The sequence below is a fragment of the Meriones unguiculatus genome, chromosome X, assembly GCF_030254825.1.
Source record: "Meriones unguiculatus strain TT.TT164.6M chromosome X, Bangor_MerUng_6.1, whole genome shotgun sequence".
In the NCBI taxonomy this organism is placed as follows: Eukaryota; Metazoa; Chordata; class Mammalia; order Rodentia; family Muridae; genus Meriones; species Meriones unguiculatus.
This window is the reverse complement of record NC_083369.1, coordinates 117,507,560-117,635,767: the sequence shown is the minus strand read 5'-3', so window position 1 is coordinate 117,635,767 and position 128,208 is coordinate 117,507,560. Positions and strand designations below refer to the sequence as shown.

Genomic DNA, 128,208 nt, shown 5'->3' with positions numbered 1-128,208 from the left:
TAATCACCCACTTCTGCTGTGATGACCTTTCTTGATCAGGCCAGCTCTCAACACAACAGTGTTTTTCCTTTTCAAAGCAGTGTCAACCAGTTTAGACTTGCCCATAGGGCAAAATTGTGCTTTTCTCAAAAAGCAAACTGAAACTCTGTGTAGAGGAATTTTAATTCAGAACATGGCTGCTATGGCAAGAAACCACATCCAAGCACTTTGTAGGTCTGTGTGGTCTAACCAGAATACAGACACCTCTTTAATCCCAGAAAACAGAGGCAAACAGATTTCTGAGTTCAAGGCCAGCCTGGAATAGAGCAAGTTTCAGGTAAAGAAAACCTTAGATCCAGGCGTGGTAGTATATGCCTTTAATTCTAGCACTCAGGAGGCAAGGGTATGCAGACCTTACAGTTCTAGTCAGTTCTGTTCAAGCAGTTCAGATGAGTCAGTGAGTTGAGAGGCAGTGCAGTGGAGCTGAGTTTGTGAAATACAGAGGCAGTTTCACTGGGAGAGTTTTACAGAGACAGGTTGAAAAGAGAACAAACTAGACACACGTAAAGACAGAACAAGCCAGAGAAAGAGAAAGAGCCAGAAGCTTAGAACATATTGCCAGAATTAGTATGAGGCTAAGCAGACCAATTTAGTCAGAAACTGAGAAAACAAAAACAAAAACGTATTTAATCAGTCAGCTTGGAGAACAGTTTGAGCCAGAACAGCAGACGTGAACTAGCCAGGAAGAGTTGAGATAGGAGCAGAAAGGGTGAGCTTATTCATCAGTAAGTCTCAGAAGCTGAAAACATTCTAGGCCTGGGTTAGATTGGATGGAGTCTAGAAGTTTCCAGGACTTGGCCTAGGTTCTCAGATGGAAGCAGAAAGCCTGTGAAAGGAAAATTACATCAGGAGAATAAAAGTTACTTCAACACCTGTATGGCACACCAGGCCTTAGTGTCAGTTGTGAAGGTGTAATGGACCATTGGGCACCTTGTTAGAGGCCTGTACTTTGATATGAGGATGTGCCTCCTGGATATTTTTAAATCAGTGTCCCCCCTTTTTTGGTTTGGAGCCAAATGTCTGGACAATCCTGGTGACCAAATGTGTATCTAAGCATTCTAATCTCTAACAGTCCTGGTTAGCATACTACTTATCTGGGGGATGTTTTAGAGGCAGTCTTCCCTCAGCAAAATTCTACTTGGTGTCACTATTTCCTAAGCATTGCTAAATCCTTTTTGTCATCTAGTCTAGTCTTGTACATCACAGATTACTAATGGAGTGCTACCTAACACATGAGATTCCTTTCACAGCCTCCAGAGAATTAACTCCAAATGTGTCTTACACATAAATGTTAAATGAATGCTAAGGGTAGAATCTGTAGAAGATAGTAGAAATACTAGGGTTCTCTGAGTTTGGCTTTCTGCCAAGGATGTTTCTACACACTAACTCCTGCTGCAAATGCTTTGCTTAGATCCAGCCCCCAAAGTTTACTTATGCAGAGCGTTCCAGGTCCAGGGACTGACTAGGATTAAAAGGGACCTTACTACCCAGCCCCAGGGATGACCCACCATACCATCTCCTGTTGTTCAACCACATGCTCCTCCCTGTTGTGGGCAGTGACCCTGGGCTCACCATGTTGCAGCTTCAGAGCTTGCCTGAGTTCCCCTCACAGTACCCAGCAGCAGCATGCAGAGAACACCACAAGGAATCATTCAGACCTGCTCAGCGACAGCACTGAAACTGCAGCAAGGCACCCAGAACACTCCCCCTCCACAGGACTTTGGCTGAGTAGAAAGGTCACCTGGGTGCTTTCTCTGCCTCTCTGAGGTAGTAGGCTTTCAATCAGCGTCTGGCTCCTGAGTCTTTATTGGTAAAATTGAATTTATGGGATTTTTCTTAAATACAACCAATCCAGTAATGTTTTAATCCATGTGTCTGGATGTTTCAAGTGGCTTTATATGCCAGAATTAAAAAAAAAAACAGAACAACAACAACAACAACAACAAACTGTGGCACCTAGATTAAAGGTGAATCTTATCACCTCAAAAGATCTAGATTAAAGAAGGGGTTTTCCCTTCAAATTTATAATCAAGATAAATTCCCCACAATTCCCAACTGTTACTGTTTTAGTTAATTCTAGAGGTAGCTAATTTGACTACCAAGAATAACCATCATGACAGCCAATACAGAAGACCTGAGAAAGATATTTTCCCCCTGTGGTGGGCAAGAAGAAAATGGGAGTTATTTCCAAAGAAATGATGTTCTTCAACCAAGGAAACATTGGGATTTTACTTAAGGAGTCTGGATATCTTTACATATAGGTTTGCCTACTCTTAAGCATGCTAAGTAAAATCCTCTTCTGAAATTGGTCACTTTGTAAAAGCAGAGATATTTAAGGGTATTCTTAGGACAATGTCACACAGAAACATATGTAAATTATAAAAATGACGGACAGAAATGCCTCTGGAATGTTCATCTTGTACTATGAGGCAGAATACTGTATACAAAATAGATAGATAGATAGATAGATAGATAGATAGATAGATAGATAGATCTTTTAAAAATCTTGTGAAGTTCTTTTTTGTTGGTTGTGTGAATATGTTTTCAGGACTGACCACAGTGGGCTCAATAATCAGTTAGGAAGCTAATCCTTGCCTGAGGATAATTCTCCCACTTTCAGGAGAGTTCCACTCTTTAACAGGCAACCCGATGCTGAGGGCACAAAGGTCCTTACACCCCCAGATCACTAGGCAAAACATGAATATTAAGCACACAGGGGACTCTACTCAATCAAAGAGATAAAATAACTGCATTCAAACCAAAAGGCTGGACATGGATTTTGCTAATGTCCTGGTAACCTCTTAGCTATCTGTGGAGGCAGACCTCAGCAACCTCTTGCTTGAAAGGCAGATTTTACACCAAATTTCCAGAATGATTATCCCAGACTCTTTCTTCCCTAGACTGTTACCGCTCCTTAGAAGAAGTGCCCTATGTACTTTATAACCAGCTGACCTCTAAGCTATTGTTCAGAGACCACACTGAATTCTAAGCCTATTAGCTACATAACCCAACCTCATGGTCACATGTACTTTTCAAATGAGTTTCTTTGTAGATACACTTTAGGCTTTATTGTGCACCTGCAATTGGACTGATTGTTGCCTGGAATTTTTATTCATAATTGTACTGTTTTAAATATGTTAAAACTGCTTATCTTGTTAACAAAAATAGCTTGAGTCATAGATAACTACTAACTTACTTACCTCACTTGAAGACAGTTTAAAGGCTAGCTGATAATACTTAGCCTAGTTATTCAAAATGTATTATAATGTATTAGTGCTCCCCCTTGTCTTCTGAACTTGATTTTCCTATAATAAGACTGCCCCAAGAAGAGATTGATATCACAGTTTGTCTACTGAGTTCATTCTGTGTCTCACATCATGATTAGTCTTGGGGTGTGTGTTTAATAAACCAAAAATATCTAACTGAGATTGGTGTCTGAGTGGTTTGTGCAGTTATTCTTTAGAACAAGTATTTGTAATTGATGAAAGGTTCTAGTAACTGAGGATGATTTCAAAAGCACCCAACCAAACAAACAAAAATTCTAGGGGCTAAAGCGATGGCTCATTAGAATTAACTTCTTCTGCTAAGACATAAATTTCATTCCCAGAATCCACATCACTCACAATTACCTGCAACAACAACTCCAAAAGTATAAAAGCCTCTGTCCTTCTTGAGCACCTGTTTTCATACACAAACACACACATATTCATATAGAGAAAGATAGATAGGGAGAGAGAGAGAGAGAGAGAGAGAGAGAGAGAGAGAGAGAGAGAGAGAGAGAGCTCTAAAGCTAGGTGTAGTGGTGAACACATATAAGTGGTTGATCAGAACAGAGTTATTGCCAAGATCCGAATGCTTGATATGGAGCATCACCACACTGCCATTTAATTAGCCCCATGGCTGTGTTTACCACTGCATCCCCCACAGTACCTGACTTTTTCTGGTTTGTGCCCTGCACAGTAAACGATTTCAAGATAGGCCTTGTTTCCCAACTTCATATGTTCTTCCCCTCCATGAACTGTTTTTGAGATCTGTGTCACCTTGAGTGAGAGTGAGATAGACTTAGAGGAAGTCTGTGTATGGAAAAAAGTTTGTGTGTGGAAGTCTTTACCATGGCGTGCCTATGGATACCAGAGGACAACTTGTGAAGTTGGTTCTCTTCTTCCACAATGTGAGTGGTAGAAATCAAACTAACTTATTGGGCTTGGCAGTAAGCCCTTTACCTACTAAGCCATCTTGTAAATTTCTGTAATCAAAGACTCAAAGGCTCTCAAAGCCTGCACAGGTTAGCCCTGTGGTAGATGCAGAACTCTCAAAGTACCAAAAGTGTCAATTCACGAGGCACCCAGGGCTTCTATTGCCTCTGTGATGTGCAATATTCAGGATCCTCACCTGGTCTCCTCTCAGATATTCTGTATTTGCCCTGTGTCATGAAGAAACTACAGCTTTGGATCTGTAGGACCAGCTCCTTCATGTGCTTCATCATATTGTACATGCTGTAGATCTTGGAGTGGCCCAAGTCACAGCCTTGGATCTCAGCATGGGTGGAAGCTGAGTTGGACAGCCTACCATCACTCCTGCTGTCCTGACATCAGGGCCAGCTCTCCTGCTTTGCCCAGCTGAGGGACAAGGCTGGATCTCTCACTGTCATACCCTGGGGTCAACTCATTCTTGCCCACACCACCAGGGCCAGTTCTACCTTGCTGCTAAGGGGAGGTACAGGACCCACTCTGTTGACTGCTGCAGTTGGCCCGGGGTGGGACCAGCTCTCCCACCTGTTACAGCAGTGAGGGGGCCATCTCTCCTGTGGCCATGCCATGGCAAGCAGACAAATGGCAGAGCTAGATATCCTTAGTTGCCACAGCCAGCAAAGGGCAGGGACAGCCTTTCTAATGAATATGAGAACTGGGGCCAGCTCTTGAGCTGCACCATACCAACTTTGATTCTGTATGGTTCTTTTCTTTGGTTTATAACATTGAATAGTCCCTTTAATTTATGTTGTTGTTTGGAGATAGGGTCTTCTATACAGGCCTATGGATCCTGAGTTCCAGGCCAGCCTTGCCTACAAAGCAAGACTGTCCCAAAATTCAAATCAACCAGAGAGTCAGGCATTCTAGACACAAAGTATGTATATAGGTGTTTAACTGCCACTGAACTGAGAGCATTGGTTGTTTCTGTCTAGCCAAATAATCACACCAGGCAACTTTCGCCTGTGAGGCTGTGGCCTTCCTCGGCATAACCTGCACTGCTGGCTACACTGAGCCGCCTTGACCCTCTCTGGTCCTTTTCTGTTTAGATGGAATTCTTGTCACTGCCTGAAGAGTTCTGTTCAAAGTCCTCCCAATTAATTCCAAGCCGGCTTAATTACATGGATAACACACACACACACACACACACACACACACACACACACACACACACACCTAGAGAGAGAGAGAGAGAGATAGAGAGAGAGATGGAAGAGACACTTGACTAACATAAACTGATTTTCACAATCTGTGGGGAAGAAAAGAAGCATGAAAAGACCTAATTAGGAAATGTTTGAAATTAAGCATTTGAATGCCCCCCCCATGAGCAGTAAACCCTTTTGTATATACCACTCAACTTCAGAAGCAGTTTTCTTTGTTTAATTATTATTTTTTATATTAAATACAGGTTATTTACTTTGTATGCCAGCTTTAGCCCCCTTCTTCATTCCTTCCCAATCCCACCCTCCCTCCCTCATCTCCTCCCTGCCCCTCTCTAAGTCCACTGCTATGGGAGATCCTCCTACCCTTCCATCTGACCCTAATTTATGAGGTCTCATCAGGAATGGCTGCAATGTCCTCCTCTGTGTTCATGAGCCCTCCATTGAGTTCATGTCAAGGACAGTCCTTGTTCCCCTTACTAGGAAAATCCATGGAATACTACACAACAATTAAAAACAAGGAAATCATGAAATTTGCTGGCAAATGGTAGAATCTGGAAAAGATCATCGTGAAGAAGGTATTCCAGAAACAGAAAAGACACACATGGTATATACTCACTTAAGGATACTAAATATATAAGATAGGAAAAACATACTAAAATCTGTACACCTAAAGAACCTAAACAAGAAGGAGGTCCTGGTGATCAATCCTCAGTTAGAAAGACAAATGTGATGGACATTTGAAGTAGGAGAAAACAATTAACAGGAGAGCAGCCTACAATAGGGAGGCATATGAAAGACTTTACCTAGCAGGGTATCAAAGCAGGTGCTGAGACTCATAACCAAACCTTGGACAGAGTGCAGGGAATCATATGAAAGAAGGAGACGTTAGTAAGACCTGGAGAGGACAGGAGCTCCACAAGGATCAAATATATCTGGGCACAGGTGTCTATTCTGATACTGATTCTCAAAACAGGAATCAGGCATGGAAATAACCTAGAACCCCTGCTTAGACGTAGCCCATGGTAGCTCAGACTGCACTTGGGAGGCATACCTCCATGATCTGTTGGGATCTGTGACCACTCACCCAATGTTATACACAAAGAACTTCTCAGCTACTTATTTCTAAAGGAACATAAAGTGTAAAGATCATGGACTTGAAATGTCATTCAGGCCCAGAAGACCAACCATCATGCAGCCCAGGGCATTTCTTTGTCAGTGTTGGCAGAGATGAAGAAGATGTGGGGTGACATCACTGTGTGCTTCTTACACTTGTACATGTTGGGCACCCTACCCCATAAATGGGCAGCCACCTATAAGGGCTATATGAGGAACAGTCCTGCATAGGTGTGGTGAAAAGAAATGAAGATGTTGAGCTGAGGTTAAGTAGTTCCCTTAGCTGTGCCTATCAATTTCTGAGCTAACTTACTATGCCACTTGGTTGTCTATGAGAGAACAGAGAAGAAAATTTCCCAAATTAAAAGGAGGAGCTTATAAGAATAGAAGAGTCCTACAGAATACTTAAAAAATTAGGCCAGAAAAGAAAATCCTCCCAATACATAATAATCAAAACAGTAAGTAAACAGAACAAAGAAAAAAATACTAAAAGCTACAAGGGGAAACGCCAAGTATCATATGGAAAACCCATCAGAATCACACCTTACTTCTCAACAGAGACTAAGAAAGTGAGAAGGGCCTGGACAGATATCATGCAGAACCTAAGAGAACACAGATGTCAGCCCAGGCTACTCTACCAAGAAAAACTCTTACTCTTCATAGATATGAAAAAAAAAAGATATTCAATGACAAAAACAAATTTAAACTTTTCTTTACACCAATACAGCATTACAGAAGTTACTGGAAGAAAAATACAAGCCAAGAAAGCTAACTACATTCAGAAAAAAACAAAGGAAAAAAATAACCTCACTACAGCAAAATGGATAGTAGCCAAGCACACAAACTACCACAACCAACAGCAAAATGATAGCCTCAAAGAGCCACTGGTCATGAACCTCTCTCAACATCAATGGACTCAATAAAAAGGCACACACTAACAAAATGATTATGTAAACAAGACCCAACAATCTGTTGCATACAGGAAACATACCTAAGTCACAAAGATAGACATTACCTGAGAGTAAAGGGCTTGAAGACAGTTTTCCAATCAAAATGGACCAAATGAAGCAAGCAGGAATAGCCATTCTCACATTGAATAAAACAGATTTTCAACCAAAATTCATCAAAAGAGATGTGGAAGGACACTTCATACCCATCAAAGGAAAATTCCACCAAGAAGACATCACAATTCTGAACATTTATGCCCCAAGTACAAGGGCACAGACATTTGGAAAGGAAACATTAATAAATTTGAAGCCACACATAGAATCCCACATATTAATAGTGGGAGACTTCAATATCCCACTCTCAACAAAGAACAGGTTAACAAAACATAAGTTAAACAAAGAAACATTGACTCTGACACAGGTTCATGAATCAAATGGACCTAACAGACATCTACAGAACCTTTCACTTAAACACAAAAGAATTTACTTTCTTCTCAGCACCTCATGCAACCTTCTCCAAAATAGAACATATATTGGGACAAAGCAAGCCTCAACACATACAAGAAGACCGCAATAATCCCACGTATCCTATCTGACCACCATGGATTAAAGCTGGACCTTTACAGCAATAGAAATACCAAAAGCTTACTCACTATTCAATGACAGGTAGGTCAGGAAAGAAATAAAGGGCAAAATTAAAGGCTTCCTATAATTCAATGAAAATAAAGGCAGAATATACCCATTCTATGGGACACAGTGAAAGCAGTGCTAAGAAGACAATTCATAGCACTATGTTCTTTAAGCAGAAATTTGAAACATCTCATTCAAACAACTTAATGGCTCACCTGAAAGCCCTAGGGGGAAAAAGAAGCAGACACACCCAAAAAAAGTAGACAGCTGGAAATAATCAAATTCAGGGCTGAAATCAATAAAATAGAAACAAATAAAACAACTCAAGACTCAAGAAAACAGAGAGCTGGTTCTTTAAGAAAATCAACAAGATAGACAAACCCTTAGCGAAAATAACTGAAAGGCAGAGATACTCTATCCAAATCAACAAAATCAGAAATGAAAAGGGAGATATAACAGCAGAGACTGAGGAAATCCAAACAAACATAAGGCCTTACTTCAAAAGCCTATACACCATAAAATTTGAAAATCTAAATGAAATGGATAATTTTTTTATGATCAATTCCACTTAACAAAGTCGAATCAAGTCCAGGTAAACCAAATAAATAGTCCTATATCCCCTAAGGAAATAGAAGCTGTCATCAAAAGTCTCCCATTAAAAAAAAACAAAAAACAAAAAACCAGTGTTAAAACGTTTCAGGGCAGAATTCTACTGGAACTGCAAAGAAGAGCTAGCTACCAATACTCTTCAAATCTTTTATATAAAACCGAAACAGAAGAACAGTATCAAACTCAATCTATGAAGCCAGAGTCACCTTGATAACGAAGCCTCTCACAGACCAAACAAAGAAAGAGAATTTCAGGCCAATCTTCCTTATGAAAATTGATGCAAAAAATAGTCAACAAAATACTCAAAAACTGAATCCAAGAACACATTAAAGTTATCATCCACTATAACCAAGTAGGCTACCTCCAAGGTATGCAGGGGTGATTCCATATACAGAAATCCATCCATTTAATCACCATATAAACATACTGAAAGAAAAAAAAAAAAAAAAAAAACAAAAACATGATCATCTCCTTAGATGCTGAAAAAGCATTTGATAAAATCCAACATTCGTTTGTTTAAAGTCATGGAGAGATCAGGTACACGGGTACTTACCTAAACATATTAAAGGCAATATATAGCAAACGTATAGCCAACATCAACTAAAAGGAGAGAAATTTAAATCAATCCCACTGAAATCAGGGACAAGGCAACGATGTTCACTCTCTCCATATCTCTTCAATGAAGCTCCTTAAGTCCTTGCTAGAGCAATAAAACAATTAAAAGAGATCAAAGGGATTCAGTTTGGAAAGGATTTATGTCAGGGTCTTCTATTCGATTCCACTGATCCATGAGTCAGTTTCTATGCCAGTACCATGCAGTTTTTAGTATTGTTGCTCTATAGTATAGCATGAGATCAAGGATGGAGATACCTCCTGAAGATCTTTTACTGTAGAGAATTGTTTTAGCAAATCTGGGTTTCTTGTTGTTCCATATGAAGGTGAGAATTTTTCTTTCAAAGTCTGTAAAGAATTGTGTTGGTAATTTGATGGGAATTGCATTGAATTTGTAGATTGCTTTTGGTAAGATGGCCAATTTTACTATATTGATCCTGCCAAGCCATGAACATGGGAGATCTTTCCATTTTCTGATATCTTCTTCTAATTCTTTCTTCAGAGACTGGAAATTTTTTTTCATACAAGTCTTTGACTTGCTTGGTTAGGTTCACACCAAGGTACTTTATGTCCTTTGTGGCTATTGTGAAGTGTGTTGTTTCCCTAATTTCTTTCTCAGCCCTTATGTCCTTTGTATACAGGAAGGATACTGATTTTTTTTTTGAGTTAATTTTGTATCCAGCCACTTTGATGACGGTGTTAATCAGCTGTAGGAGTTCCCTGTTAGAGTTTTTGGGTTTACTCAGGTATACTATCATATCATCTGCAAACAGTGATACTTTGACTTCTTCCTTTCCAATTTGTATTCCCTTGATCTCCTTCCATATTCTTATCGCTCTGGCTAGGACTTCAAGAACAATGTTGAAGAGATATGGAGAGATTGGACAGCTTTGCTTTGTCCCTGATTTCAGTGAGAGTGATTTAAGTTTCTCTCCATTGAGTTTGATGTTGGCTATAAGCTTGCTGTATATCGCCTTTACTATGTTCAGGTATGTGCCTTCTATACCTGATCTGTCCAATAGTTTAAACATGAATGGATGTTGGATTTTGTCAAATGCCTTTTTAGCCTCTAAAGAGATGATCATGTGTTTTTTCTCCTTCATTTTGTTTATGTGGTGGATCACATTGATGGATTTCCGTATATTGAACCACCCCTGCATGCCTGGCATGAAGCATACTTGTAGGAAGAAGTCAAATTAGCTGTATTTGCAGATGATATTATAGTATACATAAGTGACTCCAAAATTTCTGCCAAGGAATTCCTATAGCTGATAAACGACTTCAGCAAATGGCTGGATACAAAATTAACACAAAAATAATCTATAGCTCTCCTGTATACAAAAGACAATTGGGCTGAGAAAGAAATTAGGGAAACATCACCTTTCACAATAGCCACAAAGAACATAAAGTACCTTGTTGTAACTTAACCAAGCAAGTCAAAGGCTTGTATGAAACAAAACAAAAGAAAACTTGAAGTCTCTGAAGATAGAAATAGTATACGATACTAGAAGATGAATAGAGCAGGATTAACATAGTGAAAATGCCCATCCTGCCAAAAGTAATCTACAGAGTCTATGCAATTCCCATCAAAATACCAACACAATTCTTTACAGACCTTGAAAGAAAAATTCTCCATTTTATATGGAACAACAAGAAATCCAGAATCACTAAACCTATCCTATAAAATGAAAGACCTTCTGGAGGTTTCTACATCCCTGATCTCAAGCTGTACTACACAGCATTAGTAATAAAAACTGCATGGTACTGGCAAAGAAACAGAATAAGTTAAAAAGCAACAAATCAAGTAATCCAAATAAAAGAATAGTACAGAGCTAAGCAAAGAATTCTCAAGAGGAGTATCGAATGGCAGAGAAACGCTAAAAGAAATGCTCAATATCTTTAGTTATCAGGAAAATGCATATCAAAATGACCCTGAGATTTCAAATTACAACCACCAGAATGGCGAAGATCAAAAACTCAAGTAACCACACATGCTGGAGATGATGTGGAGAAAGAGGAACCTACGTTCACTGCTGGCAGGAATGTAAACTTGTAAAACAAGTTTGGAAAACATTCTGGCAGTTTCTCAGACAATTAGGAATTGTGTTACCTCCAGATCCAGCTGTACCACTCCTAGTCCTATATCTATAAGTCGCTCAAGTATATAACTAGGACATTTGCTCAAGCATGTTTGTAGCACTTTTATTCCTAATAGCCAGATGTCTGTCCCTTAACTGAAGAATGGATACAAAAATGCTGGTACATTTACACAATAGATTACTACTTGGCAAATAAAAATAAGTAAATCATGAAATTTCCAGGCAAATGGTGATCTTCCTGAGTGAGGTATCCCAGAAGCAGTAAGATGCACATGGTATATACTCACTTATAAGTATGTATTAGACATATAATATAGGATAATCATACTAAAATCTGCACATCTAAAGAAGCTAATCAAGGAGGATCTGGTATAAGATGCTCAATCCTTATTCACAAAGGCAAATGGAATAGACATTGGAAGAGTGTGAAATCAAGGAAAAAGACACTAGCCTACTTAGAGAGGACCTCTGAAAGACCCTACCAAGCAGGGTATTAAAGCAAATGCTGAGACTCATAGTTAAACTTTGGGCAGAGCTCAGGGAATCTTATGAATGAAGAGGGAGATAGAAAGCCCTGGAGGTGACTTGAAATCCACAAGGATAGCAACTGAACCAAGAAATCTGGGCACAGAGGTCTTTTCTGAGATGGATACTCCAACCAAGGACCACGCATGGAGTTAACCTAGAACCCCCACTCAGATACAGCCCATGGCAGTTCAGTGTCCAAGTGGGTTCCCTTGGCAACAGGGAATATCTCTGACATGATCTCATTGGCTGGCTCTTTGACCATCTCCACTGCGGGGTAGCATCCCTACCAGGCCACAGAGGAAGACAATGTAGCCAGTCCTGATGAGACCTGAAAAGCTGGGATCAGATGGAAGTGGTAGATGTCCTCCCCTGTCTTTGGATTGGGGAAGGGGAATGAGAGGAGAAAAAGGAGGGACCACCGGATTAGGAAGGGATGAGGGAGGGAGCTATAGCTGGGATACAAAGTGAATAAATTATAATAAATAGTTTTTAATATAATATAAAATATAAAAAATAAAAGATTATTGAAACAGGGTTTCTCTCTCTAGCCTTGGCTGTACTGAAACTGATTCTATAGACCTGGTATAGTCCACTATAACTCTTGGCCTAAGTCAGTGCTGAAGCACTCTCTCTGTGTAATCTTTACCTTTCTACTTCTCATCTCTTTTAAGGAATTTGCAGCAGCATGTGCAAAACTGGCCCATTGAGTCTCAGTTCAATTTTAAGAATGCTAGTGTATGTGTGCAGGTGTATTCATACATGCATTTTCAGATACGTGTTATGTGTGAGCATATGTGTTTGTGTGCACAGGTGAAAATACATATGGCGGCCAGAGGACAACTGTTCATCAGGAGTTGTGCATCCTCTCTTTTGGCGCCAAATTTATGCTAAACTCCATGGACAGTGAGCCTTAGGGATCCAACTGTCTCTGCATCTACCATGCCCAGGTTTTTGGAAGGGATCTCAGAGTCAGTCAGTTTCTCATTCTTGTTCATTGCTTTACAGACTGAGTTATCTTGAACTGCTTTACAGACTGAGTCATCTTCCCAGAATGTTGTGGTCATTCGTTCTCTCTCTCTCTCTCTCTCTCTCTCTGTCTCTCTCAACCCATACTTTTTCTCCTTGCAAAATCATGGTCAGAGACTGAGAATGAGGCGGAACCTGATAATGCAGCACAAACTAAAGAGGGTTGCTGCATAGGAATGTCTTCTGATCTCAGGTTCTACAGACTCACAACTTAATGGCTTCTGGATCAAAGATAAGCCTGCAGTGGTGCAAGGAGGTAATCCTAACACTTGGGAGGTGGAGACAGGAGGAAAGGGAATTCAAGACCATAATTTGAGGTCAGCCTGGAGTCTCTGAGAGGACCCTGTCTCAAACAACAACTTTGGATGTGGAATACTTATGAGGACCAATTTTGATTTCCAGCCAGTTTTGTGTTGCTTGCTTGAAATCTGTCTCTAGGTCAGTAGAGACAGATTGATCCTCAGAATTTGCTAGCCAGATGTTCCATTCAAATCAATGAGCTCCTGGTTCAGTAAGAGATACCATCTCAAGAGAGAGAGAGATTAAAAAGACAGTCAACATTGACTTCTTGTTTCTGCCAGTACATGCATACACTAACACACATACACAAAAATGAAACAAAAAGAAAACCAGGCATGGTGATGCATGCTTAGAAGATGCAGCATTTAGAAGATAAGGCATGAGAAGAACACCTTGAATTCAAAACCAGCCTACTCTATTAAGTGAGTTCCAGGCCATTTAGGGGTACATAGCAAGGCCTTGTCTCATAAATATAAAATAAGAGCAGAGTAGATTGGGCTAAGTTGCATGCATGAACCCCAGGGTTCCATCACCAAGATCACACAAACCAAGCATGGTGCTATCTGTCTAAAGACTTATAACTGAGGAGGGAAGGGAGAGAGGATCTGAAATTCAAGGCCATTCTTTACAGTGAGTTTGAAGCCAACCTGGGCTATGGATCCTGCCACAATATCACTGATTGTCAGATTGGAACATATTTGTTACCTCTCAGGAAGAATGACAATGAAGATTAGGCCTGCCTGATGGTCTGATGAAATGCTGAATTGATAAAACTATCCTCAGTGTAGAGATGAGGTAAGGAATCCCTCTAGATGGTTGAGGTAAGCAACCTTAGGAGGAGCCTTAAAACTAGCTGGAGAATATGGAGCCTGCATCAGGGTCCACATGCATCTGCTGGAGAGTGTGTATGTGCAAGGCTAGGAAGAGAGAGATAGTTGATGCTGCTCTTTTACCATAGCAGATCTCAGAGTATATTGAGGAAATGTTTCTTCTTCTTGACTGCTTTATTCTTGTGAAGATATGTGGAACAGATCTGACTTCTGGCACTGACAGTGTGTAGGAAGTAACTCTGAGTCTCAAGATTAGTGTGGTCAAATCAAAGGTAAAAAGTTCTGTCTTCTACTCTTCATATGGGTTGAGTTTCAGGTCTTGGCCCACGGAAGCAAGGCATTTGGATTTTCATTCTTCATTTAAGTGGGAACCTCTCTATCTTGCACACACATATAATTATATTAATGTGTTCCATATTGAATAACAGAACCTAAAGAATCATCCTCTCTATACAGAAAGTTTCTTTTTTATTTTAATGACTTAGAGGTTGTGGTCCAGTCATTTGAACTATGGCCATCTATGATGACAAAGTTCTTGAACCAAGTAGTTGCTCAGTCCATAAGGCTGGATGTCTCAGGTCATCTTTAGTCTAGGTTGGAATCTCAAAGAAGTAGTGAAGGAAAGGGCTTGCTTAAAAAGTGATAGTAAGCAGCTAAAGAAAAAAAAGCTTCTTCTACGCCATTATATAGGCTTCTAGAAGAATGTGTGGCCCAGACTAGAGGTGGGGTTTTCTTGCTCAAAACACTGTATTAAGGTGTATCTTCCTCCATCATGGTCCAAGTTAAAGTCATGCCTTCCTACCTCAAATTCTAGATTATGTGTAGATATTCTAACTTCAAATCAAGAAAAAAAAATCCTCTTGGGGGTATCCATCCATTTTAGGGTTTTAGTTAATTCTAGTGTAATAAAGTTGACAACCAAGAAAACCCATCACAACTGCAAACTGTGTTGACTTGACACACAGTCATATTTATGCCATAATTAATTTCCAAATGTAAACATTAACCAGGTCATAATAATGCCTAAACATGATATAAGTAACTATTCTAAGTACAAGGCAAAATAATTATATATATATATATATATATATATATATATATATATATAATTACGACCAGGTCGTAATTATGCCTAAGGTGAATTAACTACTTTTTGTACAGCTTAGGGTTAGGGTGTGCTAAGGGACACAGCACAGTGATTACTGGTTCAGGTATTTAGTCCCTCTTGCAAATTCTGCCTCCTCTGGCCATTGTTTGCATAAACTTGTCAAATACCTAGAATGTCTCCAATTTGAATTTGTCTGATGCTTTTTTCATATGTAGGCCATAAATATGAGGTTTAGGTACAAATCCCACAGAAGGTATTGAATCCTCCTCTTTATGTCCTCTCTGGGGTGTGTGATGATGTCAGTGATGGTCATGCCTACTAAGCCTTTAGGTACACTCTACATACAGCTTCACGTGTGTGAGAAGCAGAGTTTATAGGTATTATCAGCTCTCAATTTTTGGTTTCCAAATCACCCCATAGAGACTGTTTTGATAAAGGTTGTACTTATATTAGAGTACTTACAGCTTCCATGGGATTTTAATGATTAACATTAAAATGTTAATCATAGTGTCCTGTTTAGATCTGCTGTCTCTCTTACAACAGAAGTGTGTGTTTCTGTGTGTACCAGGCAAGGGTTTATAATATAGATACCTTTCACTCAAATGTAACAACTTTCATTCAAACACCCAGGCTACCTAAATCATGTAATAAAATATAAGAAGCAATGCATTGAGGCCTGTAAGGAGATGTAGCTTTTTTTTTTTTTTTTTCATTTGGCGATATTCCTTACTGGGACCAACGATGCTTCATCTATCCTCAGACAGATAAAGAACTGAACTCAGTGAACATTGGTACAAATATACTCAATAAAATCCTTGCAAACCGAACCCAAGAACACATCAAAGATATCACCCACCATGACCAAGTAGGCTTCTTCCCAGGCATGCAAGGATGGTTCAACATACGGAATTCCATCAATGTAATCCACCACATTAACAAACTGAAGGAGAAAAACCACATGATCATCTCCTTAGATGTTAATAAAGCATTTGACAAAGTCCAACACCCATTCATGTTTAAAGTCTTGGAGAGATCGGGGATACAAGGCACATACCTAAACATAGTAAAGGCAATATACAGCAAGCCTATAGCCAACAACATACTCTGAAACTGTAAACCAAAGCAAACTAAACATTTATATTTCTCAGAGTGCTATGGGCATGGTGTCTCTTCACAGCTGTAAAACCCAAACTGAGAGAGAGATCATGATCTTTAGCATTAGCTGTGGATAATAGGTAGTGAAAATGTGACCATGAGAGTGGGTGTCAGAGATTGCAGATCTAAAAGTTAAGCAAAAGAAAAGGTGGAAAACTCAATTCACATCTATTCCCAAATGAATAGGGAACTTTGAGGACCGCAGAGTCTCAAGAAACCAAGACAGAATTACTGGTAGGAAAGATAAGAACCAGGAGACAAGGAGATAACAGGAATGTGGGCAGATTAGTGTAGCAGTAGGGCAATCATGTGTTCTCTTGTTCCATGTCAGTGCTCAAAGTAAGTAGTAGAAATGGCACAAAATTCACTTGAAAGTTGAGAAGGAAGAAAAGACTTTTAGCTCTGAAAGAGGATGCTACAGGCAGGGTAGGTGGTGCTGTTAGGGGACATGAATGGTAGAAGGTGAGGACAGAGGGTTTTGTTGTCAGAACATAATGCAAAAGGGGGCAGTGTCAGTTAAAGTCATAGTAGAGGCTGACTATGCAGGTGAGACTATGTCTGACATGAAGCCTCTGAGACCTGCACTGGCATGGTGCTTGGGTATGTAGAACACAAAGAATTTAGATTTGAGCTTCTCCTGGAAAATCCATTAACAGATTGGAGTTATTAATTCCTATCCTAGATGGAGTCAAAAGCAGGACTAAAGGAGATGACTATGATTTATAAACTTTTCAAAAGCAAGGAGGATTGAGTTATACAGTGTCGGTGTCTTTTACAGAGAGATGGCTCATAGCAGAGGGAAAAATATGATTACATTTAAAAAGTCTTCTTCATTCATATATTTTTGGTGTGTGTACATGATAATTTTTGTGTGCACCTGAACTTGAAGGCCAGAAGTTGATATCAGGTGTCTCCCTCATCTACACTCCAAATTAGTATATTTGTTTTTCTTTTGTTCTTTTTTTGACAGGGTCTCTCACAGAACAAGAGGCTTGCCAATGCACCTATACTGGCTGGTTGGCAAGCCTCAGTGTTTTTGTCTTTGTGCCCCCACTACTGAGAATACAAGCACCTGTGTCATTCTTGCCCTTTTTCACAGGTAAGAGCCCACTGGATACACAAAGGAAAGGCACTAATTAGTATCAAGGGCTAATGCTCACCATTCTCCAGTGCAACAGGAAGGGAAAAGGTATCATGTATCCAGGGACATAGGCTGGAGTACAAATGCATATTTACAGGGATTTGGCAGAAACCAAGGGGACAGCTGCTTATAAAGTTGTACTTCAGGGTCCACAGAGGCACCGATTCATGTGTATCTCCAAAACACATAAAGGACTGTGATTCAAGAGGGGAAAACAGGCCAGTCTGGGAGGTATGGCAAGCTTGCTTCTCATCAGTACACCCAAGGTGTCAGTGACTCCAAGGAATGAAAGGCCGCTCTCCCTCTTCCGGCCAACACCAGAAGTCTAGAAGTCTTTGATCTCAGAAATGTGAGAAAAGCATAGATACTATTGTCTGCTGCTGCAGACAGTCAGCCCATGAGATTGGCAGACCTTTCTCATTAAGAGAATGTAGTCTCTGGGGGACTGGAGAATGGCTGAGAATATAAAGTGTTTCCTGCATGGGGTGAAAACATGAGTTCACCATCCAGTACTCATTTAAAAGAAAAGTATATGGACAGGCATGTTTAATCTGTGCACTGGGGTGACAGAGACAGGAGGATGGAAAGAGCTGCCTGGATACCTCTTCTAGCACAATCAGTGAGCAACACGTTCCATCAGAGATCCTGTCTCAGAAAGCAGAAAAAATAAGTGAAGAGACACCAGATTTTGACCTATGACATCCTCACGTTTGTGCACACATACAGAGAGAAAGGGAGGGAGGCAGGGAGGGAAAGAGGGAGATGGAGGGAGGAAGGTGCAGAAAGATGAGAGAGAGTAGAGAGAGAAGAATAAAGGAAGGGAAGGAGAGAGAGAGTGAGAGGTTGTAAAACGCAATACATCATGATCTTTGAAATCAGACTAACTCCGGGAGTACATTCACTTCCTTTCTCTGGCTTTAACCAACTGCCTCAATACACATATCTGTTCCTCTTCTTCATTGTGAGTGAGTGAAGAAGGAGGTAATGGAGAAAGAAAATTGTGGAAGCTAAGCTGGCTCCATCCATAGCACCTTAGAGAAAAGAGGACAGGAAGTGTGGGGAAGTCAGAGACAGGTGTCATCATTAACCTGATGTGCTGGCTGGGTATGTTGGGAAACTGCAGAGAGGGCAAGGCTATGCCAAGATAGCCAATGCTCCACTCAGGGCTGGCAAGGTTCCAGGGAAGTGCACCCACAGGACTTGTGCACACCTAGGCACAGGCCAGAGAGGGCTGGTCTGGCCTGAAGCTAACAGAATCTGTCTGTCTGTAGAGCCCATGTAGACATCTGCACTGTCAATCAGGAAAGAAAATATTTATTTCGAGGTGGGGAAAGAAACACTCAGCGAGCAGTTGTCCCAGTGCCCAAAGTACACCCCACAGTCTCCCAGATGTTCCTTTTTGGAGTTCCTTCCTGTCTCCTCTCTTGGGAGTTGCAGGGGTGATGGCTGATAGCAGTGAGCACCCTTCTAAGGAATGGGTGCATGAGGGGCCCTGGCAGCCCCAATTCTGACTGCTGACCTCTTCCGGGCTGCCTTTAAGAGGTTCTTTTCAAAGAGCTCTTTCTCACGGTAGTGCACTGGTGGGCCATGCAGGTACTTCTCTTCTGCCTCCTTGTAGCTGAGCTCATAGAGGGCAGCGATGGAGCAGATGATTGCTTCTGGAAGAAGAACGTCCATGGTAAACTGCACTTTATCTCCTCTAGTCAGGGAGAGCAGAGCCTCATCTGCTTCCTTGCATATTTCTTGCAAATGCCTGGCCACAAGATGCAACTGGTCGTCATCCTCCAGGTAGGTCTCAATACAGAAGTCTTCCCCCCTTGATTTCCAAAGATTGTCCACCCACCTGGACGGTTTTCTGCCCTGCACAATCTCCCGCAGGTGCTGGTCGGCCCCCTTTCTCTTCACTATGAAGTCCACGAGCTTCTGGTTGGCTCTGTCCCAAGCAGCCCTCATACGGTCAGGCAGAACTTTCTTGCGGGGGCCTTTCCCACCTGGGGCATTCTCCTCCTCCCAATCTTCCAGGTCCACATAGCTCACCTTAGGGAAATCAATGTGCAGGTCTCCTTCCTGGATGGCCCTCCTTAGCGGGTAACTGACTTGGGCAGTGTAATAGCCCATAAAGGAGCCCAGGTAGGCGCCACAGGCCAGGCCCTCTCTGTAGTGGTCGATCACTGTGAGGCACCAGCTGATGCCCTGGCTGTACACTCTGCTGGCTCTTCTTATGAGTGATATTTTTTCTCCACAGTCCAGATGTTTCAACTTGTGTAGAGGGGCACGGACACCCTTGTGCTCAAACTGCATGTTAGCTTCCATCAACAACACCCTCGCCATCTTGTCATTTTGGCTGACACTTTTTACCACCGCTGGCCAGAATGGAAGGTCCTGAAATTTGAACCAGACCAGCATTCCTCGTTCAATGGTATTCTGTAGCTGGGCAGAAGCCACCTTGGCAGCTTGGCGTGCTTTTTGAATGGTGGAACGCCTCCTCTTGAACCTGGTCTTCGTCACCTTTGAGTGAGCACACGGTTCCAGTTCTGGCACCCTGCAATGTGGACACAGCACGTGGATCTTCCTTTTCCTGTTAGCAATGCGGAGGGATCTTCGCAGCCTCAGGATTGGAGGCATGCAAGCTGCTGAGGCCGAGTTTGCAGCTGGCTTCAGGGTGCCCGGGCCGTGGTCCTCCTTGCTCTCATGGAAGGCATTCTTCCTTTGGCCTCCAGTAGCCCTGGTGTGTAGGTCAGCAAAACGTGCTTGTTGCTTGAGGGCTTTGGGCGAAGACCAGATGCACCTCAGTGGCCCAGAAGCAGCCTGCTGCTCTTTCTTAGCCCGTACACTCTGCCTGGAGGCTGAGGCAGTCAAAGACTTGGGTTTGGATGTGTTTAGCTTTTTCATGCATGCATTACGACCAGAATTTCCTTCCAGTGTTGTGTGACATGGCCGTACTCTGATGCCTCTTAGGACATTCTGTTTCATCTCAAAGTGTGGAGGCCCAACAGTGGTGTGTGCCTGGGCTTTTCCACCTCGCACTGTGGGCACTTTCTGTGAGCCCACTGGCAACACAGGACCCTGACGGTGCTGCTTTCCAGGACTCCTCTGGGAGAGCTCTTGGCCTTTCTGGTTGTGCTTTTGGAAGCACAGACGCACGCGCAGGCGAAAGCGAGGACGTGGTTTGGAGTTGGCCTGCTCTTTTGGAACCTTTTGAGGACTTGTTCTTGTGCTGGTTCTTTGGCCACATGTCCTTCCACCTTGCAAACAGCCTCCCTCCCCCAGGATATCGAGAGCCACCTTGAGGGCTCTTCTGTATGCTCTGGTCTGCTTTGGTGAGCCATTGCCCTGTGACTCCTTCCCTGCCATGGAGGCAAGGCTCACAATTTCAGACTTGGATAGTGGCCTTGCTTTGGTGCTCCTCACTCTTGTCTTCTCCCCCATAGGCAAGATTTGCACCTCCAGGAAAGGTGCCCCTCTCCTCTTACTATGGGCTGATGTCCTGGGTCTGGACAACACCCTGGCAGGCCACAGCTGACCCTTCCAGCCACACAGCACATACTCTGCAGAGTTCATGGTGACAGTACTCTGGGGCTGTGCTGATCACTACAGCGTGAGCACTTTGGTTTTGGTGGGCAATGTGACTGCCTGGCAGTTGTCTCTGGCCAGGCTCTCCTGCCTGTGCTACTGGCCTCCTTCCAGATTCTGGTGGAGGAGCTGGAGCTGACTTCCCTCAGGGTTATGTGGGCTTCCCCTGCATGGTGGGAGAAGGAAGCAGAGTTGCATTAGGAAGGAAATAAATAGGCTTTAGCCAGCATGGACACATCAATGCGGTCAGGTGAGGCAAGGGTAATCAAGGGAGCTCACAAAGCCTGTTATACAGATGTGGGAGAAGATATGCAAAAGGTCCAGAGCAGATGGGAAACAGTTGTAATAATGTTGTTCCCCACCCCAAGTCTGGAGTGTTTAACTTCATCCCAGAGAGGTGGATGTCATTACAAAGGCTGTGCATTTTCTTGCCCACCAGTCAGTACCTTAGGGCTCCCTGGGATTCTTTTGCCAAGGAAACCTCATTGTTCTCTTTCCTAGGGAGCTAGTCCTGCTCTGCCAACCCCAGGATGCCTATGGACAACCTAGTGCATGAGCCTTCCATACTTGTGTGATTCTAAGTTGAGCAGCAAGGAGGTGGGGAACTCTTCATGGTGATTCGCATAACATGGTAAGAGAAGATGGCTGCTTTCATAGATTCTGGCTACCCCACCAGCCCACCACCCATCTTTCAGCTTAGTTCTGTTTCCATTGTGGACCTCACTATGGCATCAAGTGTCTACAGGGCACACTTGGCGAGATCCCCAAAGAGAAGCTACTTCTTTACTAAACAGACATGCTTATTAATTAATTGGAAGACTCAGGGATTTCAGATGGCAAGCAACAGGGTTATGTGACATGACAGGGAGACAAGTGTCTCTGTTGGAACTGTGCACCCTCCTGCTGCAATGTCAAGCCTATGGTAGACCCTGCACACCCATATCTGCCTGTGATGAGCACTATTCATCCAAGAGATTACAGATCACTGACCTCTCCTGTCTCCAACCTCTGTGCCCTAATGTTAATACATAAAGTCTTAGACAGGAAATTAAAGTAGCTACTTGATGGATGGTCATGTGCCCATCCCTAGGTCTCGTGATATTCAATCTCATCTGTATTGCAGCTCTCCTCTTCATGTTCCTCCATACTGTCCCTCTCAACATAGTCCTCCCCTTTACCATCTCAGTGTAATTTCAACCCTTTCTTCTCCTCTCTGTCCATCTGTCTGTTTGTCTCTCTCTGTCTCTCCCTCTGTGTGTGTGTGTTTATGGTGGTAGCTAATCTGCTCTTGACTGCTTCTTCCTTGAGCCAGCCAGTTTCCTATCAGCAGTGTGCATGTCACCTGAGGGAAAACTCATCTGTCTGATCCTCAAGAGGCTGTGCTTGCTGAGAAGAACTACAACACAGAGGAAGAACCAAGAAAGACCCACATGCCACCCATGTTCACTATTCATGCTAGGATGCAAATTTGATTCTTGACATTACCAGGGCACCATGAGCCATAGTGAAACAGAGCACTGTGAACTGGGGGCTCCTGTGACACAAATCATCTTGGGAACTCCCATTACAACAGGTCCCCTCTGTGAGTGTGGCCATACCGAGCATAGAGACCCCAGATCTTATCCTAGGAATTCCTAACCTTACAGAAGTAGGGGGTGGAGAGCAATGACATTCTCCTCAATTCCTCAGTCCTTTCCTTCTGAACCCCTGTATCCATAAACTACTGGTGGTCCACGCTAGCCCCCTATTCACAATGCAAATGTGCAGTGTCTCTCCTGTTGCATTCCCTTCCAAGCATTACTGACTTCAAATCTGATCTCACAATGCATAAAGTGGCTATCTACATAAAGGAGGCTAGGTGTGTCTCAGGCAACATCTGCTGGATGATGCAGCACTAAATGCGTATGTTGGAAGTATGGAGTTCATTTTAGTGATCACCAACAGGAACCCTTCCTCTGATGAGGCTGTATCATCTAACATGGTTAGCTGGCTCCCTCTGATGCAGCTCCCTTGGAGTCCTAGACTTTGGGACACAGGTGTCTCCTGAGAACACAGAGGAAACTATAACCCCCTCAGGTACCTTAGGCTGTCTTCTTCTGGATCTTCCTTGAACTGGCCCTCCAGCAAGGATGAATGAGCACCATCAGGCCCAACCACATCACCACCATCCAGATACCATGCCTCACAGTGTACCCTTAGAAACCTCAGATATGTGAGTTATACTTACAAAATGCACCCTTTTTACGCTGCACAGGTCTGCACAATGTTCAGCTTCCCTCGGGCAGTACGTTCTCAGACTCACATACTTCACTTAGAAATCATATCTGGGAATACAAAGTGTGTGTTCAAGCCCACAAACCATGCTATTCAGGCATCATCTGTAACCCAGACATAGAGAGATGTGCATGCACTCATATCAGTCCACACTCCGCCACCCACACCCCCTTTGTGTATTCTGTCTTTGTATGCCTGTTGCTCCAGGGCATATGAAAGTCCTTGCCCTTCCTACAGACTGCTTAAATGTTATCGGTATTGCGACCTGCCTCCACTGTTTCAGGCATCACCTGCCTCCAGACCACTACTTTCAACCAATGCTTTGCTGAAATTTCTGTGATAGTTACCTTTCTGGCAAAAACAGTGCTCTCTTTTCCAGAGGCACAAAGAGAAGAAGTAGAATACTGAAATCCCTGTCTCAGTACATGCTTCAGCCCTGGGACCAAAGGCCTTTTATCAAGAACTTGCGCACAATTGCTGTGTGTGAAGTCTATTCACATTTTCTGCAGATGGGAACAATAGCTTCCTTTCCTGTGTGCAAGACAGACACATGGGTTAAAGGAAGTCTGATGAGAAGGTACAAGAAGGGTATAGTGTATATTGGTCACACAGAGGAGCAGAGACACACAGAGGGATCCTGATGTGTTGGTGGGTTATGGGGAATCCATGGCTGCACACTCTCTAATTCCCAGCTGGTTCTTAACCCAACTCAGAGCACTGTAAAGTCTCAGACACAGACACATACTAATGCCTGTTGGGGGAACAAAGTCTGGCCTCTCCTCTCTCCTCAGGTATTCATGACACCAGGTGTTTTACTTCAGTATACACAACTGCCATTAGTGGCCAGTATTAGAGGCAGGTATCTTTTTGTAGGCCCGTGGCAGATATCCAGGCCCGGAGAGTATCACCACTTCCTATAAATAATCTTCCAAAAATAGCCTGCAGGTCAGCACCCACCTCCCACTCATAAGCCTCCACCCCAGCCACAAAGGGAGGCCCAGATACACCTCTGCCTTAAATGCCTTCCAGCTTCTCTCTAAGACAACAAACACCACAACTATCTAGGCATTAAGGTGCTGCCACACAGATGCAGTCATTCTGTCAAGCACACAAGTGACAATCATCGAGAAAAGAGAGAAAAGGTATCCATTCACATGTGTTGGGGAACTATGCTTTCATGGCCTGAAATGATAAAGCTGGCACCAAAGGGTTGTCACCTGAGGACAAAGAGACAAGGCAGGGTCCTTTGGGCTTCACTTCAAACAGTAGTAGTGACAACAACTCCTGTCCCATGAACAAGCACACAGGCTCCCAGGGCACACTCAGAGGGTCAGCTCACAGAGTCACTCAGGTTGGCTGAAGGCACCTACCTACATGCTTCCTGTGGTTGTCTACTGATCTCACCTCTTCAGTCTGTGAGTATCCTTCAGAAATACATCTGTAACCAGGAAAGAATGGCTTGTCCTCGTTGTCATGGCAACCACAGTGTCATAGAAAAAGTTTTCTGCAAGTAGCCAATTCTTTGTGGAAACCAGGAAGTACTGTTCACTTACACCTCTGTCACCTAGTTCCCCCCAGCCAGACCCCTGTAGCTTCAGGCATGAAAGAAAGTAACCATGCACACACTACAGAAGATGTCTCTATCACTCCAGGGTACAGGGTCTTTAAGCACAGAGGCTCTGGGAGAAGGCAAGACAAGAGATGGCAGGTACCAATAGTATTTCAATTGTCCACACAAAAGAGGAACCAGAAACAGTTGGTTGAGTATGTGTCTGTACAAAATGAATTCAAGAGCTGAAATACTTATCTGGTGCTCTTATGGAAAAACTATCTGTGATTTTAAAGGGATGAATTATAACTAGAATTGTTAAAGACGTTTTAGCATAGGTAGTGTTCACATTTGATGTTTTTCCAGAAACCTCGCCTTTGAGCAGGCAAGCTATTTATAAACATCATTTTTACAGAAAAGTCTTATGAATTTCAAATCATATACCTTGAGGAATTTGGCTTGTATCAACATGGGAAACAATGAATAAATCATTGATACTTATAATGTTTCAAGACACTAAATCTTTTTCAACTTAGAGTTACACTTCTTTATGTGACTGCTGTTAATTTGTACCTGAGGCTGATTGGAACACTGACTTTTAATTCTCAACCATTTCTTCTGTTAGCATGGTCAACAAAGCTCAGACACAAATCAGCAAAGTAATAAAAATGTTTTGACTTTTATATCTGGACGTAGAGTGTGAAAAGGCCACCACTCCTCTTTACTTCTTGTCTAAAAAGATGAAATTCTTTTCTTCTCTGTTCATCCCAAAGGAAAGCTCCTGTATGTTTGAACCAGAGAGTCTGTGTTATAATAGCAGGTTAAGCATCTTTTGTTAGCTTAAAGTTAACACCTCTTACTAAAATGTTCACCAAGAAAATAGATATAATATAATACAGACATTGTTCCTTGTTACCTAACTTCTAAGCAGCTGCTTAACTTGTTGTCTTTCACTTACTATGACAACAGGCATTATATTCTGTTCTGGTAACAATTTAAATTGATGAATTAAAAGGAAATCTCAACAAATGGAACATATACATTACAAACAGAGACAAACATTTCCTGTAGGTCTTTATAATTTTTAAGAATAAATTAACTCATGTGACATTCCAATTAATCTCAGGATCTTCACAACAATCTGAAATATGAAGACGATTTTCAATTGCATTCTACAGTACATTTTGTCTTTTTTCTGTTGGTAAGTAAGAGTTCTGATCAGACAGTGTAAACTATTTATCTGTACCTTGTTCCAAGCAGATTAGAAAAATGGTTAACACAAAGTGTTTTCTCTACATGTGTAATATGTAAATAGTTTCACAATGCTTTTTTGTTATTCCACTTCAGGATGCCACTAGAGAAAAAAAATCAGCAATTCACTGTGAAAACACATGTGGATGCTTTGTGGAGTAAAAATAGCCAGCATTTTAATTATACATGATTTCTTTATACTGGTTACAGAAAATGATTTTTTTTTGTTAAAAACAAATTTATACATGTATATCTTTTTTAAACCTAATTCCTTCCCTTACATCCCTCCCCCTTCTGACTCATACTGTAATCCTCTCTATAATTTATGAACTCTACTTATTAGTAAATCTATCTATCTATCTATCTATCTATCTATCTATCTATCAATCAATCTATATATCTATATATCTGCCTATGTATATTCCTATCATCTATCTGTTTACACATTAGTCTCTCTATTACTGCACAAAGACATACTCACAAACACAATTCAATTAGTGTTCATTGTATTAACATGTCTTGGGAAAAGCATGTTTTATCCAATTCCCACTGAAGATAAAATTGTTTACTACCCAACTTCTTCATGATAATGTATACTTATTTGAAGCATTTTTCTCTAATAATTACAGATTATATAAACACAGTTACTTCTTCATCCTCCTTAACATTATGCAAAAGCAAAGTTTTCTAACAGAGTTTATATTCCTCAGACTTTCACAGAACCCTAAAGTCCAGAAAATAGTTTTTATTGTATTTTCATTTGTCTACATTGCAAACTGTTGGGGGCAACATGATAATTGTGGTGACCACTATCTGTAGCCCAGAACATACATACTGTTCTGTATATTCCTTCTTGGCATTTTTGTCCCTATTGGATGCATTCTTCTCTTCGATAACCACACCAAAGCTTGTGTACTACCTATATGAGAAAAAAACTATCTCCTTTGAAGGATGCATGATGCAGCTCTTTGCTGAACACTTCCTTAAAGCAGTAAAAGTGCTTGTACTGACAACCAGGGCCTATGGCCACTAGGTAGCAATTTGTAAGCCCTTGCACTACCCTTCCATCATGAACTGGAAGGCCTGTGGCACACTGATGGGGGTATTATAAACAGGAGGATTCTTGTGTTCTATCATACAAATAATTTTTGCTTTGCAGTTACCCTTCTTTGCACTCAATGTTTTTGATCATTTTATTTTTGATTTGTTCCCATTACAAGTACTTGCCTGCACTGATACGCATAGCTTCAGCCTTTTGGTGGTTGGCGAGAGTGGGTCTAACTGCATAATAATCTTTTCTAATTTGCTTGTATCCTATGGTGTCATCCTGTGCTCTCTGAAAGCCTACAGTTGTAAAGGGCAATGGAAAACTCTCTCCACCTGTGGGTCCCACACTGCAGTTGTGATTTTGTTCTTTGTCCCATGCTTATTTGTATATGCACACCCACCATCTGCTTTCTCCTCTGATAAAATGGTGGCCATGATGCCTTGATTTTGTTGGATGTGTTCTTAAACCAACCTCTAACCATCTTCTTATCCATAACCTTAGCTATTTGTTCCTGGTGTCTGCACTTCATACTGGGCCCATCTGTCTCTGGTTTCTGTTGTACTCTTTAGGATGTTTAGAGAGGTCAACCAGTTTGAGCATTGATCTTTGTGTTTCAACTGTAACTAAACGTAGAAGGTTGCTGGCACATGTGCACAAGCATGGCAGTGTGCATGGAAGAGTGCCTTTAACGAGAGGGTGCTAGAGCCTGTAATGTGGAGCTTAAGTGTAGGAGTGGGTACAGGTCCTAGTGCTTTTTGCAGGCACAATGTAGATGTGTAGGTGCCATGAATACATCAATGGCCTACAGGCCTCTAGTACTGTCCACCTCGAATTCTGATTTTCCGGGCTCCAGGAATTGTTTGCCTGGACTCCACTGGTAGACTCACAGAACAGGGGCTTCAATGTTGGGAACACTGTCTCAAGGAACCCTATTTTGCCAACTGTGAGGATGTGGGTAGGAGGCATCTGATATCTGGCTGTTAGTGTTGAGGGACCTTGGATCTGCATGCACTCACTTGAAGGAACACTCACTTGCTCCTAGGACTAATCAGAAGTCACAGGGGTTCCCCCTGTTCTCTACTCTCATATTTGGGCCCGCAGGGGCAAATGAGAGTGTAGGAGATCTGTGAGCTCAGTGGTGTCCTCTGTTTGGCTTCCAGGCAGCATAGGGAGACCCATACTTGTGGTAGCCACCTCTGCAGTCTCAGTCAGTGAGTACGGAGGATCCAGACCTGGGATGCCTGCCTCTGCTGTCTCATTCACTGAGAGGTCTATGCTTGGGGCAAGGGGAGGTGAAGGTTGATTGAATATTTACCACTCTCAGTCCCTGGAGATGTCCAAGGGTGACTTGGAGCTTAACTGTCACAGCCCCCAGGTAGTAGCCTCTCACCCAGGAAGCCTCAATGTTATGTTCTTGCTTCACCTGCCCCTTCACTCACTAATTTTGGGGTTTGGAATCCTGTGCCACTCAGACTGTGTGGTGCATGCTGGTAGGTGCCATCATCCTTTCCCCACAAGTATTCTTGAGGTGAAAGTTCAGGTGGCTTAGCTTAAACTGTGAAGTTAATCTTCTGCTGTGACATAGGATTAACTCACAAGGTACACTAAGAGCTCCTTTTTGGTTTTGTTGAAAGAAGTCATTGTGTAGCTCATGCTAGCCTTCAATGGTAATTGATGATGTTCTTGAACCTGTTTTTCTCAAGGGTTTAAAGTACAGGTTTCTGCTGCCACATCCAACAATGTCTTTTTCCCACACATGCAGGTGGGGAGGATCTCATTATGTGTTTTCAGAGTCACCATCCTTACCTTGCCTACAAGTTAGGTAGATCCAAACTGCCAGCACCCATGTAGCCACCAGCAGTGCCAAGAGGAGAGGCAGCCAGCCTCCCAGCATGCTTCTCTCTTCAGGAAACAGCTCAGTCACCCTAACAAACAAAGCTATGTTTGCCCTCTTTTGTAAATTGATTTTTTTACTCCGCTTCTCAGAAATTTAAACCTTTTCAAACCAAGTGCTTAAAGGCCTTTCAGGGTCTCCTGTTAAGGGTTCCCAATATCCAAGTTACTTAAAATTTATTACTCTGGGCTGGAGTGATGGTTCATTCATTATAGGTAGGCTCACAACAACAATAACAAAAAATGTATATAAATTCAGACACACATGTGCCATAGTGTATGTGTGGAGGTCAGAGGACAACTTTAGGGCATTTGTTGTCTTCTGTCACCATGGGATCGAGGTTGCAAGATCCAGATAGCAAGCGATTTTAGGCACTGAATTAGGGGCCATTCCCTAAACTCAGGTTTCTATTCCTTAAGCATAAAAGCATTTTCACCGTGGCAACTAGAATATGAATGCTGCTTTTTTGTTGATTGAATAATTTTTGTTCCTCGGGATGAACATAGATACATAATGCACACAAAGCTGTGTGCCCACATAAAAGTCAAGGTATAGGGATAGTTATCTCAAGCTTGTAAGGGATCTAAAGTTATCTAAAGCTCATCGTTTGGTCCCACCTCTGGGGCTAGTTTCAGAACATAGTGTCAGTCCATTGTTAGTCAAAAGAACTGACATATCTCTAAATCCAGAGACATTTTTCAGAACATGCTGGTATCAGTGAGGTATCTTTTCTTGCCAATATTCCTGATTTGTTAATCAAATAGGATTCAGAGAGAATTGGAATGCCTTGAAATGTATACTCCCTCATGGACCGAGTCCCTGTTCTCATACCAGCCTTTGACTCCCATTCCATAGCATTGTGATACTTTCAACAACCATTTTGTTCTTTTTTCCCCTTCTGTATTTTCTGTTTGAAAAGCCTTTCTTTTTACTTAGTTATGAGATCTCTGGGGTAGCATAGACATTGGTTTGTTACATCAGATCAGAGTACACTGGCAGGGACCCCCTAATGCTCCTCACAGACATGGTATAACCTGTTATTATCAAAGGGGATTTGTGTGTCTTGACACTCTGACCATCCTGTGGTAATGACAGGTACTTACTGTTATCGGGAGGGAAGGGAGCACTTGTCTCTGAGCATAACACAAACGTTCCTTCACGTTGCATGCAGTCATTGCCACAGGTGCGTAAATACAGGGTCAACTAAGGAAAAGGCAAGGTCAGAAAGTGCCCAGGAGACATTCTGCATTGTCCACATTTCTAACACAAATTCCTCCCTCTTTTCTGTTTGTTTGTCTTGGCATGGTCAACAATTTTTCACTTGGTTAAAGTCTTTTATTCCACAAATCCAACCTGGTGACCCAAGACGAAAATATCTACAATGCCCTTGAACTTTTTGCATGGTAATGACATGGTATTTTCCTTATCTAAAAAGGAGGCTACATCCTAATAAATAGAGAAATATTCCCCCTAGACAATAGTAGGTGAGTTCCCTGGCACTAGAAAGGTCTATGACATCCTAAAACGTGCAGTTACAGTGTTGCCAGTGTCTGCTTTCTTGGCCACCCTGAGCTCTTCATGTTAGAGGGCATGGAGAATGACTTGTGTGTGGCTGTGTTGCTTTGTGACCCTCCGAATCCTACAAGGGCCTCACTTCCTGTTTCTACATGGGCCACCTGAGGCCCCCAGAAGGCAAACAATTGCTCTCCAGAGTTCAGGCATTGACCTGCACTCCAGCCTTCCAGCAGCAAACCTTTGAAAATTCTCTTTTAAATTAAAACTGAGGCTTTGGAGAAATAAAATGGCTGTCCTATCTCAGAATTACTCTGAGGATCTGTGGTAGAAAATAGAAGCAAAAGCACTTTGACAAGTTAGCAGTCACTAGTGCAAGAAAAGACACCAGAGCAGCAGAATCAGCCTCCTGATCTTACCACTGTAAAGACTAATAAGGTGTCCCTGATAGCACGCTTGACTAGGACTATTGGTAAAAGACTTTCCATCGTTTAAAAGATGAATCAGAGGGTTAGTATGTATCAGTTGTTGAATGCTTACTTAGAACTCAAGAAGTCCTAGGTTCAGTCCCTAGCATTCCACCACACATTCACATTCAGAAAGCATCCAGGCTGGAACAACTAATTTTCTACTGTCCTTCCCTTCCCAGATCACTGTAAATCACCTGAGTGACAGCACCTTCACTTTCCTCATCCACCAAAATGGCTACAGATATCCATGTCAGTTTATTCTGGTGTGAATAAGTGAAACAAAGTCAGGAGCTATAAGGTCCAAGTGAGTAGCCAGACTATCAGTGAGGAAACCTGTCAGTCTTCTTGACTGACTTCAGATGCATCAGACTGTGTGAAATAGGACTCCCTTCAGAAGCCTAGAGTTTCTGCCTTTAGTTGATCCTAGACTTATTATACCCAGGATGTGTACAGGTCCTTTTTTCTGCTACAGTGATAAACATAGCCTAGCATGTAGAGACAGCAGTTAGCTTTGGGATATCTTGAAAGAAAACGTATCCAAAGTGTATTTTCCTTCAAGATATCATAGCTAGAGATTGGGGATGTAGCAGTGGTGAAGGGAATGAAAGGGAGAGTACCTCCAACACTCTAGAAAAACCCAACAACAGGTTCCTTTGAATGAGAACCGTGTATGTATTTCCAACTTGATTGGTTGTAAAATTCACTTCAACCATCTTCTCATTCTTCTTACAAGCAGTGATATTTGGATCCCACAGACTTCCTCCAAGTTGAGAGAAAACCGCATGGGTGACCTGATAATTCCTCCCTCATCTGAGCTCCCAGGGAGCTTTACAGAAACAAATCTAAATCATTAGGCAGACACCCATGAGACAGGAACCAGACTGTAGTTTATCTTCTGACCCAGTTCCCAGAATCACAAAGTATCTAATGTCCAAGAATGTTTAGGAATTCCCCACCCAATGCCATTACTTTGCTAAAAATAGCTTCTTTAAGCTTGCAGTAGTAGGTATAGATCTCAGTCTTTGACTCAGTTCAATACTCACCTTACATTTTGAGGTAAGAGAGCTGCTAGGACCTCTGTTTTCTCCTTTCAAGGGTAGGAGGAAAAGCCTTAGTTTAGGAGTTATGCCCGAAAATATGGAATAACTGCACTGATACTCAGGGCTTGCAAGCACAAAGACATGCTGCCAGTTTTACTGGATACAATGAAGGAAGGAAATGCCAAACAGCTTACAGGAATCCCTGACAGAACAACTATCAGAAAGTCCATTGCGTCACTCATGTGACTTGCAAATAAGAGTGGACAAATTTTCAGGAATGTGTATATGTAATAGCACAAATTATCTTCCTTACTCTTGGAACAATTTTGGGCTCTGGAAGGGAACTGGTTCTAGAAGAGAATCAGAGGGCTGATTCCAGGCCCTGGACCTCATACCTCTTACAGCTCCACTCTTTTACAGTGCTTATGATGTGAGGAAAGATCTTTCCCAATATCATTAACTTCACTAACATCACTAGCATCATGAGATTGTACTGCTCTGTAATTCATGTTCACCCTTAGAAGAAGGGATGATATGAGAGACTGTCCTAAAGCAGTTCCTTCATAAATCAAAGGAAATTGTAAGGGTCTACCATAGAGAAGGCAGTTTTGAGAAGGAAACTAGGGCCTCCTTTGGAAAACTTTCACCCTTTGTGTTAATCCAAACAGAAGGTACCAGAGATTCCTCTGAGCACAGGCCACTTGTGATAAGCAGGTGCATAGGCTATGTGGACTCCCCTCCAATCACAAAACAGCTTACCATGGGTACTGCTGTTAAATGGGATTTGGGATAAAGTGTTAGATAAGCCAAGGAACAGGAAAGGTTTTCTGTAGCTGTTACTGTACTATATAAACCTAAGAGTCGGTTCCAGTCTGCATAGCTGCTTAGCCCAAAGCCACTCCTTTTCTGAGTTCAGTTCTTTTTTTATTTTTAATTTAATTTAGTTTTTTATTATTAGTTACATTTTATTAACTCTGTATCCCAGCTGTATCCCTATCCCTCATTCCCTCCCAAACCCTCCGTCCCTCATCTCCTCCCTGCCCCTTTCCAAGTCCACTGATGGGGAGGACCTCCTCCCCTTTCATCTGACCCTATTTTATCAGGTATCTTCCAGACTGGTGGGAAAGTCCTGCTATGTGTCCTAGCAGGACTGCTCCTCCCTTGGGAGGGGGGGGTGGGGAGGTCAAAGAGCCTGACATTGAGTTCCTGTCAAAAAAAATCCCTGTTACTGTTCTTATGTGAAACCAGTTGGCTACTGAGCTACCATGGGCTTCATCTGAGCCGAGGTTCTAGGTTATATCCATACATGGTCCTTGGTGGAGTGTCAGTATCAGGAAAGACCCCTGTGCCCAGATATATTTGGTCCTTGAGCTCTTATCCTTTCCACATCATACTAACTCCCCCTTCTTTTCCTATGATTCCCTGCACTTTGCCAAAGGTTTGGTTATGAGTCTTAGTATCTGCTTTGATACACTGCTAGGTAGAGTCTTTCAGAGACCCTCTGCAGTAGGCTCTTGTCCTGTTACTTGTTTTCTCTTAAGTCCAATGTACATTCTATTTGTCTTTCTAAGTGAGGATTGATCATCTTCCCCCGGGTCTTCTTTCTTGTTTATCTTCTTTAGGTATATAGATTTCATTATGTTTATCATATCTTATGATATATGAGTGAGTATATACCATGTGTGTCTTTCTCCTTCTGGGGTACCTCACTCAGAATGATCTTTTCTAGATCCCACCATTTGTCTGCAATTTCATGATTTCCTCATTTTTGATTGCTGATTAGTATTCCATTGTGTAAAAATGCCACAATTTCTGTACCCATTCCTCTGCTGAGGGACATCTGGGTTCTTTCCAGGTTCTGGCTATTACAAATAAAGCTGCTACAAACATGGTTGAGCAAATGTTCTTGTTGTGTACTTGAGCAAATTTTGGGTATATGCCTAGCAGTGCTATAGGAAAGCACCAGATTAACTTGCAAAGTGGTTGTACCAGTTTACATTCCCACCAGCAATGGAGGAGTGTTCCCCTTTCTCCACAACCTCTCCAGAATGTGTTGTCACTTGAGTTATTCATCTCAGCCATTCTGATGGGTATACGGTGAAATCTCAGGGTCATTTTGATTTGTGTCTCCCTGATGGCTAAGGATGTTGAGCATCTCTTTAAGTGTTTCTCTGCCATTCTATATTCCTCTACAGAGAATTCTCTATTCAGCTCCATTCCCCGGGTGTTAATTGGGTTACTTGATTTATTTCTTTCTAACTTCTTTAGTTCTTTATATATGCTGGATATCAGCTCTCTGTCAGATATAGGGTCGTTGAAGATCCTTTCCCCGTCTGTAGGCTGTCGTTTCGTTCTGACGACAGTGTCTTTTGCTTTACAGTTTTTCAGTTTCATGAGGTCCCATTTATTGATTGTTGCTTTTAGAGCCTGCGCTGTTTGTTTTCTGTTCAGGAAGTAGTCTCTGTGCCAATAAGTTCTAGGCTCTTCCCCACTTTTTCTTCTAACCTATCTAGTGTATCTGGTTTTATGTGGAGGTCTTTGATCCACTTGGACTTTAGTTTCGTGCAGGATGATGAATATGGATCTATTTTCATTTTTCTGCGTGTAGACGTCTAGTTAGAACAGCACCCTTTGTTGAAGATGCCTACCACAGAGGACCACTTCAAGACTCTACCTATCAGTGTATCAAAGCAGATGATGAGACTCATCACAAAGTTTGGGCATAGTGTAGGGAATCATATGAAATAAGGGGGAGTTTTTAAGACCTGGATAGGATAGGAGATGCAAAAGGAGAGTAACAGAACCAAAATATCTGGGCACAGGGGACTTTTCTGACACTCATACTCCAACGAAGGTCCATTTATGGATATAACCTGGAACCCCTGATCTCATGTAGCCCGTGGCAACTCAATATCCAAGTGGGTTCCCTAGTAAGGAGAACAGGGACTGTCTCTGACATGAACTCAGTGGCTTGCTCTTTGACACCCCCAGGAAGAAGCAGCACTGCTAGACCACAGAGGAGGATATCGCAGCCAGTCCAGATGAGGCCTGATAAGCTAGTGTCAGATGGAAGGGGTGGAAGACCTCCCCTATCAGTGGACTTAGAGAGGGGCATGGAAGGAGGTAAGGGAGGTAAGGTAGGATTGGGCTACAACTTGGATACAAAGCTAATAAAATGTTATTAATGTAAAAAAAAATAAAATTTAATTAAAAAAAGAGTGTTCTTATAAGAGGACCTTAGTTCCTTTCCTAGCACCCACATTGGCAGCTCACAAGCACCTGCAATTCTAGCTCCAGGAAACCAGATGACCTCTTCTGAACTCTGTGGGCATCTGCACACACAAATTCACATACCCATACAGGCATACATATTTACACCTAATTTAGATGTAATATTTTAAAAAGAAGGGGCAAATGTATATTCCAACTACTTCTACTTTGTCTTGGGGGAATAACTGTCCAAAAATGAGCTGGAATTCTGACCTAAACATTCACATTTTTCTCTGCAAATGCACATTCCTGATTTCATTTCTGCAAGTGTATCTTTGGCACCTTAGCCACTCTACCTAAAAGGTAGAGAGAATCTATCCAAATCAGCAAAATCAGAAATGAAAATGGTGACATAACTACAGACACTGATGAAATCCAAACAATCATTAGGTCATACTATAAAAGGATATATGGCACAAAATTTGAAAATCTAAATGAAATGGACAATTTTCTTGATAGAATCCATCTACCAACATTGAGTCAAGATCATGTAGAAAGATTGAGTAGCCCTATATCCCCAAAGGAAATTGAAATTGAAGCAGCCATTAACAGTCTCCCCTCAAAAAAAAAAAAAAAAAAAAAAAAGCCCTGTGCCGGATGGTCTCAGCTCAGAATTCTACCAGACTTACAAGGAAGTGCTAACACCAATACTGCTCAAACTATTCTACAATATAGAAACAAAAGGATACTCATAGAAACTCATTCTATGAAGCCATAGTCACCTTCATACCTAAACCACACAAAGACCCAACCAAAAAAGAGAACTTCACACTTATTTTTTTATTGTTGTTAATTTTTTCTTTTCTTCCTTTTTATTAATTACACTTTATTCACTTTATACCCCCCATAAGCCTCTCCCTCCTCCCATCTCGATCCTACTTTCCCTCCCCTTCTTCATGCATGCCCTTCCCCAAGTCCACTGATAGTGGAGCTCCTTCTCTCCTTCCTTCAGATCTTAGTGTATCAGATCTCATCAGAAGTGGCTGCACTGTTATCTTCTGTGGCCTGGTAAGGCTCCTTCCCCTTTAGGGGCAGGTGATCAAAGAGCAGGCCAATCAGTTTGTGTTAGAGGCAGTCCCTCTTCTCATTACTATGGAATCCACATGGACACTAAACTGCCATGGGCTACATCTGTGCAGGGGTTCTAGGTTATCTCCATGCATGGTACTTGGTTGGAGTATGAGTCACTGGGAAGACACCTATGTTCAAATTTTCTGGTTCTCTTGCTCTCCTTGTGGAGCTCCTGTCCTCCCCAGATCTTACTATTTCCCACTTACTACATAAGATTCAATGAGTACTGCCCAACAGTTGGCCATAAGTCTCAGAGTCTGCTTTGATAGCCTGCAGGGCAGAGCCATTCAGAGGCCCTCTGTGGCAGTTTCCTAGGTTGTTTTCTGCTTTCTTCTTCTTCTGATGTCCTTCTTCTTTGCCTTTCAGGATAGGGATTGAGCATTTTACTCAGGCTCCTCTCTTGATTAGTTTACTTAGATGGACAGATTTTGGTAGGTTTATCTTATAGTACATATCTATATGAGTGAGTTTATACAGTGTGTTTCTTTCTGCTTCTGGGACAGCTCACTCAGGATGATCCTTTCCAGGTCCCACAATTTACCTGCAAATTTCATGATTTCCTTATTTTTTATTGTTGAGTAATATTCCTTTGTGAAGATGTACCACAGTTTTTGCATCCATTCTTCAGTTGAGGGGCATATGCCAAAACCATATAATGGAAAAAACATAACATCTTCAACAAATGGTGCTGGTCCAACTGGATGTCTACATATAGAAAAATGCAAATAGATCCATACTTATGACCCTGCACAAAACTAAAGGCCAAGTGGATCAAAGACCTCAACATTAAACGAGACACATTAAATTGGTTAGAAGAAAAAGTGGGGGAGACCCTAGAACTCATTGGTACAGGAGACAACTTCCTGAACAGAACACCAACAGCATAAGCCCTAAGAGCAACAATCAATAAAAGGGACCTCAAGAAACTGAAAATCTGCTATAAAGGAAAGGACACCATCATAAAAACAAAACAACTTCCTACAGATTGGGAAAGAATCTTCACCAACCCTTTATCTGACAGAGGGCTAATATCCAGTACATATAAAGAACTAAAGAACCTGAAAAGTAGCAAACCAAGTAATCCAATTAAAAAATGGGAACAGTGCTAAACAGAGAATTCTCTGTAGAGGAATATTGAATGGCAGAGGAACACTTAAAGAAATGCTCAAGGTCATTAGCCATTAGCGAAATGCAAATGAAAAGGACCCTGAGATTTCACCTTACACCCACCAGAATGGCCAAAATGAAAAATTGAAGTGACAACACATGCTGAGGAGGATGTGGAGAAAGGGGATCCCTCTTCCACTGCTGGTGGTAATGTAAACTTTTACAACCACTTTGGAAATCATTCATGCACTTTCTCAGATAACTAGTAATAGCACTTCCTCAAGATCCAGCCATACCACTCCTAGGTATATATCCCAAAGAGGCTCAAGTACACAATAAGGAAATTTCCTCAACCATGTTTGTGGCAGCTTTATTTGTAATAGCTTTATTTGGAAACAGACCTATCTCTTTTATGAACATTGATTCAAAAGTACTCAATAAAATACTGGCTAACAGAATCCAAGAACACCTAAAAGATATCATTCACCATGACCAAGTCAGTTTCATCCCAGGCATGCAAGGGTGGTTCAACATACTGAAATCCATCAATTTAATCCACCATATAAACAAACTGAAGGAGATAAACCACATGATAATCTAATTTGATACTGAAAAAGCATTTGAAAAAACCCAACACCCATTCATGTTTAATGTCTTGGAGAGTTCAGGGATACAAAGCACATGCCTGAAGATAGTAAAGACAGCATACAGCAAGCCTATAGCCAACATCAAACTCAATGGAGAGAAACTCAAAGAAATCCCACTGAAATCAGGAACAAGGCAAGGCTGTCCACTCTTTCCATATCTCTTCAGTTTAGTGCTTGAAGTCCTAGCTAGAGCAATAAGACATCTAAAGGAGATCAAGGGATACAAATTGGAATGGAAGAGGTCAAAGTTTCACTATTCACAGATGATATGATACTATACATGAGGGACCCCAAAAATTCAAACAGAGAACTCCTTCACCTGATAAACACCTTCAGCAATGTAGCAGGATACAAAATTAGCTCAAAAATTCAGAAGCCCTCCTGTATACCAAAGACAAAAGGGCCAAGAAAGAAATTTGGGAAACAATACACTTCACAATGACTACTAATATCAAAAAGTACCTTGGAATGACTCTAACCAAACAAGTGAAAGTCCTGTATGAGAAAAACTTCAAGTCTCTGAAGAAAGAAATTGAAGAAGATATCAGAAGATGGAAAGATCTCCCATGCTCATGCAATGGCACGATTAACATAGTGATAATGGCTATTCTGCCAAAAGCAATCTATGTATTAAATGCAATTCCAATAAAAAAAAAAACAAAAAAATTCTTCATAGATCTTAAGAGAAAAATTTTCAACTTCATATGGTAAAATAAAAACCCAGGATTTCCAAAAAGATCTTGTACAACAACAGATAACCTGGAGGTATCTCCATCCCCGATCTCAAGCATTACTACAGAGCAATAGTAATAAAAATTGCATGGTATTGGCATAGAAATAGAAAACAAGATCAATGGAAGCAAATAGAAGACCCAGAAATAAACCCACACTCCTATGAATACTTGATTTTTTACAAAGAACCCAAAACCATTCAATGGAAAAAAGACATCTTCTACAACAAATGGTGCTGGTAAAACTGGATGTCTACATGCAGAAAAATGAAAATAGATCAATATTTATCATCCTTCACAAAACTAAAGTCCAAGTGGATCAAAAACCTCAACATAAAACCAGATACTCTAAATCGCTTAGAAGAAAAAGTGGGGAAGAAACTAGAACTCATTGGCACAGGAGATTACTTCCTGAACAGAACACCAACAGCACAGGCTCTAAGAGCAACAATCAATAAATGGGACCTCATGAAACTGAAAATCTTTTGTAAAGCAAAGGACATATTCATCAAAACAAAACAACAGCCTACAGACTGGGAAAGGACCTTCACCGACCCTATATCTGACAGAGGGCTGATATCCAGTATATATAAAGTACTCAAGAAGTTAAAAAGCAGCAAATCAAGCAATCTGATTAAAAAATGGGATACAGAACTAAACAGATAATTCTCAGTAGAGGAATACAGAATGGCAGAGAAACACTTAAAGAAATGCTCAATGTCCTAAGCCATCAGAGATATGCAAATCAAAATGACCCTCAGATTTCAACTTACACCCAGCAGAATGGCTAAGATCAAAAACTCAGGTGACAACACATGCTGGAGAACTTGTGGAGAAAGGGGAACCCTACTCTGTTGCTGGTGGGCATGTAAACTTGTACAACTACTTTGGAAATTAACCTGGTGCTTTCTCAGACAATTAGCAATAACGCTTCCTCAAGATCCAGCTATACCTCTGCTAGGCATATATCCAAAAGACTCTCAAGTACACAACAAGGACATTTACTCAACCATGTTTGTAGCAGCTTTATTCATAATAACCAGAACCTGGAAACAACCCCGATGTCCCTCAGTTGAGGAATGTATACAGTAATTGTGGTACTTTTACACAATGGAATACTACTCAACAATTAAAAATGAGGAAATCATGAAATTTGCACGGAAATGGTGGGATCTAGAAAAGATTATCCTGAGTGAGGTATCCCAAAAGCAGAAAGACACATGGTATATGCTCACGTATATAGACTTATAAGATAGTCTAAACATAATGAAATCTATACACCTAGAGAAGATAAAGAAGAAAGAGGTTCCAGGATATGATGATCAATCCTTACTTAGAAAGACAAATAAATGGACATTGGATGTAGGAGCAGACAAGTAACAGAACGGGAGCCAACCACAGAAGGCCTCTAAAAGACTCTACCTAGCAGTTTATCAAAGCAGATATTAAGACTCATAACCAAACCTTCGGCAGAGTGCAAGGAATCATAAAAAAGGGTGGGGGAGTTAATGTGAGCTGGAGCAGACAGGAGTTTCACGAGGACCAAATATATCAGGGCAAGGGGGTCTTTTATGAGACTATTTCTCCAAACAAGGACCATGTATGGAGGCAACATAGAGCCCCTGCTCAGATGTAGCCCTTGGTACTTCAGTATCCAAGTGGGTACCCTAATAAGGGGAACAGGGACTGTTTCTGAATGAACTCAATGGTGGGCTCTTTGACCTCCCACACCCCCTACCGAGGGAGAGAGTGTGGAATTGGGAGGAAAAGAGGAAGTGGGATAAAGCAGGGATATAAAGTTAACAAACTGTAATTAATATTAAAAATAAAAATTAAGAAAAAAAGAAAAGACAAAGTGGAACAAAAGAGAATATTATCTCAATAGCTCGGACATTTACAGTCCTTATGTTTTCCAAGATTTTAAGATTCATAATTGAGCCACTTGCATAAAGGTGAAAACTAAAACAATTCAATGAGTGAGTTCTAGGCTCTTTCCCACTTTTTCTTCTAACCGATTTAGAGTATCTGGTTTTATGTTGAGGACTTTGATCCACTTGCACTTTTGGAGTTTTGTGCAGGGTGATAAATATGGATCTATTTTCATTTTTCTGCATGTAGACATACAGTTGGACCAGCACCATTTGTTGAAGATGCTATCTTTTTTTCCTTTGAATGCTTTGGATTCTTTGTCAAAAATCAAGTCCACATAAGTGTGTGGGTTTATTTCGGGGCCTTCTATTCGGTTTGATTGATCCACCATTGTGTTTCTATTCCAATACCATGCAGTTTTTATTACTATTGCACTGTAGTACAGCTTGAGATCAGGGATGGAGCTGCCTCCAGAAGATCTGTTGTTGCACAGGATTGTTTTGCTAATCCTGCTTTTTTTTTCTTTCTCCATATGAAGTTGAGAATTTTTCTCTCAAGGTCTATAAATAATTGTATTGGTGTTTTCATGGGAATTGCATTGAATCTGTAGATTGTTTTTGCAGGATGACCATTTTCACGATGTTAACCCTGCCATTGCATGAGCATCGGAGATCTTTCCATCTTCTGATATCTTCTTCAATTTCTTTCATCAGAGACTTGAAGTTTTTCTCAAACAGGTCTTTCACTTGCTTGGTTAGAGTCACACCAAGGTTCTTTCTGTTGTTGCTGGCTATTGTGAAGGGTGTCATTTCTATGATTTCTTTCTTGGCCTTTTTATCTTGGGTATACAGGAGGGCTTTCTGAATTTTTTCAATTAATTTTGTATCCAGCCACTTTGCTGAAGGTGTTTATCAGGTGAAGGTGTTCTCTGGTTGAATTTTTGGGGTCACTCATATATACTATCATATCATCTGTGAATAGTGAAAATTTGACCTCTTCCTTTCCTATTTGTATCCCCTTGATCTCCATTTCTTGTATTATTGCTCTAGCTAGGACTTCCAGTTATATGTTGAATAGATATGGAGAGGGTGGGCAGCCTTGCCTTGTTCCTTATTTCAGTGGGATTGGTTTGAGTTTCTATTCATTGAGTTTGATGTTGGCTATAAGATTGCTGTATTTTGCCTTTACTATATCTATGTATGGGCTTTTTATCCCTAATCTCTCCAAGACTTTAAACATGAATGGGTGTTGGATTTTGTCAAATGCTTTTTTGGCATCTAAGGAGAGGTTCATGTGGTTTTTCTCCTTCAGTTTGTTTATATGGTGGATTACATTGATGGATTTCCATGCAGTAACCACCCTTGCATGCCTGGGATGAAAACTACTAGGTCATGGTGGATGATATCTTTGATGTGTTCTAGGGTTCGGTTTGCTAGTATTTTATTGATTATTTTTGCATCAGTGTTCTTTAGAGTGATAGGTCTGAAGTTCTCTTTTTTGTTGGGTCTTTGTGTGGTTTAAGTATCAAGGTGATTTTGGCTTCATAGAATGAGTTTGGTAATGTTCCTTCTGTTTCTATTTTGTGGAATACTTTGAAGGCTTTTTTTTTTGAAAGGAGACTTAAACAAATGCTCAATATCCTTAGCCATCAGAGATATGCAAATCAAAACTACCCTGAGATTTCACCTAATACCTGTCAGAATGGCTAAGATCAAAAACTCAAATGACAACACATGCTGGAGAGGTTGTGGAGAAAGAGGAACCCTACTCCATTGCTGTTGGGAATGTAAACATGTACAACCACTTTGGAAATCAATACGGCATTTTCTCAGAAAATTAGGAAAAATGCTTCCTCATGATCCAGGTATACCACTCCTAGGCTTATAGCCAAAGATGCTCAAGTACACAAAAAGACATTTGCTCATCCATGTTTGTAGCAGCTTTATTTGTAATAGCCAAAACCTGGAAACAACCCAGATGTCCCTCAGTTGGGGAATGGATAAAGAAATTGTCATACATTTACACAATGGAATATTACTCAGCAATGAAAAACAAAGGAATCATGAAATTTGCAGGGAAATGGTGGGGCCTGGAAAGGATCATCCTGAGTGAACTATCCCAGAATCAGAAAGACATGCTTGGTATATACTCACTCATATATATAGACATATAATATAAGATAAACCTACTAAAATCTGTACACTTAAATAAACTAATCAAGAGGAAGGATTCTGGCTAAAATGCTCCGTCTCCATCCCAAAAGGCAAAGAGAATGGAAATCAGAAGAAGAAAACAGCAAGCAAGTTAGGAACCTGCCACAGAGGGCCTCTGAAAGGATCTGCCCTGCAGATTATCAAAGCAGATGTTAAGACTTATGGCCAACTCTTGGTCAGAGTGCATGGAATTTTATGAAAGAAATGGGAAATAGTAAGACCTGGAGAGGACAGGAGCTCCACAAGGGGAGCAATAGAAGCAAAAGTTTTAACACAGGGGTCTTTCCAGAGACTCATACTCCAACCAAGTACCATGCATGAAGATAACCAAAACCCCTGCACACATGTAGCCCATGGCAGTTTAGTGTCCAAGTAGGTTCCATAGTAATGGGAAGAGGGACTGCCTCTGACATAATCTGATCAGCCTGCTCTTTGATCACCTCCCCCTTAGGGGGGAGAAGCTTTACCAGGCCACAGAGGAAGACAATTCAGCCACTCCTTATGAGAACTGATAGACTAAGATCAGAAGAGAGAACTAACTCCACTCTCAGTGGATTTGGGGAGGGGCATGTGTGGAGAAGAGGGAGCTAAGGTGGGATTAGGAGGGGAGGAAGGAGGGGCTTATGGGGGGATACAAAGTGAATAAAGTGTTATTAATAAAAGTTAAAATTAAAAAAGCACAGTTAATGACTCAGGAACCTAAAGCAGAAGTTCAAAAATTAATAATTAGCAAAAAAGGGATAATGATATAAAGCTCAGTTATAAAGCTTCTGGCTAGCATGTATGAGGCCCTGGGTTGGCAGATAGCAGAGGTTTAAATATTTCGAAGGGAAGAGGGGTAATAAGAGTGGTAAGGTGTGGACATACCTAAGTATTATTAATTATTCATAATATATTACTATTTTATAACTCACAATGTAATCTACCAAAATGCAATTGCAATTGTATTAGTAATGTTATGTTTGTGTGTGTATATATATACATATGTGTATGTTGGTAACTTCTCCTTACCATAATTAGGAAAAGAAGCAGTTTAAAAGATGTAGAGACAGTTTTTGCTGTTACCGAGAAACTATTTTCTCAGTAATACCTCTATGATCTAGATTTGTTCTGATTTCCTTGCAAACCTTCAACTTTTTCCATTAGATCCAGGCAAGAAGAAGCTGACCACTGCATTCAAGGATTCCTCTTCCTCTGGCTACCAGTTGAATTTGGCCAATAGGAAGGCTGGCAAAAGACTGGAGAGAGGAAGGGACATGTGAGTTTCAGGTATTCACTTCACCAACTCCCTCCCTATTATCACCAAAGTTGATAAATAACCCAGCCTAGGACAAGAGCTCCTTGCAGGCAGCCCTCTGCTGTAGTTGCAGCTTCTCTGTTATGATCAAATAATAAATCCTCCCTTGGTCTTTTATGTGCAGAAATAATGAAATTTATTGGTGTCAGCATCAAGATGCATCTCCTTCTCTTGTTAGCTTTCTTTTTATTCCAATGTTTTTTTATTAGTTACACTTTGTTCACGTTGTATCCCCCATAAACCCCTCCTTCCTCCCCTCCTTTAGTGGCTATTGTGAAGGATGTAGTTTGTCCATTTTTTTTCTCAGCCCTTTTTTCTTTCAATCAATAAATGGTACCTCATGAAACAGAAAAGCTTCTGTAAAATGAAGGACACTGTCATTAGAACAAAATGACAGCCTACAGACTGGGAAAAATGATCAAAACCTTAAAATGGACCAACCAGCACAATGCTATTCTAGTCTCAGTAGGACCTTTTATTAATTAGCTTGGGACAAGAATATAAAAGAGTATTCCATTGCTTCTCACCACGGTATTGTTTTAAACCTGAAGAGAGTAAGGTTGTACAATTTCTTTTTTATTATGACCCTATTCAGGTTTGACCCTGATTTGATTCACTGTCAGTTACAGTTATATTTGTTTTGATTATGAGTAAATGTTGGAAAACAATTATTATTACTATTCTTTTTATAAGAATATAATCTGGGGTTGCTCATGTAGACTGTCATATCATCTGCGAATACTGACACTTTGAACTCTTCCTTTCCAGTTTGTATCCTCTTGATCTCCTTTAGTTGTCTTATTGCTTTAACTAGGAGTTCAAGTACTATGTTCAGTAGATACGGAGAGAGTGGGTAGCCTTTTCTTGTCCTTGATTTCAGTGGGATTGAGTTAAGTTTCTCCTCATTGAGTTTGAGGTTGGCTATAGGCTTGCTGTATATTGCCTTTACTATGTTTAGGTATGTGCCTTGTATTCGAGATCACTCCAAGACTTTAAACATGAATGGGTGTTGAACTTTGTCAAATGCTCTTTTGGATTCTAAGGAGATGATCATGTGGTTTTTCTAATTTGCTCAACTATGTTTATAAGGCATACTTATTCGTAATAGCCAGCACCTGGAAACAACTCAGATGTCCCTCAGTTGAGGAATGGATACAGAAATTGTGGTATTTTTACACAATGGAATACTACTCAGCAAATGAAAATGAGGAAATCATGAAATTTGCAGGCAAATGGTGGGACCAAAAATCGATCATCCTGAGAGAGGTATCCCAAAAGCAGAAAGACACAAATGGTATATATTCACTTATATAGACCTATAAGATACGATAAATATAATGAAATCTATACACCTAAAGAAAATAAACAGGAAAGAGGACTCGGGGTAACATACCCAATCATCACTTAGAAAGACAAATGGTTTGGACATTGGATGTAGGAGAAAACAAGTAACAGGACAGGAGCCTACAGCACAGGGCCTCTGAAAGACTTTACCTAGAAGTGTATCAAAGCAGATATTAAGACTCATAACCAAAACTTTCACAGACTGCAGGAAATCATATGAAAGAAGGGGGAGTTAGTAAGACCTGGAGAGTACAGGAATGCCACAAAGACCAAATATATCAGGGCACAGGGGTCTTTCATGAGACTGTTTCTCCAAACAAGATCCATGTATGGATATAACCTAGAACCCCTGCTCGGATATAGCCCATGGTAGCTCAGTGTCCAAATGTGTTCTCGAATAAGGGGAACAGGGATTATTCCTGACGTGAACTCAATAGAGAGCTCTTCGACGCCCCCTCCCCAAGGGAGGAGCAGCCTTGCTAGGCCACAGAAGAAGACATTGCAGCCAGGCCTGAAGAGACTTGATAAGCTAGGGTCTAATGGATGGGGAGGAGGTCTTCCCCTATTAGTGGACTTGGAAAGGGGCAGGGAGAAGATGAGGGAGGGAGGGTAGGATTGGGAGGGAAGGTGGGAGGGGGCTACGGCTGGGATACAAATTAAATAACCTGTGATTAATATAAAAATAAATAAATAATTCTACTGTAAAAAAAGTATAAGAAAATAAACAAAAGTACAACTCATATTTAAAACCTTTAAAAAAGAGTATAATCTGGCTATTGCTTAATATAAAGCAACATTGACAAAATATAAAAATGAAACCTCCATTCAAATTACAATTGGAGAATACATATTCATAGATTGGCAACAAATCCAATCTGTATGAATAGTAGCAATACTGCCATTGTGAAGCCTGGAAATGATAATAACCTTGGCAGTTCTGTTGAAGCACAGAGGTGTAAAAATGACAGTCATGTAGGCATTACAATTTCACCTCTCAGATGCTGCAGTCCATACTGATAATTGGCTAAGGCTAAGTAAAATTCAGAATATCTCTATTTAAAGAACTTCAATAATAAATCAGCTTAAAAAAACAGTGTGTACAAATCACAGCATGTTCGTAGATGCCTTGAATATAAATGTAAGAACTTCCTAGTAATACATAGATTTTGAATGAGGTAGAGATGTGGTACATTCTGAAAGATAGGAGGGGAAAAGAGTCATCTCAGGAAGCTTTAATTGTAAAAAAAATAGATTTGGCAATGATTTATGAACAGTAAGGAAAGAGGTAAAGTGAATTAATGACAGAACTTGACCAGACAGGAGAATGAAGACAAAAACATCATCAAAGACTGAGAAAATAATGAGCTTAGAGAATATTTTATTATATTTAGGGAATTGAGCCCTGTTTGCAGGAGTCATTTTCAGTAGCCCAATTGTGAATCTTCTAGTCAAAATCAATTGGCTACAAGAAGTCATCATTGGGGCATTGATAAACATCAATGTCTGGTGGTGTACAAATGGTTTTGGCATCAATTGATCCAAACAATTAAAGCACTGCCTCAGCCTTGGAGACCAAGGGGCCATGTTGGAAGAAGATATTGGCCACAGTGTGCCATGCATTTCTGGGGGAGCTCCATACCTTTGCTGCTGCACACACGCAGAGAAGAAGCTCACACTCTAAGGTTTCCGTGCTTAGGACTGATTTGAAGAATGCATCAAAATGAGCACTACCTGAATATAGTTTATAAGCTAGATAAATAATACCATTGAGAAATAACTGGCATATTCCTATTCATCTGTGATTGTCTGTAAATTACTGATTTTTAAATTATGATATACATTGAAAATAATTTCTAGGTAACCTAGAACCTCCACTCAGATGTAGCCTGTGGTAGCTCAGTAACCAATTGGTTTCCCAAAGTGAGGGGAACAGGGACTATTTCTAACAGGAACTCAATGACTGGCTCTTTGGTCTCCCCACCCCCGAAGGGAGGAGCAGTCCTGTTAGGCCACAGAGGAGGGCTTTGCAGCCAGTCCTGAAGATACCTGATAAAACAGGATCAGATGAATGGGGAGGAGGTCCCCCTTATCAGTGGACTTGGAAAGGGGCACGGTGGAGATGAGGGAGGGAGGGAGGGACTGGGAGGGAATGAGGGATCGGGACACAGCTGGGATACAGAGTTAATAAAATGTAACTGATAAAAAAAAATAAATAAATAAAAATAAATAAATAAATAAATAAAAAGAAAATAATTTCTATTAGGGACTCCTAATACAACCTTTGAAAACTTCTCTTCAAACTGAAGGAATTTTCAGGCAGAGTCTGACATTAACAGGTGCAACTTTATTAAAGAATGAATCTGAAGACCCATCTTTTTAATGATCCAAGGGGACATCATAGGAAAAAAAAAGTATAATGCTTAAAAAGTTTCATTTTATGCTTCTAGTAGCCTTGGCAACTCATCTGTACTTAATGTATGTTTTTAAGAGTATATGAAAATTTTCTTTTTTCTTTTTTTCAAATTAATGACCAGGACAAATTGACATTTAAAATTCTTATGGTTGTGCTCTTCATAGTAACCAAATATTTTCTGGCAGGATAATAGAATTGTTTTGAAATAATCAAAATATAAATTAAAATATAAACTCAAGATTGTTATGGGCTCTTGATTCATCTGTTTACCTCTTTATAACAACAAAAATGCAATATGTCACTCATTTCCTCATGCTACACAAGTTACCCAGTTGGTTTACAAATACCTCAGCCCTTTTTCTTTCTGACACACAGACAAAATTTTCTTGACTACATGTAGAATGTATGATGTCACCTCAGGTAACTGCCTGTTGCCATGTATTGCTGTCTATAAATTGCATTCATAAGAGACATATTTTAAAATGATTATGTTGTCCTTTTCATAGTAATCAAATGTTTTCTAACAGGATAATAGAATTGTTTTGAAATATTCAAAATATAATGAATAAATAGTGAAAACAATCTGAAATTGTTTCATTTATTAAATTTGAAGTGATGTGCTGTTAAGTGTGACCATTTAAGGTTCATGGAGACAGTTTTATCACCATCCTTAAAGAGGCTTGACATAGGTACAAGAGTGTGTAAATGCTATTTAGAAAATAAAACTGTTGGGGGAGCCAAGATGGCGGCGCCGGGAAAACAGCGCGTCTGAGGAGCAGGATAGCACTTTCCGTGCAGAGACCAGGAGACTGAACTGTAAGTATACAGAACAAAGAAAAAATACTAAAAGCTGCAAGAGAAAAAGGCCAAGTAACATATAATGGCAAACCCATTAGAATCACACCTGACTTTTCAACAGAGACTATGAAAGCCAGAAGGGCCTGGACAGATATCATGCAGACCCTAAGAGAACACAGATGTCAGCCCAGGCTACTGTACTCTGCAAAACTCTCAGTCCTCATAGATGGAGAAAACAAGATATTCAATGACAAACACAAATTTCAACAATATCTACAAACAAATTCAGCATTATAGAAGACACTGGAAGGGAAAATACAACCCAAGAAAGCTAGCTATATTCATGAAAACACAGGAAATAAATAACCCCACTACAGTAAAGCAAAAAGCAACCAAGCACACAACCATATGATCACAGCCAACATCAAATTCAAAGGATCTAACAGCCACTAGTCATTACTCTCTCTCATTATCAATGGACTTAATTCTCCAATAAAAAGACACAGACTAACAAAATGGATGCATAAACAAAACCCAGCAATCTGTTGTATACAAGAAACACACCTAAGTCACAAAGATAGACATTACCTGAGGGTATAGGGATGGAAGACGGCTTTTCAAGCAAATGGACGCAAGAAGCAAGGAGGAGTAGCCATTCTAATATCTGATAAAATAATCTTTCAACCAAAATTAAACAAAAGATTTGGGGAAGGACACTTCATACTCATCAAGGGAAAATTCCACCAAGAAGACATCACAATCCTGAACATCTATGCCCCAAATACAAGGGCACCCACATTTGTGAAAGAAACATTGATAAAACTTAAACCACATATAGATCCCCACACACTAATAGTGGGAGACTTCAACACCCCACTCTCAACAAAGGACAGGTCAACAAAACAGAAATTAAAGAAACAATATCTCTAACAGAGGTCATGAATCAAATGGACCTAACAGACATTTACAGAACCTTACACCCAAACACAAAAGAATTTACCTTCTTCTCAGCAAATCATGGAACCTTCTCCAAAATAGACCACATAGTTGGTCACAAAGCAAGCCTCAACAAATACAGGAAGATTGAAATAATCCCTTGTATCCTGTCTGATCACCATGGAATAAAGCTGGACCTCAACAATAACAGAAATAACAAAAACCCTACACACACATGGAAACTGAACAACTTGTTACTAAATGACAGCTGGGTCAGGGAAGAAATAAAGAAAGAAATTAAAGTCTTTCTAGAACTCAATGAAAATGAAGACACAACATACCCAAAATTGTGGGACACAATGAAAGCAGTGCTAAGAGGAAAGTTCATAGCACTAAGTGCCTTCAAGAAGAAATTTGAGACAGCGCATTCAAGCAACTTAATGGCTCACTTAAAAACCCTAGAAAAAGAAGAAGCAGACACACCAAGAAGGAGCAGACGGCTGGAAATAATCAAACTCAGAAGTGAAATCAATCAATTAGAAACAAATGAAACAATTCAAAGAATCAATGAAACCAAGAGCTGGTTCTTTGAGAAAATCAACAAGATAGACAAACCCTTAGCCAAGCTAACTAAAAGGCAGCGAGACACCATCCAAATCAACAAAATCAGAAATGAAAAGGGGGACATAACTACAGACACTGAGGAAATCCAAGCAATCATTAGGACTTACTTCAAAAGTCTATACGGAACAAAATTTGAAAATTCAAATGAAATGGACAATTTTCTTGATCGATTCCACTTACCAAAGCTAAATCAGGACCAGGTATATCAATTAAATGGTCCTATTCCCCCAAGGAAATAGAAGCAGTCATCGAAAGTCTCCCATCCAAAAAAAGCCCAGGACCTGATGGCTTCAGCGCAGAATTCTACCAGACCTTCAAAGAAGAGTTAACTCCAATTCTCTTCAAATTATTCCACATGATAGAAACAGAAGGAACATTACCAAACTCATTCTATGAAGCCACAGTCACCTTGGTAACTAAACCTCACAAAGACTCAACAATTAGAAAGAGAATTTCAGGCCAATCTCCCTTATGAACATTGATGCAAAAATACTCAACAAAATACTCGCAAACCGAATACAAGAACACATCAAATATATCATCCACCATGACTAAGTAGGCTTCATCCCACGTATGCAGGGGTGGTTCAATATACGGAAATCCATCAATGTGATCCACCATATTAACAAATTGAAAGAAAAAAAAACACATGATAATCTCCCTAGATGCTGAAAAAGCCTTTGACAAAATCCAACATCCATTCATGTTTAAAGTATTGGAGAGATCAGGGATACAAGGCACATATCTAAACATAGTAAAGGCGATATACAGCAAACCTATAGCCAACATCAAACTGAACGGAGAGAAACTTAAAGCAATCCCACTGAAATCAGGGACAAGACAAGGCTGCCCACTCTTTCTATATCTCTTCAACATAGTGCTGGAAGTCTTTGCTAGAGCAATAAGACAGTTGAAGGAGAACAAGGGATACAAATTGGAAAGGAAGAAGTCAAATTATCACTATTTGCAGATGATATGATAGTATCCGTGAGTGATCCCAAAAACTCTACCAGGGAACTCCTACAGCTGATAAACACCTTCAGAAAAGTGGCCCGATACAAAATTAACTCAAAATAAATCAGTAGCCCTCCTGTATACAAAAGACAAAAGGGCTGAGAAAGAAATTAGGGAAACAACACCCTTCACAATAGCCACAAATGACATAAGGTACCTCGGAGTAACCCTAACCAAGGAAGTCAAAGACTTGTATGAAAAAAAATTTCAAATCTCTGAAGAAAGAACTAGAAGAAGATATGAGAAGATGGAAAGATCTCCCATGCTCATGGCTTGGCAGGATTAACATAGTAAAAATGGCCATCTTACCAAAAGCAATCTATAGATTCAATGCAATGCCCATCAAATTACCAACACAATTCTTTACAGACCTGGAAAGAAAAATTCTCAACTTCATATGGAATAACAAGAAACCCAGAATTGCTAAAACAATCCTCTACAATAAAAGATCTTCTGGAGGTATCTCCATCCCTGATCTTAAGTTGTACTTTAGAGCAACAGTTTTAAAAACTGCATGGTACTGGCATAGAAACTGAATGGTGGATCAATGGAACATTTTTCAAATGGGTTTGGACTCACATCGTTTTTTAGCTTCTCCTTAGATAGTGCAGAAATCACTATCTCCTTGGTATAACCAATACCAGAGAAGCCTTGGTCTCCCAAATACAGGGTGGCAGAACTTTGTCTTTTGTGTTAAGCATCATCTCAACTGCTGAAATATGCCATGTCGTTTTGTCCTTCTTCTTTTACTTCTTATGTAGTCTAGTTAAGGAGAGAAAATAAAATGGTAATGACCTTGGAGCAAATGTATTCCCAGAATCTTTTTCCATGGTCAAAATAAAATTGCAGGCTTAAAATGAACTTTAAATTCTAGTGCTTATTGAATTTAAAACTAAATAAATATTTTAAATTTAAAACTTAAACAATTCTCAGTTCATGACTATAATCTAGAAAAAAATGGGAAGACAGAAGTAATGTTTTCATTATAACTTGATTACTTAAGTAAGTAATGTACATTGATTCATATGCTAAATAATGTGTTTACTGTACTGAATTACATTACCTTATTCATCTCATTTTCTAGGTTTTAATTGCTGTCTTTATAGTAAAATTGGAAAGCTACATGTAAAAAAATAACTAGAGAAATATTCACTCTTAAAGTGTTTGGACTAACATTATTGTGCACGCTTTTAATTTTAGCACTTGGTAGACTGAGCCATGAGTTTCTCTATGAGTTAAAGGCCAGCCTGCTTTACACAGAAAGTTTCAGTCCAGGTATAGTGACATAGTGAGACCCTATCTCAGATTAAATAGCAAACAAACAAACAATGACAATGATAACAACAATAAAGAAGCCTGCAGGTGGAAGACAGTCGTGGAGCTAAACTGAGCTGTGTTGCAGCTAACTAATTCACCCCTAAACTTATTAGCAAATGTACCCATAGACAGTTGATTATCCAAGCTTCATTAGGGTAGGCTCTTTGACCCCCCCACCCAGGGGAGGAGTAATCCTGTTAGGCCACAGAGGAGGACTTCGCAGCCAGCCCTGAAGATACCTGATAAAACAGGGCCAAATGAAAGGGAAAGAGGTCCTCCCCTATCAGTGGACTTGGAAAGGGGCAGGGAGGAGATCAGGGAGGGAGTGTTTGGTTGGGGAGGGAATGAGGGAACAGGATACAGCTGGGACACAGAGTTAAGAAAATGTAACTAATAAGAAAAATAAATTTTTTTAAAAAAGCAAAAAGAAAAAAAAAATCCTCAAATTGAATAAAATTTTAAAACCTGTTATAAAAAAAATCTCAATGACAGAAAATAAGAATAAAGAAAATTAAAAATAAAGATAAAACAAAGTTTCTGGAATAAGATGATACAATTTTATGTGTCTATGTTATAATTGTAGCCTAATGTTTTTGAAGTTTACCATGTAATTGCATTATTGGTGAGTTGTTCTTATTTTTCACCAGATGGTATTCTATTTTGTCACCATTCCTTTGTGGATATTTGGATATTTGTATTCCCAGCCTACAGCTATAATAAACAATGCTTCTGTGAATAATTATGTTCAATTCATGTACACATACACTTTCACTTCTCTTGCATAACAACCTAAAATTTTAAACATAAAAAGATGAAATTCTATAATTTGCAGGAACATGAATGAAGTTGGATGTCATTATAAAAAATGAGTGAAACAGAGGGAAAACAATCACATTTTATCTCTAATGATGCATATCTAAGTAGATATCTGTCTATCTACCTATCTATGCACACACACACACACATATATGTGTATATACACCTATCTATTATAAATCGATTGTTTATTTATGTCTAGAAAGGAACTATGTATACGAAGACTCAAAAGGAACAAAATAGAGTTACAGTTGGAAGAAAAATAAAATACCAAACATTGTCAGCATATCTCTGTACACAAAACCAAGTGTTGACAGACAGACAGACAGACAGACAGACAGACAGATAGATAGATAGATAGATAATGAGTCAGAAAGGGGAGAGAGGTCAGAGGGTGTGATGAAAGAATAATGGTGGAGTAAATATGATCAAGGTAAAATGAAACATTCATACATACATGTGTGCATGTGTGAATGTCATAATAAATATCATTAATTAATTTTAATTATATTTGATTAATTTATTCTATAGTGGCATAGAGTGAAGACAGGCACAACAGGAGAGTGAAGGTCAGTGTCCAATTTGCAGGAATAGGTTCTCCCCTATTACTTTGGTCCTGGGAATCATTGCTCTTCAATCTTGAAAGCAGTGGCATCACACCAGCACCTAAAACTCATTATTTTGTATAATACCAAAAAAATTTAAGTAAGAAAATGCTTGATGAGTCTTATTTTTTCATTATTATTATTATCATTATTTAAAATTTGTTCACTTTGTATCTTAGTCATAGCCCCCTCCCTCATCTCCTCCTGGTCCCACATTCCCTCCCTTTTCCTCCCCTATCCCTCTTACTTAGTACAAAGATAGGGGAAGTCTTCTTACCCTACTGTCTGACCCAAGCCTATCTGGTCCTAACAGGTCTGCTGGATCATTTTCCTCTGTGTGAAGTAATCAAGGAGCAGGCAATCTAGTTCATTTTGAAAACTGTCTCTATTCCCCTTTTTAGGGAAACCACTGAGCTGTCTATCGGCTACCTCTGAGTAGAGGGTCTATGTCCTTTCTATATATGGTCTTTAGTTGATGCATCCGTTTCTATAGTCTTGCCTGGACCCAGTTTAGTTTTTGGGTTTTTTTTTTTTTTCATTTTTTATTTTTTTTTATTTTTATTTTTTGCTTTGATTGTCTCCTCCTGGAGCTCTTTTCCCCTCCATGTTCTTTTATTTCCCCCTTCTTCTATAAGACTAACTATGCTCTGTCCAAAGTTTGGCTGTGAGTCTCTGCATCTGCTTCAATCCTCTCCTGGGTGGAGTCTTCTATTGGAGTATTAGAGGTTGTTCTGATGCATGTTACTTGTCCTCAAGATCTAGGAACACCTATATGTGTTGTGTAAACCTACCTGCTTGGCTAATTACATGGCCTATACCTGGGCAAGGCAGAATAGGATAGGTGTGGGTAAGTTTCCTGGGCTTTGAGAAGACAGAGAATCAAGCAAAGGAGATGGATAGGAAGAGAGAAGGAAGGAGGATTTAAGGATGGATTAGCCTGGAGAAGGACTCTAATAATGGCATGAAAGGACCCTGAGGAAGAATAAAAGCAAAATTTATTAGATTATGGACGGAAAATAGGATAGATAAGGAAAATTGCATGGGATGGTGGCTGAGAGATGGATGGTGAAGGGATTCTGACAGTGTAGGTTGCAATATCTGCTAGCCCAAGGTAAATGAGGCTACTATAAAATCTAACAGGTGTTTTTTTTTTATTTGTGATAGTGGGTTAAATAATACTGCTATGATAATCTGAGGACTAATAATGAATAACGCATAGCCCAATAATTATCTTTTTAAATTTACTACAACAGAGGAGATCTTTGATAGATGCCTGTCCTGTTCTCACTCTTCTACCACTTTAGATGTCCTGATTTCCCTTCTGAATGAGAATTAAGCATATTTGTTAGTATCCTCCTCGTTGATAAGTTTCTTTAGAACTGTAGATTTTAGTATGTTTATCCATTTACAAAAGGGAATATTACTCAGCTATTAAAAACAAGGAAATTTTGAAATTTGCAGGCAAATGGTTAGAACTAGGAAAAAAATCATAACCCAGATGAAGAAAGACAGCATGGTATATACACACTCATAGGGGAATATTAGCCATATAATATTGGGTCTTATTTTATTTTATTAATTTTTTTAATAATTAAATTTTATTTGCTTTACATCTCAGCTGTAGCACCCTCTCTCATTCCCTCCCAATCCCACCCTCCTTCCCTCATCTCCACCCATGCCCCGCTCCAAGTAAACCGATAGGGGAGGTCCACCTCTCCTTCTAATCGACCCTAGCTTGTCAGGCCTCATCAGGACTGGATCCAGTGTCCTCCTCTGTGGCCTGGCAAGGCTCCCCGCCCCTCAGCGGCAGTGGTCAAAGAGCCAGGCTCTGAGTTCATTACACAGACATTCCTTGTTCCCATTATTGGGGAACCCACTTGAATACTGAGCTGCTATGAGCTACATCTGACTAGGGGTTCTAGGTTATATCCATGAATGTACTTGGTTGGAGGATCAGTCTAAGAAAATACCCCTGAACCCAGATATTTTGGTTCTGTTGCTCTCTTTGTGGCGCTCCTGTACTCTCCAGGTCTTACTAACTACCTCTTCTTTCACATGATTCCCTGCACTCTGCCCAAAGTTTGTTTATGAGTCTCAGCATCTGCTTTGATACACTATTAGGTAGAGTCTTTCAGAGGCCCTCAGTGGTAGGCTCCTGTCCTGTTTCTTGTTTTCCCCTACTTCCAATATCCTTTCCCTTTGTCTTTCTAAGAGAGGATTGATCTTCTTACCATCGGTCCTCCTTCTTCTTTAGATTGCAGAGGTTTTTATATGTTTATCCTATCCTATAGATCTAGTTTCCACTTATAAGTGAGTATATAATGTGTTTTTTTCTGCTTCTAGGATACCTCACTCAGGGTGATCTTTTCTAAATCCCACCATTTGCCTGCAAATTTCATGATTTCCTCGTTTTTATTGCTGAGTAGTATTCCATTGTGTAAATGTAACAGAATTTCTGTATCCATTCCTCAGGTGAGGGACATCTGGGTTATTTCCAGATTCTACCTATTATGAATAAAGCTGCTAAGAACATGATTGACCAAATGTCCTTGTGTACTTGAGCATATTTTGGATGTATGCCTAGGAATGGTATAGCTGGATCTTGAGGAAGTGCTATTCCTAATTGTCTGAGAAAATTCCAGATTGATTTCCAAAGTGGTTGTACAAGTATCCACTCCCAGCAGCAATGGAGGAGGGCTCCCCTTTTTCCACGACCTATCCAGCCTGTGTTGTCACTTGAATTTTTGATCTTGGCTATTCTGATGGGTGTAAGGTGAAATCACATGGTCATTTTGCTTTGTATCTCCCTGATGGCTAAGGATGTTGAGCATTTCTTTCAGCGTTTTTCCTCCATTCTATATTACTCTACAGAGAATTCTCTGCTTAGCTCCGTACCCCATTTTTTAATTGGATTACTTGATTTATTGCGTTTTAACTTCTTTAGTTCTTTATATATTCTGGATATCAGCCCTCAGTCAGATATAGGGTTGGTGAAGATCCTTTCCCAGTCTGTAGGCTGTCAATTTCTTCTGAGGACAGTGTCTTTTGCTTTACAGAAGTTTTTCAGTTCCATTAGGTTCAATTTATTGTTTGTTGCTCTTAGAGCCTGAGCTGATGCTGTTCTGTTCAGGAAGTAGTCTCCTGTACCAATGAGTTCTAGGATCTTTTCCACTTATCCTTCAAACCCATTTAGTGTTTCTGGTTTTATGTTGAGGTCTTTGATCCACTTGGACTTTAGTTTTGTGCATTGTAATAAATATGGATCTATTTTCATTTTTCTGCATGTAGACATCCAGGTGGAACAGCAAAATTTGTTGAAGATGCTGCTTTTTTTCCACTGAATGGTTTTGACTTCTTTGTCAAAAATCAAGTATCCATAGGTACATGGGTTTATTTCTGGGTCCTCTACTCCGTTCAATCAATCCACCCTTATGTTTCTATGCCAATATCATGCAGGAGGGCTTCTGGTTATTTTTGAATTAATTTTGTATCAGGCCAAATTGCTGAAGGTGTTTATCAACTGAAAGAGTTCTCTGGTTGAATTTTTGGGGTCCCTGTTATATACTATCATATCATATGTGAGTAGTGAATTTTGATCTCTTCCATTCCAATTTGTATCCACTTGATTTCTTTTAGTTTTCTTATTGATCTAGCTATGACTTCAAGTAATATGTGGAAGAGAAATGGAGAGAGTGAGCAGCCTTGCCTTATTCCTGATATCACTGGGATAGCTTTAAATTTCTCTCAGTTGAGTTTGATGTTGGCTATAGGCTTGCTGGATATTGCTTTTATGATGTTTAGATATGTGACTTGTATCTCTGATCTCTCCAAGACTTAAACCTGAATGGGTGTTAGATTTTGTCAAATGCTTTTTTAGAATCTAAGGAGAAGATCATGTGGTTTATCTCCTTCAGTTTATTTACATGATGTATTTCCATATATTCTTTTTTTTTTTGAGATTCTTTGAAGGATTATTTTCCATTGCATTTGAACAAATTCAAAGATTCATGAAGTACAATAAAGTTTGCAAAAAAATGATCACAATACAATACCAGCATTGCAGACACACACTGGAGGCATCATACACATAAAACACAAACCCTGATGTAGATTTCTTTTCAGGCTGCACTATGCTGCTTCTTACACTTGGTGATCTATGTGAGGTTACTATTCAAAGTGTGTCTTCAGCAGTGAAGCTCAGTATCTCCTGGTTCTTTCATGGAATGTGCTGAAACCCCAAATATTTATTTCTAAGCTTGTCACAAATTGACAAAAAGTAAAAACATCTGAATCATTTCTTAGTACATAACCTGGGAAAATGTGCAAAATACACAGAGCAAAAAAGATTGCATATGAGTGCCTGGACAAATATCAAGTAATCATAAATAACTAAATGATGACAAAAAGATTATGATATATGCACTTCAGTTTTATTTTATTGTAACAGATTTTCTGAAGTGAGCATTTAAGATATCCAGTTAAAATACTTTTAATGATATCAATTTATTTATTTTTTTAATATAGGCAGTCTGACTCATTGAGTCATGCACTTTACTCTGATCTAATTCTTTTTTTAAATTTTATTATTATTTTTTTATCAGTTACATTTTATTAACTCTGTATCCCAGCCGTGTCCCGATCCCTCATTCCCTCCTAGTCCCTCCCTCCCTCCCTCATCTCCACCGTGCCCCTTTCCAAGTCCACTGATAGGGGGGACCTCCTCCCCATTCATCTGATCCTGTTTTATCAGGTATCTTCAGGACTGGGTGCAAAGCCCTCCTCTGTGGCCTAACAGGACTGCTCCTCCCTTCGGGGGTGGGGAGACCAAAGAACCAGTCATTGAGTTCCTGTTAGAAATAATCCTTGTTCCCCTCACTTTGGGAAACCAATTGGTTACTGAGCTACCACAGGCTACATCTGAGTGGAGGTTCTAGGTTATATCCATACATGGTCCTTGGTTGAATATCAGTCTCAGAAAAGACCCTGTGCCCAGATATATTTGGTCCTTGTGGAGCTCCTATCCTTTCCCCATCAGACTAACTCCCCTTCTTTCTTATGATTCCCTGTACTCTTTGCTTTGAAAACACTGCTAGTTAGAGTCTTTCAGATGTGCTCAGTAGACTCCTGTCATATGTTCAATGCACATCCCATCTGTCTTTCTAAACGAGGATTGATCATCTTACCCCATGTCCGCTCAATTGATTATCTTTTTTAGGTGTATAGATTTCATTATGTTTATCAAATCTTATAGGTCTATATAAGTGAGTATATTCCATGTTTGTCTTTCTCCTTCTGGGATATTTCACTCAGAATGATCTTTTCTAGATCCCACCATTTTTCTGCAAATTTCATGATTTCCTCCTTTTTGATTGCTGAGTAGTATTCCATTGTGTAAAAATACCACAATTTCTGTACCCATTCCTCCGTTGATGGACATCTGGGTTGTTTCCAGGTTCTGGCTATTACAAATAAAGCTGCTATAAACATGGTTGAGCAAGTATCCCTTTTGTGTACTTGAACGAACTTTGGGTATATACCTTGCAATGGTATAGCTTGGTCTTGAGGAAGCACTATTCCTAATTGTCTTAGAAAGCGCCAGATAATTTTCCAGAGTGGTTGTACCAGTTTACATTCCCACCAGCAGTGAAGGAGTGTTCCCCTTTATCCACAACCTCTCCAGCATGTGTTATCACTTGAGTTTTTCATCTTGGCCATTCTGATGGGTGTAAGGTGATATCTCAGGGTCGTTTTGATTTTCAGTTCCCTGATGGCTAATGAGGTTGAGCATTTCTTTAAGTGTTTTTCTGCCATTCTATATTCCTCTGTCGAGAATTCTTTGTTTAGCTCTGTTCCCCATTTTTTAATTGGATTACTTGGTTTGCTGTTTTTCAGCTTCTTTAGTTCTTTGTATATAGTGGATATTAGTCCTCTGTCAGATAAAGGGTTAGTGAAGATTCTTTCCCAATCTGTAGGCAGTCGTTTTATTTTGATGACAGTATCCTTTGCTTTACAGAAACTTTTCAGTTTCACAAGGGCCCATTTATTGATTGTTGCTCTTAGAGCCAGTGCTGTTGGTTTTCTGTTCAGGACGTTGTCTCCTGTGCCAATGAGTTCTAGGCTGTTCCCCACTTTTTTTTCCCAATTGATTTAGGGTATCTGGTTTTATGTTGAGGTCCTTGATCCACTTTGATTTTAGTTTTGTGTAGGGTGATAAATATGGATCGATTTTCATTTTTCTGCATGTAGACATCCAGTTTGTCCAGCAACATTTGTTGAAGATGCTGTCTTTTTTCCATTGAATGGATTTGGCTTCTTTGTCAAATATCGAGTATTCATAGGTGTGTGGATTTATTTCGGGGTCTTCTATGCGGTTCCATTGATCTTCCTTTCTGTTTCTATGCCAATACCATGCAGTTTTTATTACTGGTGCCCTGTAGTACAGCTTGAGTTCAGGGATGGAGATACCTCCAGATGATTTGTTGTTGCACAGGATCGTTGTGGAGATTCTGGGTTTTTTGTTTCTCCATATAAAGCTCAGAATCTTTTTTTCAAGGTCTGTACAGAATTGAGTTGGTATTTTGATGGGAATTGCATTGAATCTGTAGATTGCTTTTGGCAGAATGGCCATTTTCACAATGTTATTCCTACCAATCCATGAGCACGGGAGATCTTTCCATCTTCTGATATCTTCTTTGATTTCTTTCTTCAGAGACTTGAAGTTTTTCTCAAACAGGTCTTTCACTTGCTTGGTTAGAGTCACACCAAGGTACTTTATGTTATTAGTGGCCATTGTGAAGGGCGTTGTTTCCCTAATTTTTTTCTCAGCCTTTTTGTCTTTGGTATATAGGAGGGCTTCTGATTTTTTTAGTTGATTTTGTATCCTGCCACTTTGTTGAAGGAGTTCTCTGGTTGAATTTTTGAGGTTGCTCATGTATACTATCATATCATCTGCAAATAGTGACACTTTGACCTCTTCCTTTCCGATTTGTATCCCCTTGATCTCCATTAGTTGTCTTATTGCTCTGGCTAGGACTTCAAGTACTATGTTGAAGAGATATGGGGACAATGGACAGCCTTGTCTTGTCCCTGATTTCAGTGGGATTGATTTAAGTTTCTCTCCATTGAGTTTGATGTTAGGTATAGGCTTGCTGTACATTGCCTTTACTATCTTTAGGTATGTGCCTTGTATCCCTGATCTCTCCAAGACTTTAAACATGAATGGGTGTTGGACTTTGTCAAATGCTTTTTCGGCATCTAAGGAGATGATCATGTGGTTTTTCTCCTTCAGTTTGTTTATGTAGTGGATTGCACTGATGGATTTCCGTAGTTGAACCGCCCTTGCGTGCCTGGGATGAAGCCTACTTGGTCATGGTGGATGATATCTTTGATATGTTCTTGGATTCGGTTTGCAAGTATTTTATTGAGTATTTTTGCGTCAATGTTCATAAGATAGATAGGCCTGAAGTTCTCTTTTTTTGTTGGGTCTTTGTGTGGTTTAGGTATTAAGGTGACTGTGGCTTCATAGAATGAGTTTGGTAGTGTTCCTTCTGTTTCTATTTTGTGGAATAGCTTGAGGAGAATTGGGGTTAGCACTTCTTTGAAGGTCTTGTAGAATTCTGCACTGAAGCCATATGGCCCAGGGCTTTTTTTGGAGGGGAGACTCTTAATGACTGCTTCGATTTCCTTGGGAGATATAGGGCTATTCAGTCTTTCTACCTGATCTTGACTTAGTTTTGGTAGATGGAATCTTTCAAGAAAATTATCCATTTCATTTAGATTTTCAAATTTTGTGGCATATAGGCTTTTGTAGTATGATCTAATAATTGTTTGGATTTCCTCAGTGTCTGTGGTTATGTCCCCATTTTCATTTCTGATTTTGCTGATCTGGATAGATTCTCTCTGCTTTTTAGTTAGTTTGGCTAAGGGTTTGTCTATCTTGTTGATTTTCTCAAAGAACCAGCTTTTTGTTTCATTGATTCTTTGGATAGTTTTATTTGTTTCTAGTTGATTGATTTCAGCCCTTAGTTTGATTATTTCCAGCTGTCTGCTCCTCTTGGGTGTATCTGCTTCTTTTTTTTCTAGGGTTTTCTGTTGGGCCATTAAGTTGTTTATATGTGATGTTACGAATTTCTTCTTGCAGGCACTTAGTGCTATAAATTTTCCTCTGAGCACTGCTTTCAATGTGTCCCATAAATTTGGGTATGTTGTGCCTTCATTTTCATTGAATTCTAGGAAGTCTTTGATTTCTTTCTTTATTTCTTCCTTAACCCAGCTGTCATTGAGTAGTAAGTTGTTCAGTTTCCATGTGTGTGTCAGCTTTTTGTTTTTTCTGTTGTTGTTGATGTATAGCTTTAGTCCATGATGGTCAGATAGTATACAAGGGATTATTTCAATCCTTTTGTATCTGCTGAGGCTTGCTTTGTTACCCACTATATGGTCTATTTTGGAAAAGGTTCCATGTGGTGCTGAAAAGAAGGTGTACTCTTTTGAGTTTGGGTGAAACGATCTGTAGACGTCTATTAGGTCCATTTGATTTAGGGATTCTGTAAGTGCTTTTATTTCCCTATTTGGTGTCTGTCTAGTTGATCTGTCCCTTGGTGAGAGTGGAGTGTTGAAGTCTCCCACTATTAAGGTATTAGGATCAATGTATGATTTAAGCTTTAATAATGTTTCATTTACGAATGTTGGTGCTCTTGTATTTCGGGCATAGATATTCAAGATTGTGATGTCCTCTTGGTGGATTTTTCCTTTGATGAAAATATAGTGGCCCTCCTTATCTTTTTTGATTAACTTGGGTTGAAAGTCTATTTTATTAGATATTAGGATGGCTACTCCAGCTTGTTTTCTGGAACCATTTGCTTGAAAAACAGTTTTCCAGCCCTTTACTCTGAGATAGTGTTTATCTTTGTTGCACAGGTGTGTTTCTTGGATGCAACAGAATGTTGGATCCTGTTTCCGCAACCATTCTGTTAGCCTGTGTCTTTTTATTGGTGAGTTGAGTCCATTGATATTGATAGATAATAGTGACCAGTGCATGTTAGTTCCTTTTGTAATGGAGTCGGTGATCTAACCCTGTTTCATTGCTTGTTTTCTTTTCATTTTTGTTGGGATATTATCTGTATGCCCTGTTTTCTTGGGTGAATTTGTTTTCATTGGATTGGAGTTTTCCTTCTAGTGTCTTCTGTAGGGATGGTTTGCTGTGTAGATATTGTGTAAATTTAGTTTTGTCATGGAATATTTTGTTTTCTCCATCTATGTTGATTGAAAGCTTTGCAGGGTATAGTAGTCTGGGTTGACATTTGTGATCTCTTAGAGTCTCCATGATACTTGCCCAGGCCCTTCTGGCTTTCATAGTTTCTGATGAGAAGTCCGGTGTGATTCTGATAGGTCTACCTTCATATGTTACTTGGCCTTTTTCCCTTGCTGCTTTTTTTTTTTTCTCAATGCAGTTTATTCAGGAACGTTGAACAATCATCTGACCCTGGGGAAAGCCAGCCCACAGCTTAAATAGCCTCTGGGTAGCCAACCCAGGCGTGCCACGTGGGCAATGCAGATAGGTCCACATACATGGAAGCAAGCCAGATCCTCAGCCTTAGCCAAATGTGGAATTGTTCGTGACAGAGAGCACTCACCATCGGGAAGGTGGAAGGCAGAAACCAGCTCCATCTTTAAGGCACAGCATTCCGCAGCACTCTACAGTTCCCCCTTTTTGTTTTAGACGCATCAGGCAAGAGTAGAGGTCTGATCTCTGATATTAGAAATAAATTGGGACTTTGTACCGATGTTCATTTAGGTGTCATCCACCCAAAGAGCATCAGACACGTCCGATACCTTTTTTCTCAGAGACGGGACCTGGGATATCAACCCGCATGCAATCAAACATGCTCTTCTCTGGGTCCAAAGCGGCTGACCCTGAGTGCAGTGCTTAGCCTCGCATCCTGAGCATAACATTTTAGCTTTTTATGGTATCCGACCATGCTTGGGGCGAATGTCCTGCTTCAATGGCTGTAAAGGCCTGAATGATCATGGCTGCTTCACACTGTTGTGAGACTCTAATCTTGCATATATACCACAGGCAAACCAAGGAGACCAACACCAGAAGGCCTCCTAACGCTCCCATGCCCACCCATTCCTTCAGATGATTCATGGCTGCAGCAATCCATGATGAGAATCCTGTGGCTAGTCCTGTGTCCACTCTGGTAGAATTTACTGTGACAATGGCCACTCTCAGCTGCTCCATCGTAGTATCGAATTCTCCAGTCCAATTACCTAAAATATAGCTTGACAATTATTTAGACAGATTTGCAGCACAGGAAAAATTCTCATGTTATATGCTAGTGACTCAAAGTCCAGCATATTTTCATTGACAGCCAAGTTGAGCGATTTGCCATAGGGTATCAATTTGCTTCTGCACGAGGTCAATCCTCTGATTGAACACCATCAAGCTTCCTTTTAGTTGAGCATTAATTCCTTTATGTACAACTAAGGCATGAGCTACATTGGCTAAATGATTATTCAGGGTCTGAGCAGTCTGCCCAGTATGACTCATGGCTAATGCCCTGGTGGTAGCTCCAACAGCCACCAATGAGATGGTAGTACCAATGGTGGCTGTAGTTCCAAGATCCCTTTTCTGTCTGAAGAGAGTCATAGCGTGAGGGGCATCAATGGGCACAGGCACCCAGTGAGGCATGCGAGTAACCAGGGCATACCTACATTTACTAGCATTCCAGCATTGGGCAAAAAAGCAAGTATCCCTTGCTGCTTTTAATATCTTTTCTTTGTTCTTTAGATTTAGTGTTTTGACTATGATGTGACGTGATGTGTTTCTTTTCTGGTCTAGTCTATTTGGAGTTCTGTAGGCCTCTTGTATATTTATGGACATCTCTTTCTTTAAGTTGGGAAAATTTTCTTCTATGATTTTCTTGAAAATATTTTCTGGACCTTGGAGTCTGGAGTCTTCTTTTTCATGAATTCCTATTATTCTTAGATTTTGTCTTTTCATAGCATCCTTGATTTCTTGGATATTTTGTGATTAGAACTTTTCTGATTTTACTTTTTCTTTGAGAGAAGTATCCATTTCTGCAAGTGTGTCTTCAGCTCCAGAGATTCTCTCTTCCATCTCTTGTATTCTGTTGGTGATGCTTACTTTTGTGGTTCCTGATCTTTTCTCCAAGTTCTCCAGCTCAAGGGTTTTCTCATTTTGTGTTTTCTTTATTGATTCTAATTCTATTTTCATGCCTTGCACCATTTCTTTCATGTGTTTGAATTTGGATTCCTGTATCTGTACGATGGCCTCTATTTCTTTTTTCATTTCCTTTTTATATGCCACTAATATTTCCTCTACTTGTGTATTTATTTGTTTGGCTATGTTTGCCTGTGTTTCTTTAAGGATATTGTCTATTTCTTCTTTCTTTGCCTCCAATTGACTGGCCATCTCTTTGAAAGACTTGTTCATTTCCTCCTTATGAGCCTCAAATAATTGGGCAAGCATGGCTTTAAAATCATTTTCCTGTGCTTCTGCTGAATTGGGGTATCCATCGATTTTGGGGTTTGCTGGTGAAGTCATGATGTCCTGATTTATGTTGGAAGTGTTCTTTCGCCTACCCCTGGCGATTAGCTTATATGAAACCTTCCCTGTTTGTTTTTGGATTCTGCAGATCAGACTGGTGTTGTCTCTCTCTGGTGTCTGGAGAGTTCTTCAGGAAGCTGAGCACTATCAGCGCGTGCTGAGGACTAGCTGTACCTGTGGGAGGAAAGTATGCAGGCACAAAAGAGGCAGATGCAAGTGTGTGTGTGCACGCGCATGTGTGTGTCCGTGTGTATAAGTGTGCGTGGACGTGTGTCTCGAGGGACAGAGTGATGGCTAATGTTGAACCTTTGAGTGTGTGCAAGGGGCTCTGCACTGTATATGTCACAGGCGCTAATGATGATCGCAGTGCAATTTCTGGTATTAACTGCCTTGACTCCTCAATTAGGCCCACAGGGCAGGAACTTCGATGTCCCTAGTGCCCCTCTGTTTCCCAAAGTGGGTATGTGGGTGGGAGGGGGGTTCGATGCTTGGCTTCTGATTTAGAAGGGCCCAGGATCTGGGGAACTGCAGATTCTCAAGGGTGCACTCACTTACAGGCAGGTCTTTTGGCAGAGATCGTGGTATCTGGGGCTCTCTGCTCTCTGGTTTGGCCCTGCTTCTTTGATGTGCTCTGCCAGTTCTGTGCTGCTGTCACTGCCAGGTTCTGAGGTCTTGCTGCACCTGGAGATTTCAGGGTGGTCACTTCAGCAGGGATGGGGTAACCAGGCTCTCTGTTCTCTGGTTTGGTCCTGGTTAGTCATAAACTGGAGTGCTGTGGTGCCCTGCTAGTTCAGTGCTGCCAGTTCAGTATGGCGTCTAGCAGACTCAGGCCCTGGGAGGATGGTGCAGCTGCTGCGAGAATCTGGGACTCCAGGACACATACTGCTGGCTTTTGTCTGCCGCTAAAGTGCTTGGGGCTCCATCTCAGTGGCTGTATATCCCAGGCAGTTAGGTCTGCGCTGAGAAAGATGAGTCCGCTGTGCTGCTGTGCCCAGGAGGAAGCAGGTCTGGGGGAAGGGAGTGCCGCAAGATCAAAGGATCGTTTCTCTCCTTCCCCAAACAAGTCCCCTGGTGACCAGAGACCAAAGGTTTCACTTCCTGCGATGTTCCCTGTTGTTCAGAAAGCCTCACCGTGGTTTTCCTGGGTTAGGGGTCCTTCCATTCACCAACTCAGAAGTTCAGGTATCCCACCACTCAGAAACTGTGTGTGCTAGTCGCCATCTTGGCTCTGCCCCGTTCTGTATTTCCATATATTCAACCACACTTGCATGCCTGGGATGAAGCCTACTTGTTCATGATGGATGATATCTTTTATGTGTTCTTGAATTCAGTTTGCAAGTATTTTATTGAGTATTTTTGCTTTAATATTCATAAGAGAGATAGGTGTGAAATTCTCTTTATTGGTTAGGTATTTGTGTGTTTTAGGTATCAAGGTGCCTTCATAGAATGAGTATGGTGATGTTCCTTCTGTTTCTATTTTGTGGAATAGTTTGAAGAGATTTAGCATTAGCTCTTTTCTGAAGGTCTGGTAGAATTTTGCACTGAAACCATCTGGCCCTGGGCTTTTTCTTTTTAAAGGAGACTTTTGATGACTACTTCTCTTTCCTTGGGGGATAGAGGACTGTTTAATTGATTTTCCTGTTCTTGATTTAATTTTGGTAAATGGAATTTGTCAAGAAAATTGTCCATTTTATTTAGAGTTTCAAATTTTGTGGTGTATAGGCTTTTGTAGTAGGACCTATTGATTGTTTGAATTCCCTCCGTGTCTGTTGTTATGTCCCCCTTTTTTTTTCATTTCTGATATTGGTGATTTGGACAGTTTCTCTGAGGCTTCTATTTAGTTTGGCTAAGGATTTGTCTATCTTTTTTATTTTCTCGAAGAACCAGCACATGGTTTTATTGATTCTTTGAATTGTTTTATTTGTTTTTCATTTATTGATTTCTGCCCTGAGCTTGAGTATTTTGAGCCATCTACTCCTCTTGGGTGTGCCTGCTTCTTTTCTTTCTTGGGCTTTCAGATGAGCTATTAAGTTGCTTGTATTCAGTGTTTCAAATTTCTCCTTGAAGGCACTTATGAACTTTCCCCTCAGTACTGCTTTCATTGTGTCGCATAAGTTTAGGTATGTTGTGCCTTCATTTTCATTGAATTCTAGGGAGTCTTTTATTTCTTCCTTTATTTCCTCCCTAACTCACCTGCCGTTGAGTAGCAAGTTTTCCAATTTCCATGTGCTTATATGTAGGCTTTTTGCTATTTCTGTTGTTGTTGAAGTCGAGCTTAGTCCATGGTGGTCAGACAGATTACAAGGGATTATTTCAATCTTCTTCTATCTTCTGAGGCTTGCTTTATGACCAACTATATGGTCTATTTTGGAAAAGGTTCCATGAGGTGCTTAAAAGAAGGTATAATTGTTCGAGTTTGGGTAAAAAGATCTGTAGACGTCTATTAAGTCCATTTGATTTAGGGAATCTGTAAGTGCTCTTATTTCCCTGTTTAGCTTCTGTATGGATTTTCTGTCCATTTCTGTGAGTGAGTGTTGAAGTCCCCCACTGTTAAGGTGTTGTGATCGATGTGTAATTTCAGCTTTACTAATAGTTAATTTACAAACGTAGATGCTCTTGAATTTGAGGCATATGTCCAGAATTGTGATGTTCTCCTGGTGGATTTTTCTTTTGATGAGAATGAAGTGCCCCTCCTCATCATTTTTGATTAATGTTGGTTGAAAGTCTATTTTATTAGATATTAGGATAGCTACTCGATTTTGTTTTCTGGGTCCATTTGCTTGAAAGACATTTTTCCAGCCCTTTTTCTGAGGTAGTGTTTATCTTTGCTGCATAGTTGTGTTTCTTGGATGCAGCAGAATGTTGGATCCTGTTTCCACAACAATTCTGTTAATCTGTGCCTTATTATTGGAGAGTTGAGTCTATTGATATTGATAGATAATAGTGATCAATGGCTGTTAGTTCCTTTTACTGTGGAGTTAGTGGTATTACTGTTGTTCATTGGTTGTTTTCTTGCAATTTCTCTTGAGAGATTATGTATATCCTGTCTTTTCTTGGGTGTATTTGTTTTCAATGCATTGGAGTTTTCCTTCTAGTAACTTCTGTAGGGGTGGGTTGCTGAGCAGATATTGCTTAAATTTAGTTTTGTCATGGTGTATTTTGTTTTCTCCATCAATGTAGGTTGAAAGCTTTGCTGGGTATAGGAGTCTGGGTTGATATCTGTGGTCCCTTAAAGTCTTCATGATATCTGCCCAGGCCTTTCTGGCTTTTATAGTTTCTCATGAGAAGTCTGGTGTGATTCTGATAGGTCTTCCTCCATATGTTACTTGGCCTTTTTCCTTGCTTCCTTTAATATCTTTTCTTTGTTCTTTAGGTTTAGTGTTTCGACTATGATGTGACATAAGGAGTTTCTTTTCTGGTCTAGTCTATTTGGTGTGCTGTAGGCCTCTTGTATATTTACAGACATCTTTTTCTTTAAGTTGGGAAATTTTCTTCTATGGGTCTTATTTTAACTATGTACATTTTCTTTCCTTTTTAAAGAATTCATTTAATGTGTAAAACCAATTGTGCCATTGTTTACCGCAACCTCAAACATGACATTATCAATCCTTCAGTATAGTGTTGAGCTGTTTATACTCTTCCCTTATATTATCTTTCATTTCTGTTAGCTCTAAGGAACTAAAGTGTAACTCTTTATGTATAATGTGTGTGTGTGTGTGTATCACTGTTTTTAATTTTTTTTCAATTTTCTCCTTTTACTCATTTTTTAATTTTATTTTTTATTTTTTTATATCAATTATAGTTTATTCACATTTAACTCAGCTGTAACCCCGTGACTCAATCCCTCCCAATACCACATTTCCTCCCTCATCTTCTCCCATGCCCTCATCCAAGTTTACTGATAGGGGAGATCCTCCTCCCTTTCCATTTGACCCTAGCCTATCAGGTCTCAATAGAACTGTCTGTGTTGTCTTCCTCTGTGGACTGGAAAGGCTGCTCCCCTCTCAGGAGGAGATGATCAAAGTGTTAGCAACTGAGTTCATATCATAAACAGTCCTATTCCAATTACTAGGGAACACACTTGGACACTGAACTGCTATGGGCTACATCTGTGCAAGGTTTCCAAGTTAACTTTGATACATGGACCTTGGTTGGAGTATCAGTCTCAGAAAATAGCCCTGTGCCCGTATTTCTTGGTTCTGATGCTCTCCTTCTGAAGCTCCTGGCCCCTGCAGGTCTTTCTATCTCCCCCTCTTTTCAAAAGATTCCCTGCACTCTGCCCAAGGTTCGGCTATGAGCCTTACCATCTGCTTTGACACCCTGCAGGGTAGACTCCTTTATTATAATAGTTTTTTTTTTAATTTTATTTTTCTCCTTAGTTACATTTTGTTAATTCTGTATCCCAGCTGTATCCCTCATTCCCTCCCCAATCCCACCCTCCCTCCCTCATCGCCTCCCTACCCCTTTCCAAGTCCACTGATAGGGGAAGACCTCCTCCAATTTCATATGATTCCCTTTTGTCAGGTATTTTCAGGACTGGCTGCAAAGCCCTCCTCTGTGGCCTAACAGTACTGCTCCTCACTTGAGAGGTGGAGAGGTCAAAGAGCCAGTCATTGAGTTCCTGTTAGAAATAGTCCTTGTTCCCCTTACTATGGGAAACCAATTGATTACTGAGCTATCACGGGTCACATCTGAGCAGAGGTTCTAGGTTTTATCCTCTCATGGTCTTTGGTTGAGTGTCTATCTCAGAAAAGACCCTGTGCCCAGATTTGTTTGGTCCTTGTGGAGCTCCTATCCTTTCCACATCAAACTCCCCTTCTTTCATATGATTCCCTGCACTCTGCCGAAGGTTTGGTTATGAGTCTTACTATCTAATTTTGAACACTGCTAGGTAGAGTCTTTCAGATGATTTCTGTGGTAGACTCATGTCATACATTCAATGCATATCCCATTTGTCTTTCTAAATGAGGATAGATCATCATACCCCGTGTATGCTTTCTTGATTATCTTCTTTAGGTGTATAGATTTCATTATGTTTATCATATCTTTTAGGCCTATATAAGCGAGTATATTTTATATTTGCCTTTCTCGTTCTGGGATACTTCACTCAGAATGATCTTTCCTAGATCCCACCATTTTTCTGAAAATTTCATGATTTCCTCCTTTTTGATTGCTGAGTAGTATTCCATTGTGTAAAAGTACCACAATTTCTGTACCCATTCCTCCGTTGATGGACATCTGGGTTGTTTCCAGGTTCTGGCTATTACAAATAAAGCTGCTACAACCATGGTTGAGCAAATGTCCTTATTGTACACTTGAGAAAATTTTGGGTATATGCCTAGCAGAGGTATAGCTAGGTCTTGAGGAACTACTATTCCTAATTGTCTGAGAAAGCACCAGATTGACTTCCAAAGTGGTTGTACCAGTTTACATTTCCACCAGCAATGGAGGAGTGTTCCCCTTTCTCCACAACCTCTCCAACATGTGTTGTCATTTGAGTTTTTCATCTTGGCCATTCTGATGGGTGTAAGGTGAAATCTCAGGGTCCTTTTCATTTGCATTTCCCTAAAGGCTAATGACGTTGAGCATTAGTGTTTCTCTGTTATTCTATATTCCTCTACAGAGAATTCTCTGTTTAGCTCCGTTCCCCATTTTTTAATTGGATTACTTGGTTTGCTGCTTTTCTGCTTCTTTAGTTCTTTATATATACTGGATATTAGCCCTCTGTCAGATAAAGGGTTGGTGAAGTTTCTTTCCAATCTGTAGGTAATCGTTTTGTTTTGATGACGGTGTCCTTTGCTTAACAGAAGCTTTTCAGTTTCAAGAGGTCCGACTTATTGATTGTTGCTCTTAAAGCCTGTGCTGTTGGGGTTCTGTTCAGGAAGTTGTCTCCTGTGCCAATGAGTTCTAGGCTGTTCCCCACTTTTTCTACTAACAGATTTAGCATATCTGGTTTTATGTTGAGTTCTTTGATCCACTTAGATTTAATTTTGTGCAGGGTGATAAATGTGGATATATTTTCATTTTCTGCATGTAGACATCCAATTACACCAGCACCATCTGTTGAAGATGCTATCTTTTTTCCATTGAATGGTTTTGGCTGCTTTGTCAAAAATCGAGTATTCATAGGTACATAGGTTTATTTCTGGGTCTTATATTTGGTTCCATTGAACCTCGTTTTAGTTTCTATGAAAATACCATGCAGTTTTTATTACTATTGCTCTGTAGTACAACTTGAGATCAGGGATGGAGATACCTCCAGATGATCTGTTGTTGTAAAGGGTTGTTTTGGAGATTCTAGGTTATTTGTTTCTCCATATGAAGCTGAGAATCTTTTTTTCAATGGTCTGAAAAGAACTGCGTTGGTATTTTGATGGGAATTGCATTGAATCTGTAGATTGCTTTTGGCAGGATGGCCATTTTCACAATGTTAATCCTACCAATCCTTGGGCACAGGATATGTTTCCATCTTCTGAGATCTCCTTTAATTTCTTTTTTTTTTTTATTTTTTTTTCTTCTTTTTTTTTCATTGCAGTTTATTCAGGAACATTGAACAATCCTCGGACCCCGGGGAAAGCCAGCCCACAGCTTAAATAGCCTCTGGGTAGCCAACCCAGGCGTGCCACGGGGGCAATGCAGATAGGTCCACCTACATGGAAGCAAGCCAGATCCTCAGCCTTAGCCAAATGTGGAATTGTTCATGACAGAGAGCACTCACCATTGGGAAGGTGGAAGGCAGAAACCAGCTCCATCTTTAAGGCATAGCATTCCGCAGCTCTCTACAGTTCCCCCTTTTTGTTTTAGAAGCATCAGGCAAGAGTAGAGGTCTGATCTCTGATATTAGAAATAAATTGGGACTTTGTACAGATGTTCATTTAGGTGTCATCCACCCAAAGAGCATCAGACACGTCCGATACCTTTTTCTCAGAGGCGGGGCCTGGGGCATCAACCCACATGCAATCAGACATGCTCTTCTCTGGGTCCAAAGCGGCTGACCCTGAGTGCAGTGCTTAGCCTGGCATCCTTAGTGTAACATTTTAGCTTTTTATGGTATCCAACCATGCTTGGGGAGAATGTCCTGCTTCAATGGCTGTAAAGGCTTGAATGATCATGGCTGCATCACACTGTTGTGAGGCTCTAATCTTGCATATATACCACAGGCAAACCAAGGAGACCAACACCAGAAGGCCTGGTAACACTCCCATGCCCGCCCATTCCTTCAGATGATTCATGGCTGCAGCAATCCATGTTGATAATCCTGTGGCTAGTCCTGCGTCCACTCTGGTAGAATTTACTGTGACAATGGCCACTCTCAGCTGCTCCATCGTAGTATCGAATTCTCCAGTCCAATTACCTAAAATATAGCTCGACAATTGTTTAGACAGATTTGCAGCACAGGAAAAATTCTCATGTTGTATGCTAGTGACACAAAGTCCAGCATACTTTCATTGACAGCCAGGTTGAGCGATTTGCCCTAGGGTATCAATTTGCTCCTGCACGAGGTCAATCCTCTGATTGAACACCATCAAGCTTCCTTTTAGTTGAGCATTAATTCCTTTATGTACAACTAAGGCATGAGCTACATTGGCTAAATGATTATTCAGGGTCTGAGCAGTCTGCCCAGTATGACTCATGGCTAATGCCCCGGTGGTATCTCCAACAGCCGCCAATGAGATGGTAGTAACAATGGCTGCTGAGTTCCAAGATCCCTTTTCTGTCTGAAGAGAGTCATAGCGTGAGGGGCATCAATGGGCACAGGCACCCAGTGAGGCATGCGAGTAACCAGGGCAGACCTAAATTTACTAGCATTCCAGCATTGGGCAAAAAAGCAAGTATCATTACCACAATTACTTGGCTCTATCTGGCTAATAATGAATAAAAATGGGGGATATAGACAAACAGGTGTGGGCTTATAGGAAATATTATGAGAAGCCTTAACCCCTCGTTGGAACATCCTGCATCAGTTCTAGAACTAGCAGTGGTGGTGTCCGAGGTCTGAGTAGGTTCAGGAGACCATTGCCCCCAGGGGCGAGACGTGCACCATGCCAGTTGACTAACTCCATGTTTTCCTCCAATTTTGAAAGTCATTTAAGGTTCTTAAATTATTTTTCCCTTTTTTCTTAAATTTTTCATCAATTACACTTTATTCGTTCTGCATCCCCCCATAAGCCCCTCCCCCCCTCCCAATCCCACCCTCCCTCCTCCCTCTGCTTGCATGCCACTCCCCAAGTCCACTAATAGGCGAGGTTCTCCTCTCCTTTCTGATCTTAGTCTGCCAGTTCACATCAAAAGTGGCTGTATTGTCCTCTACTGTGGCCTGGTAAGGCTGCTCCCCCCCCCCCCCCGAGGGAGGTGATCAAAGAGCAGGCCAATCAGATTATGTCAGAGGCAGTCCCTCTTCCCACTACTATGTAACCCAATTGGACTCTGAACTGCCCTGGGCTATATCTGTGCAGGGGTTCTAGGTTATCTCCATGAATAGTCCTTGGTTGGAGTATGAGTCTGCTGAGCCGGATGGGCAACTGTTGGGCAGGTGAACGGAATTTTAGGTAAGAACTGGGAAATAGTAAGAGCTGGAGAGGACAGGGTCTCCACAAGGAGAGCAACAGAACAAGAAAATTTGAACATAGGGAACTTCCTTTAATTTCTTTCTTCAGAGACTTGAAGTTTTCACAAATAGGTCTTTCACTTGTTTGGTTAATGTCACCCCAAGGTACTTTATGTTATTAGTGGCTATTGTGAAGGGTGTTGTTTCCCTAATTTCTTTCTCAGCCCTTCTTTCTTTTGTGTACAGGAGGGCTTCTGATTTTTTTGAGTTGATTTTGTATCCTGCCACATTGCTTAAGGTGTTTATCAGCTGAAGGAGTTCTCTGGTTGAATTTTTGGGGTCACTCATGTATACTATCATATCATCTGTGAATAGTGACACTTTGACCTCTTCCTTTCCAACTTGTATCCCCTTGATCTCCTTTAGTTGTTTTATTGCTCTGGCTAGGACTTCAAGTACTATGTTGAAGAGATATGGAGAGAGTGCACAGCCTTGTCTTGTCCCTGATTTCAGTGGGATTGATTTAAGTTTCTCTCCATTGAGTTTGATGTTGGCTGTATGCTTGCTGTATATTGCCTTTACTATGTTTAAGTATGTGCCTTGTATCCCTGATCTCTCCAATACTTTAAACATGAATGGGTGTTGGACTTTGTCAAATGCTTTTCGGAGTCCAAGGACATGATCATGTGGTTTTTCTCCTTCGGTTTGTTTATGTGGTGGATTACATTGATAGATTTCCTTATGTTGAGCCCCCCCTTGCATGCCTGGGATGAAGCCTACTTGGTCATGGTGGATGATATCTTTGTTGTGTTCTTTGATTCGGTTTGCAAGTATTTTATTGAGTATTTTTGCATAAATATTCATAAAAGAGATAGGTCTGAAGTTCTCTTTTTTTTTGTTGGGTCTTTGTGTGGTTTGGGTATCAAGGTGACTGTTGCTTCATAGAATGAGTTTGGTAAAGTTCCTTCTGTTTCTATTTTGTGGAATAGTTTGAGGAGAATGGTATTAGTGCTTCTTTGAAGGTCTGGTAGAATTCTGTGCTGAAACCATCGGGCCCAGGGCTTTTTTTGGTGGGGAGACTGTTAATAACTGCTTCAATTTCCTTGGGTGATATAGGGCTATTCAGTCTTTCTATCTGATGTTGACTTAATGTTGGTAGATGGAATCTATCAAGAAAATTATCCATTTCATTTAAATTTTCAAATTTTGTGGCATATAGGCTTTTGTAGCATGACCTAATGATTGTTTGGATTTCTTCAGTGTCTTTAGTTATGTCCCCCTTTTCATTTCTGATTTTGATGATTTGGATAGATTCTGCTTTTTAGTTAGCTTGCCTAAGGGTTTGTCTATCTTGTTGATTTTCTCAAAGAACCACCTTTTTGTTTCATTGATTCTTTGAATAAATTTATTTGTTTCTAATTAATTGATTTCAGCCCGAGTTTGAATATTTCCAGCCTTCTGCTCCTCTTGGATGTATCTGCTTCTTTTTTTTTTCTAGTGTTTTCAGTTGGGCCATAAAGTTACTTGTATGTGATGTTACAAATTTCTTCTTGAAGGCGCTTAGTGTTATAAATTTTCCTCTGAGCACTGCTTTCAATATGTCCCATAAATTTGGGTATGTTGTGCCTTCCTTTTCATTGAATTCTAGGAAGTCTTTAATTTCTTTCTTTATTTCTTCCTTAGCCCAGCTTTCATTGAGTATTAAGTTGTTCAGTTTCCATGTGCATGTCGGCTTTTTGTTGTTTCTATTGTTGTTGGTGTCCAGCTTTAGTTCATGGTGATCCAATAGAATACAAAGTATTATCTCAATCTTTTTATATCTGTTGAGGTTTGCTTTGTGACCAACTATATGGTCTATTTTGGAGAAGGTTCCATGAGGTGCTGAAAAGAAGGTATACTCTTTTGAGTTTGGGTGGAAAGGTCTGTAGACATCTATTAGGTCCATTTGATTTAGGGACTCTGTAAATGCTTTTATTTCCCTATTTGGTTTCTGTCTAGTTCATCTCTCCCTTGGTGAGAGTGGGGTGTTGAAGTCACCCACTATTAGGGTATTTTTATCAATGTGTGGTTTAAACTTTAATAATGTTTCATTTATGAATATGGGTGCTCTTGATATGGGGCATAGATGTTTAGAATTGTGATGTCTTCTTGGTGAATTTTTCCTTTGATGAAAATGTAGTTCTCCTCTATGTCTTTTTTGATTAGTTTTGGTTGAAAATCTATTTTATTAGATATTAGGATAGCCACTCCTGCTTGTTTTTTGGGTCCATTGGCTTGAAAAACTGTTTGCCAGACTTTTACTCTGAGGTAATGTTTATCTTTGTTGCGTAGGTGTTTCTTGGATGCAGCAGAATATTGGTTTCTGTTTCCACATCCATTCTGTTAGTCTGTCTCTTTTTATTGAATAGTTGAGTCTATTGATGTTGATAGATAATAATGACCATTGAATGTTATTTCTTATTATTGTGGAGTTGGCGATGTTACTGTGAATTGTTGCTTGTTTGCTTTTGATTTTTGTTGGAAATTATCTTTAACCTATGTTTTCTTGGGTGTATTTGTTTTCATTTGATAGGAATTTCCCTTCTAGTATCTTCTGTAGGGCTGGGTTGCTGTTCTAATATTGCTTAAATTTAGTTTTGTGATGGAATATTTTATTTTCTCCATCTATGTTGATTGAAAGCTTTGCTGGGTAAAGTAGTCTAGGTTGGCATCTGTGGTCCCTTAGGGCCTGAATGATATCTCCCCAGGCCCTTCTGGCTTTCATAGTTTCTGATGAGAAGTCTGGGGTGATTCTGATAGGTTTGCCTTTGTATGTTACTTGGCCTTTTTCCCTTGCTGCTTTTAGTATCTTTTCTTTGTTCTGTAGATTAAATGTTTTGACTATGATGTGGAGTGAGGAGTTTCTTCTCTGGTCTAGGCTATTTGGTGTTCTGTTGGCCTGTTGTATGCTTGTGGAAATCTCTTTCTTTAGGTTGGGAAAATTTTCTTCTATGATTTTCTTGAAAATATTTTCTGGACCTCGTAACCTGGACTCCTCTTCTTCTTCAATTCCTATTATTCTTAGATTTTGCCTTTTCATGGCCTCTTTGATTTCTTGGATGGTTTGTGTTTGGGATTTTTCTGATTTTATTTTTGCTTTGAGAGAAGTACCAATTTCTGTGAGTGTATCTTCAGCACCTGAGATCCTCTCTTCCATCTCTTGTATTCTATTAGTGATGCTTACCTTTGTGATTCCTTCTCTTTTCTCTAAGTTCTTCAGTTCCAGGGTTTTCTCGGTTTGTGTTTTCTTTATTGATTCTAATTCTGTTTTCATGTCTTGCAACATTTCCTTCATCTGTTTGAGTGTGGATTCCTGTGTCTCCAAGATGGTCTCTATTTTTTTGTTTGTTTCCTCTCTCAGGGCCTCTGCTTCTGCCTCCAATTGTTTGGCTATGTTTGCATGTGTTTCTTACGAGCTTCTTCGTTCACTTCGTTTTTCTTTGTTTCTCTTTGGGAGGCCAAATCTTTAAGGGATTTTTTGTATCCTCTTTAACTGTTTGAATCTCTATGACTATTAGAGATTCAAACAGTTTCCTCTTTATGTGCCTCAAATAACTGGATAATCATAGCTTTATAATCATTTTTTTTCTGTTTCTGCTGAGTTGGAGTGTCCAATAATTTTGGAGGTTGCCGGTGAAGCCATGATATCTTGATTTGGGTTGGTTGTGTTCTTTCGCTGATCTCTGGCCATTTGGTTATCTCTTGTGTTCACTGTTTGTTCCTGGATTCTGCAGGTCAGACTGGTTTTTCTCTGGTATCTGGAGAATTCTTCAGGAAAATGAAGGTCTAGTGAGGTCTAGTGGTTTCAGTGTGTGCGTTGGTTATTCAGCTATACCTGTAGAAGGAAAGTTCGCAGGCTCAGAAGGACAAATTCGTTTAGTGTGTGTTTGAGCTTTTGATTGTGGGTGTTTCTAAGGGACATTGTGTTGGTGGATGAAGAGGCCTTCAGTGTGTGAGAGGGGTGCTTTGCAGGCACTGAAGTTGTTGCAGGCACTAAGGGATCTTAAACGCTCTTGAAGAATGCACGTGTGTATTGATTTTACAGGTCTGCTGGTCTTTGGTGTCTATTCAGCTGGTTTTCTGCCACTGAGGGGTTGGATGGCCTGTACAATCACTGGCTGGGCAGCCCTGTGTAGTACATGCTGCCACTAGCAGTCTTGGGTCCTGAGAAGGGTTGTACTGTGTGTCTGAGTCTCTGTGGCTAGCACTGTATTGGGCGTATGCTCTGGCTGGGTAGAGTTTCAGCGGTGCGTGCACTCCTGCAGAGCAGGGTGGTGTTGGTAGTGGGGAGTGTGTTCAGTGGGTCAAGAGTTCGGCGAGAGGGCCCTAGGTTGGGTGTGTTTTCCTCTGAGTGGTGGCGTTCAGCAGGTCATTATTGCTCTCCGCTGTGGCAGTGGTGTCTGGAGCCCTGCCTCCCTGCTTCCACCTGTCTTGGGTCCCAGACACTGAGCTTTGCTGCTTTGGTATCCAGGAAGAATTGTATTGTGGATCTGAGTCTTTGTGGTTAATGCTCAGGGGTTGGAGCTCTGTGATTGGGCCTGTGCTCCTCCTGTGAGGAGGTTTCTGGGGTTATTGCATTCTGGCTGCTTGGGATGTGTGCTCAGCTGCACTTCCTGCTGCAGTCTAGCTTGGGATCTCCTCAGAGGGATGGGGAAGGGGATGCTCCGTGGGTCTGGAGGGCCCTGATTGGGACGTGTGTCCAAGGAGGGGACGGGAGTTCAAAGGGTGGTTACAGCAGACCACTGCTGTAAGGGGCCCAGAACACTGTCTCTGCTGCCTTGATCTCCTGGATGTGAGCTTTGCACTCAGCTGCCTGGTGCTGTGTGCCGGTTTCCCCACAGGAGGCCTGGACAAGGGAAAATCCCTATTTCCTTCCCAGAGAAGTCTGTGCCCGATCTAAATCTACTAGCACTCCACGCTTCTGTGGTGGCCCCTCTCCTTTAGAAAGCCCAAAAATCCAAATTCTAGCTTGAATGACTCTCCACTCACCAATTCTGGAGATTCATCTCTTCTGCCTCTCCAAAATGGTGTGCTCTGCTTGCCACCATCTTGGAGTCTCCTCCTGCATAGACTCTTTCAGAAACCTTCTGTAGTAGGATCCTGTCCTATGTCCTGTTTTCCCCCTCTTCAGATATCTGCTACAAACATGATTCAGCAAATCTCTATGTGGATTACTTGAGCATATTTTGTATATATGCTCAGGAGTGTTGTAGCTGAATCTTGAGGTAACTGTTCCTAACTGTCAGACAAAGCACCAGATTGATTTCAAAAGTGGTTGTACAAGGTTACATTCCCACCAGCAATGGAGGAGTTTTCCAATTTCTCCACAGCCTCTCCAGCATATGTTGCCATTGGAGTTTTATTTCTAGTCATTTTGATGGATTTAAAATGGAATCTCATGGTCGATTTGATTTGCATTTCCAACCAAGGACTATTCGTGGAGATAACCCAGAACTCCTGCACAGATGTAGCCCAGGGCAGTTCAGAGTCCAATTGGGTTACATAGTAATGGGAAGAGGGACTGCCTCTGACATAATCTGATTGGCCTGCTGTTTGATCACCTCCCCCTGGAGGGGAGCAGCGTTACCAGGCCATAGTAGAGGACAATGCAGCCACTTTTGATGTGAACTGATAGAGTAAGATCAGAAAGGAGAGGAGAACCTCCCCTATCAGTGTTTTTTGGGGAGTGGCATGCAAGCAGAGGGAGGAGGGAGGGTGGGATTGGGAGGGGAGGAGGGAGGGGCTTATGGGGGGGTGCAGAATGAATAAAGTGTAATTGATGAAAAATTTTTAAAAAAAGGGAAAAAAAATAATTTAAGAACCTTAAATGACTTTCAAAAGTGGAGGAAAACATGGAGTTAGTCAATTAGCATGGAGCACATCTCGCCCCTGGGGGCAATGGTCTCCTGAACCTACTCAGACCTCGGACACCACCATTGCTAGTTCTAGAACTGATGCAGGATCTTCCAACGAGGGGGAGGAGGTGGCGGCTTCTCATAATATTTCCTATAAGCCCACACCTGTTTGTTTATATCCCCCATTTTTATTCATTGTTAGCCAGATAGAGCCAAGTAATTGTGGTAATGATACTTGCTTTTTTGCCCAATGCTGGAATGCTAGTAAATTTAGGTATGACCTGGTTACTCGCATGCCTCGCTGGGTGCCTGTGCCCGTCGATGCCCCTCACGCTATGACTCTCTTCAGACAGAAAAGGGATCTTGGAACTACAGCCACCATTGTTACTTCCATCTCATTGGCGGCTATTGGAGCTACTACCGGGGCATTAGCCATGAGTCATACTGGGCAGACTGCTCAGAGACTGAATAATCATTTAGCCAATGTAGCTCATGCCTTAGTTGTACATAAAGGAATTAATGCTCAACTAAAAGGAGGCTTGATGGTGTTCAATCAGAGGATTGATCTCGTGCAGGAGCAAATTGATACCCTATGGCAAATCGCTCAACTTGGCTGTCAATGAAAATATGCTGGACTTTGAGTCACTAGCATATAACATGAGAATTTTTCCTGTGCTGCAAATCTGTGTAAACAATTGTCAAGCTATATTTTAGGTAATTGGACTGGAAAATTCGATACTACGATGGAGCAGCTGAGAGTGGACATTATCACAGTAAATTCTACCAGAGTGGACGCAGGACTAGCCACAGGATTATCATCATGGATTGCTTCAGCCATGAATCATCTGAAGGAATGGGCAGGAATGGGAGCGTTAGCAGGCCTTCTGGTGTTGGTTTCCTTGGTTTGCCTGTAGTATATATGCAAGATTAGAGTCTCACAACAGCGTAATGCAGCCATGACCATTCAGGCCTTTACAGCCATTGAAGCAAGACAATCTCCCCAAGCATGGTTGGCTACCATCAAAAGCTAAAATGTTACACTAAGGATGCCAGGCTAAGCACTGCACTCAGGGTCAGCTGCTTTGGACCCAGAGAAGAGCATGTCTGATTGCATGTGGGTTGATGCCCCAGGTCCCGCTTCTGAGAAAAAGGTATCGGACGGTTCTGATGCTCTTTGGGTTGATGACACCTAAATGAACATCGGTACAAAGTCCCAATTCATTTCTAATATCAGAGATCAGACCTCTACTCTTGTCTGATGTGTCTAAAACAAAAAGGGGGAACTGTAGAGAGCTGCGGAATGCTGTGCCTTAAAGATGGAGCTGGTTTCTGCCTTCCACCTTCCCGATGGTGAGTGCTCTCTGTCACGAACAATTCCACATTTGGCTAAGGCTGAGGATCTGGCTTGCTTCCATGTATGTGGACCTATCTGCATTGCCCACGTGGCACGCTGGGGTTGGCTACCCAGAGGCTATTTAAGCTGTGGGCTGGCTTTCCCCAGGGTCAGATGATTGTTCAAGGTTCCTGAATAAACTGCATTGAAAAATAAAATAAAATAAAATAAAATAAAATAAAATAAAATAAAATAAAATAAAATGGAATCTCATGGTCGATTTGATTTGCATTTCCTTGATGATTTAGGATGTTGAGCATTTGTCTAAGTGTTTCCCTACCGTCAATATTCCTCTATTGAGACTTCTCTGTTTAGCTCTGTACCCCATTTTATAATTGGATTACTTGGTTTCTTGCTTTTTAACTTCTTGTGTTCTTTATATATTCTGGTTATTAGCATTCTGTTGCCAGTAGCCAAAGCTATCTACTGAAGCAAAAGTCAATTAGTGAGCCAAAGCTATCTAGTGGATACAAAGGTATCAACTGAAACCAAAGTCAATTAGCGAGCCAAAGCTATCTAGTGGAGACAAAGGTATTTACTGAAGCCAAAGCCAAGTAGTGAGCAAAGGTCATTTAGTGGAGACCTAAAGCTATTTAGTGAAAGAGTTATCTAAGACCCTAAATCATGGGTGATAGATTGTTAGAGCATCTGTAAGATATCTTAAGAAAACATCATTATGGTATCTTGCAGGTACAATATTTAACCCATGAAAGCCCTCTTCCTATCTCCTGCAACAGTAAATTAACCTTCCCTCTTTCCTGCCTTCTCCCTATATAAGTGGGTAAAAATCTCTAAAAAACAAGGCTTTGATCAGACAAACAGATTTAGCCTTCATTCCTGTGTTTCTCATCCTTTCCCACCCATTCCTTCCATTCTCTTACTTTAGGAACCCCGTTAAAGTCCCATGGGTCGGGACATTCTGTCAGATATAGGATTGGTGAAGCTCCTTTCCTAGGCTGTAGGCTGTCATTTTGTTCTGATGACAGTATCCTTTGCATTATAGAAGGTTTTCAGATTCCTGAGGTCCCATTTATTGATTCTTGGTCTTAGAGCCTGTGCTGTTTAAATTCTGTAAAGGAGGTTGGCTCTTGTACCAATGAGTTCAAGGCTCCTCCCGACTTTTTCTTCTAACAGGTTTAGTTCGTCTAGTTTTATATTAAGGTCTTTGATCCACTTGTACTTTAGTTTTTTGCAGGGTGATAAATATGGATCTATTTGCATTTTTCTATATGTAGATATCCAGTTTGACTAACACGATTTGTTTAAGATGATATCATTTTTTCATTGTACGATTTTAACATCTTTATCAAAAATTGGGTATCCATAAGTGTGTGGGTTTCTTTCTGGGGCTTTTATTTGATTCCATTGATCCACCAGCCTGTTTCTATGCCAGTATCATGCAGTTTTTATTACTGTTGCTCTGTAGTGCAACTTGAGATCAGGTATGGATATACCTCCACAAGATTTTTTTTTTTTTATTGTAGAAGATTGTTTTAGACATTCTGGGTTTCTTTTTATTCCTTATGAAGTGCAGAATTTCTCTTTCAAGGTCTGTAAAGAACTGTGTTAATAATTTGATAGGAATTTCATAGACTCTATAGATTGATTTTGGTAAGATGGTCACTTTCACTTCGTTTACACTGCCAAGCCATGAGCATGGAGATATTTCCATCTTCTGATATTTTATTCCTCTCTTCAGAGACTAGAAGTTTATTTTTGTTGTTTAATATTTTTCATACTAGTCTTTGACTTGCTTTGTTAGAGTTACACCAAGGTTTCTTATGTTCTTTGTCCCTATTGTGAAGGGTGTTGTTCCCTAACTTCTTTCTCAGACCATTTGTCTTTTATATGCAATAGGGCTACTGAATTTTTTGAGTTAATTTAGTATCCAGCCACTTTGCTAAAGGTCTTTATCAGCTGTAGCTGTTCCCTGATAGAATGTTTATGGTCACTATGTATACTCTCATATCATCTGCAAATAGTGATACTTTGATTTCTTCCCTTCCAAATGGAATCTCCTTGATCTTCTTAACTTTCCTTATTGATCCAGCATGGACTTCAAAACTACTTTGAAGAGATATATAGAGGGAAGGTAGCCTTACCTTTTACCTGATTTCCATGGGATTGATTTGAATTTCCCTCTGTTTAGCTTAGTGTTGGCTATAGGCATGATGTATGTTGACTTCCATGATCTCTCCAGGACATTAAACATGAATGGGTGCTGGATTTTATCATATGTTTTTTAGCATCTAAGGAGATTATCATGTGTTCTTTTATTCCTTTCAGTTTGTCTATATGGTGGATTACATTGGTGGATTTCCATATATTTCACAATCCCTTGGATGAAGTTTACTTGGTCCTAGTGGATGATATCTTTGATGTCTTCTTGGATTTGGTTTGCAAAGATTTTGTTGAGTATTTTTGCATCAATGTTCATAAGGGAGATTGGCCTGAAATTTTCGTTTTTTGTTGGGTCTTTGTGAGGTTTAGGTATCAAGGTGACTATGTCTTCATTGAATGAATTTGGTAATGTTCCTTTTGTTTATATTTTGTGAAATAGTTTGAACAGTATTGGTGTTAGCTCTTCTTTGAAGTTTTGGTAGAATTCTGCACTGAAACCATCTGGTCCTGGGCTTTTTTTTGCTGGGAGATTTTGATGACCATTTCTATTTCCTTAGGGTATATAGGATTATTTAATCTATTTACCAGGTCTTGATTCAGCTTTGGTAAATTGAATCAATGAAGAAAAATTTCAATTTCATTTAGATTTCAAATTTTGTGGTGTATAGGTTTTGAATTAAGACCTAATGATTGTTTGGATTTCCTCAGTGTCTGCTGTAATTTCCCCTTTTCATTTCTCACTTTGTTGATTTGGATAGTGTCTCTTTACCTTTTTTATTAGCTTGGCTAAGAGTTTGTCTATCTTGTTGATTTTCTCAAAAACCTAGCTCTTGGTTTCATTGAGTCTTTGGATTGTTTTATCTGTTTCTAATTTATTGATTTCAGCCCCACGTTTGATAATTTCCAGCCATCCACTACCCTTGGTGTGTCTGCTTCTGTTTTTGTTCCCTAGGGCTTTCAGGTGAACTGTTAAGTTGCTTGTATGAGATGTCTCCAACTTCTTTCAGGAGGCACTTAGTGATATTCACTTACCTCTTATCACTGATGTCATTGTGTTCCATAAGTTTGGTAATGTGCCTTCATTTTCACTGGATTCTAGGAAGACTTTAAATTCTGTATTTCTTCCCTGATACAGCTGTCATTGAGTAGAGAGTTGTTCAATTTCCATATGTGTGCAAGCTTTTGCTATTTCTATTGCTGTTCAGGTCAAGCTTTAGTCCATGGTGAACAAATAGGATACAAGGCATTATTTCAATCTTCTTGTATCTGTTCAGGCATGCTTTGTGACCAACTATGTGGTCTATTTTGGAGAAGGTTCCATGAGGTGCTGAGAAGAAAGTAAATTCTTTTCTTTGGGTGAAAGGCTCTGTAGATGTCTGCTGGTCCACTTGATTCATGACCTCTGTTAGAGTCATTTTTTCTTCATTTAATATGGTTTTTTTTGACCTTGCCTAATATAGTCCAATTCATTTTTGAGACAATAATTATCCTGATATAAAAAATGTGTATCCTGTTTGCCTTTTTGAATGAGGATTTAGCATCTTTCTTAAGGTCCTCCTTGCTGTTTAGCTTCTTAAGATATATAGATTTTAGAATTTTTATCCTATGTTATATGCCTAATATACACTTATAACTGACAATAGATCATATTTGTCTTTCTGCTTCTAGGATACCTCACTCAGGATGATCTTTTCTATTTCCAACCATTTGCCTGCAACATTCATGATTTCTTTGTTTTTAATTTCTGAGTAGTATTTCATTGTGTAAGTATACCACACTTTCTGTATCCATTTTTCCATTGAGGGGCATCTGGGTTGTTTTCAGATTCTGGCTATTATGAAGAAAGCTGCTATGAACATAGTTGAGCAAATATCCTTATTAAATGTTGTGGCATTTTTTGGGTATATGCCTAGCAGTGTAATAGCTGGATCTTGAGGTAGGATTATTCCTAATTTTCTGAGATATTGGAAGATTGATTTCCTGTGGAGGGCCATGATTCTTTCAGCCTTTTGTGTTCCATCTTATTACTCTGGATGAGCTTGCCCTGCTAGAAAAATTTTTTTGAAGAAAGTAAGGTTATCCTCTTATACTCAGTAGAACAGTGCATAGAGACCTGACCTTACTCCTGTTTCCATGGCATCAGTATCTATTCTTACAGACAGCCTGTATCCTGTCTAGAAGTAGTGATTAATCATTATCAACCGAAGGTTGCCAAGTAAGAGATTTTGTGGTGTATTAATAAGGAAGACAAAAAACTAACTTGCCTCAGTTCTTTTTTTTTTTTTTTTTGTGATGTTTTGTCAGAACCCAATTTCTTTTTTTTTTTTTTTTTTTTTTTGAGTGCAGTTTATTCAGGAACATTGAACAATCCTCGGACCCCGGGGAAAGCCAGCCCACAGCTGAAATAGCCTCTGGGTAGCCAACCCAGGCGTGCCACGGGGGCAATGCAGATAGGTCCACATACATGGAAGCAAGCCAGATCCTCAGCCTTAGCCAAATGTGGAATTGTTCATGACAGAGAGCACTCACCATCGGGAAGGTGGAAGGCGGAAACCAGCTCCATCTTTAAGGCATAGCATTCCGCAGCTCTCTACAGTTCCCCCTTTTTGTTTTAGAAGCATCAGGCAAGAGTAGAGGTCTGATCTCTGATATTAGAAATAAATTGGGACTTTGTACAGATGTTCATTTAGGTGTCATCCACCCAAAGAGCATCAGACCCGTCCGATGCCTTTTTCTCAGAGGCAGGACCTGGGGCATCAACCCGCATGCAATCAGACATGCTCTTCTCTGGGTCCAAAGCGGCTGACCCTGAGTGCAGTGCTTAGCCTCGCATCCTGAGCATATCATTTTAGCTTTTTATGGTATCCAACCATGCTTGGGGAGAATGTCCTGCTTCAATGGCTGTAAAGGCCTGAATGATCATGGCTGCATCACACTGTTGTGAGACTCTAAACTTGCATATATACCACAGGCAAACCAAGGAGACCAACACCAGAAGGCCTGCTAACACTCACATGCCGCCCATTCCTTCAGATGATTCATGGCTGCAGCAATCCATGTTGATAATCCTGTGGCTAGTCCTGCGTCCACTCTGGTAGAATTTACTGTGACAATGGCCACTCTCAGCTGCTCTATCGTAGTATCGAATTCTCCAGTCCAATTACCTAAAATATAGCTCGACAATTGTTTAGACAGATTTGCAGCACAGGAAAAATTCTCATGTTGTATGCTAGTAAGAGATTTTGTGGTGTATTAATAAGGAAGAGGAAAAACTAACTTGCCTCAGTTCTTTTGTTAGGCCCAGCAAGAGCCTAATTTCTGGGGAGACAGTTGAGGGGATCTGAGAAGACTCAACTGATGCAAATGCAAGAGGTTTATTCAAGCCATTGCATGATGGGGCTAGCTCTACAATCAGGCTAGAGTCAGCACCAATTCAGGGCGCTAACTCTGCAATCAGGCTAGTGTCAGCACCAAGTTAGGAAAGCCTCAGGTTTTTAAAGGAAACACTGTAGGGATAGAGGGGGGTTACAGGTTTCACAGCATGGTAGTATATATATGGTCTCTTTGGGGAACCAGGTCAGGTCTGTCCCAGACATCTGGGGATATCATATCTTTCCTGATACGTGCAGATTGAGCCACTGTTAATTGTGGGAAAAGGATTATTACATCCTGTGGTCAGACTAGGCCATTGTTAAACGTGGGAAAAGTAATTTGCTCATCCTGTGGCCTCTCCAAAAAGCAGGGGTACATGCCTTTGGTCAAAAAATCAGGGGTTATTTGGGAGGGGAGTTAGGACCATCTGGATCGGCTGCTAGATGATGTTATCTTCTTCTGCAACCGGGTGGAGGTCTTTCTTTGTTCATTTCCTTATCTCCATCGGTGCAAATGGCTAGGATCAGGAGGGTTGTTACAATCTCCTGTTCTCTGGAAAAGTACTGATAGACTTTAGTTTATCATGGGCCTACAATTTAAAATTATAAGTTTCATGACAATTAAAAGAAATATAAGTTATAGGGTTAGTCTGATTCTTTCACTTTCTGAAGTCCTGAGATTCACTGGTCTAACTTTTCTCTTTTACTCCCCACACCTCCTCTTGCATTCCCTGTTGCATGACCAAGAGGGCTTGGTCATAGTTGGCACCCTATATAGGAGCCTGAGAATGGAGAGTATTGTAAGCGACACCACTGGATACTAAAAGAGAGTTTGAAATAGAGAAGAGAAGCAGTGAGGATTTTTTTTGTTTGTTTGTTTTTGTTTTTGTTTTTTAACATGGAACAGGGAAATAGTATAAAAATATTTGTGCAAATGTTGATAAACAGTGGACACCACTGAGCTAACAGATTTCCTACACTCTCATTTTCTCCTGAGGGATGATATCTGAGAAAAGAGAACAGGAGGAACCCATGTCCTTCCTGATTAGACCTATAAGATAGTGAGTGCACCTCCAAGTGAGTGCATGCAGAGCCCTAGATCCAAGATCCCTCTACAGTAGCAGCCAGACATCACTTCCCTTTCATCCACACCCTCACGGTGGGCAACATAGGGATTCTTAGGAGAGCATTCTCAAAATTGAAGCACCTGTTCTGTTGGTCTACCAGTGGAGTCCAGGAAAACATTTCCTGGAGCACAGAAATATCTGAACACCAGGAGTATAGTATAACAGGCTTGTAAAACACTGAGGTATTCAGGACAGCTGTGAATGTACATTGCACATGAATAATGCCAGCACACACTCGTACAGTAAAGCTCTACATTATGAGGCATCTACATGCTCTAACACCCTGTCCTTCCAGTATAATTCCACACATACCCCCTTACTTACACGTATGTGCCTGAAAACTTCCTTCCTTGGCTACAGCTGAAACACCAGCTCACACCGTCAAAACAGTGGATCTCTCTGATCCTCCTGAAGAACAGCCCAGACACCAGAGACAGTTGGACCCTGTTTGAAGTGTAGCCTGAAGAAATAAACATCAAAATTAAGATAAGCAGATGGCTAAAGGTCCATATAAAAACACATCCAATAAAAATCAGGACACCATGGCTCCACCAACAACCCCAAATATCAAGATATATACTAATTCATTGGAATCACAGGAAAATTATCTCAAATTTATTCTTACTCATTTATTAGAGGCACGTAAAGAGGAAATGAATAAAGGTCTCAAAGAAATACAAGCAAATACAGCCATACATCTTTACATGTAGAGATACATGTAAAGGCACAAGGGGTGGCATATTGAGAGGAAATGAACAATGACAACACCAAAATAGAGGCCATCATAGAAAGACAGGAATCCACATTCAAACACGTGAAAGAAATGGTGCAAGACAGTAAAACAGAATTAGAATCAATAAAGAAAATACAAACAAAGAAAACCCAGGAGCTGAGGAACTTAGAAACTAGGTCAGGAACCACAAAGGTAAACATTACCAACAGGCTACGAGACATGGAATAGATAATCTCAGGCATTGAAGATACAGTTGCTGAAATTAATACATCTTTCAAAGAAAAAGTAAAATTGAAAAAGACCCAAACACAAATTATCCAAGAAATCAAGGATGCGATGAAAGAACAAAATCTAAGAATATTATGAATAGATAAAAAGTAGATTCTGGGTTCCAAAGTGCAGGAAATATTTTCCAGAAAAAAATAGGAGAAAATTCTCCCAACTTAAAGACTGAAATGTCCATAAACATACGAGAGGCCAACAGAATACCAAAGAGACTAGACCAGAAAAGAAACTCCTCATGTCACATAATAGTCAAAACACTAAGTCTAAAGAACAAAGAAAAACTATTAAAAGCAGCAAGGGAAAGAAGCCAAGTAACATATAACTACCTATCAAAATCACACAAGATTTCTCAACAAAAAGTATGGTGGGCCACAAGGGCCTGGGCAGATGTCATGCAGACTCTAAGGGACCACAGATGCCAATCCCAACTATCATACTCAGCCAAGATTTCAATCAAAATTGATGGAGAAAACAAAATATTCCATGACAAAACTATATTTAAACCATATCTACACAGGTATTGTAGGGCTGAGGCACTACAGAAGATACTAGAAGGAAAACTCCAATGCAGCGAAAACAACTACACCTAAGAAAGCACAGGATATAGATAAATTCACAACAAAGAATTAAAACAAAACAAGAATTGAAACACTGTAACACGACCAAATCACAATAAAAGAAAATAACACTCATTGGTCACTAATTTCTATCAACATCAATTACTGAACTTTAGAATAAAAAGTCACAGACCAACAGAATGATTGTGGAAACAGGATCCAACATTCTGCTGCATCCAAGAAACACACCTCTGCAACAAAGACAAACACTACCTCAGAGTAAAGGGCTGGAAAAATGTCTTTCAAGCAAATGAACCCAGAAAACAGGCTGGGGTAGTTATCTTAATATCTAATAAAGTAGATTTTCAACCAAACTTTAATCGAAAAAGATGTGGAGGGGCACTACATTCTCATCAAAAGAAAAATCCACCAAGCAGACATCACAACTCTGAACATCTATGCCCCAAATACAAGAGCGCATACATTCATAAAGGAAACATTATTAAAACTCAAATCACACACGGATCCCAACTCCTTAATAGTGGGAGACTTCAGCACTCCACTTTCACCAAGGGACAGATCATCTAGACAGAAGCCTAATAAAGAAAGGCACTTACATGGGTTCTAAATCAAATGGACCTAAGAGATGTCTACAGAACTTTCCACCCAAACTCAAAAGAGTATACATTCTTTTCAGAACCGCATGGAACCTTCTCCAAAATAGACCATATAGTTGGTCACAAAGCAAGCCTAAACAGATACAAGAAGATTGAAATAATTCCCTGTATTCTATCTGACCACCATGAACTAAAGCTGTACCTCAACAAAAATAGGATTAGAAAAAAGCCTACAAGCAAATGGAAACTGAACAACTTGATGCTCAATGACAGGTGGGTTAAGGAAGAAATAAAGAAAGGAAATAAAGACTTCCTAGAATTCAATGAAAATGAAGGTACAACATACCCTAATTTATGGGACACAATGAAAGCAGTGCTCAGAGGAAATTCATAGCACTAAGTGTCTTCAAGAAGAAATTTGTGACGTCTCATACAAGCAACTTAATGGCCCAACTGAAAGTCCTAGAAAAAAAAAAAAAAGAACAAATGCATCTAAGAGGAGCAGACAGCTGGAAATAATGAAGCTCAGGGCAGAAATCAATCAATTAGAAACAAATAAAACTATTCAAAGAATCAATGAAATCCAGAGCTGACTCTTTGAGAAAATCAACAAGATAGACAAACCTTTAGCCAAATTAACTAAAAGACAGAGAGAAACTATCCAAATCAGCAAAATCAGAAATGAAAAGGGGGACATAACTACAGACACTGAAAAAAATCCAAGCAATCATTAGATCTTACTACAAAAGCCTATATGCCACAAATTTAAAAATTTAAAGGAAATGGAGAATTTTCTAGATAGAGTCCATCTACCAAAATTAAGTCAAGATCAGGGAGAAAGACTAAATAGTCCTATATCCCCGAAGGAAACAGAAGCAGTCATCAACACTCTCCCTTCCAAAAAAAGCCCTGGGCCAGATGGATTTAGTGCAGAATTCTACCAATATTCAAAGAAGTGTTAACTCCAATTCTCTCCAAACTATTCCACAAAATAGAAACAGAAGGAGCATTACCACACTTATTCTATGAAGCCACAGTCACACTGATACCTAAACCACACAAAGACCCAACAAAAATAGAGAACTTCAGACCTATCACTCTTATGAACATTGATGCAGAAATACTCAATAAATTACTTCCAAATGGAATCCAAGAACACATCAAAGATATCACCCACCATGACCAAGTAGGCTTCAACCCAGGCATGCAAGGGTGGTTCAACATACAGAAATCCATCAATGTAATCCACCACATTAACAAACTGAAGGAGAAAACCACATGATCATCTCCTTAGATGCCGAAAAAGCATTTGACAAAGTCCCACACCCATTCATGTTTAAAGTCGTGGAGAGATCAGAGATACAAGGCACATACCTAAACATAGTAAAGGCAATATAAACCAAGCCTATAGCCAACAACAAACTCAATGGAGAGAAACTTAAATCAATTCCACTGAAATCAGGGACAAGGCAAGGCTGCTCACTCTCTCCATATATCTTCAACATACTACTTGAAGTCCTAGCTAAAGCAATAAGGCAACTAAAGGAGATCAAGAGGATACAAATTAGAAAGGAAGAGGTCAAAGTGTCACTATTCGCAGATAATGATAGTCTGCATGAGCGACCCCCAAAATTCAAACAGAGAGCTCCATCAGCTGATAAACACCTTCAGCAAAGTGGCAGGATACAAAGTCAACTCAAAAAAATAAGAAGCTCTCCTTTATGCCAAAGACAAAAGGGCCAAGAAAGAAATCAGGGAAAAAACACCCTTCACAATAGCCACTAATAACATAAAATACTTTGGGGTGACTCTAACCAAGCAAGTAAAAGACCTGTTTGAAAAAAAAGAAAAAAATACTTTAAGTCTCTGAAGAAAGAAATTGAAGAAGATATAAGATGGAAAGATCTCCCATGCTCATGGATTGGTAGGATTAACATAGTGAAAATGGCCCTCCTGCCAAAAGCAATCTACACATTCAACGCAATTTCCATCAAAATACCAACTCAGTTCTTTACAGACCGTGAAAGAAAAATTCTCAGCTTCATATGGAGAAACAAAAAACCGAGAATCAATCCTGCACAACAACAGATAACCTTGAGGTATCTTCATCTCACATCTCAAGCTGTACTACAGAGCAATAGTAATAAAAACTGCATGGTATTTGCATAGAAACAGAAGAAGATCAGTGAAACTGAATAGAAGACCCAGAAATAAACCCACACACACCTATGAATACTTGATTTTTGACAAAAAAACCAAAACCATTCAATGGAAAAAAGACAGCATCTTCAACAAATTGTGCTCAGCCAACTGGATGTCTACATGCAAAAAAAAAAAAAAAGAAAGAAAGAAAGAAAATAACTCCATATCTATACGCAAAAAAAAAAAAAATAAGTAAATAAAGAGAAAGAAAAAGAAAATAACTCCATATCTATCACCCTGCACAAAACTAAAGTCCAAGTGGATCAAAGACCTCAACATAAAACCTGATACATTAGATCAGTTAGAAGAAGAAGTAGGAAAGACCCCAGAACGCATTGGCATAGGAGACAACTTCCTGAAAAGAACAACCAAAGCACAGGCTCTAAGAGCAACTATCGATAAATGGGACATCATGAAACTGAAAAGCTTCTGTAAAGCAAAAGAACAAATTGACTGCCTACAGACTGTGAAAATATCTTCACCAACCCTATATCTGACAGATGGCTGATATCCTGCATATATAAAAAACTAAAGATGTTAAAAAGCAATAAATAAAGTAATCCAATTAAAATATGGGGTATACATCTAAAGAGAGAATTTTCTCTAGAGGATTGTAGAGTGGGAGAGAAACAGTTAAAGACATGATAAACATGCTCAGCCATCAGGGAGATGCAAATCAAAACAACCCTGAGATTTCACCTGACACCCATCAGAAGGACTAAGATCAAAAACTCAAGTGACAACACATGCTGGAGAGGTTGTGGAGAAAGGGGAACTCTCCTCCATTGCTGGTGGGAATGTAAACTTGTACAACCACTTTGGAAGTAAATCTGGCACTTTCTCAAACAATTAGGAATAGTGCTTCCTTAAGATCCAGCTATACCACTCCTAGGCCTATATCGAAAATTTGCTTAAGTACACAATGAAGACATTTGCTCAACCATGTTTATAGCAGCTTTATTTGTAATAACCAGAACCTGAAAACAACCCAGATGTCCCTCAGTTGAGGAATAGATACAGAAATTGTGGCACTTTTATACAATGGAATACTACTCAGCAATTAAAAATGAGGAAATCATGAAATTTGCAGGCAAATGGTGGGACCTAGAAAGGATCATCCTGAGTGAGGTATCCCAAAAATAGAAAGACACACATGGTATGTACTCACTTATACAGACCTATAAGATAGGATAAACATAGTGAAATCTATACATCTAAAGAAGATAAACAAGAAAGAGTACCCTGGTTAAGATGATCAAACCTCACTCACAAAGACAATGTGATGGACTTGGAGGTAGAAGAAAACAAGTAACAGGATAGGAGCCTTCCACAGAGGGCCTCTGAAAGACTCTACCTAGCAGTGTATCAAAGCAGATACTAAGATTCATATCCAAACTTTCAGCAGAGTGCAGGAAATCATAGGAAAAAGGGGGAGTTTGTATGACATGGAAAGGATAGGAGCTCCACAAGGACCAAATATATCTGAGCACAGGGGTCTTTTCTGAGACTGACACTCCACCAAAGACCATGTATGGATATAACCAACACCTCTGCTCAAATGAAACCTGTGGTAGCTCAGTAACCCACTGGATTTTTATAGTAAGGGGAACAGGGACTATTTCTGTCAGGAACTCAATGGCAGGCTCTTTGACCTCCCCAACCCCCAAGGTAGGAGCAGTCCTGCTAGGCCACAGAGGAGGACTTTGCAGCCAGTCTGGAAGATACCTGATAAAACAAGGTCAGATGAAAGGGGAGGAGGTCCTCCCCAATCAGTGGACTTGGAAAGGTGCAGGAAGGAGATGAGGGAATAAGGGAGGATTTGGGAGGGAATGAGGGAGTGGGATACAGCTGGAAAAATGTTTTTCAAGCAAATAGACCCAGATAATAAGCTGTAGAATTTATCATAATATCTAAAAAAATAGCCTTTCAACCAAAATTAATTAAAAAACATGAGGAAGGGCATTTCATTCTCATGAAAGGAAACATCCATCAGGAGGTCATCATAGTCCTGAACATATATGACCCAAATACAAGAGCAACTGCATTTGTAAATGAAACATTATTAAAGTTTAAATCACAAATAGATCCCAACACCTTAATAGTGGGAGAGTTCAACTCTCCTCTCCTACCAAGGCAAGATGTTCTAGACAGAAGCTAAATAGCGAAATAATAACAGTTACAGAGGTCCTAAATCAAATGGAAATAATAGCTGTCTACTGAAATTTTCACCCAAGCACAAAAGAGTAGACCTTCTTTTCAGCACCTCATAGAACCTTCTCAAAAATTTGCCATATAGTTGGGCACAAAGCAAGCCTCAATGACACAAGAATATATAAATCTTGTATCCTATCAGACCACCATGGCCTAAAACTACACCTCAACAACAACAGAATATTTTAAAAGCCTACATACATATGGAAATTGAACACTTCTCAACCCACTGACAGCTTGGTCAGGGAAGAAATGAAAAAAGAAATTAGATATTTCCTAAATTTCAATGAAAATGCAGGTACAACTTATCCAAACTCATGGGACATAATGAAAGCAGTGCTATCAGGAAATTTCATAGCATTAAGTGCCTCCAGAAAGAAGTTTAAGAAATTTCTTACAAACAACCTAAAGCACACCTAAAAGCCGAAGAAGAAGAAGAAGAAGAAGAAGAAGAAGAAGAAGAAGAAGAAGAAGAAGAAGAAGAAGAAGAAGAAGAAGAACAAGAACAAGAAGAACAAGAAGAAGAACAAGAAGAAGAAGAACAAGAAGAAGAACAAGAAGAAGAAGAACAAGAAGAAGAACAAGAAGAAGAACAAGAAGAAGAACAAGAAGAAGAACAAGAAGAAGAACAAGAAGAAGAAGAAGGAGGAGGAGGAGGAGGAGGAGGAGGAGGAGGAGGAGGAGGAGGAGGAGGAGGAGGAGGAGGAGAAGAAGAAGACTCACCCAAGAGGAGGAATAGATAACTGGAAATAATCATACTCAGAGCTGAAATCAATGAAGTAGAAGTAAAGAGAACAATTCAAAGAATCAATGAGACCAAGAGCTGGTTGTTAGAGAAAATCAACAAGACAGACAAACCCTTAGCCATACTAACTAAAAGGCAGAGAGAAATTATCCAAATTAGCAAAATAAGAAATGAAAAGGGGACATAACGATAGGCACTGTGGAAATACAAACAAATATTAGGTCTTACTACAGAAGCCTATATAAAACAAAATTTGAAAATTTAAGTCAAATGGACAATTTTCTTCATAGATTCCATTTAACAAAATTAAATCAAGATCAGACACATATATTACATAGTCCTATATCCCACAAGTTAATAGATGCAGTCATCAAAAGTCTCCCTTTCAAAAAAAGCCCTGGGCCAGATGGATTCAGTGAAGAATTCTACCAGACCTTCAAAGAAATGCTAACTCCAATTCTCTTCAAACTATTCCACAAAATAGAAACAGAAGAAACTTTACCAAACTCATTCTATGAAGCCACAGTCACCTTGATACCTAAACCACAAAAAGACCAATCAAAAAAGAGACCTTCAGACCTATCACTGTTATGTAAATTTCTGCCAAAATACTCAATGTAGTACTTGCAAACCACATCCAAAAACATATAAAAGTTCTCATCCACCATGACCAAGTAGGCTTCATCCCAGGCATGCAGGGGTGATTCACTATGTGGAAATATAACAATGTAATCCATCATATAAACAAATGAAGGAGAAATACCACAGCATCATCTCCTTAGATGTTGACAAATCATTTGACAAAATCCAACACCCGTTCATGATCGAAGACTTGGTGAAATCAGGGATACAAGGCACATATGTAAACATAGTAAAAACAATATACAGCAAGCCTATAGCAAACATCAAACTACATGTAGAGAAACTTAAATCAGTCTTGATGAAACCAGTGACAACGAAAGGCTGTCCACTCTCTCTGCATCTCTTCAACATAACAATTGAATTAAGACAACTATTGGAGAGCAAGGGAATATACAGATTCAATGCAATTCCCATCAAAATACCAACTCAATTCTTTACAGACCTTATAAAAAAGAATCTCAGCTTCCTATGGAGAAACAAAAACACAGAATCTCCCAAACAATCCTGTACAACAGATCATCTGTATGTATGCTGAAAAACAGCAAACCAAGTAATCCAATTAAAAAATGGGGAACAGATCTAAACAGAGAATTCTTGACAGAGGAATATCGAATGGCAGAGAAACACTTAAAGAAATGCTCAACATCATTAGCCATTAGGGAAATGCAAATCAAAACGACCCTGAGACCTTACACCCATCAGAATGGCCAAGATGAAAACTCAAGTGACAACACATGTTGGAGAGGTTGTGGAGAAAGGGGAACCCTCCTCCACTGCTGGTGGGAATGTAAACTGGTACAACCACTCTGGAAATCTATCTGGCACTTTCTAAGACAATTAGGAATAATGCTTCCTCAAGACCCAGCTCTACCACTGCTAGGTATATATCCAATTTTGCTCAAGTATACAACAGGGATATTTGCTCTATCATGTGTATAGCAGCTTTATTTGTAATAGCCAGAACCTGGAAACAACCTAGATATCCATCAATGGAGGAATGGATGCAGAAATTGTGGTATTCTTACACAATGGAATACTACTCAGCAATCAAAAAGGAGGAAATCATGAAATTGGCAGGCAAATGGTGGGATCTAGAAAAGATCATTCTGAGTGAATTATCCCAGAAGGAGAAAGACAAACACAGTATATACTTGCTTATATAAACCTATAAGTTATGATAAACACAATGAAATCTATACACCTAAAAAAGATAATCAAAAGAGTGGACACAGGGTAAGATGATCAATCCTTATTTACAAAGACAGATGGGGTGTGCTTTGAACATATGACAGGAGTCTATCGCAGAAGGCATCTGAAAGACTCTACCTAGCAGTGTTTCAAAGCAAACACTAAGACGCATAACCAAACTTTCGGCAGAGTACAGGGAATCATATGAAAGAAGGGGAGTTAGTATGATGTGGAAAAGATAGGAGCTCCACAAGGACCAAATATATCTGGGCACAGAATCTTTTCAGACTGACATTCAACCAAGGACCATGTACAGATATAACCTAGAACCTCTGCTCAGATGCAGCCTGTGGTAGCTCAGTATCCAATTGGTTTCCCATAGTAAGGGGAAAAAAAGAATATTTCTAACAGGAACTCAATGGCTGGCTCTTTGACTTCCCCACCCCCTAAGGGAGGAGCAGGCCTGTTAGGCCACAGAGGAGGATTTTACAGCCTGTCCTGAAGATACCTGATAAAACAGGGTCAGATGAATGGGGAGGAGGTCCCCAACCCTATCAGTGGACTTGGAAAGGGGCAGGGTGGAGATGAGGGAGTGAGGGTGGGATTGGGAGGGAATGAGGAATACAGAGTCAATAAAATGTAACTAATGAGAAAAAATGAAATTAAAAAAAGAAAATGTAAAAAAAGAGAAAAGAATGGGTATAGGATTATAGAATAAAAGGTAGATTATTGAATCTAATTGTATCAAAAAAAAAAAAAGATGAAATGATTTCCCGTGCTCATGGGCTGACAGGATAAAGATGGTAAAAATGGTCATCTTAGAAAAAACAATCTACAGATTAATTGCAATTCTCCTCAAAATACCAACACAATTATTTTCACAACTTGATGGAACAAGTCTCAACTTCAAAGGGAAAAAATAAAAAAAAAAAAAAAACAGAATTGCGAAAATAATCCAGCACAACAACAGGTCATCTGAAGGTATCTCCATCCCTGATCTCAAGCTGCACTACAGAGCAATAGTAATAAAACCTGCATGGTACTGGCCTAAAAAAAGAATGGTGGATCAATGGCATAGAATAAATGACCCAGAAATAAAAACAAACACCTATGGATATTTGATTATTGACAAAACATCATAAACCTTACATTATCAACAAGACAGCATTTTCAACAAGTGGTGCTTGTCTAACTAGAAGTCAACATGTAGAAAAAAATGCAAGTACTTCCATTTTTATCATCTTGCACAAAACTAAATTCCAAGTGGATCAAAGACCTCAACATAAAACAAGACAAAAAATATATTAGAAATGGGAAGAGTGTAGAACTCATTGACACATGAGACAACTTTCTGATCAGAACACCAACAGCACAGGCTCTAAGATCAACAGTCAATAAGTGGCCTAGGCATATATCCAAAATATGCTCAAGTACACAACAAGGACATTTGTTCAACCATGTTGAAAGCATCTATATTTGTAATAGCAAGAACCAGAAAATGACCCAGACGTCCCTCAGTTGAGAAATGGATACAGAAATATCGTGGTACATTTACACAATGGACTACTACTCAGCAATTAAAAACAAGTAAATCTTTAAATTTGCAGGCAAATGTTGGGATAGAGAAAAGATTATCCCGAGTGAGGAATCCCAGAAGCAGAAAGACACACTTGGTATATATAAGTGAATATTAGACAAACAATATACGAAAAACGTACTATAATCTGTATACCTGAAGAAACTAAGGAAGAAGGAGGTTCTGGGTAAGGTGATTAATCCTCACTCAGAAAGACAAATAGTACAGACATTGGAAGGAGAAAACAGGAAACAGGACTGGAGCCAAACAAAGAAGGCCTCTGAAAGACTCTACCCAGCAGTGTATCAAAGCAGATACTGAGGTTCATAAACAACTTTGGGCAGAGTGCCAGAAAAATTATGAATAAAAGGAGACATAGAAAGACCTGGAAGAGACAGGAGCTCCACAATGACATCAACACAACCAAAAAATCAGGGCCCAGGGGTGTTTTTTGAGACTGATACTCCAACCAAGGGCCATTCATGGAGATAACTTAGAACCCCTGCACAGATGTAGTTCATGGCAGCTCAGTAGCCAAGTGGATTTTGCAATAGGGGAACAGAGACTGTCTGTGACATGAACTCAGTAGGTGGCTGTTTTATCACCTCCCCCTGATTGGGAAACAGCTTTACCAGGCAAAGAGGAAGACAACGCAGCCAGTCATGATGAGACTTTATAGGCTAGGTTCAGATGGAAGGAGAGGAAGATCTCCCCTATCAGTGTACTTGGGAAGGGGCATGGGAGGAGATGAATGAGGGGTGGTGGGATTGGAAGGGAATGAGGGAGGGAGCTACAGCTGGCATACAAGTGAAAAAACTGTAATTAATATAAAAATAAAAATAAAAATAAAAAACCAATCAATAATTGGGTCCTCATGAAAGTGAAAAGCTCCTGTAAAATAAAAGACACTGTCATCAGAACCAAGGGACAGACTGCAGTCTGGGAAAAGATCTTCACCAACTCTGTATCTGAGAGAGAGTTAATATCCAGAATATATAAAGAACTCAATAAGTTAAAAAGCAACAAATGAAGTAATCCAATTTAAAAATGGGGGACGGAGCTAAACAGAGAATTCTCAATAGAGGAATATCAAATTGCAGAGAAACATTTAAAGAAATGTTCAACATCCTTAGTCATCAGGGAACTGCATATCAAAATGACCCTGAGATTCACCTTACACCCATCAGAATGGCTAAGAGAACCAACTCAAGTGACAAGACATACAGGAGATGATGTGGAGAAAGGGGAACCTTCCTTTGTTGCTTGCTGAGAATGTAAACATATACAACCTCTTTGGAAAGAAATCTGGTGTGTTCTCAGTTGGGGATTGTTCTAACTCAAAATGCAGCTACTAGGCACATATCCAAAATATGCTCAAGTACACCACAAGGACATGCTCAAACATGTTCCCATCAGCATTATCTGTAATAGCCCAAATCTGGAAAAAAAAACCCAGATGTCCCTCAGTTAAGGAAAGGATACGATAATTGTGTTACATTCACACAATGGAATACTATTCAGCAATTGGAATCAAAGAAATCATGGAATGTGAAGGCTAATGGTGGGACCTAGAAAAGATCATCCTGAGTGAGGTATCCCAGAAGAAGAAAGCCACACATTGTATATACTCACTTAGAAGTGGATATTATACATATAATATAGGATAAGCATATTAAAATCTTTATACCTGAAGAAGCTAAACAAGAAGGAGTACACTGGGTAATATGATCTATTGTCACTCAGAAAGGTGAACAGGATGGATGTCAGAAGAAGGAGAAAGCAGGGAACAGGACAGGAGCTTACCACAGAGGGCCACTAAAAGACCCTGTCCAGCAGGGTATCAAAGCAGATGCTGAAACACATAGCCAAATTTTCAACAGAGTGCATCGAATCTTATGAAAGAAGGGGGAGATAGAGAGACCTGGACAGGCCAGGTGGTACACAAGTAGAGCAGCAGAAGCAAAACTTCTGTGCACATGGGGTCTTCTTTGAGACTGATATTCCAAACAAGGACCATGCATGGTGATAACCTAGAACCGCCCCAGAGAAATATCCTATGGCAGCTCAGTCTCCAAGTGGGTTACCTAGTAAGGGGAAGAGGGACTGTCTCAGACATGAACTCAGTGGCTGGATCTTTGATAATCTCTCCCTGAGCAGGAAACAGTCTTACCAGGCCACAGAGGAAGACAATGCAACCAGTCCTGATGAGACCTGATAGACTAGGATTAGAAGGAAGGAGGGGAAGACCACCCCTATCAGTGGACTTGGGGAAGGGCATGCAAAGAAATGAGGGAGGGATGGTGGGATTGGGATGGAATGAGGGAATGGGATACAGGTGGCATACAAAATGAATAAATGCAATTAATAAAAAATGATTTTAAATATAAGGAATGTTGACTAGTGTGGTAAAGTCTCTTTCCATACAATCGCAGAAGTCACAAAAGGATGCTGGATGATGCTCCAAGATCCCAGAGAGATTCTATGAGACTCTCAGCAAGTTCTGAGAGGGCCTGGTGCTCCAAACTCCCAGTGAGAGTCTGATGTCTTTCATTTAGTTTTTGAACCTGCATAGAGCCTCTTTGCCTCTCATGCACAGATATAAAAGTCAAGAGATGCTGGTCTGATGTTTTGTTTGTCTCCTGGGAGTATTTACTTGTACATGTCATTTGAGTTATGTTTGTCATTGGCTCATTTTGGACTCTTCTGGATTAATATGTAGTAATCATGAACCAAACATTATCTATTGGCCATCTGTTTACCCCTTAACTTGGTTTAGCTTGTTTCAAAAATTTTCAGAAAAAAAAAAAAAAAAAAAAAAAAACCAGCTTCTCTAGTAAAAAAAATGAATGAATAAAAATAAAAAAAGCAGCTCATTTGACAAAGACTGATAATACTGGCTCTGTCCTTGAAGGTCTGCATTTTTGCAACTGAGTCTCCTGCCTGGGTTAACCTGGCAGCCAGCCAGTTATGGCATGTTCAGCCTGCTCTTGAAAGGGCACCAGTGGCTTTTCCGTTTCTCCATAAGAAATCTAATGTTTAATTCTGCTACAAAGCCTCTGTGCTCATAAGAAATTGGATTCAACAGGTAGCAAGATGCTCCTCCTTTGAAATAACAGCTTAAAAGTACAAAGAGTATTGTTTGTATAAGTTTGCAATGTTATATAAATCTTGGTTATAGGTTAATGATTATTGGGTATGTTTAAAATCTGTAACGTAAAGTTAACTTAAAACTTAGGATTGGAGCCATTCTAAATAACAAATGGCATGAGCGCAATAAAAAAAGTCTCAACAGGTAACATAAATTTGTATAAGATTTTACATAATTTCTGTCCTGTCTTAAAAACAAGGATCATAAAAAAAAACGTTTAAAACTTTGTTTGTATGAGATATTAGAGCTACACCTCCATGTGTCTGTATACCAGAACTTTTCTTGTTGGCAGTCAAACTTTGTAACATCAAAATAATACATTTGGTATTGATTTTAAAGACACTGATTTGTCTGAATTTTTAACACTGATAAAATTTGGATTTGACTTCTAAAAACTATGGTTATGCTCTATGACTTCACTCTGGGCATTTTAATATTGCAAAAGCAGATTTTGAAGAATGTTTGAATGTTTAAGGCTATAAAACATTTTAAAATTTTTCAGGTATTTAAAAATAATGACCCTCTGCAACCTAACAAGGAAATTGGAACAGTTTCTCAGTGCTTTCAGGGAGGTAAAAAGGCCTTGTTATTTATTTTATTAATTTTACCAAATTAAACCAAGCCATACTGTTTAAGGCAATTGAAGAAACTAGAGTTTTTAAAATGTATCATTTCAGGATGGTAAAAACCCATGGAATGAGTGAGTAAAAAAAAAAAAAATGAAAAGGATTTTAAAGGAAGTTTTTATGTTGTCTATAAAACAAAACAAAAAAAAAGCAAGAGACTGGGATGGAAAAAAAAAGCTTGTCTAAAGTAAAAATGTTCTCTTTTTTTTAATTTTATTTTTTTTTCTTATCAGTTACATTTTATTAACTGTATCCCAGCCATATCCCGCTCCCTCATTCGCTCCCAATCCCACCCTCACTCCCTCATCTACACCCTGCCCCTTTCCAAGTCCACTGATGTGGGGGGCTCCTCCCCATTCATCTGATCCTGTTTTACCAGGTATCTTCAGAACTGGCTGCAAAGCCCTCCTCTGTGGCCTAACAGGACTGCTCCTCTCTTGGGGGGGGGGGTGGAGAGGTCAAAGAGCCAGTCATTAAGTTCCTGGTAGAAATAGTCCTTGTTCCCCTCACTATGGGAAACCAATTGGTTACTGAGCTACCACAGGTTACATCTGAGCAGAGGTTCTATGTTATATCCATAAATGGTCTTCTTCCGTAGAATTGGGGTACTATGTAGATATTGTTTAAATTTGGTTTTGTCATGGAATATTTTGAATTCTCCGTCTATGTTGATTGAAAGTTTTGCTGGGTATAGTAGTCTGGGTTGGAATCTGTGGTCCCTTAAGGACTGTATGATTTCTGTCCAGGCCCTTCTGGCTTTCATAGTTTCTGTTGAGAAATCTGGTGTGATTATGATAGGTCTACCTTCATATGTTACTTGGCTTTTTCCCTTGCTGCTTTTATAATTTTTTCTTTGTTCTGTAGGTTCAGTGTTTTGACTGTGATGTGACGTGAAGAATTTCTTTTCTGGTCTAGTCTACTTGGTATTCTGTAGGACTCTTGTATGTTTATGGCCGTCTCCTTCTTTAAGTTGGGAAAGTTTTCTTCTATAATTTTCTTGAAAATATTTTCTGGACCTTTGAGCCTGATGTCTTCTTTTTCTTCTACTCCTATTATTCTTAGATTTTGTCTTTTCATGGTGTCCTTGATTTCTTGGATGTTTTGTGTTTGGAACTTTTTTGATTTTATTTTTTCTTTGAGAGATGTGTCAATTTCTGCAAGTGTATCTTCGTCTCCTGAGATTCTTTCTTCCATCTCTTGTATTCTGTTGGTGATGCTTACCTTTGTAGTTCCCGATCTTTTCTCTATGTTCTCCAGCTCCTGGTTTTTCTCTATTTGTATTTTCTTTATTGATTCTAATTCTGTTTTCATGTCTTGTACAATTTCCTTCATCTGTTTGAATGTGGAGTCCTGCTTTTCAATGACCGCTTCTATTTTTTTTTCCGTTTCCTCTCTATGTATCACTAATTGTGCCTCTACTTTTTTGGCTATAATTGCGTGTATTTCTATGGGAGCTTTGTTTATTTCTTCTTTATTTGCCTTCATTTGTGTGGACATTTCTTTGAAAGCTTTGTTCATTTCTTCTTTGTTTCCCTCAATTCTCGTGGTCATTTCTCTGCGAGTTCTATATGTTTCCTCTTTGTTCGTCTCGATTTCCTTGGCTATTTTTCTGAGGGCTTTGTTCATTTCATCTTTATGGGCCTCTAATAGCTGGAGAAGCATAGTTTTGAGGTCCTTTTCTTGTCTATCTAGTGAATTGAAGTGTCCATTGATTTGTGGGGTTGCTGGTGAGGTCATTATGTCCTGATTTTTATTGGGTGTGTTCTTATGTCTGCCTCTAGCCATCTGGTTATCTATAGCCCTCACTGTTTGTTCCTTGGTTTATAGCTCAGGCTATGATCATCTCTTTCCGTTTTTTTTTTTTTTTTTTTTTTTTTTTTTTTTTTTTTTTTTTCAGGAAGATGAGAGAGGTTCAGTGGTTTTGGAGTGTGCACTGTGGTTTCAGTTTTGCCTAAGTAAGGAATGTGGCACAGTGTGCATGTGCGGATTCTTTGACTATTGCAGTGGTCTGTAGGCCACTATTATGCATTTCTGTCTGAGATCCAGGGATTGTTTGCCTGGATTACACTGGTGGACCCACAAGGCAGAGGCTGCAACATTGGGGTCGCTATCCCAAGAATCCCTATGATGCCCACACTAGGGGTGAGGGTGGCAGGGATCTCGTCTGGTTGCTTCTGTGGAGAGGCCCTGGGTCTGGGGCAAACTCTCCCTAGAATGCTCACTCACTCTCTTGCAGGACCAGTTGGAATGCACAGGGGTTCCCCTTTCTCTCTACTCTCTGATTTGGTCCTGCTGCAGAAAATGCACGGGTAGGCTAACAGTCAGCTCTGTGACACTGTGGCCACAGGACTCGGTGTCCACCATTCCTGTGTGCTGCCTCTCTGTCCTTTCCCTCTACCAGGAAGGATTATGATGACTGGTTCGAGGGTAGCGTGGGAAAGAGTTAGGTTGAGTGTTCTCAATCCCAGATCCCGGGCCCAGATCTCTCTGCAAGAAGCAGCCTGGCGGTAGAACCTATGTTTGCTGATGCCAAGATTGTACCAGGTAGGGTTGAGTGTCCTAAGATCCAGAGCTTGGGTTTCTCTGCCAGGGGCCGCTGGGTGAGCTGAAGAGGGGGTGCTGTGTCCTGTGGCAGGCTCCCTCTCTGTCCTTCCCCTCTGACCTGCCCCTCCACCAGGGCAAGCGGCTGTGCTCTCAGGGGAGTGCCAGAAGGGGTTGGGAATTCTCAGTCCCGATCCTGAGCCAGGGTTTTTCTGCCAGGGGTCAGGGGGCTGCCGGTGATAGGACTTGGTGCTAGACCTTATTGTGCAGGATGCAGGAGATTCTCAGGATGTGTTGAATGACCACAGTCCCAGATCCTGAGCTGAAGTTTGTTTGCTAGGAGCCTCTGGCAGCACTGGGGTCCGAGCACTGTGAAGCCGCTGTGCACCTCTTTATCTTTCCTCTCCACCATGGCAGGGTTATGGTGGCATTTGCGGGAGTGCTCAAAAGGATTGGGTTTTCTCAGTCCCAATCTCGGGTTGGGGTAAAGACAATGTGGTCTGTGGCAGATTCTGCTGGATGCCCCCTGCCTCCTCCGAAGAGGAAGTAGGGATTTTGAGCTGGGCGCGCAGCAGCTCTCTGCACAGTGGAGCTCAGCTGTGAAGGTGGCGGGTACCCATGGTCAGTGAGACCTTCCAGGGAAAGACCGGGTAACCCATGATAAGTCTCTCAACCTTCCTTCCCCATGGGGTTTTCTTGGAACTGGAACTCTCAGTCTCTGGCACCCTTGTGCCCACCAATCAGCCTGGGAAAGTGATCAGGACACGCAAGCGTGCGGCTCCAGCCTGGAGAACCAAAGCCCGCATTAGCTGGGATCTCTTCTGGGTTCTAGCTGTGTGGCCTGAGAGTGGACCCGACCAATTCCCATGCTGTGGGAGCCTCCCCTCACCTGGGAAACATGATAGCTGTAGTTTTAGGGCCCAGAGTTCAGCCTCCTGGTCGCTGCACGGAGAGTTTTGTCCTGTTTCTCAGACACAGTGTTCTCCTGGCGCCGCCATCTTGGCCCCCCAAAAATGTTTTCTTAAACCTAAAAATCAGAGCTAGAAAAAAAATCATAACCTAAACATGTATAAAATGTTGTAAAATGTCAAAGTATATAAAAATTTATAAAAGGCCAGAGTATGTAAAAATTACAAGAAGCTAGAGGGCATATGAACTTTATTTGCTTTGGTTGTACACCTGGAAATACAAGAAAAAATAAACTGTAAAGTATGCCAAAATTTAAACCATATTAAGTTAATTCTGGTTGGTTTTGCCCCAGATCCAAGGTCCCTGTTTGCTAGCAGGCAGATATCAGATCCTTCCCAACCACATCCACACTGTAGGCAACATAGACATCATTGGGACAGTGTTCTCAACATTGAAGCCCGTCTTCTGTGGGTCTCCTAGTGGAGTCCAGGCAAAAAATTCCTAGATCCCAGACAGATCTGAATAATGGGAGGACAGTACCAGAGGCCTATATGCATTTAGAGCACCCATGCAGGCACATTGTGCCCATGAACTGCACCCGAACCCAATCCTGCACTTATGCTCCACCATTCCAGGCATCTAAACACTCAGGCACACTGTCCTTCAAGGCACACTTCCACACACTCCCATGATTTTGTGTATGTACCTGCATCTTTCCTGCCTTAGCTACAGCTAAAACACCAACATCTGCTCTCAAAGTGGTGGACTTCTCTCATCTTCCTGAAGTATACTCCAGATACCAGAGACAAACAGACCCAGTTTGGAAGTACAGACTAGAGGAAAAAACAGCCAAAGCCACTGATAAGCAATGGCTAAAGATTGGCATAAGAACACATCCAAAAAAATCAGGACAACTTGCCTTCATCACCAACCCCAAATATCAACGGATATTTTAATAACATCAGAAGCACAGGAGAATGATCTCAAGTGTGTGCTTTTCCAGTTATTAGAGGCCCATAAGAAAATATCAGAAAAAGGATAGATATCCCATGCTCATGGATTGATAGGATAAACATAATGAAAATGGCCATCCTGCTAAAAGTAGTCTACAGATTCAAGGTAATTCCCATCAAAATACCAACATAATTCTTTACAGAACTTGAAAGAACAATTCTCAATTTCATATGGAAAATAAAAAACCCACGGTTGTTTAAAAAAAAATCCTGTACAACAACAGATCATCTGGAGTTATCTCTATCCTTGATCTCAATCTGTACTATAGAACCACAGTAATAAAAACTGCATGGTACTGGCAGAGAAACAGTCTGGAGGATCAACACAATCAAATAGAAGACCCAGAAATAAACCCACACACCTACGGATATTTGATTTTTGACAAAAATCCAAAACCATACAATGGAATATTGATAGCGTCTTCAACAAATGCTTCTGTCTTAACTAGATATCTACATGTAGAAAAATGTAAATAGATCCATACTTATGACCCTGCCCAAAACTAAAGTCCCAGTGCATCAAAGACCTCAACATAAAACCAGACACACTAAATCTGTAAGAAGATCAAGTGGGGAAGATCCTTGAACTCATTGGCATAGGAGTCAACTCTTAAACACAACATCAACAACACAGGCTCTAAGATCAACAGTTAATAAATGGGACCTCATGAAACTGAAAAGGTTCTGTAAAGCAAAGAACACTGTCATCAGAACAAAACGACAGCTTACAGATTGGGAAGGATCTTCACCAACCCTCTATCTGACAGAGGGCTAATATCCAGAATATATAAAGAACTTAAGAAGTTAAACACCGGGAGAATCCAAGATTGGGGCGACCAGCATGCACCATATTCAGAGGAGCTGAAACTCTGAATTGGTGAGTCTAGGGGCTGTAAAACCCAAAACAATGGTAGAAGAGTCTGGGGAGAAGGGAGACAAACCCTGATCTGAGTCCAATAGGATACAGTTTGTCAGCGAACATCTCCTTTGACTTCACCTGGGGAATCGATTCCCAGGCACTTCCATAATAATGGGTGGAAGCAGAAGTGGAGGTAGCCAAGCCTGCAGCAGAGGAAGCAGCGGAGGTACCGCAGCAAACATGGAGGCAGCAGTGGAGGCACCACAACTAGCAGCTGAAGCAGAGGAAGCACCCCGCAGTGCAAACAGCTTGCCTAAACACAGTGCTACCTGTTCCAAGCACAAATCCTCCTCCTTGAGATTTGAGACTAAGTACACTCAAACCCCTGGCATTTTCCCCAGGAACTCTGATCACCAGCCTTGCCTGAGGGGGAGGAGGCAGAGGAAGCACATAGCGCTTCCCAAATCAGAGTGCACAGCACAGCCTGCTGTGTTCACAGCTTCTAGCACAGAGCAGAGGGCTGGGCACACAGAGCCCACGACAGAGTACTTGTTCAACCTGCAGTGTCAGCCACAGACCTCATAGTCCAGCCTGCAGAGCCTTCCAAAGATTGGAGACCACTGGCTATTCAGGAAACCTGCACAGGGATTTGTGTCCACAATCTGTGCTTGCTAACACCATTAGCATCCACATCCCCTCCTGTGCTTCCTCCCAACCCCCATATCCCAATTACACTCTCTAGCACTACCCATCAAGACACACTTAGACATGCGTGGGAGCACACACACACACACACACACACACACACACACACACACACACACTTACTCCCCCGCAATAACGAATCTGTGCCAGCAGCTTTTCCTCTCTAGGGTACAACTGAAGCAACAACACACACTCTCAAAACACTGGACTTCCCTGATCTTCCTGAAGAATATTCCAGACACCAGAGAAAGACAGTTCCAGTCTGAAGTTCAGACTCAAGGAAAAGACAGTGAAGATCACATATAAGCAAATGGACAAAGGTAGGAGTAAGAACTCACCCAACAAAAATCAAGACACCATGGCCCCACCAGCAACCCCCAAGCTGTCATTGAGTAGCAAGTTGTTCAGTTTCCATTTATGTACAGGCTTTTTGCTGTTTCTCTTGTTGGTGAGGTCCAGCTTTAAACCATGATGGTCAGATAGGATACAAAGGATTATTTCAATCTTCTTGTATCTGCTGAAGCTTGCTTTGTGACAAACTACATGTTCTATTTTGGAGAATGTTCCATGAGGTGCAGAAAATGTATACTCTTGGTTTTGGGTGCAAAGTTCTGTAGACATCTATTAGGTCCATTTGATTTAGGGCCTCTGTAAGTGCCCTTTTTTCCCTGTTTTACTTGTGAACGGATGACCTGTCCCTTGGTGAGAGCGGAGCATTGAAGTCTCCCACTATTAAGGCTTCCAATCAATGTGTGATTTCAGCTTTAATAATGTTTCTTTTACAGATGTAGGTGGTCTTTTATTTGGGGCTTAGATGTTCAAAATTGTGATGTTCTCCTGTTGGAATTTTCCCTGATGAGAAGGAAGTGCCCCTCCTCATCTTTTTTGATTAATTTTGGTTGAAAGTCTATTTTATTAGATATTGGGATCGCTCCCTCAGCTTGTTTTCTGGGTCCATTTGCTTGATAAACATTTTTCCAGCCCTTTACTCTAAGGTAGTTTTTATCTTTTTTGCATAGGTGTGTTTCTTGGATGCAGCAGAATTCTGGATCCTGTTTGCACAACTGTTCTATTAGTCTGTGTCTTTTTATTGGAGAGTTGAGTCCATTGATATTGATAGATAATAGTGACCAATGACCGATAGTTCCTTTTATTGTAGAGTTGGTGGTCTTACTATGATTCATTGCGGGGTTTTTTTCTTTTAATTTTTTTGGGAAATTATCTGTACACTATTTTTTCTTTAGTGTAGTTGTTTTCATTGGATTGGAATTTTCCCTTCTAATATCTTCTTTAGGGCTGGGAAGCTGTGTAGATATTGCTTCAATTTAGTTTTATCATGGAATATTTTGATTTCTCCATCTATGTTGATTGAAAGCTTTGCTGGGTATAGTAGTCTGAGTTGACATCTGTGTTCCCTTTAAGACTGAATGATTTCTGTCCAGACCCTTTTGGCTTTCATAGTTTCTGATGAGAAGTCTGGTGTGATTCTGATTGGTCTACCTTCATATGTCACTTGGCCTTTTTCCCTTTGTTTTGTAGGTTTAGTGTTTTGACTATGATGTGACAAGAAGTATTTCTTTTCTGGTCTAGTCTATATGGTGTTCTGTAGGCTTCTTGTATGTTTATGGACATCTCTTTCTTTAAGTTAGGAAATTTTTCTTCTATTATTTTCTTAAAAATATTTTCCAGTCCTTGGAGCCTGGAGTCTTCTTTTTCATCTATTCCTATTATTCTTAGGTTTCATCTCAGCAATTAAAAACAATCCTACTCAACAATTAAAAACAAGGAAATTATGAAATTTGCAGGCAAATTTTGGGACCTAGAAACGATCATCCTGAGCGAGGTATCCCAAAAGCAGAAAGACACACATGGTATATACTCACTTATATAGACCTATAAGATAGGATAAATATCCTGAAATCTTTACACCTAAAGAAGATAAACAAGAAAGAAGACCAAGGGTTAGATGATCAATCCTCACTTAGAAAGACAAATGGGATGGACCTTGGATGTAGGAGACAACAAGTAACAGGACAGGAGCCTACCACAGAGGGCCTCTGAAACACTCTACCTAGCAGTGTATCAAAGCAGATATTAAGACTCATAACTAAAATTTGGGCAGAGTGCAGGGAATCATATGAAATTAGGGGGAGTTAGTAAGACCTGGAGAGGACAGGAGCTCCACAAGGACCATATATATCTGGGCACAGGCGTCTTTCATGAGACTGTTTCTCCTACCAAGAACCACGTATGGATATAACCTAGAACCCCAGTTCAGATATAGCTCATGGAAGCTCAGTATCCAAGTGGATTCTATATTAAGGGGAACAGGGGCTATTTCTGACATGAACTCAATGGTGAGCTCTTCACACACACACACACACACACACACACACACACACACACACACCCGTAAGGGAGCAGCAACCTTGCTAGGTCACAGTAGGGGACATTGCAGCCAGTCCTGAAGAGACCTGATAAACTAGGGTCAGATGGAAGGGGAGGAGGTCCTCCCCTATCAGTGGATTTGGAAAAGGGCATGGAGGAGATAAGGGAGGGGGGGGGGTGGGAATGGGAGGGAATAAGGACGTGGTCTACGGCTGGAATACAAAGTAAATAACCTGTGATTAATATAAAAAATTTAAAAATTTTAAAAAATAATAAAATTTAAAAAAGAAACTTAGAAAACAAGAAGTTAAACACCAGCACATCAAATGATCCAATTTAAAAAAATGGATTTCAAAGCTAAACAGAGAATTCTCTATAGAGGAATATCGAATGGCAGAGAAACACTTAAAGAAATCCTCAGCCTCATTATCCATCAGGGAAATGCAAATCAAAATGACCCTGAGATTTCACCTACACCCATCAGAATGGCCAAGACCATAAATTCAAGTGACAACACATGCTGGAGAGGCTGTGAAGAAAGGGGAACCCTCCTCCACTTCCATTGGGAATGTAAACCTGTACAACCTCTCTGGAAATTCAATCTGGCACATTCTCAGACAACTAGGAATAACTCTTCCTCAAGATCCATCCATACCACTCCTAGGCGTGTATCCAAAATACACTCAACTATACAACAAGAACATTTGCTCAACAATGTTCCTAGAAGCTCTATTCATAATAGCCACAATCTGGAAATGACATAGGTGTCCCTCAATGGAGGAATAGATACAGAAATTGTGGTACATTTGCACAACGGAATACTACACATCTATTAAAAACAAGGAAATCATGAAATTTTCAGGCAAATGGTGGGAACTATAAAAGATCAGCTTGAGTGAAGTAACCCAAAGAAAAAAATATACTCTATACAATGTTATTTTTAATTTTTTTAATTAATTTATTTTTAATTAAATACAGTTTATTCACTTTGTATCCCACCTGCAGCCCCTACTTTGTCCTCGTCTAATCCCACCCTCGTTCCCTCATCTCCTCCCATTCCCCTCCACAAGTTCACTGATAGTGGAAAGCATCCTCCCCTTCCATCTGACCCTAGCATATCAGGTCTCATCAGGAGTGGCTGCATTATCTTCCTCTGTGGCATAGTAAGGCTGCTCCCCACTCAAGGGAAGAGCCGGGTGAGTTCATGTCAGAGACAGTCCCTGTTCCAATTACTAGGGAACCACTTGAATAATGAGGTTCCATGGATTACATATCTGCAGGAGTTCTAGGTTATCCCCATGCATGGGCCCAGGTTGGAGCATCAGTCTTGGAAAAGACCCTTTTGCCCAGATCCTTCAGTTCTGCTCCTCTCTTTGTGGAGTTTCTGTCCCCTCCTACCACAGAGGTCCTTCATCTCCCCCTTCTTTCACAAGACACTCTGCACTCTGTCCAAAGTTTGGCAAGCAGTCTCAGCATCTGCTTTGATACCCTGCTGGGTAGAGTCCTTCAGAGGTCCTCTGTGGTAGGCTCCTGTCCTGTTCCCTACACTCTCCCTCTTCTGACGTCCATCTTGTTTGCCTTTCTGAGTGATTATTAATGATTTTATCCAGGGTCCTCCTTCTTGCTTAGCTTCTTTGGGTGTACAGATTTTAGTATGTTTATCCTATATTCTAAGTCTAATATCCACTTTTAAGTTAGTGAAAAAATTTATTTATATGTTTTTAGTTTGCATTTTCTGAATCAGCAGAGCCTAACCCCTCTTCTAGAGCCTGTTTCCATTCCCCTCTTAGAAAGTTTCTTTAACTGAATTGTCTCTCCAGGGAGTGTAAGGGATGACTTACGATGTCATGTTCTCAACATGATTATTTTCATAAATTTCATAATTCTGCCTTGAACCTGGTGACTACATGCACCTTGTTGCAGCTATAAGTGACTTCCAAACTGAGGAGCACAGATGTTTTCAGAAATCAAATTTACAAGCCAGTGATTTAAAAAAAAAATGAAGGGAAAGAAGGCACTCCATAAGCACTTTTTTTTTTAAAATTTTTCATCAATTACACTTTATTCATTCTGCATCCCCCCATAAGCCCCTCCCTCCTCCCATTCCAATCCCACCCTCCCTCCTCCCTCTGCTTGCATGCAACTCCCCAAGTCCACTAATAGGGGAGGTTCTCCTCTCCTTTCTGATCTTAGTCTGTCAGTTCACATCAAAAGTGGCTGTATTGTCCTCTACTGTGGCCTGGTAAGGCTGCTCCCCCCCCCCAGAGGGAGGTGATCAAAGAGCAGGCCAATCAGATTATGTCAGAGGCAGTCCCTCTTCACATTACTATGGAAACTTCCTGAACAGAACACCAACAGCACAGGCTCTAAGAGCAACAACCAATAAATGGGACCTCATGAAACTGAAAAGCTTCTGTAAAGCAAAGGACACCGTCATCAAAACAAAGCGACCACCTACAGATTGGGAAAGAATCTTCACCAACCCTTTATCTGACAGAGGACTCATATCCAGTATTTATAAAGAACTAAAGAAGCTGAAAAGCAGGAAACCAAGTAATCCACTTAAAAAATGGGGAACAGAGCTAAACAGAGAATTCTCTGTAGAGGAATACCGAATGGCAGAGAAGCACTTAAAGAAATGCACAACCTCATTAGCCATTAGGGAAATGCAAATCAAAACAACCCTGAGATTTCACCTTACACCCATGAGAATGGCCAAGATCAAAAACTCAAGTGACAACACAAGCTGGAGAGGTTGTGGAGAAAGGGGAACCCTTCTCCACTGCTGGTGGGAATGTAAACTTGTACAACCACTCTGGAAATCAATCTGGCGCTTTCTCAGACAACTAGGAATAGTGCTTCCTCAAGATCCAGCCATACCACTCCTGGGCATATATCCAAAAGAGGCTCAAGTACACAAAAAGGACATTTGCTGAACCATGTTTGTAGCAGCTTTATTTGTAATAGCCAGAAGCTGGAAACAACCCAGATGCCCCTCAACTGAAGAATGGATGCAGAAATTGTGGTACATCTACACAATGGAATATTACTCAGCAATGAAAAATAAGGAAACCATAAGCACTTTTTTAAATCACTTTTTTTCATGAAACTGTACACCAAGTCGTACTAGTTTTCTAAAATACCACTACAACAATTCACAGAAGTCAGAAATTTTAAAATAGAGCTTAAAGGCTATTTAGCTCCTACACAAATGCCACAAATCCATGTATCTTTGGGACTGAATACAAGTCAAGAGATTTTTCATGGAGCTGCTTGTGTTAAGGAGAGTAAAGAAAACTCACCAATGGATGCTGTCTAAACTGTCTCACTATTTTCAGGTGTTTTGTTTTGGTAGCAAAGCTGGCTTTAATTGGCATTATTCAATTTTCAAAGTATTTATTGAGTACTTACCGTGGCCTAGCACTGGATTAAAGATTTTCATGTTGTTTAATAATCATGGCAGTCCAGTACTGTACTTTCATTCCTTTTCTGTAAATAGGGAAATAAACAAATGCATTCAGAAATTCACCTCATTATCATACTACAGTAATGAACTCAGGAGCACCAAACTGAAAATCACCTCTGAACAGTTAAACTGTTGACTGGCATTAGGAAACTGAAGTATCTAAACTTACCTACCTGTAAGATAAAAGTAAATCTAGCTATTGATGATGTTATGAAGATTAGATGAGGTAATTTATTTAAAGCTTCTAGATGAGCCATATGCAATGAGCCATAGTAGTGATTATCTTTCTCTCTTTGCCCTGTAAACAGAAGAGCCAAATTTTTAACTTACGTTTTGATTTCCAAGATGGTCTCTGTTCTTTCAGCTTGTGGTTGCAATTTAATTAATAAATCAATAAATTTAGGTCATAAAGTTAGAACTGAGAACATAATCAAAGCTATGATGATTACATGTTAATGGAGATAAAAATGCCTATCGAGTTGATCATATTATTCCTTCATTTCAATAGGATATTAAAGTTTACTTTGTAATCTTCACTTTCCCTGGGGGCCAGAGATGATGATGACTCGTGAAGCTATTTCCCAGTGCTTGTAGATGCTGTTTTATTCCCCCCCAGCCCCCCATTCTACAGTCCTCTTCCATCACTACAGATCCCTTCAGTATTTATTTATTTTCATAAAAAATCTTTTGAAATTGTATATTATGTAAGAACCTTGATTGTACTGTGATTTTGTTTTATAGTCAGCATTACTTTAAATAGTGCAAAATCTCAACATTGGCTCTACTGAAAATCGTGATGCATGCCAGATCAGGAGGCAACCTGGAAGTGATGGGCTTGGTGCTTGGTAAAGAGGACAGTGGGACCATGATCATCATGGGCAATTTTGTTTTGTCTGTAGAGGTCACTGAAACCAAAATAAATTCTCAGGCTGCCATATATGAGGAAATGGCTGCAAACACAGAAAATGACAAACAGGTAAAAATATGGTTTCTTAGAACTTAGTAACTCTTAAGAGTCTCAAGATGACTTTTGGGTTTCTGAGCTTAAAACTGTCCTTTTCACATTAAAATTTACAATTAAAATTGAATAATTTTCATGTAAAGTATTAAAAATCTTGTGAGGTTTATAGTACTAGGTTGGAGGAAGGAGTCCTTCTCAATTAAATTTTCATAGTCAGTGTCAGTTGTGTTTCAAATTGAAAAAAAAATATGTAGGCTTGGCATTCATGAGCCCAGAGTTCAATATCTCCAGAATCCCTCAACACTGGAAAAAAAAATGAAGAAATTTAGGAATTAACTATTCCTGAGAAGAGTGAATCTAATTTTTTCTAAGTAATTTTATTTATTTATTTATTTATTTATTACAATTTATTCACTTTGTATCCCAGCTGCAGCCCCCTCTCTTGTCCCAGTCCCACCAACCTTCCCTCATCTCCTTCTATGTCCTTTCCCTATTCACCTGATAGGGGAGTAACTTCTCCCATTCTAACTGACCTTAGAGTATCAGGTCTCATCAAGGCTCACTGCATCATCTTCCTCTGTTGCCTGGCAAGGCTCCACCCACCAAGGGAATGTGATCAGAGAGCCTGCCACTGTGTTAATGTCAGAGACAGCCCCTGCACCCCTTGCTAGGGAACCCACTTGTATACTGAGCAGCCGATTGGCTTTCTCTAAACAGGGGTTCTAGGTCCTCTCTATGAATGGTCCATAGTTGGAGTATAGGTCTCTACAGTCCCCACTCAGCCAAGGAAGTTTGGCAATGTTTTCCTCCTTGTGGAGTTCCTGTCCCCTCCAGGTCTTTCTATCTCCCTCTTCTTTCTATCTCTTTTTCTTAATAATTCTGCCACTCTTCCCAAAATTAGGCTATGAGTTTAAGTTTCTCCTTCAATATCCAGGTAGGTAGAGTCTATCCGAGGTCCCTTGTGGACCTCCTGTCTTGTTCCTTCTACTACTTTCAAATCAATACTGTTTGCCCTTCTGAATATGGATTAAGCATCTTCCCTAGGGTCCTCCTTGTTGTTAAGCTTCTTGAGGGCTATAGATTTAGTATGTTTATCCTATATTATATGGTTAATATCCGCTTATAAGTGAGTATATAACATTTGTGTCTTTCTGCTTCTGGGTTATCTCACTCGGGATGATCTTTCCTCGTTCCCATCATTAGCCTGCAAATTGTATGATTTCCTTGTTTGAATTACTGAGTACTGTTCCATTGTGTAAATGTACCACAATTTCGGCATCCATTACTTCATGAGAGACATCTAGGTTGTTTCCAGATTCTGGCTATTACGAACAGAGCTGCTACAAACGTGGTTGAGCAAATGTCGTTAGTGAGTGGTGGGGTATCTTTTGGATATATGCCTAGGAGTGGTATAGCTGGATCTTGAGGTACCATTATTCCTAAATTTTGGCAGAAGCACCAGATTGATTTCCAAAGTGATTGTACTAGGTTACATTCCCACCAACAGTGGAGGAAGGTTCCACTTTCTCCATATCCTCTCCAGCATGCATCATTCCTTAAGCTTTTTATCTTAGCCATTCTGATGAGTGTGAGGTTGAAATCTAATGGACTAGGCTATTTTTCTTCCTTAAGTTACTTATATACTTACACAGAACAAGATCAAGATTTTTTGTTCAATTTTTTAAGTATGTTGTATGTGATATGCATCTATGTGCAGATATGTTTTATAATCTACAGCATATTCCTGTGAAGGTATATCAGATGTTAGTGATAATGTCTGGGCTGAGAAAGAGAGAGATGAGGGAAAAGGTACAGAAAGAGAGTGGATAGCCTTGATCTGGTACCTTGATAATTTTACACTGCATGCATGTGTGTCTTTTCAGAAATTCTTTAGCTTCAAAGAAGCATGTGCTTCACACTGCTACTAGACCACAGTGCTTCATAAAACCTGTAAATGACAATATCTGAGATTCTACCACACCTCAAGCAAGCTTTTTCTTTCATGTATTAAGGTGGCCACCTTGAAAATGCAATTAGCTTATACCAGAGCTACCCAGGTTAAAGCTCTTGGCTCTCTGGGATTGATGTTAGTAGGCAGATGCTTAACTTGCACTCCCAGTAACCATTCATGGCAGTGGTGGTACGTGCATTAAAAAAACAAAACAAAACAAAACAAAACAAAACAAAAAGTGTCTCTGCTTTAGCAAAGAACTAAAGAACTCTAGTTTGATTCTTATCACCCATATGAAGGCTTACAACCTAGATCCAGGGTATCTGAAACCTTTCTCTGACCTCCAAGGACACGATATAAGACATATATTCAAGGAGTCATACATAAGGTAAAAATAAATAAGCGAATGAATGAATGAGGGTCTCATGTGTTTCAGGTTGGTCATTACCTCCTGAAATTGAACTCCTGATTCTCTTATTATGTGCTTAGCATACTAGGACTATAAGTGTAGAGTACCACATTCTTTTTAGCATTTTTTTATTTCAGTTTTAATTTTTGTTGTTTGTCTTCCTTCTTGTACGTTTGTATCAGGAGCTGGGGGAGAGACATACACATGCTATGACCCATGTACATAGGTGAGAAGACAGCTTGTTGGGGTCCATTCTCTCCCTCCACCATGTCGGTCTCAGGGACCAAATTCAGGTCCTCAGGCTTGACAGTAGGCACATTTACCCATAGGACCATCCTAGTGCCTCCACTTTTTTTGTTTCATTTTACCTTTTGTTTTTATGGTGTCAGGGTTTCATATGCTATTTAAGAGTTCTCTCTACCATGAAGCTATATCCTCAGTCCTCTAGCTTCAGTAAATATTTAAAAATTTGTATCTTTATGAGTGTTTGCATGTTATCTTTGTGCACCACACATGTGCTTGGTGCCTGTAGGGTCCAGAAGTAGCAGTGGGATACCCTGGAATTGGAGTTAGATGTGAGTGCTGGGAACCAAACCCATTTCCTTCTGCCAGAGCAGCAACTACCCTTAACTTCTGAGGTATCCCTCCAACCTATATAAGTTTTCTATGGGTTTAATTTTGTTTTGTTTTGTTACTGTTTTTGGCACAGAGTCTCTCTGTTATGTAGCTCTGTCTATCCTAGAACTGGATATGTTGACCAGGCTGTCCTTGAACTCCCAGACAGCCTCTGCCTGAGTGTTCAGGTTAATGCCATATACCACCACACCAAGCTTGTTTTATGTTTCTGTGTGTGTGTGTGTGTGTGTGTGTGTGTGTTTTAAGTTGTTCAGAAAGATTTGCTAAAGAAAGAATACTGAAAAATTAAAACACTGTGATAAAGGCTTAAGCTCTGGTGTCTTAACCCTCTTGCACCTCACACTTCACTCCTGTGATAAGAAGTTAAATCATAGAACCCATGTCATCTTCTTTGCTCTGCATAGGCATTTAATCAGGGTGGACTGAATTGGAGAAGCAGAAATGGCTAGAACCTGTCTTCTTCTATGTCCAGGGTGCTTTAGATGCAATCTGGATTTTATTAGGAGGAAACTAATAGTTGTTCATCTATTAAAGTATTTGGGTAAGGGAGGGAAGATTCTCAGTTGATTTGTTTGTTTCAAAAATATGTCCTTGTTGAATAGCATGCACAGCTTAAATAATAATAATAAATACTCTTTGATGATATGGTAACTAAATCTAATCTGTAAAATAACTGAATATTCCCATTTTATTGAACTTTTCTGGTTATTTTGGTTATCTTTTTCAGATGGTTTGCTAGTTTAGTTTACAAATATATAGTGCTATATTTACTTGCTTGTTTTGGGTTTCTGATCTTGACTCACTAGAACATATGGTTTATGTTGACCAATATTAAGCATATATCTCTTCTAGATTAACCCAAACAGAACAATATCTTCAGGAAAAGTGAATCTTGATACCCTTTGGACATATCCAAAGGTAATTTGGATGGAGAAGATAAGCAGGACATTCACAGTCTCAGGTAGTTTATACTAGCCATGAAATTACTTACCTGTGAAGCACTGGGAGTAGAGATGTGAGTCACCACAGGAGTGGCATGTGTTCATGAGTACAAGCACTGGTGTGCAGGTCAGAAGACAGCCTTTGGTGCCAGTCTTCTCCTTCCTCCTTGTTTGAGGCAGGTTCTTTTAGTTTTCACTGCAAATGAGCTACCAGCCACCAGGCTTATACAGCTGGCTTCTGTGGAATCTGTCTCCAGCTCCCCCGACTATAAGTATTAACTAGTCCTTCTTTGTGTGGGTTTTGGGATCCAAATTTAGCTTCTCATATTTTTATACAATCTTTTTTTTAAAGTTCTAAGGGATAGAGGCAAGCTATATGTCCATCCTGTTTGATATTTTTTTAGTGTAGAAAACTTTTCAAATACAAAATTGCAAACTGCCACAGTTCAAATAAAAAGATAACATAGTTGTTAAATATTAATCTTGGCAGACAAAGGGTTTTATCCGGGCACAGGGTCTTTTCTGAGACTGACACTCAAACAAGGACCGTCCATGGATATAACCTAGAACTTCTGCTCGGATGTGGCCCATGGTAGCTCAGTAACCAAGTAGTTTTCCAAAGTAAGGGGAACAAGGACTATTTCTAACAGGATCTCAAGGGTAGGCTCTTTGACCTCCCCCCCCAGGGGAGGAGCAGTCCTGTTAGACCACAGAGGAGGACTGTGCAGCCTGCCCTGAACATACCTGATAAAACAGGCTCAAATGAAAGGGGAGGAGGTCCTCCCTTATCAGTAGACTTGGAAAGGGGCAGGGAGGAGACCAGGGAGGGAGTGTGGGGTTGGGGAGGGAATGAGGGAGCGAGATACAGCTGGGACACAGAGTTAACAAAATGTAACTAAAAAGAAAAATTAAAATTAAAAAAAAGAGAAATGCTTGTGAGACCTTTGCAGCTTGACAAGTACTAGAGAAATAAGCTGAATCCATCTCTTTCCATGAAGGGAGCCTGTAGTCAGCAATCGATATTACTAGCATATGTAAACATCACCTAAACACAAGAGAATTTAAGCCATATGCCAAATCCTGCCTAGAGAAACTAATGGCTTTGGAGGTGAGTAGGAGGAATGTTTTTTCATTCTTGGATTTGTTATTTGCTTTGGTTTTGCTTTTAAGATAAAATCACACTCTGTATAGCCCATGCTTTCCTGGAGCTGAATACATGCTGTCCTCACAACTGTCAGTAGTCCTTTTGTCTCTGCCTCCCAAGTACTGAAATTGACATGTATGAGCCACCAGGCCCAGCTGTTATTAAAATATTGATGCTTACTAATTGGTTTTCCAGATTTTCATCCCATCCATAATAAGCTATAGAATATGCTAAGGGGATTTTCTTTCCTTCTCTCTTTCTTTCTTTCTTTCTTTCTTTCTTTCTTTCTTTCTTTCTTTCTTTCTTTCTTTCTTCCTTCCTTCCTTCCTTCCTTCCTTCCTTCCTTCCTTCCTTCCTTCCTTTCTTTCTTTCTTTCTTTCTTTCTTTCCTTCTTTCCTTTCCTTCTTTCTTTCTTCTTTGTCTTTCTTTCTTCCTTTCTGGCTACAAATCTCCTGATGAAGAACGTTCTGAGTATCAGACTATACCACTTAATAAAATAGAAGACTTTTTTGTGCACTGCAAACAGTGAGTAGTCGACCAGACATCAGGGCCAAGGATGTAACACAACAGCAGAATACATGCCTGTCACTCCCATGGCCTTGAGTTCAACCCCAGCACCAAAAACTCAGAAATGATTTAGTCAAAGATTTTTTTAACACATAAGAAAACTCAGACAGAATGCATTTGATAATATATAGTACCTTTGAAATAGTAGTAAAAATTGATTTAGGATAATAGTCAAATTATTTAGGTAATAATTACTCTTTTATTTATGTTTATTCCTCAGTAATTATATTAATATAGCTCATATCTTTCACATAAACATAAACATTTTTTATTGCACAGGATACTGTGTCCACAAAAAATTAACAGTGGAGACAAATACTACAGGTCTACAGTAACATGTTTGCTGACCTTCAAATACACAATTTTGGGATGGCAAGGTGGTTCAGTGAATAAAGGTCCTTGATGCCAAGGCTGAAAACCTAAGATCATTGTTCATGTGCTAACCTGATTTCCACCCTGGAGCATCCAACAACCTAAGATCAATCCCCAGGACCATACAAGAGAAAGAATTAATTCCTGCCTGTTGTACTCTGACTTCCATATAGTATATTCATCCACATGGTACTCATACACACACAATACATAAATGTAAGGTTTAGTTTTGGGGGGTTTAATTTTTTTGACAGTGTTTCTCTGTGTAGCCTTGGCTGTCCTGGACTCACTTTGTAGATCAGGATTTCCTCCAACTCAAAGAGATCCACCTGCCTATCCCTCCCATGTACTGGGATTGAAGGAGTACACCACCATGCCTGACAGCCATAGCAATTTTTAAAAGCTTCTTTTATTTATTTGTTTGTAAGTGTGTATGTGTTTGTGTACATGTATGTGGGCTCAGGCACTGTGGTCAGAAGAAAATATGAAAGTGTCAAGTTTCCTTCTTCCATCAAGCAAGTCCTGGGAATCCAACTCAGGACAAAACAAGTATCTTTTGTCTTTGCTCTTACTTGGTTTACAGCTTTTTGTTAGCTTCCATTATTGTGGCAAAATACCTGAGATAATGAGTTTATAAGAAAGAAAGTTTTATTTTTGCTCAAAGTGTCAGCTTTTATTCTTCATTCAGATTGGTCCAGTTGTTTCTAACCCAGTATACATGCTGAGAGTGTCTTAAAATGAAACGTTCTTATTTTTTGGTGGCTGGGAAGCATAGTCAGTTAAAAACACTTTAAGGAAGCTGGTGTGCCTAGTCACCTCACTTCCTTCCACTACATCCCACTGCCTAAAGTTTCTACCAATCTCACTATGTTAGTATAGTATAGTAAGTACACTATCTATATATGTACTTCTTTCTCAGTCACCTGACCTTAGTTGAACTTTGTTTCTCATCTGCTCTCACACCAGAGATGATGGTGAACCAGAGATGTGGTAGAGCACAACACCATCCCTTTTCATGCTTGTGCAGCACAACTGAGTTGTTGGCCTACCTTCATGATCACAGAGTTTTGCCTTCTGGCCTCTATGGCCTATGATTGCTATGTGGATATTTGTAGCCCCCTGTATTATTTAACACTGATATCTAGGAGAGTCTGCATTCAATTAGTGACAGTTTCTAGTTGCTCTTTTCCATATGCTCATCACCTTTTGCTTGACATAGTGTGGGCCTAAAGTAATCACCCACTTCTGCTGTGATGACCTTTCTTGATCAGGCCAGCTCTCAACACAACAGTGTTTTTCCTCTTCAAAGCAGTGTCAACCAGTTTAGACTTGCCCATAGGGCAAAATTGTGCTTTTCTCAAAAAGCAAACTGAAACTCTGTGTAGAGGAATTTTAATTCAGAACATGGCTGCTATGGCAAGAAACCACATCCAAGCACTTTGTAGGTCTGTGTGGTCTAACTAGAATACAGACACCTCTTTAATCCCAGAAAACAGAGGCAAACAGATTTCTGAGTTCAAGGCCAGCCTGGAATAGAGCAAGTTTCAGGTAAAGAAAACCTTAGATCCAGGCGTGGTAGTATATGCCTTTAATTCTAGCACTCAGGAGGCAAGGGTATGCAGACTTTACAGTTCTAGTCAGTTCTGTTCAAGCAGTTCAGATGAGTCAGTGAGTTGAGAGGCAGTGCAGTGGAGCTGAGTTTGTGAAATACAGAGGCAGTTTCACTGGGAGAGTTTTACAGAGACAGGTTGAAAAGAGAAAAAACTAGACACACGTAAAGACAGAACAAGCCAGAGAAAGAGAAAGAGCCAGAAGCTTAGAACATATTGCCAGAATTAGTATGAGGCTAAGCAGAACAATTTAGTCAGAAACTGAGAAAACAAAAACAAAAACAAAAAGAAAAACGTATTTAATCAGTCAGCTTGGAGAACAGTTTGAGTCAGAACAGCAGACGTGAACTAGCCAGCAAGAGTTGAGATAGGAGCAGAAAGGGTGAGCTTATTCATCAGTAAGTCTCAGAAGCTGAAAACATTCTAGGCCTGGGTTAGATTGGATGGAGTCTAGAAGTTTCCAGGACTTGGCCTAGGTTCGCAGATGGAAGCAGAAAGCCTGTGAAAGGAAAATTACATCAGGAGAATAAAAGTTACTTCAACACCTGTATGGCACACCAGGCCTTAGTGTCAGTTGTGGAGGTGTAATGGACCATTGGGCACCTTGTTAGAGGCCTGTCCTTTGATATGAGCATGTGCCTAGTGGATATTTTTAAATCAGTGTCCCCCCTTTTTTGGTTTGGAGCCAAATGTCTGGACAATCCTGGTGACCAAATGTGTATCTAAGCATTCTAATCTCTAACAGTCCTGGTTAGCATACTACTTATCTGTGGGATGTTTTAGAGGCAGTCTTCCCTCAGCAAAATTCTACTTGGTGTCACTATTTCCTAAGCATTGCTAAATCCTTTTTGTCATCTAGTCTAGTCTTGTACATCACAGCTTAATAATGGAGTGCTACCTAACACACGAGATTCCTTTCACAGCCTCCAGAGAATTAACTCCAAATGTGTCTTACACATAAATGTTAAAAGAATGCTAAGGGTAGAATCTGTAGAAGATAGTAGAAATACTAGGGTTCTCTGAGTTTGGCTTTCTGCCAAGGATGTTTCTACACACAAACTCCTGCTTCAAATGCTTTGCTTAGATCCAGCCCCCAAAGTTTAGTTATGCAGAGCCTTCCAGATCCAGGGACTGACTAGGATTAAAAGGGACCTTACTACCCAGCCCCAGGGATGACCCACCATACCATCTCCTGTTGTTCAACCACATGCTCCTCCCTGTTGTGGGCAGTGACCCTGGGCTCACCATGTTGCAGCTTAAGAGCTTGCCTGAGTTCCCCTCACAGTACCCAGCAGCAGCATGCAGAGAACACCACAAGGAATCATTCAGACCTGCTCAGTGAGAGCACTGAAACTGCAGCTAGGCACCCAGAACACTCCTCCTCCACAGGACTTTGGCTGAGTAGAAAGGTCACCTGGGTGCTTTCTCTGCCTCTCTGAGCTAATAGGCTTTCATTCAGCGTCTGGCTCCTGAGTCTTTATTGGTAAAATTGAATTTATGGGATTTTTCTTAAATACAACCAATCCAGTAATGTTTTAATCCATGTGTCTGGATGTTTCAAGTGGCTTTATATGCCAGAATTAAAAAAAAAAAAAAAAACACAACAACAACAACAACAACAACAAAATGTGGCACCTTGATTAAAGGTGAATCTTATCACCTCAAAAGATCTAGATTAAAGAAGGGGTTTTCCCTTCAAAAGTTATAATCAAGATAAATCCCCCACAATTCCCAACTGTTAGTGTTTTAGTTAATTCTAGAGGTAGCTAATTTGACTACCAAGAATAACCATCATGACAGCCAATACAGAAGACCTGAGAAAGATATTTTCCCCCTGTGGTGGGCATGAAGAAAATGGGAGTTATTTCCAAAGAAATGATGTTCTTCAACCAAGGAAACATTGGGATTTTACTTAAGGAGTCTGGATATCTTTACATATAGGTTTGCCTACTCTTAAGCATGCTAAATAAAATCCTCTTCTGAAAGTGGTCACTTTGTAAAAGCAGAGATATTTAAGTGTATTCTTAGGACAATGTCACACAGAAACATATGTAAATTATAAAAATGACGGACAGAAATGCCTCTGGAATGTTCATCTTGTACTATGAGGCAGAATTCTGTATACAAAATAGATAGATAGATAGATAGATAGATAGATAGATAGATAGATAGATCTTTTAAAAATCTTGTGAAGTTCTTTTTTGTTGGTTGTGTGAATACGTTTTCAGGACTGACCACAGTGGGCTCAATAATCAGTTAGGAAGCTCATCCTTGCCTGAGGATAATTCTCCCACTTTCAGGAGAGTTCCACTCTTTAACAGGCAACCCGATGCTGAGGGCACAAAGGTCCTTACACCCCCAGATCACTAGGCAAAACATGAATATTAAGCACACAGGGGACTCTACTCAATCAAAGAGATAAAATAACTGCATTCAAACCAAAAGGCTGGACATGGATTTTGCTAATGTCCTGGTAACCTCTTAGCTATCTGTGGAGGCAGACCTCAGCAACCTCTTGCTTGAAAGGCAGATTTTACACCAAATTTCCAGAATGATTATCCCAGACTCTTTCTTCCCTAGACTGTTACCGCTCCTTAGAAGAAATGCCCTATGTACTTTATAACCAGCTGACCTCTAAGCTATTGTTCAGAGACCACACTGAATTCTAAGCCTATTAGCTACATAACCCAACCTCATGGTCACATGTACTTTTCAAATGAGTTTCTTTGTAGATACACTTTAGGCTTCATTGTGCACCTGCAATTGGACTGATTGTTGCCTGGAATTTTTATTCATAATTGTACTGTTTTAAATATGTTAAAACTGCTTATCTTGTTAACAAAAATAGCTTGAGTCATAGATAACTACTAACTTACTTACCTCACTTGAAGACAGTTTAAAGGCTAGCTGATAATACATAGCCTAGTTATTCAAAATGTATTATAATGTATTAGTGCTCCCCCTTGTCTTCTGAACTTGATTTTCCTATAATAAGACTGCCCCAAGAAGAGATTGATATCACAGTTTGTCTACTGAGTTCATTCTGTGTCTCACATCATGATTAGTCTTGGGGTGTGTGTTTAATAAACCAAAAATATCTAACTGAGATTGGTGTCTGAGTGGTTTGTGCAGTTATTCTTTAGAACAAGTATTTGTAATTGATGAAAGGTTCTAGTAACTGAGGATGATTTCAAAAGCACCCAACCAAACAAACAAAAATTCTAGGGCCTAAAGCGATGGCTCATTAGAATTAACTTTTTCTGCTAAGTCATAAATTTCATTCCCAGAATCCACATCACTCACAATTACCTGCAACAACAACTCCAAAAGTTTAAAAGCCTCTGTCCTTCTTGAGCACCTGTTTTCATACACAAACACACACATATTCATATACAGAAAGATAGATAGGTAGAGAGAGAGAGAGAGAGAGAGAGAGAGAGAGAGAGAGAGAGAGAGAGAGAGAGCTCTAAAGCTAGGTGTAGTGGTGAACACATATAAGTGGTTGATCAGAACAGAGTTATTGCCAAGATCCGAATGCTTGATATGGAGCATCACCACACTGCCATTTAATTAGCCCCATGGCTGTGTTTACCACTGCATCCCCCACAGTACCTGACTTTTTCTGGTTTGTGCCCTGCACAGTAAACGATTTCAAGATAGGCCTTGTTTCCCAACTTCATATGTTCTTCCCCTCCATGAACTGTTTTTGAGATCTGTGTCACCTTGAGTGAGAGTGAGATAGACTTAGAGGAAGTCTATGTATGGAAAAAAAGTTTGTCTGTTGAAGTCTTTACCATGGCGTGCCTATGGATACCAGAGGACAACTTGTGAAGTTGGTTCTCTTCTTCCACAATGTGAGTGGTAGAAATCAAACTAACTTATTGGGCTTGGCAGTAAGCCCTTTACCTACTAAGCCATCTTGTAAATTTCTGTAATCAAAGACTCAAAGGCTCTCAAAGCCTGCACAGGTTAGCCCTGTGGTAGATGCAGAACTCTCAAAGTACCAAAAGTGTCGATTCACGAGGCACCCAGGGCTTCTATTGCCTCTGTGATGTGCAATATTCAGGATCCTCACCTGGTCTCCTCTCAGATATTCTGTATTTGCCCTGTGTCATGAAGAAACTACAGCTTTGGATCTGTAGGACCAGCTCCTTCATGTGCTTCATCATATTGTACATGATGTAGATCTTGGAGTGGCCCAAGTCACAGCCTTGGATCTCAGCATGGGTGGAAGCTGAGTTGGACAGCCTACCATCACTCCTGCTGTCCTGCCATCAGGGCCAGCTCTCCTGCTTTGCCCAGCTGAGGGACAAGGCCGAATCTCTCACTCTCATACCCTGGGGTCAGCTCATTCTTGCCCACACCACCAGGGCCAGTTCTACCTTGCTGCTAAGGGGAGGTGCAGGACCCACTCTGTTGACTGCTGCAGTTGGCCCGGGGTGGGGCCAGCTCTCCCACCTGTTACAGCAGTGAGGGGGCCATCTCTCCTGTGGCCATGCCATGGCAAGCAGACAAATGGCAGAGCTAGATATCCTTAGTTGCCACAGCCAGCAAAGGGCAGGGACAGCCTTTCTAATGAATATGAGAACTGGGGCCAGCTCTTGAGCTGCACCATACCAACTTTGATTCTGTATGGTTCTTTTCTTTGGTTTATAACATTGAATAGTCCCTTTAATTTATGTTGTTGTTTGGAGATAGGGTCTTCTATACAGGCCTATGGATCCTGAGTTCCAGGCCAGCCTTGCCTACAAAGCAAGACTGTCCCAAAATTCAAATCAACCAGAGAGTCAGGCATTCTAGACACAAGGTATGTATATAGGTGTTTAACTGCCACTGAACTGAGAGCATTGGTTGTTTCTGTCTAGCCAAATAATCACACCAGGCAACTTTCGCCTGTGAGGCTGTGGCCTTCCTCGGCATAACCTGCACTGCTGGCTACACTGAGCTGCCTTG

At 40.3% G+C, this 128,208-nt stretch overlaps 1 protein-coding gene and 1 pseudogene across 1 annotated transcript; one reads left to right on the top strand and one right to left on the bottom strand.

Moving 5' to 3' along the window:
• Positions 1 to 19,014: 19,014 nt before the first annotated feature.
• LOC132649935 (PWWP domain-containing DNA repair factor 4-like) lies at positions 19,015 to 21,108 on the bottom strand. The gene has a single exon (XM_060374707.1). It carries the CDS (start codon positions 21,106 to 21,108, stop codon positions 19,015 to 19,017), a length of 2,094 nt encoding a protein of 697 aa, XP_060230690.1.
• Positions 21,109 to 21,348: 240 nt separating this feature from the next.
• LOC132649934 (COP9 signalosome complex subunit 5-like) lies at positions 21,349 to 121,235 on the top strand (annotated as a pseudogene).
• The last annotated feature ends 6,973 nt before the right edge of the window (positions 121,236 to 128,208 follow it).

Excerpts from the sequence above, each read along its gene's own strand:
- LOC132649935 (XM_060374707.1), bottom strand. The coding sequence starts at position 21,108 with ATGAACTCTGCAGAGTATGTGCTGTGTGGCTGGAAGGGTCAGCTGTGG.